Source organism: Talpa occidentalis, unplaced genomic scaffold, assembly GCF_014898055.3.
Source record: "Talpa occidentalis isolate TD23 unplaced genomic scaffold, MPIMG_talOcc4v2.1 talOcc4.6, whole genome shotgun sequence".
Lineage (NCBI taxonomy): Eukaryota > Metazoa > Chordata > Mammalia > Eulipotyphla > Talpidae > Talpa > Talpa occidentalis.
The window spans coordinates 3,694,173-3,838,351 of NW_023604972.1; the positions used below are offsets into that span (position 1 = coordinate 3,694,173).

At 47.4% G+C, this 144,179-nt stretch overlaps 1 long non-coding RNA gene across 1 annotated transcript in view; it reads left to right on the forward strand.

The window, feature by feature from the left end:
- Positions 1-137,763: 137,763 nt before the first annotated feature.
- Positions 137,764-144,179, forward strand: part of LOC119261083 (uncharacterized) — a 7,754-nt gene continuing 1,338 nt past the window's right edge. Inside the window, exons 1-2 of the long non-coding RNA XR_005128907.2 lie at positions 137,764-138,047; positions 143,650-143,768. This is a non-coding gene — a long non-coding RNA (uncharacterized LOC119261083). The remainder of the gene's footprint in view (positions 138,048-143,649; positions 143,769-144,179) is intronic.

Here is a 144,179-nt window from a genome sequence, read left to right on the forward strand (position 1 = left end):
GAATAGCAACATCCCCTTCTCCTGCTCACAAACGAGGGGCTTCCTCAATAGGCAAAGGGCACGGCAGGAAAGTTTGAACATGGCGGGCAGCACAAAGACAGATTCACTGTCCTTTCTCAAGAAGCAAACCAGGAACATTCTGGAAGTTTGGAGCCAGCACAGCCAAGGACAGATGGCTCGACAGCTCCTGGAGCCCAGGACACAGCCCTGGATGGCAGCTCCATGTGACATTGTACTGAGCCTCATGAGACAGGGATTCTGCTCCTCCACCCAGCGATGCCCCTGCGAGTCTCCTAGAGAACTGAGGGCTTTGCAAGGAAGTGCGACTAGAGAAATCAGGTGGTGCCGAACTAAGACCCAAGCTCAGTCCACACAGGCAGAGCAGGAAGCTCACCTCCCCACCCCCTGACAGTGGCCGGGAGTCAGTGTCAATTATTCCCGGGGCTCCCAGGTGATTCTTTGCTCCTGTGGAACAGGCGCGCCTGGCACCGATTCTGCGACGAGGGACAGGATCTCTCTGAAGGCTCAGACTTGCCAGGATGGGTACTCAGAAAGCCTTTCAATTTAATAGCAAGAGAAACGGAATAATGTTTGTCCAAGACTGAGTCCAAGGGTAGAAAGTCTCATGCCCGACTCTCCCCATTGTGCATGGACTAACAGGCCCCAAAGAGAGATCCGCCCCATCCGTGTGAACTCCCCTGGATCAGGGAGGCTGTTTTCTTGGCAGAAAAAAAGACAAAACAAGCCTTGAGTTTCAAGACTCCAAAAGACAGTTGGCCTCCCATCAGCAGCCCTGGGCTTCCCTGGCCCCACCGTGGAGACTTGGCCACAGGCCAGGTGTGGGGAACACAGAGGGAGCCCCCGGGGTTTTCCAGATGGAGGCTCCCGTGCGCTGGAATTAGACCCAAACTATTTTTCGGGTCCTGGATACCCCAAGGATGAGACCCTCTGGCCCCCCTACCCCGCCCTCCCTCTCCCTGCCTCCATCTGCTCCTTCAAGCCACGCTGCAGCCTTGCTGGTCTCTCTGTTGCTCCAAACACACCAAGCTCGTGCCAGCTCTGGGCTTTGGCATCTGCTGCTCCTACTTTTCCGGATGCTGGGCCCCAAGCTTTCTGGGGCTGGCTCTTTCTTGCAATGCACATTTTATTTTAAATGCTGGCTTTCCCTGCAACGTGAACCTACCCACTCTCCTTGCCTTATTTTCTTTTGCATCGTTCCCTTTTCTACTCCTCAGGTACTACCCCAGATTGCATCTGTGCTGCGCCGGCCTCTGTGGCCAGCACAGTCAGTTTCAGAGCCCGCTGTTCTGTGCTCTCTCTACCGCATGCCCCGGGGCCTGGCATGGCTGCCGGCACACAGTAGGTGCTTAAGAGAGGCTCCTCAACGAACGTCGAAGGCAGCACAAAGCGAGGCAAATGGCCAAAGGTACTCAGAAAGCCTTGCAATTCAATAGCAAGAGAAACAGAATGACGTCTGTCTACGAGGAAGACTCAGTCCAAGGGTAGAAAGTCTGTCTCATCCCTAGACAGTCAGGCAGAAACCAGATTCTGAAAAGGAGACTTGACATTTCTAATGGTGATGGGATGAGATCACCTAAGAGTCTAGAAAGTATTTTTAATTAAAAAAGGCAGGGATGCAGTGAAATAACCCTTCAAAAATATTTTAATTTTCTCCTTAAGTCTTCTTATTACATAATTCACATCATGACCTAGATTTCAAATGTAATTAACTACAATATATTCTCTCAGTCCCTCTGCTGGAACATATTCATGGATAAAATGAAATAACGAGAATATTTCATAAGAGAGAAATTTCACGCATGGGGAGCAGCAAGACCCGCGACCCCTCGCCTGCAGGGCGCCTCCCGCCCCCCCACAAGACAGTGGCAGCTGAGACCTGCTGCCTGAGAGCAGGATGATCAGACCCTGCATGCGAGCTGCTGAGGGGACCTCGCAAAAGGGCTGGGAAGGAAGAGTGACCGACGAGCGCCCGCTGGGTCTCACAGGTAAGTCCTGGGGTGACTTGGCCCTCCTGATACTTGCAACAATGCCACGAGATGGCTAGTCTCATTGTAGTTTACATTTTTTTAGTAAAGGAAAAGTTGTGCACACTAACGCAAAAGCAGAGGAAGTTTTCTCCGCTGGACAGATCCAGGCTGGCAGCTTACACTGAACTGACCTCAAAGAAGGTCCATCCTCTCTGGGGCTCCACCTGCCACCCGCCAAATGGGTTAAAACCCACTTCATGGGGCTGTGACGAGATGCAATAAGATCCCTCATGCATAGCGCCGCATGCCGCAGGCAGTCGACAAAATGGATGACCTGCCTTCTTCCCAGGACAGAGGTGGAAAATTGCTATGAAGGTTAAATGACCTTCTCAAGGTCACGAGTGAGAAAAACTAAACGTCCACGCCTGGCCATCTCTCCAGCCCGTGCTGGGCTGCTTCCCTTTGAAGGGCGATCCTCCCGTGGCGGAGGGGAGTGTGTACCAGGCGGGCTGGAGCGTCCCGCCAGGCCCTGAGAAGATAACAGAAAGGAGAGACCCTGTGCACTGTTATGCAAGAGCTGCCTCTCCAAGCATCCCGGGGTGTTGAGTGATTAGATCTTCTGGAATGTGCTGAACCCTGAGTAGTGTGAGCATCAGAACAGTCTTCCTTCCGAGAGCCAGCAGCCTGCAATGTTTTGCTGCTCTGTAGGAGGCAGACATGTCCTCGCTTCATCTTTGCACAACTTACAACTTTCTATCCTTGGCGGGTCATCTCAAAAATCAAGAAATAGGAAACAGATTTTGCTTACGCCTGTCAGTCTAAGAAAGGACACTGGCATCGCAAGCCTCGCATAAATATTTATTTTCTTGAAATTGCCTGCACATGACACACTTCAACGGGTGTTGACATTTGCTTTTGTTTGGATTTACTTATGGTAATTGATGTGAGGACGTGGTGCTGAGTGCCGGGCGGAAGAGACCAAAGGTCAGCCTGCGCATCGTCCAGACGCTTCCCCGGACATACTGACCTCCCTCCCCTTCAAGCAGAAGAGGACTCTTGGGCCCACCCTCGTCCAGTCCCCTGTGCTCCCTGGCACCCACGACAATGCTGGAAGGCTCCGTATTTACAAAAGTGAAGTGTCCAGTAGACATAACCCTCTAGGAGTTAAGAAGGAGGTGTCTGAAGGTCAAGGAGGCCAGCACAGTGGAGCAGGGGCTGGGGGAAGGGAGATTTACATCGTGGTGTTGTGACTGAGCCTCGGAGAACCCTCGTCGAGGCAAGAAGAGGCTGCAAGGCCGTCTCCAGTCAATGCACACAGCACTCATGCCCGGCGTAGGTGAGACCTGGATAGCCAGGTGTGGTCGGGCCAACCCCCTGAGAGCTTGTTAAAAATGCAGATTCTGATCCAGGTGACCTGGGCAGAGTCAGAGATTCTGTCTCCCCACCAAGCTTGCAGGGGAGTCGGTCTAAGCACCTACAGGCCTTGGAAAGCCTGCATGTCTGTGCCCACTCGCATTTGCATTTGGATCTCCTTGACCTTGACCTTGACCTTGACCTTAGTCCAATGTTCCTTGAGTTTGTGTTTCTTCCTATTGTTGGAGAGGTTTGTTTTTAATTCCAAGATGGAAAACACTGCGGTGAAGAAAATAGAGAGGGCTCCGTGAGGCCGCAGAGGTGGTGTGACCTACAGGGAGTCTGCACAGAGGATGCAAGGTCCAAATCCGGGCTCCAGACTCAAGGCCGTCACTAGAAATCCTCGAGACACGGAGCCTCAGCGCTGTTTGCATGGGCCAGCGGTGAGGATGAGACACCACTGCCTCTGGGGGTGTGTAGATGGTGCCACGGGGCCTGGCCCACGCAAGTCTTCGATCATGGCAGCTATTTTTGTCTGTGTGGAAGACACAGGACTCAAGGATAATAATTAGTCAAACGCACTTGCTCCTGATGCAAAATATGGCAGTGACTCAACCCGACAGGCTCAGGGAACAAGCGGCAGTGAGGCACAGACGCCATCCAGGCTCTTTGTGGTGGGGCCGCACAGCAGGTCGCCCGTGGACGCCGGGGGATGCTGCGCAGCGGGTGCGTGCGGCGGCGAGAGCCGAGCACGGGGAGGGGAGGCACAGCCGCTTCTTCTCTCCAACACGTTTCCTCCACGTTGCTGCACAGAAGGCAGCGGTGACCTAAATAAATCCTTCATCGGGGCAGAGACGCGCTGGCAGAGGCAGTGAAGGAGGCGGACGGGCTCCCTGATTACTCGGCGCGGCTGAGCGGAACAGGGGGCCGTGGGGCCGGCAGCCCAGCTGCCTCAGGGCACTCAGGTGTGCGTGGCTTCGGCCCCTGCTCAGGTGAGACCCGGACAGGTGCCCTGAGCCTTGGGGAGCCTCCCGGGCTGGGGCGGCCAGTTCTCATGCTACGCCCTCGGCTGGAGCGCGCCCACGGATCCGGGCATGTCCCCAAAGGGGTCGGGGCAGACACTCAGGGCCTCAGAGGCCGGACTGAGGTGGTGAGGGAATAAGAACCCCAAGGTCAAATGCACAGGGGCTGCACTGATTCAGAAACCCGGGGCCACGGATGCCAGACCCGGACCCCAGACACACGGAGACACGAGAGCAGTTGCCGCTGAAACTCCACAAGCACCAGCTACAGCCAACGCTTCCCCTGCTGGGCAAGGGTGGAGGAGGTTTGACCTCATCCTGCAGCCAAGCTGCATAGACTGAATGCTTGGGGTGGACAAGCAGGTGCCGATAATCGTGTCTCCCCAAAATTCCGTATGGAAGCCCGCATCCCCGGTGGATGCTGTGTGGAGACGGGGCCTTTGGGAGGCGATGAGGTCCCGATGAGGTCACGAGGGTGGGGCCCACGATGGAACCAGTGTCCAGGGAGAGGCTGAGGGGTTAGCGCTCACTCTCCAAGGGTGATGACGTAAGGAGCAGGCGGCAGAGGACTCTCACCAGGACTGCATTGTTTCCGTCTTGACCTTGGACGCTCCAGACTCCAGAGCAGTGCAAAATAAATGCACGTTCTTGCTTGTGCCACCTGTCTTTGATCCTCTATGGTCACTGCCCAGGGACCCCACCACACAGCGCTTAGCAGAAATAGTACAGAAAAGCAGTTTGCCGAAGACGCTCTGTTGTGTAAGTTTTCCTGAGGGGGTGCAGAAGTCAGGTAGGGGGTGTCGGCACTGGAGGCCAGCGGCCAGCGGGGACTAGGGGACAGTGCTGGGGGCACGAGGGTTTGGTGCCAGCAGCCCCGTAGGTGGTCTGTAAAGAGATCGACTCCGACTCCGGTGCAGGTGCTGGGATAAGCAGTCGCTGCGGTCTGATCTTGGACTTTTTCAGTTGCAAGCGTGGATACTGATGTGAGAATTCCTGATTTTTATGAATGCAATACATTGGTACTGGTTGCCACATAAGATGAAAATGAAGGGAAAAAATTGAGCAAACAGGAAAGCAGCAATTAGAGGGCAAGCCTGCAGCCTGCCCTTTGCCTGAGGTGGCCTCTCAAAGTGTACAGGGCACCTAAGAGGTCCAAGAGATTGTACTGAGCTTCCAGGGCAGTGGAGGAGATAACCCAGTCACTGTCCCTCAGGAGCACCCTGTAAAGAAGCGGACCCCCGTGGCTGGGAACCAGTGCCACGGTCATTGTGAACACCTGGCCTGGGGAGACAGGCTAAGGGATGAAGGTGACAGGAGCACATGGAAAAGACTTTTGGTATTGGGGCATCATTCGGGAGGCACAGGGTTTACTCAGCAGCCAGTTCCATAGTGGCGCTCATGAAAAATGCCAAACTCTATTCAAATTGAATATTCCTTTATTCTGAAGTTTGAGGTTTTACAAAATGAATTAGTACCTCATTTACCTCTGACTTGAGTTTTAACATAGCTAAAATGAATCTACTTTTTTGGGTGTGCCCATAGATAGATAGTTAGATAGGTAGATAGATAGACAGACAGACAGACAGACAGGTAGTAGTTAGTCAACATTGGTTTACATTGTGATTTCTGTTTTAGAGGTATAGGATCTCCCCCTTCAGGTGTCGTTACTACACCACACCCACCACCAGATTTACTTCCAGCCGGGAATGCTTGCCTTACTGTATCACTCATCTTGAAATCTCCAGGTGCCACTTAGTCCATCCAGGACCCTGCACTGGACACATCCCTCTCTGTGATCTCTTACTCTTACTTGTTATAATTTCAATATCTTCAGATTAAATATAAGTATTATATGATGAATTGAATCACTGCCAGCCTGATCACTTATTCTGTCTGACTGTTGATGCAAAAAGATGTATATTTTATGCTTTGGAATAGTATTTATTTTTGCTCAACATATTTGAAACAACACGGCTTTAGGGAGAGACTTTGGGAACTGCCAAGATGAAATATACGTGTTCAGAGAGGTGGTGAGGAACGTCTGGAACCTCAGCTTCATCTCGTTCTTGCTCTGGGCGACCAAGAGCGTCAGGTGACTTCTGGACTGTTGGGATGGTAACAGTACCAACTGTAGGGGAGATATTACTGCATGAAACACCAACAAGGTTGGATACAGAAAACCCTTACTAAATGTCACCAGTATCACTGTCAGATCTCCATTTTCCATTACTGATACAGGTCCTATCCAGGTCATCAATATCACTTGCTAACACAGATCATTTTATGTACAACTCTTTGCTCAAAAGGCCAATGTACAAGAACAGCCAGGGACCTGACCTGGGAGTGAGGATCTGGGGTCTCATTTAGCCCTGATTCCATGTGACCTTGGCCAAGATAGTCTAAGCATCCTTTACAAAGAAAAATGATTGCACCATCATTCCTATAATCATCTGCTTGCAAATATCTATCCAAATGTGATGGTTTTGAAGAATCAAGGAACACATATAGTACCTGATACAGCAAGATGCTGTTATCTGAAACTCCAAACAGAGCAATTACTTCTAAAAGTGAAGCATGGAGTGTTGTCACTTGTACTGGCATCAATCTAGCATTTCATAGGTCAAAGACAGTGGTATACACTGAATTTCTATACTGCTGGAGTCTTTCTGATAAGGGGAAAACAAAAGGACTTGTAATAGGAAAAGGTAACTCCTTAGGGGAGCAGTTCCCAAACTATCCTCATGCCTCTGTTTCTGTTCAGATCATATTCGGTATTGATTCAATGAATAGTCATTGAATCTATGACCAAACTAAAAGGTGGAGAAGCTATATTAGGGCACAAATTACAAAGGGTGCTTGGATATCACTTGAACAAAATAAGACAAGAATATAGCATTATATAAAAGTGTCTCAATGACAATAAAACATGAAGTTAGAAGACGATTTCATCATTGAAAAGTTTTTCAGTGACAATAAAATATGAAGTTAGAAGAAGCCTTCATCTTCAGCAGTGTTGCATGGGATGGGACAGGCTTTACTCAACCCAGAAGTGTCAGTTTAATGATATTGTGGGCTGGATAGAGGTAGCTTCTTCTAGGACTGTGCTTGTTTAAGTAAGTTGTGCAAGTTTGGGGTGAGCGGAATTGTTTAGGACAACAGAAGGGGGCTAGGAGCAGAAACAGAGGTTCAACTTCTTGGTTCTTATCACATACAACACTTAGCCTCCTCTGGTGTCTATCATGCTACAATGATGGAGTAGATTTAGGCGAAGAGCTGGGATTCAAGTTAAATGAGACTTGAAAGTTATGCTGAGATTTCTGCACCTGCTTTCCTTAATTTTTCTTCAAATGCTTGGCTTTGTAGGAAGAAAGACATTTAATAGTGTGAGTTACTAAATTTACTTGCAAAATTATTTCTTCTTACAAGTATAATCCTTTGTCTTCCCTCAGATCCTGCCCAGAAGTATATAACACTCGCTTAGGACACAGACATCAAACCCCAGTGTGTAGGTTCCTTCCCCAGGCATTGTTCTAAGACAAAGGTAGAAGATGATCCCCCACCTCCACCTCCAAGGAGTCCACTACATACAGGAAAAGATGGATGTAGAAACATCCATCACCATCAGATGAAGGAGACCATGGCATAGAACTATTTTAAAAACTTAAAGGAGGTCAGGAAGAAGTTTGGGGAGTGCTCCATAAAATAGACACCTGAGAGGCTTTCAGAGGTCTGACAAGGATAAAAGTCAGGTTCAATACTTTTAACTGATATCCAGCCCAGAATATATAAACAGGGAGCTAGCAGAATAAATGGAATGGTGTGGGAAGAGCAAAGTCTGCTCGTTTAGATCTACTGGGGCTGAAAGCCTGGTTTTGTAATTTGTCCATGGAAAATCTACTTTTCTTCCTTGGGTCTTAGAGAAGAATTACTTCACAGCATTTTGAGAGGTTTATGACACATTAAAGGAGCTAGTCCATCTGACACAAGTTAGACCATTCATAGAAGCTCAATAATATTAGCTCAGTGGAAGACCTGAAACTGTAAAGTACATGGAAGAAAACATAGGTGATACATTCAACATCAGCCCTAGAACGTCTTTGGGGATTTGACTCCAGCAGCAGGAGAAACAAAAGCAAAATAAACAAATGGGACATCATCAAATTAAAAAGCTTCTGCACAGCAAAATAAATTATCTTTGAAATGAAAAAAAGAAATTATTATTGAAATGAACAATAGCCTACTAAATGGGAGAAGTTATTTGCAAATCATTCATCTGACAAAAGGCTAACATCCAAAATATATAAATAACACTCACAACTCAACAATAAGAAACAAACATTAAAAAATAGGCTGATTATTTGAATAGACAATTCTTACCTACAGATGGCTAACAGGCACGTGAAAAGATCTCTACCATTGATTGTTATTAGGGAAATGCAAATCAAAACCACAGTGAGTTATCGCCTTACATCGATGAGAACAGCTATCATCCCCAAAACCCAAAACAACAAGAGCTGGGAAGGATGTGGTGAGCAGGGAACCCCGAACCCTGTGGGCGGAATGTAAATTGGCCCAGCCTGTATGAGAAACAGCATGGAGATGCCGCAAAAATTTAAAATAGAAATTTTATGTAATCCAGTTATCCCACTTCAGGGCACTTATCTCAATAACAGAAACAGCATTCATCTGAAGAGATATCTGCACCCTCACATTCATGGGTACATTATTTACAATAGCCAAGACCCCAGTATCCATCCGCAGGTGAATATTGGATAAAGATGTGGTATATATTATAAAGCAAAGTGAGAGGTGAATTGGTGGAAGGGGTCAAGTGTATGGCCAAGGATAAATTGAGTTGGCTGTGGTGAACTTAATGGCGTATAGACCCAAGTTGATTCATGTGATGCCCGCTTGAAACTTACATCATGTCACAATGCAACGTTACTTCAACCATTCAAAATAGTAACAATAAGGCCTCAATCAATAGCAGCCTGATGGTGCAAGCTTCAAGAGAACAACAAAAGGACCATAACAGCATTCATTTAGATTTTATAGCTCGTCTAAGTAGTCTGCTTAAATAATTATCCTAAGTAAAGAAACTGCAACACACTAAACCACAGAAAAAAGCCACCTTCAGCACAAGCAGAAAGTGCCGTGTGTTGATGGCAGAGCAGAGAGCGACGTGTGACTGCGACCAAGGCGGAGTTGGAGCAAGAAGGGGCTGTAAATGAATGTTTTTTAGGACAACTATCTTGAGATAATCACGCTTTGTACCATCCTTCACAGAGGCCCATACAGAATATTCCAGGAAGCCAGGGCAGCAGGGAAGGCAACGTGACGGCGTGGGTCATGGAAATCAGCAGACCCCTGGGTGGCTGGAAGCAGTCCATGTCCTCCTGCGGTTGTTTCAGCTGGAATCTTGGAAGAGTGGCCCGAGCAGAGCCGCCGGGGATTGGGGGGGGGGGCTCCCCCTTGAAGGCCAGGATGGGCCTGCAGGGCTGGGGAAGGCTGGGCTGTGCAGGGGTGACTCGAAAAGGACAGGGCAGAGGCCGAGCACCTTTGCCCAGCAGGCACTTCCTTGGGGGCTTAAACCCTTGTAGGTGACGAAGGACAGCCAAGTCTCTGAGCTCAAGAATCTGAAGTAAATGCCCCGCCTGCTTCCAAGGCTGACCTTCCCATGTGCGGCCCTGGTCCTCCACTTCCCGGCACCCACAGCCCAGACCCCTCCCCTCCTCAGTGCTGCGCACACCCCCATTGAACCACCACCACCCACCACCGTATGGGGCAAGTCCTGGACTGGCCTGGGGTTGGGGCAGGCGCTCACCGGGGGGCCTGGGCAGCTCCCCGCACCTGCACTCTGGGAAGCTGTTTCTTGGGGGTGCCCAGGGGCCCGCGTGGACACCCAGCGGCTGTGCGGTCAGGAGCGCTCCAGAGAGCAGAGAAAGCAGAAGTAAACACCTCCCCGGCCCTTTTCCCTTCGGCTGCTCATCCCACTGGGGAGGATTCTGCTCCCTCAAGTCTCTCTAGGCCCAGGAAGACAGGAGGACAGGCCAGGAGGACAGGAGGACAGGGCCCTGCTGTCTTGAGCAGAGCAGGTCTCCTGTGTCACAAAGGGGGGGGTCATCAAGGCCCCATGGCCAAGGCCCGCGGGCTCCGGGCCAGCCCTCACGCGGGAAGGACACGCGGCCACCTGCACGCGCGTGTTTATCACGGGCTGGGGAGCCGGGGAGCCAGGGACGGCACCGAGTCAGGTCTGAAAGGGTCTCACGGCCTATAGAAAGGGGAGGGGTAGCAGGATGTTCACAGGAGCAACCGTGCAAGGGGGGACGGTCCTCATTGCTGATTCATGGGGGTCTGCCAGAGGGGAGGGTGGCAGGGGCTGCAAATGGGGACGCAGTAGAAGTGGCCACGTAGTAAAAGTGACCCTGGAAGTATAATTCCACTTGACGGATGACACGACCGAGCTTCAGACACGCAGCCCTTCTCCTCCACTAGCCGCTCTCCTCCGAGCAGGGGTGTGGCCTGAGCCCAGGGGCCCCATGGAGCCCAAGGTCCTGCTGCCAAGGATGCCCCAGCCTCACAGAGAGACCCAGGAGGCTATTCCCACCCTGGGCGTGGTCAGTTCTGGACTGTGTGTGCAGATGGAGCGTGGGGACCAGGACGGACGGGGTGAGACCTTCCCAGGGAGGACCTGGGGAAGAAGAGGCGTCACTGGGGCCCCTCTTGTCTGGGAGCTGAGGTTAATAACGTACATTTAAAATCAACCCAAAGAAATAACCCCTCCCAGTTAGAGGACCAGAAAGGGCACCGTGGCCAGTCCCTCCACAAGATGGCACTCAGTTCCTGTCTTCCGGGGAGCTGGCACTTCTGTCACACACAGAGCAGGCGGGCAGCGGACGTCACTGCTTCCAGCGCCTCCCGTGTCTCTCCAGTTTGACCATCACAGCTTTTGAGTCTTTCCCTCAAGGTCACGGGGCAGGGCGCTGGGGCCTGAGGCGTCCTCGCAAGCCGAGGGCAGGGCAACCCCTGCAGTGGCAACTGGGGACTTACGGGGGCCCCCCCGGGCAGCTCAGCCACAACAGTGATTCCTTCTATTTCCCTACTTATTCACTGTGTTGAGGAGCCACCGGCTGGGACGCTGCGGGATCGGCCCCTCTTCAGCGTGTTCCCTCCGAGGCCCCCAGAGTCCTCCTGCGGCCTCCGCGGCCTTCTGTCCTCTGGTGAACAGCACTTTGAAGACTCGACACACTCTTGTCCTCACTCATGGATGAGCACTGACCTGCGCGGGCACTGCACAGAGGCTTCGCTAACTAGGGTGCCCTGACAGCCCTCTGCCTCCACTTCAGCTGCACCCATTTTGCAGATACAAGCTTGTAGATGTGAAGGCTGAGGCATGGCAGAGAGGCTTCTCCCCAGCTCTGCCTAAGCCCGAGGCCTGCCCCGGCCCTCGGCCTCCTCCTGGCCGTCTGCCGTGGAGCCGGGAAAGCGAGGGCGCTACTCACCCATGGGCAGCAGAGACCCGGCGCTTTTGCCACAGCTCACTGCTGGGGAGGGCGCCGAGCTCTGCTTGGAGCGGGCACAGGCAACGCAAGTCTCGCTACTGTCCTTCTCCACCAGCTTCTTACCCGGCGTGGAGACAAGAGTCCCGCTGCCCTCTCAGGAGAGCCTGCCGCTGCGCCGCAGGGCCGCCTCCCACTCGCTTTATGAGCTGAGGTCACCTGCAAAGCCCTGCAATGGTTTTACTGGCGTTGGCTTCAGCAGGGGAGGGAGTAATGGCGGGTGGGGCTTTCGAAGCACAAAGACCCCTTCAGTCTGCTCCCAGAGTCCTTGGGTGAACCTGTCTTTGCAAGGCAGCTTCCTGCACCCCCATAAGCAGCTCAGAGCAAACTGGATTTAATGGCTGCTGTGTTGCTGGACACCCCTGCCACCCTGGTGGCCTCTCCAGCCTGGGCTGCCATCCTCCCAAAGGGTGTGGGGAGAGAACTTGCCTCTCCATTACGTGTGCCCAGAGATGCTGTTGGGTCCACGATTCTTTTCGCAAACAAATAAGCTTGTTATGGTTGGATTGTTCGGTTGCTCAGCTGACCAGAGAAAACAACTCTCCATCCCAACCTCAGACTGAGTCCCTGGCTGAGTCATTTCTCCTTCTCACCTTCCCAGGTTCTAGAACTTTCTCCAAAGCCATCACTCGCAACCAGTACTACAAGACTAGGGATTTTTAATAAATATAAGACTTCCAGTTAAATTTATATTTCAGAAAACAATGAATGCTTTCTTAATCTTCACTATCTGGGGCACACCTAACTAAAACATTATGTGTGTATCAGAAATTCAGATTTAACTGGGGACCCCGTATTTTTATTTGTTAAATCTGGCAACTCTACACAAGAAGAATATAAATTTTCTTGAGCATTGCCCTAGGTGTTTCACGTTGACAATCGCTGCCCTTTATCCTCATTAATATGTTAAAAATAAACAAACAAACAAACTGAAGTCCAGTAAAATTGTCTATTCACAAGATCAGAAATTCAAGCAGGTATGATTTCAAAAGCTGTGTAGTTTCCACACGAGTTTTAACTCCAAAACCTAATCCCAGAAATCTGTAACCAACATCGTCACCCTCCTTCCTTCCCAGGAAACTGGGAAAAATCAAGTTTCGGATGCAATTGAAATAAATATGCAAACACATTTTCCAGGGCGGGGCCCAGCCCTTTTCTCTCTCTGCCACTCAAGAATTTATTTTCCTTCTCACAGCTAAGCCAGCGTGCCTTTTCATTTCAGCTGCATCTGCAATCACCTTTTTCCCACTGTATTTTAACTGCTGATACAGGACTCTGATTTACTCTCCTAAACTAAAGAGGGAAGACATTTACATAAAACCACCTACTGCAGGGTGTACCAGCACCTCATCTGCAGGCATTCCAGGGGAAATTCAGCACGATGCAAAATGCATCTGGAAAGTGCTGAAATGGAAGTTCTCGACGAATAAAAGGAGATGTTGGGTGTTTAAAATCAAAATACATTTCTTGGCTTGTAGAAAATGTGGGTTACTCGGTTCTGCGGGGACCTCACGAGTCCTCATCTGGAACCATCTGCCACTGCAGGTAGAGATCACCTTCCTGCCTCCTTCTCTCTGAGGAGGGATGATGAGACATTTCACTTTCACTTCAGTTTCTGTGAACATGAAGTGAAGGTGTTGAGGCAACCTGTGTGCTTGGAAGGGCCACGGAGGGCAGCCAGTGGGTAAATGGCGTCATAAGAGGTAAGGGGTTATCATCGCCATTTCCTTCCTTCATTTCACTATTGTCCAGCCATCTCCATCCTGCTCACGCCCGTGGCTTTTGCATGGCCGGCATCTGTTCCACAAAGGGTGTGTGTGAGTGTGCTGGCTTCTCAGCGGGTGACCGTGTCGGGCTGCTGGGACTGGGCAAGTGAGTGCCCACGTGGCTGGGCTGTGCCCTGACTTTCTCTCTGGGTCTTCTCTGACTTTCTCTCCATATCCCCCTCTTGCCTTAAGCACCTCTGCCCTGTGAAGCCTGCCCCGGCTCCCCCAGGCAGAAACGCTGTCCCTGCCAGCTTTCTGAGCAACCACTGGAAGCAGACAAGCTGTTCTAGAGACTGGTCCGTGCACCCCTGGGTGCCTGCCCTGATGACCCCAGGGCCTGGGGGTGAGGGAGCCCATGGGCAGGTGAGCCGAGGCAGGAACGAGATTAATGTCGCTGCGACGCCAGCACCCTGGGGGTCGAAGCACGCGGAGAAAGAAGACCCACAGCTGAAGAGGGGTGCTCAGCGGGCCCCAAAGGCCAGGCGGGGTCCGGGCATTCACCACCTCCTAAGCGAGCGGGCAATGCTCTCCGGCGCCGCACCAGACCCCGCGTTGTTAAGAAAATAAAAACTACGTTTTAAACGCTTTAACCTCGCAACAGCAGGCAACAGCAAAGGCCCAGGAGATTTGGGGGAGGCGAGCAGAGTTCCACAGGGCGCACACACATTTCACACCGAGGACAATGCTTTTAAATACGTAGTTTGTGTGATACACAGTGGTATTTCATAGGAACACAAAATGGCTTTGCCAGAGAAGCAAATGAAAGCTTTAAAAACTCTTCACCGAGGGCGGGGGGCAGGCTGACCCCCATCTCTAGGCTGAGGAGCACCGGCTCAATCTGTCCTGGGAGCACAGCAGGTGCTCACCTCAGGAGGTGCCGAACGCAGGTTCTGAGGTGCAAAGGCTGCGCCCCAGCCCTTCTTCTGGAATGCCTCTTACTGGGGCTCCCTCATCTTCTGGTATCTTCTTTCCTGGGGGCCGGCCCTGCCGGGTCCTGCTCTGCAGTGTATTCCAGCCCTTCTGCAGGGCTGGCCAGGGGAGGGCACCCTCAGAAGTGTCCGATGGCCACGTCATGAAAATGAGGAATACAGTCTGTTCTCATGGTTGGACCATCAAAAGAACCCCCAGACTAAAATTGAGGGTCCAGATTCCTTACCCCAAAATGTTTTTTCTCAGGTAAGGAAACTTGATTTTGGTTGCCCTGAACTACAGTCTGTATTTCCAGATCTGGGGCTACCTGCTTAAGGCTTTACCCTAGTACCCCAACATTTCACAAGGCTTTGCCCCAATTTACTGCGATCTTTAGAATATCACTGTCTAGCCCCGGGCACAGCTCCCTCACCTCTCTCGCTCTGCTTCTGTCTGTCTCCTCCACCCTCTGCCTCATGCCCTGCTGGGCCCCCAGTCAGCAGAGCAAAGACTGAGGGGTGCTGGGACCTCAGTCAACACGCATGGGAGGGACCGAGAGCGCCAGGCCTGCTCCTGTAGGGAGCCGCATGGGGACATCTCACGAGGGGGAAAGTGAGCAGCTCGCTCACGGTTCGCTGTCCTCATCTCGTGTATGACTGGGCCTCAGGATCTACTGAGTCTCATGTTCCCACCAGTTTCCCTCCTAGCCTCGGAAACCAGAGGCCACACAGGAGGGGCGTGCAGGGCAGACCTGAGGCTCTGCGCCGCCCACGTGGCCCTATGCAAATGCTGGATGAGCTGATGGAACTCAGACGAAGGTAGAGCCCACACAAGAGAGCAAACTCACAGCCTGGCTTGAGAAACAAGATCAGAGGTGTAAAGACCGGGCCGCAGGACCCCCTGAGCGCGGCTGGCTCAGCGTCCCGTTCCGCGGGGCCTGGCCACCTGCACATGGCCGGCTGGCCGCGTCCTGCAGGCTGTCACTGGCCCGGCTCCTGCTCCTGCTGCTCTCATCTGAGTTTGCGACCCCTGCTGGAAAACGACCAAAAAGCAGGCGACACGGAGACCAAAAAGTGAAGGAAAGCCCGCTGGGATCTATTTCTGTTCGATTCAGGCTATTCCTGGGAAGAGCAATGTATTCATTTTTCTAGCACTCTTGCGGTACCACATGACTATTGTCAAACTGTGGCCCAGTAAATACTATTCTATTCTAATGGCCTGGAAAAGCTGTGCGCTTCGTTCCCCGTGGGTAGGGGGTGTGGGGGAGTTGAACCGTGAGAGGCTGGGCTTAGGTTGGGGACCCTCCTGGAGAGCTCAGAAAGACAGGGAGCTTGATGCCTATGGGTTCCCTCTAGGGATGGATGAGGAGCTTGGAAAATGAGGAGGAATCAGGGAGCTCAGACACCAGGGAGCAGGTCAGGCCTGGCACCCTGGGGAGATCCTGAGCATGGATGCTGCTGCTGATGTCACCTGACTCCTCACCCCGGGTGGCACATCCACTCGCAGCTGTCCTTGCGCCCTTCAGGGAGTCACTCCAGACTCTGGGTCCCTTGTGGATCGTCTAAGAAACCCTCACTCAGGGTAGGGCGAGATGAGCAAAGAGAAAGAGTCTCTCCCCCACAGAAATGTCCCTCTGGGAGGGGACGGTTGTGCCCCCGGCCCATAAAGGCACTTTCCAAAAAAAGTGTGCTGGGCTGGGAGGATTGTGCACGGTGGCAGTGATGAGAGGGAGGGGGTGGGACAAGCAGGACCTCGGAGAAACGGAACAGAAAGGCACCATCTCCAATCTGGAACCCTTTGTGCCTGCAGATAATTAATTAAGTTTTCTGATCGCAGATTCCAAATCTTTAAAATAGAAATGATGCCATCTGCCTGTGCACACAGCACAGGGCTGCTGTGAAGATTCAGTGCAATCTTTCATTCACTTATTTCAAAATTATTTATCAAACATCTGTTACATGCCAGGCACTGAGCTAGGTCCCAGGGACAGATACGGAACAATTTTGAAAATGCAAAAGAGAATCATGGCATTATGTGGGCAGCAGATGCAGAGAAGGGAGACCCAGTCACCTCCTGAAACTGGACTTCTGTCTCCTTTCCCTTGTGGACACTCCCAGGAGCAATTTCCGTCCTTTTTTTGCTTGATTAATTAGCATCAGGGCCCCTCCTCCAATATACACTTTCTTAAGTTACATGAAATGCATTAAGCTAAAAAGAAAAGACGAATCCCTGCTTCTGACTGTAAGAGAAACTGATAGTTCTGAGAAGCAGTGAGGCCGGGTGGATTGCAGGTCGCGTGATCACAAGGAGACACTGGCCAATTAAATAAAATCCTCTCCCTCGATGCTTAGCACATGTAACTCATACGGAATACACCAGCGACAAGTAAAATTAACATTAAGATAAAAAATAAACAGAAATCTGCAGGAAAGGCAAATCTGAAGCCCTGTATACTCTTCACCCATCCTTTACACTTGCCAAATGCTCCTCACAGCGTGTTCTTACTTTCTCACAACCTCTCTCTCTCTGTGTGTTTGTGTTGCAGAGGTAGAGTCCAAGGCTTGGAAACTTGGAAGTATCCAAGTCGTATCCTGACAGGGCCTGGGGCAAACGCATCTAGCCCCGCTGCCTTGTCCGCCAGCAAGCCAGGGGCCTGGCTCAGAAGCCCTGAGTCACTGCGTGGTGGGAGGAAGAAACCAACGCCGAAGTGTCGGGGAACTGCCCGGGACGTCAACAACACCGGCTGGAAAGTTGCAGCTTTCTGGAGTGGCTGCAAAGTTACTGCCTCTCCCACGACAAGTATGAAGTTAGTCTTCACGGCCCTGCGGTCCAGAGGCAGCCTCAGGGGCTCGCCTTGGAACCTGGAGTCAGGCTCACTCCCTCAGGTCCGGGATGAGCTGGTTTCTCCTCTCTGGGAGCACCTGCCTCCATGGAGAAAGCGTGACTCAGTGGGGCAGGGATGTGCCGGGCGGCAGGTGCCGTGACCTGAGAGGCAGCGTGCGCTGGGGCCATGCCTCTCTTCCTCGCGCTTCCTAATCTCCATCAAGCTTAAACTCAAGAGGAGAATGATCTTTTCCCTTGAAAGGGTTCTCTGGTTTTCTTCTTTTGACAACAGAAGCACAAGACGCACGGCCCAGTGCGGGTGCGAGCGCTTCTGAGCCCCTCCACCGGGCCATGCCCTGCTCTAGGCCAGAGGACTTAAGGCTGCCAACAGGGGTGCTGACCGCAGAGCTAAGAGCCCTTGGGTCCCCCCACACACCCTCTTGCAAGATCAAGTCATGACTTTCGCATCCGTTTCCCAAGGAAAACAAAGCAAAACCAAGAAACAAACAAAAACCTAAGTGGCATCTCAAAGCTCCAGCGCATTGCACACCAGGCTGCTGCCATCTGGATGGGACGCCCAGAAACCCCGCTGACAACCGCACTAAGAGACCCTCACTCAGTGTCACTGTGCAATGAACTGCTTAAACTTCGGAGTGCTTAGTCACCAAGTTGCCCATAAGATTCATCAGGAAGAGTCCGATGAACACTCGGAAGCCTGGATAACTCCCCTAGAAGCCCGTCTTCCCCTGCCTAGCACTGGAGAAAGCCTTATGTAATACAACGTTCATCTCGTTGTGTTATTTCTGCAATCCTATGGGAGAGAAAAAAAAAATTCAAGCCCTGGAAATACAAAAAGTAACGCGGGATTTGCAGCGGAGGCCTCCACCTGCTGGGATTTCAGTAGGTCAGGCTTATTCCAAGTGCCGGCGAACCTCACCCAGAAAGCAAGAATAATTCTGGATGCCACAGGATGGGTTTGGCTTTAGAAATACAGGCGACAGAAGTTGGGTTAGCTCTCCTACCTTTATTTCTCTTTTTAAAGAGAGAATCCTTGGGATTAACCCTTAATTGGAAGACCAAAATTGCATTTCCACAAAATAAGGTACATTTGGCAACAAAGCCAGAACGGATGAGCAGGACCCAAGATTCGGTACCTGCTGCAGCCATGGAAGCCAGCCCAGGACCCGCGCCTGGTGCTGGGGGGTCTTCTGGGGGGGTGGCTCCCCAGGCCAGCCGGAGCCTCAGAGCCCAGTAGAGGTGCTGGGTTTTCTGGGCGGCGCTGGAGTTGAGGCAGGAGGAACCAGCTCCTCTCCTGGGGTGCTCTAAGCAGTGGCTCCCTAATACAGGACCGCCTCTGGGAAGGTAGCGGTAAGACAATGGATTTGGAGTCGCTTCCCCAGAGCCCCCCAAAAGCATCTTGGTAAAAGTAGTGGATAAAAATAGCCGGCGGAGAGCGCTGGGGGGAGGAGCAAGCCTCGCGCAAGGCAAGTCCGAGAAAGCACAGGTCCTGCAAAGTGGGCGGGGGTCGCAGAAGAGGGGATGGCAGCCCCCCGCCCCCCCAGAGAGGGACCTGAGTGTCCGAGTAAGTGCAGAAGCCCCGGGCGGAGAGGGTGACAGCGCGCACCTGCAGAGCTAGCAAACAGCCCCGGAGCCCAGCGCCCCGCACCCCACCCCGAGCCCGGCACCCCGGCTCCAGCTTTGCATCCTCTTGCAGCCCATCTCGGGCTCTGCAAGCCGGACCTCCAGCTCCGGGGACCCCTTCCGGCAAGGGGGCGCAGCGCGAAGCCCGCCTCTGACAGCGCGCACCTGGCGACGCCGGGCTCAGCTGGGGTGCGCCCCGCGTGCCCAGCCCGGGCTCTGCGCCCCGCGGCTTCCCTCCACCCTCACCCGGCGCCACCGCCCGGGGCGCTCGGAATGGAAGCCGGCAGGATGGACGCGGGGAAAGTAGCTCCGCGCCGCGGGACCCGGCGCGCCCGGCTCGCGGGAACAGGGCCGCTCGCGGTCGGGCTGTCGCCCTCCAGACCTCCGTCGGGCTCGCTCCTCCCAGACGCCCCGGGCCCCCCGGGAGATGCCCATTTCTTCTCCGCTCCGGCCGCACGCAGAGCCACCCCAGCCCGGCTCCCGTCCCGCGGCGCGCCCGGCCCCGCATCCCCGAGCGGTCCCCGGGCTCGGCTGCGCTCTGCGCTCTGCGCTCGGCCGCGGCGCGCGGTCCCGGGGAGAACCCGCCGGCGGGAGCCGGTCTCCCCGCGCTGCTGCGGCTGCTGCTGTGTTTGGGGGGCTGGGGGGGGGGTCTCTCATACACGAAAAGTCAGCGATCCGGATCCTGCTCGCGGGCACCGGGGCGCTGGGACTCGCGGAGCCGCGGGGCCGCGCGGGAGCGGCGGAGAACCAGACGCCCGGGTCTCCCCGGTGCGCCCCCCATAGCCTCTCCCCGGGCCCCGTCAGGACTCACCGCGGGCCCCGGCTCCCCCCGTCCGGGGTGCCAGGTGGGGCACCTGGACATCCTCGCCCCGCGGCTCGGGGCGGCGCACTCACCTGCGCGGCGCGGCGGGCCAGCGCGTCCCGCGTCCCCGGGCGGCCCCCGGGCCGGGCCATCTGCGGCGGCCGCGCGGGCAGGAGCTCGGGAAGGGGCGCGGCGGCCGCGGGCCGGGAGTGCTGGCGGCTCCGCTGCCGACGCGCCGGAGACTTTGCCGCGGCGGCGGGACGCGCGGTCCTCGGGGGCGGCGCCGGGGGCGGAGCGCGGCCGGGGCGGGCGGGAGGCGGGGCCGGGGAGCGCTGGCCGCGAGGACCGCGAGCGCCCACTGCCGCCGGCGCGGGGCCCGGGCGCGGCGGGCTCGGCTCCGCCGCCAGGTGTGGCTCCGCCGCCAGGTGTCCCGCGCGCGGGTCCCGCCGTCCGCGCCGGCCCGCGGGGCTCAGCCCAAGGTGGGGGGCCCGCGCGGGGGAGAGGGGTTGCGCACCTGGAGGCGGGTCCCCTCCCGCGGCCCCGCTGGGGAGCCGTGGGTCCTGGCCCCGGCCACGCCTCGCCTCCGCGCAGCGCACGGTCCCCGGCCCCGCGCCGCGCCCTCGGGGCGCCTCACCCCGAGGTCTCCGCTCGCTTGGGGACCCCCTCGAGCACGGAGCCTGTCCCCCTCGCCCGGACGCCGGCGGCCAGGCTGCGGGAGCAGGGTCTGCGCCGGGAGCCCGCTCCATGCGCCGCGGGCGCGCCTCGGAACCCGCCTCCCGCTCGGGCTTGGGGTCTGGGGTCCTGGAGGGTGGACCCCGCGCCGGCACTGCAGGCGTCAGCTCTGCAACTGAACAGGGTCTCTCGCCCCCCACCCCTCCCCCCGCCCCTGTTCCAGCAGCAGGTTTCCCAAGACAGTCTTAGAGGCCACCAGCAGTTTAACTTCAGATTTCAGATCCCCAGGCGCGGGGGGCTGGCATGTCCTTGGAGACGCTGGGTGGCCGGCTCAGCCACCCGCTCACCTGAGCTAAGGCCCGCGAAGGCAGGTTAGCCAGCCGAAAGAACAAATTCCAAGTGAACTTCAAAGTAAGTTATTTGGATGAGGTTTCTGGAGACTTTCTACATCTTGAGTTTTGGGGAAATGTTTGGAAAATCTCAGATCTTCCGTTGGTTTGACTTTTTTTTTGATTAACTGTTTAATTTAAAAATACTCTCCTTTTCAAGGAATGGGTTCTGTATGGCACTGGCACCTTTAGGCACGCAAGTTACCTGCTGTCCTTTTAGAAAGCAAAGCGGTGGGCAGCAATCTCTGCCTGTCTGACAAAGCCAGAAGCATCTGGGAGGTCAAGGCCAAGTCTCATTTTGGAAAATAAACTTTTAAGGGGTTTTTGGGACTTTTTTGCCTCCTGGAACCAGACTAATGCTGGCTTACCTCAACTGGGAAATGAAAGTGTTTTGGGTGATGATCTCTGGAGAACCCCGAGTCTTGAACTTCTAGAAAGACGTCAGCACTATGCCAGGGACACAGAAGGGGTGGGTGGGTGTGGCAGTCAAAACATTACCACAAAGGGAACAGCAAGTCTTACATCAAAGAGAAACCAGATTTATACCACACCTGGCCTTTACCAGGACTCAGCTGCCAACAGTCCTGTAGAAAATAAAAGCTGAAATGCAAACAAAAGCAAGTGGCCAAGAAGTTATAACGGTCAGCAGCCGCAGAAATCACACCAGCGGATGTGAATTCAGGAACGTTCTGACAGGTCCTGCATGAGCTCCATCTTTCGTCTTCTGCTGCCTTCCTAGAAACTAGAATTCCCTCACGTGCAAAAAGCAAAGGTGTGTAAAATCATGACATGAGTGAGTGGCTTTAGGGCCCCAGAGGAGAAAGAATCCCAAGCATCTTACCCTTCCAGAAAACACTAGACTCTCAGTCCAGCGCGCTCTATAATTGTGTAGTGAGCTTATGTTTGCTTTTATTATTTTTGGTTACGTGATGGAACATGGAGGTCAGCAAAAGGAAGGTGGAGAGAGACAGAAGGAGAGCCGACTCTTTGGAAGATGCCCAGGATCCAGTCCCCATGCCTGCCCGTCTCCGTGTGGTGTTGTCTGTAACTCCTGTCTGGGGCTACCCTGTGTAACCTTCCCTCCCCTAATGGCTGTTTGAATCTCTCAGGTTAATAGCATGAATATTAAGGAGTCCAATGGGATTCTTTATAAGCAGAGGAAATTGGGATCAGGTTAAAAATCCAATTTTAATAAACTTTCCAAGTCCTGATTTAGACGGTGCACTAATGGCTCTTACTGCTGAATCAACTTAAAAGTCAAATGTATTTTTAAAAGGCCCTTGTTGTAGGGGAAGCTTTGATGAGTGTTGTTTAATTGTACATTGTGCATTCCTGTCTTCTAAGAAAGATGGTGCATGATGCTGATGAGCACAGATAGGAAAGGCCGCTGCCCTTGGGGCCGGTCGGGTAGGGGGCTGGGTGCTGAGTGTGAAAGATAATTTTCACTCCTTTGACCAAAACAAAGAGAGTGTGATTGCACTGTGTGAGGACGGTATCCTCAAATAACTCCACTAATTTGATTGTGCTGAGGTCTAGAATTGTTTCTATTTCTTTTGAGTTGCTAATTAGCTAGAGCAGCCGCCTGCATGAGAGAAAATGAGGGTCCTCTCTAGAAAACATGCAGGATTGTGGTTTCCTCTACCACATTGTGGTTTCCTCCTCCCATTCATGTCCCAGCTACACCTGTGTGTCCTGAAAAACAGCCCTCCCTTCTGTCATTACTAAATTATTGATGTTCTTCTGAAAACAGGATCTGTGCCACCTTCCTGGGGGCCAAAAGTCCTCCCCAGGATGTTCAGAACAGATTTCCCCAACATGTGTCACTCGAGCATGTAGATTATTTTGAGCTGAGCTCACAAGAACATTTTAGCACTCCCTTAACTACCACCAAGAGTGAAAATTGGGGTTTTATCAGAAATGTCCGTTGCACGGGAGAAACTCTTCTATATAGCAGGACAAACTTATAATTTCAGACCAACTAGTCTTTGTCACATGATTTCTCCCACTCAGCGCTGCGTGAGTCCCTCGCCCTGTCCTCTCTTTGTCAAACCCCAGACTCCTATCGCCTTCCTTAGCCCAGGATCCATACCCTCATCTTGCCCCCTCGACTTTAGAATGATCCACACCCAGGTGGGCTCTCCACAGCTATGTGATTACATGTGCTCTTCTTACTACTAATCTCTCTGAAGTTAGTGTTATTGCTTGACCAGCCCAAGAGGAATGGGGGAAATTTCGTCTTCATGTCTACACTGAACACACTTCTGGCTACGGGGTCATGTTACAAGCTTTGCCTTTGTGGGCCCATCTCACTTCATGAGTGTATCAGTATAGATGATGATATTATTCTTATTTATTGGTCTATTTTCTGAGACCTAAGATCTCACTTTTGTTCTGGTTTTAAAGGAAATGAAGACATTGTGAGACCCTGGTAGCGCTCGGGGCATGTGCCTGTGGCTCCTGACGGGGAGTGTGGCCTGTGCAGAAAACAGTATGTCAGAGGCGAGTGCCTCCCTGGCACGGGAACCGGAGAGCGGAGAGCGCAGTGGCGTACACATGTCTCAGAGTCCATTCGTTGTGTTGAATAAACAACTCTAGACAACATATTGCTTTTACTTCTGATCCTGTGTCAGACTTCACCCCAAATCACACACATCAGTGCTGCAGAAATTGCGATATTGCGGCCTGAAGTGATCCCCGCGTTCAGATGATTAGACCCCGCTGAGAGCCAGGAGGCCCGGGCAGTGGAAATTGTGGCACTCGCTTTGATTCTAGGTTTGCAGGGACCAAAGCGACGGGCGCTTTGATGGGCAGGTCTGGCTGATTTTCCCTTTTCGGGCTTATTCGAGGATACTGGGAGGTTCAGACTCTCCAGGAATAAAGGACCTTTTCCTCTCTCCCCTGCCGCATCAGTTCAGTGGAAACACTCACTGGGCGCGTCCTCCAAGGCGCCCTTGCGGTAGGTACGCGCGCACATTTGTGGGGAGGATCACAGTTCAGTCCCTTTCCTGAAAGAGCTCACAGACCCGCATGAACAGAACAATTGCCATGCAGCCTGATCTTGCCCGTGGGCTCCTGGCTCTCTGCGTGCCGAGAAGGTCGAGGGAGCACTTGAACTTCATCCTCAGACTCTCTCGTCCTCCCCTGAACTCTCAGCTCTGAGGACATGTGATATTTCCAGCAGCTTTTCCCTCTCAGAATTGGCACTGAAGTCCTCAAGGGGGTGGTCTACTGGCCCGGAAAACCACAGAGTTGCCTCTTCCTTGGAAGACTTGTTTTGCTCCCAGATTTAAAATAGATCCAGAGCTCTCAGAAGTCTCGTGAAGAGGCGAAGTTCTCTCTCTGCAGCCTTCTGTACCCTTTTCTTGGGAAAGATATTACAATGAGACTCACAAAAGCTTTATACATTTCTGTTTTTCTTTGTGATAATAATAGGCATTTCGTCAAATGTTTTGAAGCTCAGTCAACTTAGCTCTGAAATGCAAAATAAAGGACAGCTCTATACTTAAAATGTTCAAGTCGGCCTACGTCAGTGTATCTGTAGCATTATTTATTTATTGTAAACTAATGTAAGTTTGTCCTGTACAGAGTGAGAACAATCCAGTAGGCTGTGTATTTGAGGTAAATAAAGTCAGGGTATGTGGTGACGAGTTCTACAGGGGGAGATGTGAATTCTCCTGCTTTGCCCATTTCACCTATGCACATCAGGGAGCTAAGTATCTGACGGTCATACAACCAATGTTGGATTTAGATCCAAGACAAAACCAAGTCCTCCTCTGCTTTCTTTCTGTCTTGTGAGACAATCCAATCCTTTCCTTCCTCTCTTAACTGCACATGCTCACTTTATAAAACTAGTCAGGAGACACCCTGTATTTTAGATTTTATTTCCAAATGAAGGAGAAGAGATTTGGGTTCCTCTGCATGCCTTGAAAATGTACTTCCCGGGCCTCCCCGGTGGCACAGCGGTTGAGCGCAGGATTGCGAAGTTGGCTGCAGCCTCTGCAGCACCGGTTCGATCCCCGGCTGCTCCCCGGCCACCGCAGGAGGGTCCCACATGGCGCGCAGACCTCTCCTGCCGCCCGCTGCTCCCCTCAGCAGTGTCCTTCGGTCCTTCTGCCTGCTCTGCTCCCCGCTCTGGCTCTGGTGAATTCTCTCACCCTCCCGCGCTTCTGACTGTGCCCAGTGCTTGTATAAATAAAGAAATAAATCTTTAAAAAAAAATGTACTTCCATTTTCAGAACTTCACTCTCCATGAGGTCTTGAAATCCAGTGTTCATGGTATTGTTTCATCTGCATACAGTAAACTAATTGACAAAATAAAGTGTTGGGAGTAAAGGCTGCATTCTCCATGTGATTGCTTTTCTCTTCCCACATAAGGTTCGTCTTTAAAGACGAAAGCTGTTAGGAAATGCATTTCCAGCAAACTTTATCACATGTTGGGATCCTCGATGACAGGGGGCGCTTCCGCTCTCAGCTTTGGTGTTGATGGTCATTCACTTACTCCATGTTAAGGTTCTGTGAAGTCTCCTCTCTGCCCAGCACTGAGGTGGGTCCTGGACACACAGACACGCGTGAGACAGCGCCCCCTGTCTGCCTGGAGCTGAAAATCACAGAGGTCTTGTGTATCCTTTTGAGGCACGAAGGCCCTTCCCAACTCTTGCTCCTTCTCTGCAGCTGACCTGTCTTTCAGGATTCGCTCTTCCTGGAAGCTGTTCTGACTGGCAGGGACAATCTGCCTGCCAGCCTGGGGAGATGGATTATTTTTTTATTGGCAGATGTGGACAAAATGATGGCTGCTGCTCCATTAGCCCTGCGTTGCGTCCTCTCGGGAGCAAGCTGCTCACAGCAGGCGGTTCTCTGCTGCTCCTGGAGCTCCTCCATGTGGGATGGAGGCTACTCGGCCTGGTTCTCTCTTCCTCCCTTGGCTGGTTCTGGATCGCTAGCAGGCCTCCTGGCTCACATGGTTCCCTTCTCAGCTAGCCTCTCTCAGGGGCAGGGCTTTTTGAGTTCTTAGTCTTTGTTGCATGGGCACAGAAGAGAGGTGCCATTTATTGAAGCCAATGTAAACTCCCCTCAGGGGTTCATTCTTTTGCTCCCCTTATTTCCTGGCTCCTAATTCACTTATCCATTGCTCACAACTAGCCCTGTCTATGTATCCTCTTTTTCTTTAATTGTCCCCAGGACTGTGATGTTTTCCCATGGTCACTACAGGTTTATTGTATCCAAAGTCTGTGACTTTCATACTGAAACAGAAAACATGAAGTCATCGCCCCCAATTGGACATTCATAAATGTCACAAACCCCGGGGGGTGGGATCCAGAGTCCAGAGTCAGGTTACTGGGTCTTAGATCCCAACCCTGCACTATGAGTTGGGTGACTTCTGCCAATTACTGGGTGTCAGATTCTCCTTTGCAAAATGGGGACTGTGATGACACAGCCATCTCTTGCTGCTGCAAGTAAAGCCCCTGGCACGTAGGACACACAAAATACATGTGTGCAAGCTGGTATAACAACAGAATAAAAAATTGGATGGTCCTTCATGTCTTGGAAAGAAAAATTACCCCCTAAATCATCTACTTTCTTAACCACCCTGAAGGATCTCTGAATTACAGACTATTTGGGGGGTCAGCTCCTCTAGTGAAAAGACACATCTCCCCTGGCTGTCGTTGCTGTTTGAAATCAAGCGAAGGGAAGAAGAGCTCTCAAAGAACAAAGCTATGGGTTGAGACAAAGCTGATGTGAATCTCTGTCCCTCAAGTCCACCCCACAAATCCTCTGTGAGCCTCTTTGTTTTTCTTTATTTTTTTGAAGATTTATTTTATTTATTTATTCATACGAGAGCTGGGGTGTTGGCCAGGGTGTGGCAGAGGGGAGATGAGAGGATTCACCAGAGACAGAGTGGGGAGCAGAACAGGTGGATTTATTGAAGTGCACTGCTGAGGGGAGCAGCAGGGAGACAGGAGAGGTCTGCTGCGCCATGTCGGTAGCTCCCTGGCTGGGGATCGAACTTGTGATTCAGTGGCTGCTGATAGCTTCATAAGTGCTGAGACTTAACCTCCGAGCCATCAGGGAGGCCCACAGTGCTTTTCTTTATAAATAAATATGAACACTTATGTAGAATGTGGCATATTGAAACTTAGGTAGAAAGATGGAGCTGGAAGCTTCTATGCGCGCATGGTAGGCTGAGCTGTGTTGAGTGGCCAACTACAAGGAGTATTTGTTCCCAGCAAATAGAGCTGTGGCTGCTGCCTGTGTTGACCTGTATTCACCTGAAAGGCAAGTGACACCCAAGGGCAGAGAACAGCATAAGAAGGTGGTCCCCATGGAAACTCCACAAGGGCCCATTTCCTCCTGAAGAAGCAGAAGCGGGGGTGTGTCTTCTCCCTCTAGGTTGCCAGCTCTGCTCTCCTGGTGTGATGTGTGGCAGGAGACAGGAGAATGTTCTCATGCTTCCTCTGTCATCATGCACCTGGACGTAAGCAGAGCGTGCTCCCCAAAGGTGACTGCATCCCAATAACCTGAGCCTGAGAACAGGTTACCTTACATGGTGTCATGTCTTAAGTCATGCCCCGCCCATTCATATCTTGATGTCCTAATTCCCACTCAGAATGTGACTGTATTTAGGGACAGGGTCTTGCAAAAGTAGCTGAGTGAAACGGAGGCTGTGGGCATGGCCCTCATCCAATCTGTTGTTTAAAAGAAGAAGAGGTGAGGACTCAGACATGCACAGAGGCACAGCCCTGTGGATTCATGGGGAGAAGGTGGTCACCCACAAACAAAGGAGAGAAGCTCTTTGATGACATCAACCCTGCTGGCATTCTTGACCTTGGATTCCAGCTTCCAGGACCATGAGGAAATAAATTTCTGCTGTTCCAGTCACCCAGTCTGTGGTACTGTGTTATGGTGGTCCCAGAAAACTTACACAGCCCCCTAAAAGCTGGTTTGTTACTTTGCAAGAGAATATAGACTTCCTGGCCCTTCTTACAAATAAGGACATTGGCTTCAGGAAACCATGTTCACACCATCGTGTTATCCCTCTTTCTTTTACATTCATGCAAACTTTCATTCCAGTGCTATTCTCGCTGCATTTTAAAGACATTTAAAAACAACTACATTTAAAAACAACTACATGTAAAAACTCACTACATGTACTTTAAATAATGCCGATGTCTCAGTGGAAGTGATGGCAGTTGGGTGGGTTACTTACATGTTGTGGCATAATAAGTTGTCCCCAATATCCGCACATTAGAACAACACGCTTTGTTATCTGAGTTTTTGTGGGTCAGAAATCCAGCACCCATTGCTGGGTCCTCTGGGTCAGGTTTGAATCAGGGGTGTGCCAGGGCTGCAGCCACGTCACCACACTCTGAGCTCTCCTACGGTTGATGGGAGCTGGGTTGTTTCCAGTTTAGGACTTTGCCAAATTATGCTTTTTGGAATAGTCTTGTGTGTATTTTTTGGTGCACAGGTGCAAATATCTACATTTGCTGTTCCATGGAAGAGGGTCACTGCCACTCAGGACTCAGAATTGTGTGACTTGAGTGCTTGATGTCACATCATTTCTAGAAAGGTTGGAATGGCTCAGCAGTAGCGGGTGACTTCCCTGGCTCTGCTTCTTTCTCAGCTCTTGGTAGCTCGGTCTGTTCACTCTTAGACACTATCGAGCACCCGGTATGTGCAACTTTGGTTTTAGTGTAGGCTTTTGAGATGACAAATGAGGTTGAACATTGTTTTCCATATTTAATGACTATTTGGACAACCTCTTTCATGAAATGCCTATTCCTGACTCTAGTCCATTTTTTTTTTCCATTGAGTTATCTTTTTGTTATTGATTTATACAAGTTCTTTATTTATTTTTGGCAAGTTATTATGCCTCAGGTTTATTATCTACACAATGCAGAGAATAATAATACCAATCTCACATAATGTTGTTACAAGGATTAGATGAGTTAATATGGATTTAAAGCTTAGAGCAATACGTGGCATTTAGTATATGTTTAGTTAATGTTTACTTGTCATTAGCCAAGATCACACCAGTAGACTGTACACACAGAACACCAAAGAGTCTTTCTAATTTTCATTCACCAGACTTTGCTTCACAACAGAAAGTTTACACAACCAGAAGGACTGGAGCTCACCATAGTCATTCCTCACTGTGCCTGTCCAGAAAATGCTCCTAAAGGAAATGCTGTTCTGACTTCATTATCATCACCAAATTATTTAAAAAAAAATCTTTTTAAAGATTTATTTATTTATGCATACAAGATCTGGGGTATAGGCCAGAGGTACGGGGCGGGGGAGAGGATTCATCAGAGACAGAGTGGGGAGCAGAACAGGCAGATCTACTGAAATCCACTGCTGAGGGGAGCAGCAGGGAGGCAGGAGAGGTCTGCTGCGCCATGTGGGTAGCTCCCTGGCCGGCCGGGGATCCAACTCGTGCTGCAGAGGCTGCGGACAGCTTCATAGGTTGTGTCTTAACCCCTTGCGCCACTGAGGAGGCCCCAAGGCTGTTTTCAAATTACTCAGGAAACATTTATCTCACAGCTGCTGCATGGGGTGGTTGGCATTTGGCATGTTAACTTCAAAAGTTTTAATATAATGATTTTGCATCAGGAGGTTTAAAAAACAAACCTCCCTGTACACAGAAATGAAAAGTATTAAAAATGAAAGTATATGCAAAGTGAGAAATGAAGCCTTTTAGGATAAGTACCCATTCCTGTTTCACCCAGCTTCCCTTGATTCACCAGATACACTTAGGAAAAAGGGCATATTTTCTCTCTTTTCCCCCATTGGGAATTGAGATAAGAAATAAGAATTTCTTAGAACAAACAAATAAACAAACTTTAATCATCCCACTTCTGCTCCCTCCATCTGTGAAATTTTCACAGATAGATGAAATAAATTCCTTTTTGAGAAGGGAAGCGTGAGGAGGACCATAATTTAGGCATTTACAACCAAAATGACAGGCAAGCTTTCATTTATTATTCCTCACGGAGAACAGCCACTAATATCTTCCTTCTAGGTCCTTTAATTAAATTCAGCTTCTTACAGTTTTCTCTTGATTCACTCCTTTTCATTCTGGATTAACCTAGTCCCCCATAGTTGTACTTTCTCAACTGTTAAATTTCATTTACCTCATTTAAATTTTTGTAGATTTCCCTCCCTGAGTAGAAAGTTTGTTTATTTTTTCACTTGTCACTGTAGGCAAGAAAACCATCCTGCTTATACCATAGTGAAGTGACTTACAAATGGTCACAGTGACATGTATGATCCTTTATCATCCATGTGTGTTTGAATGTAGACTGATTTTAGAAAGGTTGTGATTGGTTCATGACTGTTGGGAATGATCTCCACCTTTGAAACACCTTCGAAACTCTTCCACAAAATCGCATTTAATTTCCTCCAGAGAAGACAGAAGAGAAAATAGAATATTTTATTAGCTCCGCAGAAATACAGTCAACTATGCTATTTTTCTGATGGGGAGAGTTGGACACACAGGCCCATTCTGCGCGTGCTGCAGCGCCCCCGTGGCCACGCTGCGCGTCTCTGTCCCCTGACACCGTGGTTGGCAGCGAGCTGCGCTGGGAGGAGGTGAAGACTTGGAAAGCACCAGGGTTTCATTAACTCTCCAGCTCTTCTTGGGCCCCAGCTTCCTTCATCATGGTCTCCAGAACAAGAAGGTGCCTGGTGCTCCAGGAACCAAGCTGCCGCCTCCTACATGTGACTAAGAAAGAAATATCTGAAACCTGGGAGCTCATGGTTGGCTATTTCCGTACTTCTGCTGAAATTGCTGACTCGTCTTAGTCGAGGCACACTCCTTGAAGACACAGAACGCATCTTCTTTGTTGGGCATCCATGCTGTTTGGAACTTGGCTGTCAACGGAGATAAATGCATGTTTGTGGAATGACTGAGTGACTCCATGAAGACCCCCAGTGGCGAGCATCTATCCTCTGCCGTGGCAGCTGTGCCTATCGGAAAATCTTTCTTGCACCGAGCAGAAATCTGATTCTCCAGAGCTTGCACTGTGGCTGTCAGTTCTACCCCTGGGGCTCGTGTAAAGCCCTCTACTACCTCATCCCTAAGACAGCCTTCCAGAATTTTCAAACGACGCCACTGTCCACTTCAGGTGCTTGCCTTTGCAGATGAAGCATTCCTAGTCCTTACCTCTCTCTTCTCTTTCTTGGTCTCAACCTTCCCATCTTCCCTGGGACTTTCTTCGGGGGCTCCCTAACGCCCCTGCATCCCTCCCAGCATGTGGGATCTGGCCCTAACGCCCCTGCATCCCTCCCAGCGTGTGGGATCTGGCGTCAGCACCGCTGCCCTCCCTGCTTACAGCAGTCAAGCGGGAAGGGGCTGCCTTTCCGGGACGAGTCACCCACCTGGACGACTCCCCGCATCCGAGAGAGCCTGCAGCTGCCTCCGTGGGCCTGGGAAGTCACCTCACGCTGCTGACTCATGTGGAGTGAGCCAACTCCCTTGGGCCTTTTTCACAAGCCTTCATCGCCGGCTCTGTCTCAACTTGTGCAGTAGGTTTAGGGACCCACTGGTAGGTCCTCACATTTTTCTTTATTAAATTATCCACTTCAGCTGATCAAATCTGCAGGTCCTGCCTGTTTGGGACGAGGAAGTCTCTGATTCATAGGGGTGGGGGTCCCACTGCCGGCCAATAGAAAGGAGAAATGACGTTCCCCGTGCACTCTGGCCTGACCGGAGAGAGAACCCCACTTCGGGCAGTCCCAGCCGCCTGCATCCCAACTGCCATAACACATACCGCGCACTCGGGGGGCTTTCTTGTCTCAGGGACGGAAGAGCAGCATTGAGATCCGCTCACAGGTAAGGAAGCAGCTGTGCCTCTGTGCCTGTCACGACCCCCACCTCCTGCTATTCACGCTTTTGCAGTTTCCTTCACTCGAGTGTGAATGCCGCCTGTAATTTGCTTCGTACCACAAGAATGTGACAAAGGTGACAGGACATATGAGCTTGCATGTGCGTCGCTATGTTAATCGGAGCCGATCCTTGTTTTGCCAGGAGGGCCTCCTTTGCTACCTGTGAGCAGCTTGCTGTTGCTGGAGCTGCCCTGGGGAGGAAGCTACGTAGCAAGACACTGAGGGTCGCTTCTAATAGAGAGCAGCAGCCACCGGGATCCACCCTCGACAGTGTGCAAGAAACAGACCCACATGAACGTGGAAGCACATCCTTCCCTGCTGTACCTGAAGTGAGGCCACGGCCCTGGCCCACACCTCGACTGTTATTCTCAGAAGAAACTCTGGAGCAGAGAGCCCAACAAACCAGGCCTGGGCTCCTGACCCCCCGGATCTGTGCTGCAGTAAACGTCCCTTAAGCTGCCTGCTTTGCTGCACAGTGTGACTCACCGGCAGGCGGCTAATGGGCCACGAGAGCAGTCCACTTGCAGACTCAGCTGGAACACCATCTCCTTGCGGAGGTCTGGCTTGCCGTCGAGGACACTTGAAGAATCCCTTGGGCTTCAGCACCAGGATGCCGAGAAGGCCACCCGGACACCCAGCCGCAGGCAACAGGGAGCTTTTTCTAATCTCTGGCCAGTTGGCCTCCCGTGCCTCCTTCTCCTCCCACAGCTTCCTCTTTCCTTGCGTTTCAGTCCCACAGGCCTGCAGCCAGCTCGGCGTGTTCGCCTCCTGCCTTCCTGGCCTCTTAACTTTGCTTCTCCACACGAGTGGGGCCCCCTGTCAGGACCCCTCCTGCGCTCTCATATGTTATGTCTCCCAGGTCTGATCTCCCCAGGCTCCTGCCGAAGAAGAAGCACCTCAGGCTCAAGTCCTTGAGTGGGGAGGTGTCTCCAGTCGCGTGGGAGTCGCACAGTCACGGACATTGGTGGGGTCAGTGTTTTAGCCTGAAATCATTTGGGCATTTTCACAGGGATCCTTCTCCTCCCCCGGCCAGGGCGCTGAGCCCCAGCACCATCATCGCATTAAAAGGCCATTCACGTTTTCCTGTGCACCGAGGACCCTGTCAGTACCAGGGTCGTCCAAAGTGGCTCCTGTGCGTGCGCTGCTGACCCTTGGGTGGAGGCGCAGACCATGGTGTGGGGGGGAGGGCACGGGCTGGCGCGAACCCTGCTTGTCGCTTCCCATGGCTCCAGCCTGGGCGCTGAGGGAGGCGCTGCGGCCTTGACCTCCGTGGCTGTGCCCGCTGTGCCCGCTGTGCTATTTGTACATGCGGCTGCGCTCGCCAGAGGCGGGAAGGCTCCTGGCTTCACTCGGTGCCATGGACTTTAAATAAGAAGTATATTGGGGCTGAGCAGCCAAGAGCCCGGGTTCTACTCACCCGACTTGTTCTTCAGAGCAAAGGGCTGTTCAGGCTCAGGGACTCTCGTCTTAGGGTTCACACAGGTCCCCTTAATGTGCTGCTGCTGAGGTGATGCAGCATTGTGTCTGCGGGCACCCCTGGAATTAGAGAGGGGTCAGAAATGGGACTGAGCTAATTACTGGATCGAACCCCAAATTTTCACCAGGAGAAACACAGAGGGATGCTGTGAAGCGCATGCAGTTCATCATGGCGGCCTCCAGACTTGACTTCAGAGAAGCGGCCCTGGTGCTTCTGAAAGGCCATAAAGAAGCCCACAGGGAGCCTCGCCTGCAGTTACTCTGGGAAAGGCGAGTTAGCGCAGGCCACCCGGACCTGAGGGCCCAGCTCCACACATCCCCTCCTCCGGGGCTTGACTTTGAGGAGTCCAGGAGCAGGAGGATGAAAATAGCATCTGCCCGGCCGGGGACCGACGTCTTGGAAGAGGCGCAGGCGGCCGATGGCTCCAGGGGCTGCGTGGGTGGAGCGGCCTCTTAGACCGAGTTTTGATATTATGGGCCTATTTATTTCCTTGTTTCTGCTCCTGAGCATTTAGAAAAGGGCCTATTGATTTTCATTATTTTTAATTCCAGCCTCTCCTCGGCTGTGCAGTGGGGAGTTAATGGAAAGGTCTCCTCCGTCTGGGCCAGAGTGTTTGAAGACGATGACTCCCCTCTGAGGCCAGCAGGATGTGAGCGCGGGGACCAGACAGGGAGGCAAAGCAGAGGAGAGTCTGAAAAATGAGGTCAGAGCCACAGAATCAGGGGTGGTCTTGGTCTTCCTCCGAGCGCTGACCTCGGGGGGACAGGTTTTCATTTTTCGTTCCCAATCCATTTTAGGCCTAGATGAAAACCTCCTCTCCCCAGGTCGCCGAGATTGCCCACCGGTGCCCACGATTCTCTCTTGCGTGTCTGTAACCTTGAACTGGATTCGTGCCTGCACCGGCGCGTCTGAGAGCAGCTGGACATGGCCAGTCCATCCGCCAGATTGCGGCCTTCCTCAGGGCGGGAGAGGCCTCTCTTTATTAAATATCCAACCCCCCCTTCTGGGGCTCCCATCCCAAGTGACTTGAAAGAGCAGCAATGACGCCTTCCGTTGAGAGAGAAGCAGGTCAAGGTCTGAACTGTGGTGGCTGAAGTAGGATGGCTTGGGTTGGAAATGGGGTGTCCTGAGTGCTCCCCTCGTGACTTCCACCAAGACATGTGGTCCTTCTCCCCCTCAGTTTCTTACTCTCCCAAGGGCAAAGTCAGTCGAGTGAGGGTTACGAGAGGTCTTGAGACCTGCCGGGACGTTGTGTTGCTGGGCATTTGGGAAGCCCTGGGGAAGGCAGATCCGAGCCTGGCCCTGCTCCTGGCAAGGAGAGTGAGGGCAGACCCCAGGGCGTGGAAGGGGCCCCGGGGTCTCTGCTCCCTCCCGCACGACCTCCCCTTCACCTCCATAAATCTCTCCCTAAGGGGCAGGGTGACCCCAAGGATGACCTTGGCCTTTTTCTGTGTTTCCCAAGGCTGTAGCACCAGGTTGAAGCACCATTGCTGGCGCCCTCCCTCTTCAGCCCCCTGCTTCAGTGTGAGTTTACTCCAAAGAGGTTAGGATCCGGGCGAGGCCGCCAAGTCCTGTCTGAGCACGTGCGGGACCAGCTTTCTCTTCTGATCCCATCTCCTCAGGTAAGTACCTTAGAGTAGCATTGCTGACTCACGTGAAGTGAAACTTCAGTCCTACAAACTCCTGCATGTGAATGTTTACAGCAATTTCACTGCTAACCCCCAAACCTGAAACAAGGTCCTTTAAATGAGGAATGCATACATGGACCCAGCTGGACCCAGGCAAGGGAATACTACACAGCCACGAAGAAGAAAACATGCTGAGTCATGCACTGACAGTGTGCAGATGAGTGAGGCCAGATCTCCATTTCTATGAATGGTGGAAAAGACAGTGCTGCAGGGGTGAAAAACTGAGTGTGCACCCAGGCTTGGAGGTGGAGGATTTGACTACAAAGGGATGGCAGATGTTTGTTGATGGGACAGGTCTAGAAGCTGTGACGGTGGTGGCAACACTTCTTTAGGCATATGGCAAGTTTCATAAAACCGTACACCAAGGAAATGTACTGTAATGCACGTGTTACAAATAAATTCACAAAACCCACTTATGTTTGTCGCACAGCTTCTCACGGTTCAGCGAGGCCCCAGAGACCTGGGTTCACCTGTCATCTGGAAGCTAAGTGTGGAGTGATGTCCCGGGAGTAGCTGTGCAGAGTGAGTGGCCCTCCCTTGCTCGCCACCCTCAATCCCAGCCTGTGGGGGCGTGCAGCCTGCTTCCTTTGTTTCCACCTGCTCCTCAGATCTCCGGCCCTTTCCTGAGCTGTGTCCCCCCTCCCGTAAATAAGGGGAGACCTGTAACACACAAGAGGAAGAAGGAGCATGGCGATTTGCATTTACTCTAATTAAACTGCTCTGTCCTGAGCCTGTGAGTTTTGTTCCGACTGGAATGGAAACAAAAGGATGCCTCTAATGCAGAGTTTGGAGAGTTATTCCTGGGAACAGGAATGAATAAATAGGCCAGGAAGGACTGCATGACCGCCAGCCTTAATGCAGCTGTCTGCGCAGCTTAAGGGCAGAACACCTGGCATCTCAGTCCTTGGTGGACGGGCCTTTATCTCAGGTAAGCGGGCCTTTCTGGCCGGATCTCTTCCAGGCAGGTGTGCAGGGGAAGATGAGCGTCTGGCCTGTGGGCGAATTGCTCTCATCCATAGAATCCATTTCCATATTTGAAACGCTGCATGATCTGGAGGCCAGAGCACTGAATTGGAAACCCAGGCTATGTGGACTTCACAGCGACTTTGTGGCTGAGCCTTAGATCAGCTTTAACAGTTTAAGGCCTGAACTGACTGGGTTGTGATCACAGTTGGTAATTCCCAATAAAAATGCAAGCAACTTCCACATGGGAAAAGTTTATAAAGTGCTTTCCTATCGTTCGACCCCTTCAATCTTTGGGTTCAGGTGGGGAAAGCAGAGCTGAGTGCGGCCTGTGCTCTGTCCTCTGGGGCCAGGGACACGCAGCGGCTAGGCTAGTCTCTCCTCCCCAGTACTGCCTTTTTAGTGAAGGAAGCCGATCTGATCCCGAACCTAGTTCATTCTGGAATCACAGAATCTGAGACCTGCTGTTTTCTTTTTCAGTTAAAAAGTGTATATTCACAATGACTTAGTGAGGTGTGAAGAGGGGAGAGGGTGGATAAAGGGCGTTTGGCCTGCAATTTACATACCTAGGGAATGAGCAGGTAAGCTGGCTGCGTCCACGGTCACAGGGGATGAGCAGAGGCGGCCGGGAGGCACACTGAACTCTTTAGGGTCAACAGAGTGATGAAAAATGGCAGCCCACGAGACATAAAAAGAAAGTAAAAATAAAAAGGAGACAGCAGAGTGTTGGGGTGTGGGGTTTAAATTTGCTAGACATATTGAAGTGGAGAGAAATTAAAGCAATGCATTCGTATTAAATAAGAGATGTCACAGTCAACCCCAAGCTCCAGGGTCGGGGTCTTCCTGACCCTGCGTCCTCCAGTGGGTGAGGGACCTGTGGGAACTCTGAGAAACCACATCCTGTTCCCCAGTACGAGGTGGTTCTTGAACGAGAGACAAGTCAGTCTCCGTGGGGATGAAACAACTCCACGTCTGGGGACGGAGAGCAATTTGGATGAATTTTGATTTGCAATGACAGCCAGAAGACAAGGAAACATTTAAAAATATCTAGGGTCATGCAGAAAGGACAAAGGGGATAGCTTTAAAAACTCCTACTTGCCAAGTTATAACAATATGAGCATCAAAAGAGAATATTAACTATAGCTAATTGGTATGAATTGAGTCTATAAGAAAACCGTGACATTCAGAGATGAAATAACTTCATTAAAATGTATAAGATGATAATTATTATACAAAAGAAGGGTGAATGCAATTTTTAAATTGGCTAAAATTAGTAGGGGTATTGACATCGTGGCGCTCTGCTCTTCCCAGCGTGTTTGTAAGTATCGATATGTACTTTTTTTTTACCTGCCCCTGTGTGGACAGTGGGAGGAACAGACTGTTCTGGAAGGAGTCAGGGGCTACACAAAAATGGCAGGGATGTGAGCTCAGGACGCGCCGGAAAGCACCCAGGGGTCACCACCTAATGGGCTGCTAAGTGTGTGGAAGAGGCTGATGGGTCATGCTCAGCCTCTTTCTCGCCTAGAAAATGAAACTTCTGGATGACTCAGCCAATTCTACTGGGATGTAAAAATTATATGGTTTGAATTATAAATGGAAGCTAAGCATTCTCCATTAGTTTCTAGGAGCTATAACAGAGGAACACAGTCTGGGTGACTTAAACAGAAATGCATTTTCTCAGTTCTGGGAGCCGGGAGGCCAAGATCAAGGTGTCAGTGGGACAGACTCCTCCAGAGGCTGAGGACAGATCTGGTCTCTGCCTGGCTCGCCCAGGGCTGTCTTCCGCTGATGCAACTGGGCCGCATTTCTTCATTTTTTTTTAAGATTTTTTTTTTAATTTATTTATACAAGAACCGGGGTACAGGCCAGATGTGCAGGAATGTGAGAGGATTCACCAGAGATGGAGCAGGGAGCAGAACAGGCAGACTGACAAAATACATTGCTGAGGGGAGCAGCGGGCGAGACAGGAGAGGTCTGTGCACCATGTGGGACCCTCGCTGGCCAGCCGGGATCGAACCCATGCTGCAGAGGCTGCAGACAGCTTCACAGCACGGCGCTCAACCGCCTGCGCCACCAGGGAGGCCCCGCATTTCTTCTTAAAGGAATACCAGTCAGATTGGATTAGGGTCCACCCCCGGGGGACCTCACTTTAATTTAATGACCTCTTTGAACCCCTGACCTCTAAATGATGTTACATGGGTGAGGTACTGGGGGTTAGGACTTCAACCTATGCATTTTGGAAAGGACACAATTTAGCCTGTAAAACGATCCATAACACAGTGTAACGAGGGAAGCACTAAGGCGCAGGCAGACTCGCTGTGGCTTCGTCCCTCCTGCAGTAAGTCTCGGCGCAAGAGGGAAGGCGGTCATGCTGCCAGGGCTTCACTGGCCCGGGAGTCCCCACTGCGATTTGATTGATAGCAGAGTCCTTGATAGCTAAAATATCTCAGATGATCTACCATATACATATATATATTTTATTTTATCGATCACCGTAATCTGGAAAGATGCATCAAAATATATCAAAATCAAAAAAGAATGAAGAAATCAGCTAAACCTGTGGACCCACTAATTTTCTCATAGGTTGAGCATAAGCACAACAATGTATTTCATTATCATGATCATTTGTGAATTTCATGTGTTTTATGGACCTAGAAGCAGCAGCCGGAATACAGCACCTTAGTTTTATGCTTGCGTTCAGCTAGGGAGAGACTTTGTAAGGTTTATAATTAATTTTTACTAAGATTAGTTCAATTTACACTTTGATTAGTTGTGCAAGCTTAAATGTTTAGAGAAGTTTTATTTTCTATCCTTATTAGTATAATTGCATTGAATATTAATGGAGAGCAGATAGTAAATTTCATTTTTCCACATACACAAAAACTCCTGGGGAAGTAAAACCCCCTCCAAAGGTGGTTTGATATCAGGCACAGGCTTGTTGGAAATGAGCCAAGTCACAGCGGGGTCTGTGGCCTGCACTCATGGCTCTCTTGTTCTTCCCCACCCCACCTTGCACTCTACACCGATTCCAGCGTCAAGGAGTGAGGCGGAAATAAATATGTATTTCACTAACTTAACCCTTTTGCAAATTAAGGTCCCTAGTAGCCAATGAAGAGTGACTCTATCACCAGAGAATACTGTGGCTGTACCTCCTAAGCAGGTGGGGTCATGGAGGGTCAGCCACCACCAGAGCCGTGAGCATCAAAACTATCCCTCACACACTCCCTGATCGTTGCTGGTCTGGCTTGTGCTCCGGATTTTCCCACGTTCTTACCTTTTCGTCTGTTGACGCCGCTCTTGCAGTATTCTCTCCACTCATCTTGACTCAGAGATGAACAAATCTTGGGTCCGCTCTCCAAGAGACCTCGGCTTGATGACTGGGATGTGTCCCTGGCCCAGAGCCTGCAGTTGATGAGAAAATTGATTCAATTGATTCAACAAATTTAATTCACTAAACAGGGACCATGGTTGAAGACACTGCTAAAGCAGCGCTGTAGCATCTGCATTTTAAAATAGAACAGTAGGGGAGGTCAATGCTTAATGGGAAGGAATTGCCTATACCAGGCACCACTTCACATCCCTGTACTGAATGCCTCAAGCCCATGGCCCTGCTCCATCCCGGGCCCTGATTCTGTCTACAAAGCTCAGGCTTAAGCTTTGTGAGATCCCGCAGAATGCCCAGCTCGCAGCGTGTGCAAGCACAGGCAGGCAGTTGGTGTGGCCAGCTGAGCAAAGGGCGAGGCCTGAGGCAGCTGGCTCCCTGTCCGAGGAGTAGCCCCAGGCAACCTGGCAGGTTGTGGGGGAGGGGGGCAGCCCCTGAAGGAGGGTGGAAATCCCCAGAGTTTACCCCCCCCCCCCCCCCCGGGGTCTCTTGCTTTCCATGAGTGAGTCTACTCTACAGGTGAAATGCGATGAGTGAAGGCAAATCAGAGGTGAAACCGAGAGCTCGTTGCTTGTTACTGACACGGTTCTGCTCTTTGGAGGAGCCAACAGGTCCTGGGTTCTGCCCTTCAACGGTTTGTGGGCTGCCAATTCGCAGCGTTGGCAGGAACACAGGCTCAGGTAGGTTGGCCGAGGAGGCTCTGTGCGATCTGGGAGGAGACACTTGATAAAGTATCGTGCAATGCAGGGAGAAGAGAGGGATCTGAGTGGCTTTTCTGAAAAAGATTTTCCTGTAACTGAAAGTAAAACTCAGACCAAGCAGCAGAAACCCTCGTGGCTGTGATTACTCAGCAGGCCTGGTCAGAGGAGGCTCTGTGCGATCTGGGAGGAGACACTTGATAAAGTATCGTGCAATGCAGGGAGAAGAGAGGGATCTGAGTGGCTTTTCTGAAAAAGATTTTCCTGTAACTGAAAGTAAAACTCAGAAACCAGAGCAGCAGAAACCCTCGTGGCTGTGATTACTCACCCCTGCCCTCCCCAAATTCTTCTCAGGCCTGGTCAAGGAAAGGCTTGCTGGAACCTGCCCGGCCTCTCCGGTGACCTGGAAGGAAGAGGAGAGGATAAGCTGCTAGGAGAGAGAGAGAACTCACTAGTCCCCTCACTCACTCACTCACACTCTCACTCACTCGCTTATCCACTCACACACATTTATCACCCACTCATTCATTCATTCACTCACTCATTTTTTATTAATTCACTCATTCATTCACCACTCCTCGGTCAATCGCTCACTCACTCACTCACTTCAATCAGGAACAGCACAGGCTGCACAGCAGACAGCACCCACTTACCCTTTCTCCAGATTTACCCACTAGCGAACCCCCAAGGGCCGGGTCTTTGAACACAGGTTTCACGGGCTCGTCCCCTCTGAGAATCATTCAGGAGCAGCCCCATGTCCTCCGAGGAGCCGCTGACCGCCCGGTCTGGACTCGAGGCCTTCACGGGCCTCCCAGTGCCTGCCTTACCACGGGCAGTCACGCCCCGCTGGGAAGTTCTGGGGGCCTGGGTCTTCCCTGAAGGCTTATCGGACACATGGCACCTAATAGGTCTCCAAGAAACGCTGGATGGGAGAGTTTAACGCTGGATGAGAGAAGTTCCCACACCACCCGGGGGATCCAGTTCCTTCTCAGCCCCTCCAGGGGCTGGAGCTCCCCAGAGGGGAACCTGCCCTCCCTCATGTGAGGGGAACCCCACGTGGAGGGGGTGTGGTGTCCATTCTAGGAGCCCTGCTGCTCCCACAGAGAGGATCCACTCCCAGTTTCTTCACAAATAAACATGAAAGTGAAGACAAACTTCCACCTCCAGAGGTTTTTAAAAAGTTTATAAAAGATGAGGGTGGCCTGCCTAGGACAAGCCATGAAGAAGCACGTGTGCAGCTATTAATAGAAACCTCTTCTCTAGAGACTCTGGATACACTTTCTTCCAGACTCACTCATATTAACATTTTCCATATTTGTTTAACAATCTCCTCTTGATAGTCACAGATACCTGCGTAGTCCCAGAGACCTACCTATGCACGTGAATAAACACACCTATAGCCATACGCCACGCATATGTGTGCAGATTCTAAAATTGTTTGTTTTTCCCTTCCTTCCAAAAGTAGGTCAGCACATCCTGCTCTGTTGTTTCTTGCTGTTTCAGCATGTCATTCTAGGAATCAGGATTTTCTCATAAATAACCACTAGGGTTGCAGTTAGGAAATTTTTATAATTAGGAAATTATTATAGCTAGGAAATGTTTATAGTTAGGAAATTTTTATAATTATTAGGAATGCTAGCAATTATTGTAATTCTTCACCTAATCTATATTCCAATGTCCCGCATCTGTCCATTGTTCCACTGGAGCCCTGCGCGTGCCCTCCAGCTAGAGTCCAGGCCCTCCAGCGGCCATTCTGGTTAGTTCCTTTCATCTAGAAGTTTCCTCCTGCGCCCCTCAGATTTCACACCCGCCGCTGTCTCCAGAGGCCCCTGGAGCGGGCCAGGCGGTGGGCCTAGGGGACAGCCCGCCGGCCAGATGGGAGTGGGGCCTGGCGAGCTGGAGGCTTGCATGCTGACCTGGAGAGGCCCCTGGAGAGGAAAGAAGCTGCCGCAGTGGGAGAACCCTGGGGTCCCCCGAGGGAAGGCCGGCAGGGCCGGGTCCCACCAAAGGGTCCCTGGAGGAAAGCCTCTACCTTGGAGTCCGTCTGTCCTTCCATCCCCCGGGCCAGCCCGCGCGCAGGTGAGGATGCTGGCGCGGCCGGGCCTCTGTCACTCACGCACGCGTGACACGCTCGCCGCCCCTTTGTGTGGTTCCCACATCACCATGGAAACTCACCTCGGCTTTCACCGAGGCCCCTTTAAAAATTTTGCAATTACTCTAAAAGCTCGATCTTTCTCCATCCGAAATGAAAATTCTAAAGGTAATTATTTACTACATTTTCTGCTAACAGTAAATTAAACGTAGGGTCAAAACTACTTCTGAGTTCCACTAGAGAGTCTGAGATGCTTCCATTTCAAAACTGTTTTTGTTATTTTTGGTCAATTAAATATAACAAACAAGATTGTGCAGGATGATTAAGATATTGCCATATTATTATTATTACGACATTAATAATTATAATTGCTGCTTTAAAATGGGGTCCCCAGTATTTGCTGGGCCCTTTTCTAGATGTTTTGCAGTCACCTCTAACTCTCCCCCTGACTTGCTCTGTTGTCTTCTCTCCACTTGACGGATGAAGACCCGGAGTCTCCAGGTACCCGAACAGCTGGTGCATGCTGCCTCCAGGGAGTGACTGCTTTGCACCCCACCTTACTTCTGGACAATTATTTCAACGTGTGGAAAATTCCATGCTTCCACGTGCTTCTGGACTTGACTCAGTGCATGTGCGTGCTGGACGAGGCAACGAAGAGAAGATGCTGGCCAAAACCTGCACTGGGCAATCCTCTGCCTGTGCCACCTCCCCTTGCTGTGCGTCCCCTTGCTTTCTTCCTCAGAAGCTGCCCCAAGGGTGCAGCCCTAGGAAATAGTCTGCCACATGCTGCTGTGTGTGAAGTGTGATAAGTTGTTTAGACTTTCCTTAGTACATATGTGACTGGACCCTGTTTAGGCCGCTAGAAGACTTCAGGTGGATTCCTCAGCCTTGTTATTGGGATATTGTCTCAGTGCCCAGAGTTCCTGCTGGTGAAGCTAAAATGTAGAGTCGAGTAGAGGGCCCCTCACTAGGACAAAAGTCTTGGTATGAAGAACATGCAGGAAAAATGGTATCTACAGCAAACAACAGGCAGATATTATGGCCAGACCTTGACATTTTCAGATTCAGCAGGGGGTGGTGCAAAAAAATCAACTCATTTTGCAGCCCCCTCCCCCAACCCAAGTGCAGTATCTAAGCTCCCTTGTTAACCTCCCAATCTGGAGGGGCCCCCCTCTTTCTTTGGTCTCTCCCTGCCTTCAGCCAATGGGGGCCAGTCTCAGTTTAACTCAGGAAAGCAAGTTCATGCCTGAAAAGCCTAGGACCAAATGCAATCAATCACGTCACTGAGGCAGAGAGGGGTGTTGTTCACCAAGTACTCCACACAAGGGCCCTCACTCCCTATGCTCCTTTGCACTTAGGTTGAGACCAAGTGACTCCTTCTGGCCAAAGAATCGTTATTACAGATCGGAACAGTTATGAGCCTCTGTGTTTCTTTCCCCTTTTCCTTCCCTTGCTGAAGTGACCTTAGAAGTAACATGTTAAGGTTATATAATATAATATAATATCACATAAAGAGAGCTTGGATCCCTGAGTCACTGGATGGAGGAGCATCCCAGGCAAACCTCATTAGATAGCGTGTATGGAAGAAATCAATTTCTGTTGGGCTAAGCCACCGTGATCCTAAAATTTATTTATTACTGCAACACAACTAGCCTGCCCCGGCTGAGTCATAGTGACTGCTTTTTTGGTAACTGGTTATCATTGGAGTCTCATGATTTTGGGTCAAAGAAGGGCAGGAGAATCCACTTTCCATGATCAAAATGAACACTGATTGGCATAGTCTGTCTTTCTGTTTTTAGGCACATCTAGCATCTTATTGTTCTTTTGAAAATGGGAAGAGAGATAAAGAAAATGGAACTTCTGCCTTTTTTTTTTTTTTTTTGAGATTCAGGTGAAGCTGAAGAATCACATCTTCTCTCCAAATCAACAGGGGAAGGATAACCTGCACAAAGCACTGGTGCGTACTTGGAAGGACGTGTTTTAAATGATGTTCCCACAGAACACATCTGCAAACAATGGAATCTAAAAGAAAGGAATCACAACTAATGTGATGCAGCCTGATTAGAGAAAATCATTTTTAAATCTCTGTGGGTTTTTGCTTTTGCACCGGAAGGTGAGGCTTTGACTGAATCTTGTTAATAAGAGAGTAATGCCAAGATAACTGGCACTGATAAGGGATAAATACAATTTGGTTTGAGTCAGCTGCAAGCATCACATGTTTTGGAAGATTATTATAAGTGACTTTGAAATTTGTGTAATTCTTTCATAAAGTAAGATTTTGTTGGACTAGAAAAATGTTTTTCAATTTCCCTAGATGAGCAATGGCAACAGAGGTTAATTAAAAGTCCACCGAAGACTACTTAGGCACTTAAATGGTTCAGACTGTAAAATAGCTGACTAGTGTGACTCAGGACTTTACTCTTTAAACATTGGTTTTTGTTTTCTTGGTTTGATTTAAAATCTTATCCTAAAGTTTGCAGAATCTAAGTGTTTAATAACCAGGCCCCGTTTCAATGGATGAATAAGTCTCCGTATCCAGGCAGAGAGAGAGCTGGATTCCAGGGAGCCTATCTAGGTCCTCAGAATAGGAATTTCAGGTTTCCACAGTGTGGATTTCCTTTGGGCTCGCTTCTGTTTCTCTGTCCCAATCCCGTAGCCTTTCCTCTGCCAGTTCTGCTTATCCCTGTTAGAGCTCCATGAGGATCTCACCAGCCTTCAGGATTCCTGCCGATGCTTGCCTGACTGCAGTGGCCTCCCTTCTCTTGATCGCCTAGTATATTTGTTGGTCGATCCTCCCATCATTGCACAAAGCCGGCATTCTTTATTGTATTGTCAGTTGTCATTTATTTTCACATGCCTTATGTCTTCCTTCATCTGGTAGATTTCCAGGGAAGAGTCAGTCTGTCCTGCAGAGCATCCCTTGTTTGGACCAGTGGAAGGAAGGACCTGCTTCCATCCCAATCTATGTCAGCCCTGACTCCAGCAAGAAGTTGTGCTTGTCTTGACGAGGAGGGGAAATCAGCATATACTCAGCACAATAACAAAGTCACAGCAAAGCCCAGGCCAGCTGCAACTGAGGGAGCTGGAGAAGTGCAGGGCCATGGGTCAGAGGGAGAATTCTAGTAGGAGATTCAAAGTGATGGGGAGACAGTCTCAGAATATATTATAGAAAAAGAAAAGATGAAGAAAACTTATCCCGTCTGAGGAATGAATCCCTCCCAGGAAAACTTTATACCTTTCAGTATCACCTCTTAAGGGAAGCAAAGTGTTATCATTTCCCATCTTTTTTTGCCATTCCAAGCTAAGTTACTTGCTTCTATCATACGTGCCCTGGACTTCCACTATTCTAACACTTACCTGCTACAACCCCTAATTTAATCATCCCTCTTGCCTGTCTGGTTAGCAACTGAAATTCCCTTGCTTGTACATAGCAGACACTCTGAAAAGATTCATCGACTACTCTGGTTGCAGTCCCCAAGCCAGAGTCTGATTTTGGTGACTCCTTGGGCTAGAATTGTTCACATCTTGGGGAAAGAGATGATGTGTGCTTGCAGTGTGGCTCTCCCAGGGGTTTATTAGGACCATAGGGGACTATTTACAATTCTCTTTCTGTGGGAGGATTATAGTGAGTTTCACCTAATGGGACGTGTTATCCTAAAGAGTCTGAACAAACAGTGCCATGCAGTGATGTCTGGGTTCTGTGGACCCATCTGATCATTGCTTCAAATGTTGTCCCCAAACGGAGAGAACCATGCAATGGTCCACCTTCCATACGGTGGCTGTGACCACGGATTGTCACTATTATCATCAGAAACTCCTAGTTTCTCAGTAGTTTTTATGTGTCCGGCACAGTATTACTATGTAATTTACATGAATTTGCGTCAGTTATTGGAGATCAAAACCCCATAGGAGGTCAGCTCTATTGTCCTCCTAATTCATTTAAGGATAAAATGGTCATTTATTGGTTTTGTGTCACATACAGGGCACTGAAATAGACAGTAGAGGGACAGTTGGGAATGCACTAAGTATAAAATGTTGCCTTCCTGGAGCCTCTATCCTAGTGGAAAAGGGAGAATGAAGACAAAATTCAGTTTTGTGAGATGTTAAAAGTGTTCTAAACAAGCTCGGGGACAGGGGGTGAAGATTTGGGATGCAGTTTTGCACAGAGAATCTAGGGAAGGTGGCACCAACAGGGGACACTAAGCAGAGATGTGCGGGAGGTGAGGGCGGTGGCCGCTCAGATGTCAGAGGACGAACCCTCTAGGACAGGAAATAGCAGATCCAAAATCCTGAATATCTGGGGCCCAGCAGTGAACAGTGTGGTTAGAATAAAATAAGTATGGAAATGGGAAACCATGAAGGAGGGGCCAGATCACATGAGGTCTTCTAGGCTATTTTGAGAACTCTGAGTGACTGAAGATGCTTTTGGAGGATGTTGAGAAGAAAGTGGCATAAGCTGATTTACATTTGAAGAGGGTGCTCTGACTGCCATGTTGAGAATGAGTCAGTAAAGAGAGGCAGGGAGTCCCATGAGGCGGCTATTGCCTGACTCCCGAGAAGAGGACTTGCTGAAGCAGTGTCTTCTTAGTACGTTGATGAGATGTGTTTTGGTCAATAGGCATGTTGAGGCAGAACCCACTGGACTAGCTGATGGACTGGGCATAGGTGATGGGAAAATGGGAGAAGTCAAGGATGACCCTAAAGCACTTGCCATCAGGCGTTGTAAATATAGAATTGCTATTTACTGAGATGTGCAAGATCTGAGAAAAGACAGATTTAGGAGAAAAGACCAAGAGTTTGGACTCAGATGCATTAAGTCTTCGGCTCCCATTGGATGGCAAGTGGGGATGCTAACCAGGGATTGGATTTATGTGCCTGGAGGTCAGAAGACTGCTGCGACTTGGCGACACAGACTTCAGAGAACAGAGAATTGCATTACAACCCCAACAACGAGGGGGTTCGCCTCGGGACGAGTGTCAAAAGAGTGATGACTGTGGCGCTGGGCCCTGGAGCCATCCAGCACCGAGGTCCTGTAGCTATTCAGGGACACAGGTGTGCAGACAGGGGAGAGCCTTCTTGGGCCCTTACCCTGTGAAAGATACAGAGGAAGGACTCAGGACTGTGGGAGGAAAGACTCAGACAACGCTTTTCAGGCAGGATCTGGAAAGGCAGAATTGGGCAGAGTCAGCCTCTGCCTCTAAGCAGCTTGGCAAAATCTTGGTCAGTCCCCTGGGGGATCCAAAGCAGAGCCTGGTCTTTTGCCAAGTCCCGTGTTGGACAAATACGGCCCCGTGCAATTAAGTCATGGACTAGTGCCCCTGCTTGAAGCCTGCAGGGGATCCCAACAGTTCTGCAGCTCAAGGCTTCTCCATAACAGCATTACTTGCAATTGGACAACAAGTTCTTCCTTTCAGAACGTCTGAGCAGCACAGCACAGAGTGGTTAGGCAACTAGACCAAAGCCACACAGCACTTAAATGGATTTGACTCTGCTACATGACTAGATTTTAACTGCTAAACCGCAATGCTGGAAAACCTCCCTCCACTGAGCATCTCTGAGAGTGAATTAAAGTCAAACAGTGAATTAAATTTTATTTGACATTGAACCTAAAATACACTTAAAAAAGTGCCGTAAGTGGTTTCAGGCCAGGGAACCTCACGGCAGGTATGCGTACCCATTCAAAGTCTCCCTTCTCTTGGGCTCTGGAATTTTCTTGGAATGTTTACCTCCCTTGCCTCCTCACAACTCAACACACTCAACCACACACACACACACACCCACACACACATTGATCCCTGGGCCAGAATCTATAAAATATTCACAGATAACTCAAAATGGCCCTCCTTTTGAGGATCTATCTCTGGCTCTCTAGGTAAAGAGATCTTTGACACCTTAACATTTTTAATTGATTTCTTTGAGATTTATTTATTGAGTTTTGATTTTTTTAAATGGAATGGTTTTTACGGAGTACAAGGTCCGGACCTTTTCAGATTTGTTCCTACCCCACTCCAACTGCTAACCTCTAATCCTGCCTCTATGTTTTTGTCGCTTCCCACTATTAACACCCCACACCTGTCTATTTCTGTTACCTCCCTTTACTCATCTCCCTCTTCCTCCCCTCCAGCTCCCAGTTAGGATGGTAGCTTGAGGGATTCAAACTGCACTGTGTGGCCCAGCATAGGCCCCAATGCTCCTCAGCCTCAGCCCTCTCCACCCCCCACTTTCTCAGTCCTCGGTGCCTTCATCACAAACTGTTCTTTTTTCTTGGAATCATTGCCTTTTGTCCAAGACTCAGGTAAGACCGCTTTTCCTGGAAAACTTCTCTTCCAGCACCTGCAAGTCTCGTCCAGACAGCTCACCTTGGTCTTCCTATGCACACTACGTTAGAATCTTTCAAAGATTGTCTGACAATGACCTGATTATGATCTGTATACAAAGCTACCTGTACACAGCTTCCCACACAATAGAAGCACAATTGCTTCACCAGAATTCTTGCATCTTTACTGCTGTGCAACACACATTGATATATTCTCACCTCTTTTATTTCTTTTCCTTAAAATGCTGTCTGCAGCCCACTAAATTGATTTAATGACCTGCCAATGGGTCTCAACGTATAGCATGAAAAACACTGCCCTCTATGGACCTTCATTAACACACTGGACTCACAGCCCTGGCATCATTAGTGCACTTGTCTGCCTCCCCAGCAGGCAGTGAGTGCTGATGCCTGGGATCGTACCTTATTCTTGTTTTTTTTCTTCTATTTTAGCACCAGAAAATGTCTGAGGAATGAATAAATGAGGGTGTGCATGTTCTGAAATCTTGACAGCCAGCTACTTTGAGGTTGAAAACAGAACAGAGTTCTTGGGACATTGACATGTTTACACTAGACTTTCCAGAAGGATCTTCCATAGCACTTTTCTATGCATCTCCACTGTATCTTGGGTGTCAGGTGTATTGTCCAGTAGCCTCCATTCTCTGCACGTTTCTAGATTCCACTTGCGTGGTTGGCATAGAATCTGCTGTGGTCACACAGAGCAAACTTCTCTGGCTTTCAGTGAAGACACCAGGGTGGGCACCCAACACAAGAGAGCCGATTTCAATAATCCTGTGATCAGAATGCATGTGAGTCAATCCCTCTCCAGGCTTTAAAAGATGCATTTTCTGCTATGTGGAGAAAGCCGGTGTGTGGCAGGAATGAAGATGGCACAGAGACCACCGAGAGGAGGAGAGGCTGGGAGCGAGAGGCAGTGTGCGTCCTGGCATGCCTCTCAAGTCCCGATTGCAGTTTTCTTAAGGAAGCACAGACTCTGCAATTCTCCCATTAGGTTACTTCGCCTTTTGTTCAAATGCCCTCAAAGCATCCATCAAATTCCCCTTCTGTTTGACCAATTTGATGCAGGTTTTCATCACTGGGAAATGAAAATCCCAATCGCGCCTGGAACTTGTCAAAGATTCCCAGACGCCACGTGGCTGGGAGAACGGTGACTTATGGCTGTGACTCTGCCCCCGCTCTGGGCACCACAGGGACCTCAATTCTATTAAGAAAGAGGCCACAGAATGTGTTTCTTGGGAGCGCAGCTATTGCTTAGTGTACACTGAGAGACATATTAAGGTTGTGCAGAAAGGACAGAGGAGGACTTTCTTCTACCTGCTGTGCGCTCGGAGCGCTCAGGGAAATCATTTCCCTTCGCAAGTTATGGCTTTTTGGTCCTCAACCTTTTCGTCTGTAAAACTGACACAGTCTAGGTTTTGCTGTGAAAATTAACTAAGATCGCACACGTCAAGGATGTAGCCGGTTGCTCTTCCGCCCCTGCCTTTCTTGTCAAACCATGGCGTTGCTTCCTAACTCAAAATTTTTTCTTCCTTTCCTTTTTTTCCTTTTCTTCCTTTTCTAAGTCGATGGCTTTAATATAGGAGGGATTCCCACACCCCAGCTGTCCAGTCTCCTCTCATTTGCTGAATTGTTCAGTTTCTCGAGGAATTGAAAGTCAGGCTTCCGTCCTGGGGGTCAGGACCTCACAGCACCTAGAGAAAGCGTCATCGCCATAGCCCTGGGGGACCTGCCAACAGCCCGGCATGGCCTGGATCACCGGCACTTCCATGGACACGGCGTCTGCCTCTTTCAACCACCACTCCCTCCACACAATTACTTGCCCCTTTTTTCCCCGACAGGTAACGACACAGCTTGTCTTGTCAGAGCCTGATGCTACTGAATAGTCAGGAAAATCAAATTTTTGAAACTGCCATGTTTTGTAGTTACCAGAACTTCCCTGTGGAGACAGGGCTGTGACAGGAGAATTTGACTTCTCGCTGTGTGTTTTTGTTGAGACACTCAGGATTCAACCCTTGAGCCATGGGGCAGCTTCAGTGGGCCCAGCCTTTCACTGAGGCTGAGGCTATTTCTGGGTGGGGACTGTGAGGCCCTGAATTCTGGACTTGCTTTGTGGAGCAGGGTCCTATCTGTGCTCTGCTCCAGAAAAAGGCAGTGGGTAGGAAGTAGGGAGATGGTGGTAGTTCCAGATCTTTACCCTACTTTTGTGTCCCTGGACTCATGACCATTTCTCTCTTTAATATTGTCCCAAACCCAGAGCCCTTCAACTGCCTCCCAACCTACCTGCACTCCCCTGACAGCCCCCCCCCTACCGTGATGCAGGAGCATGAAACTCAAAGACGGCTAGACTCACTTGGTTCACCAGCTCCCGCTACTCTGCAGGTGATGAGATCAAGACAAAGGAGGGAAGTGGGACCTGCCTGGTGAGCAAATCTGCCAGTGAAAGAGGAGGCAGCTGACAAACGGACCCGTGCTCCTCCCGGTCCTTGTTCCTTGCTGCCAGCCACCGTGGTGTGGTGTGATCTATCCTGATGGCCAACTCGCTGCACAGCTCACCCCCAGCTTATTTTTATCCCAACACCATAAATGCCCAGGGTGAAGAAATACAGATGCTTTCTTTCGAGGATCCAGTATACAGGAGAAGAGGCAATTAGCATAGCAAAGCTACTCAAGAATGTATTCAGCTAGTGTAGCAGTGTTTGTGCAGTGTTGGAAAAAGAGTGTGGCAACGACCCAAAAGCAACAGCAACAAAACTGACAGAGATGGGCAGACATTGGGGACTTTGCCCCCAGAGCTCATTCTCTCTGATAACAGACCTGTTTACCTGCTGGAGGATCGTGCTTCTTCCACTCCGATCCATGCGATCTGAACACTCAGGGATGAAGATTGTGACCCAAGACTGCTGCACTAGTTTTCTTGTGTAGTTGTATCACAAATGTCATGGTTTGTGTTCTGGGGTCAGAAGCCCAAAATGGTTGTCATGGATGAAAATTATGCTGCCGGCCGGCAGGCTGAGAGGTCCTAGGAGGAAATATGTCCCAGGTCCCCTCCAGTTCCACAGCTGACACTGCTTGGTGTGTGTTTACTGTGCTTGAGTATCGATTTTGTGATCATAAGCATGGTGGATAAGACTGTCAAGCTGGGTATAACATTCTCCTAATTGCTATATTTGCGCTCATTCTCGCGGGGAGTTGGGAAATCTACATGTGAGCCTCACCAGCCTGCTGGAAACACTAAAAGGAAATTTACATTTTTCTCTGGCAGTGAATTGGATAACTATATCTGATAGATATAACCACAGTAGGGTTTTGGAATGAGCTTGTTTTCTAGCTAATAGGAACCTTCAAGGGCTGTGTAAGAGTGTGCCTACGCAGGCGCTTGTGTGAATCTATACATAATCCTATCACGAGAACGCGTACCATTTGCCACTCAGATGCAAACTCTGTTAATGCATTTCCTTCAACTCCATCTCAGAGTTTCTCTAACTAGAGGTGACATGAGGATGACATTTTAGGGGCAGAGACTGTGTACCGGGACTTTCTTCAGTAATTTAGTCACAACATCTCATTTAACCCTCACCCACGCTCCGAGATGGAGAATATTTTATGGAAGAAAAACCTGCAACCATGGGGTTATACACTCTGTTCAACGTCGTGCAGCAAGGACGACTGAGGGCCGAGACTGGGACTGGGTTCTGATCCAAAGAATGGGACCGTTCACTGTACATCCTTGGGTTTCCACCTCTGATTACCTGTGGATTTCCCATAAGCATCCAGGGACTCAGAATTTGAAGATGCATCATCTTCTAGCATTCTCATAGTTGTATCTACAGCTTTGTGTTTATACAGCACCTACTGTTTGAGAGTGAGAGCTTCAAGACCACATGAACTTTAGAATCAGATTTAATGAACACTAAGCCTGAAGTCCATGGTTTCCTCATCTGCGAAGGGTGAAAGTCACTGCATTGTCTCCAGGCTGCTGGGAGTAGAAGTGGAGATGTACCCAAGGTCTATCATCATGGAAGCTGCCTCAACATTCCTTTTTCTTTCTCCTTTCAGAAGGTTAGTTAGCATTGCTCAGTCAACGCGGCCGGTGTAGTCGCTAAATTAAATGAGATTGAAGACTCTTCTGTACCATTCCCTAGTTTCCTCTCTCAACCACAGAGACATACACAGGACAGGGAAGTGCTGGCATTCTGACAAAAGCAGTCCGTCTCTCAGGCAAAGACGGAGCTCACAGCCTGGACCAGAGCTGTGTGGCAGCTCTCTTTTTTATAGCCTGGTGAATGGCACATTTTGCTTCCATTGTTTGCTTTTATCTTGAGGTCAGAGAAATGATGCAATCCATTATCACAAGTTCCCGCCCTTCGTTCTCCAAACATCTGTGTTCGGAGCATATGTCTGCTGAGACAAGTGAATTCATCTTGCTGTTATCTGGTCTCTTATGTGCTGGCTCTTTGAAGCATGGTGCATTTATTTGGACTATTTCTGCCAAATAATGACAAGTTTAAAGGGATATCAGAAAAGGAAAATCATTGTTTGCCACCCGGAAAGAACTCTGATGTGTTTATTAGCCATCGTCCTTACACCATCCAGGTTCAAATTTGTTCAAGAGTCACTGGTTCTGAAGTCATTATTGCTGCTGGCTTATCTTGAACAAATTTTGGCTTATAGGCAAGCACCCATGTGGTTTGAATTTCTTCCATAATAGGCTTAAAATACGAGGGTGTAATTAGTGAGTCTTGAAGTTGAATGAATTTATAAGCATGCAACTCTTGAGATAAGCCAAGTGGCTGTGGCAATACTCCGTCCTAATGAGAGGTTTTTCAGGGATTTCCTGACAAGGAATTTTTTTTCACTACCCCAACATGATTGTTGCTAGAAGCTCTCCTGAGAGCATTATCCAGGTAAGAAGTTCGATACCTGGGAGGTGGCCCTGATGCCACCTGCTCCTCATCCCAGCATTGAATCTTGTGTGTTCAATCATCTATCAATTTCCATTTTCTATCTTTTATCGATTTCCATTTCCATCAGTTAGTCAATCATCTTCTACTCTGTCCTTTTACCTTCTAACTTGTTTATCCTATGGTCAACTGGGTCATTCTAAACACAAATATTCTCACATGTTGATCTATGCACTTTGTACTCCCAAGATGCAGCACACACATATATTAGGCGCCCATGAGCTATGGCTGCATGACTGGTGATGGCTGAATCAGTGAAAGATAGCATTTTAGGCAATTTCACCTTCATTTTCCTTTTCTGAGATGATTATTGGGACATATACTCTTCAGGTGGATTGAAGAACATTGCATTTGCCATCCAGAAATATGTGAATGTTACCAAAGACCAACAAGTCTACTTAATTCATTAAGGATTTTATTTCTCAATAGGCTAGATTTCTTTGAAAGCACTTAATAAAGAAAAAGAACTTTCCATGGGTTGAGATGCTCTTCCTTTGGTAGGCCAAAACGACACCTTGACGCTTGGCTAGGAATTTTGAGAAAAGAGCTCTGTATTTACAGCATCAGTGCCAGTGGCAATGAGCACAGTCTGTAGGTGAAGACATGTATCTCCAACAGAGCTGTGTGCTCAGGTAGGGGGGACCAGAAAGCATGACCATTAGGTGCAAGGGAGAAATCGACACTTCCTCCTGTGGATCAAGTCACCGGAATGACTGGCAACCACAGAACAGTAGCAGCATTCCTGCTTCCCAAAGCTTATAGCATAGCCCCCACATCCTTGTTTTAATTCGATGCAATTTCTTGTTTAATTTATTTCATATGCCTTGGTTACTTTGATAATAAAAGAAAAAACATTAACACCTACACATCAGATCAATTTCCTACAACAATCACTCAGATGCGGTTTTTGTTTTGCAAATATGTGATGTTTCTGCTTTGTTTCCTCCCTCGGTGACTTGACTGAGTTTGGGCGTTTGTTTCATGCTCTTGCAGCATCATTCTTCATTCTCCACTTGAAAGTAAAGCGCCCTCACTTTTGCCCCACTCCCCCTGTTGTGTGGAGATTATGTGGAGAGGCATGGCTTGCAATCCTCTTGAAGGTTCTTGAAGAACTGAGTTTCTGTTCCAATATTGCTAGGTTGCTTCAAATATGAATCGTGATGTCCTTACAGAGTTTTGTTTTTCTAAAAGTTTTCAATGGCTTTTCTTTTAGTTTTTGAATTTTTGTTGAAAGCTGTGCCCCCTTGAATGCCCAATCTCTCTCTATTTCTGTGGTGCAGGCTACAGCCTCACCCCCATGGTCAAGGATTCTCTCGGAGGTGTCCTATCCATTAATAGTTGTTAGTTTTCTTCCTGAGAGTGGAGAACAGTCTGGAATGACCTATGGCACCACTTCCCTTTTTACATTTTCAAGTGTTCTTCTTGCTCTGATTCATCTTACCCACCCTCAACCTCTTTTCCATCACCCCGATTGAATCTGGATTGCTTGTTCCTTAAAATGGCTTCATGGCAGCTGTTCTTGGAACTTCTCTCGACTCCTGACCTGGGTTGAACTCACCACTTGCCACAAGTCATGCTTTCCTCTGTTACTTCTTTAATTTTTGCTAGCACATATTCTCAAGCATCTTCCCACGAGGGGATATGTGATTATAAACTCCATGCCTTCTTGTCTGTCCACAAAGTTTGGTTGCAAGTAAAATTCTGGATTGGAAAATTAAGTTTTTCCTCACAGCTTTGAAATCCTTTCTCCACTATTTTCTGGCATCCAGTGTTCTTGACACATCTGAGGCTGCCCTGGCCTTATTCTTCTGTAGATCACCTACTCTTACTCTGTAGAGAGAGAAAGGACCCTTTTTAAGCCCTTTGACATGGGTGCTTTTTACTTCTCTTGGGTAATTAACTAGCAGTAAGATTCTTTGGTCATGTGGTAAACATTTTTTTAAGATATATTTATTTATACATACAAGAGCTGGGGTGCAGGCCAGAGGTGCCAGGGATAAGAGGATTCACCAGAGACAGAGTGGGGAGCAGAACAGGCAGATCTACTGAAAAACACTGCTGAGGGGAGCAGCAGGGAGACAGGAGAGGTCTGCTGCGCCATGTGGGTCAGCTCCCTGGCTGGGGATAGAACTTGTGCTGCAGTGGCTGGCGATAGCTTGACAGCGCTGTGTCTTTAACCCCTGAGCCACCAGGAAGGCCCAGGAATTTCACTTTTAACTGTATACAGTAATGCCAATTTGTTTTCCAAAGTGAATGTACATTTTGGTTTTCCCACCAGAAGTGTATCAATACACCATTTGGGCTGCATTTTCACTAACCCTGAATACTTTTTGTTTTTATTTGCTTATTTCTAATATTAGCCCTTGTGATCTCTGTGTGTTTTTGTCTCAAGTATTGGACCCCTCCTTCTGAGAATTTACATTTCCTTCAGTTCTAGCAACTTTTCTTCTATTATTTCTTTGGTAATATTGTCCCCCTCTCAAGTCACTATGCACTTGTTCCGGATTTTCTTTTAGCCTGATGCCGACCCACTTGAGTCTCTTTCTTCTTCATCTTTTCAGTTCTAGGTTCTGTGCCATTTCTTTGGTTCATCTCCAACCCATGCATATTCTTCCATTTAATTTTATTTGCCATATTTTTTTTAACTCCCAGAACTTTTTCCTTGTTTTCTCTATCATGGCAATCTGTTCTTATTTTTCAAAATCAACATGTCCTGAGATTTCTGTCAGGATAATAATTAGAAAACGTTCTGGTTAGAATAATTTCTCTCTCCTAACTCTTTATTTCTCAATTACGCAAGCTTGGTTTTTCCCTCTCATTGTTCCTTCACATTTTAATTGTGTCTGTGCTGTCTAGTCACACTTAGTAATTAAGCAAAATAATGTTTTCTGGAAGTTCTGTCTCTCTGCAAAGGGGCAAGGCACACAGACCAACGGTCTTTGAGTTTCCTCCTTTTCTGGTCAGTGCTAAGTGGAGAGCAAAGACAAGGACTCTGGTGTGAGTTTTCTGCAGTCTATCTGTAGAAGGGAAAACAATGCAGCTAAAATTTACTAACAACTACATGCCTAAACACTTTAAATAGGAAAAATAAAAACAAGTAACAGGCAAATAGTACTTTGAATCTGCCTGACCTTCTTCTTAGAGCTTATCATATATTCCTATAATTCCACAACAACCCTGTCAGGGATGTCTGTTACTATAACTCATTTAAAGAAGAGAAAATTTAGGAGCAGAGAGGTTAGCTAGCTAATGTGTCTAAGTCTGCACATCCAATTAGTGTTGGAAGCACAACAGATTGGCTCTAATGTCCTTACTGCTGACCGCTTGCTATTCTGACTCTCCGGCATCTACTTTCTCCCTGAATCCTTCCAATACACCTATGAGGTGGGTGCTCGCACTACCACTTGGCAGATGTGAATGTTGAGACCCACACAGTTTGAATGACAGCCTTCATTGGACAATGCTTGTGAGTGTTAACTGTCTGATTCCAAAGCTTGGATTATAGTCCACAGATCTGTCCAAAAAGTCATCATTTAAAACACATACAAGTGCAGATTTCGTGACAATTAAATTCATGTTTGTTTGAAGCAGGGTAACATTTGAACTCAATATTTTTGTATAAATGGCCAAAACAAATATCTCCATTACTAATGATCTGTACAAACTCGCTCTTCTTCTTTGGAACCAACAATTAAGATATGGAAAATCAATTATGTTGTTTCTCAATAACACAACGGATCAATAACCTTCATTTTGTGTTCTTCTTAATTACTGTGTGGGGGTTTCTGCGCAAACATTCTGAACCAGATTTTGTTTATTACTCTCTATACATAGTTCTTGTTCCTCACAATGGAACAATCAGACCTTGATTAATGTTAGCATTAAACTAACTGCTATCTAATCAGCTGACAGAATGTTGGTTTTGACTCTCGTTTCTGTGGTCTGTTTGTTTCAGATGCTTCTGATTGGTGTTTGCTATGGGGAAGAATAAAGAAATAAGACATACATTATTCATTGAAGTGAATAGAAGGATTTTTGTGATATTCCCTCAGGCTTTGACAGAATGACAGAGCAGTAACTCAAGGTCTAAATGTAAACCACCATCCTGCTATTTTTTTGAGGAATAGAGAATTTAAACCAATCATCCAATAAGTAAAATGTCCCTCTAGAATTCCGTATCATGAAAAATGATACCACCCGTCACCAAATTGCCCATTAAAAAAAAAAGAATAGAAGTGGATCTATCCCGTTCCTTTCCGTTCCTTGTATTGCACATTCCTTTAGATCCTGAGATCATTTTTCTCCCCTAGTTAAAAGTGGCATGGCTCATCTTTTCCTTCATCTATTTCCAAGCCTCTGCACCCATGCTTTTGAGCTTCTGTCTTCCCTCCATCCACAGTGCTCCACGCTGGGCAGGGTGGTGTTCCCAGTGCACAGTTTCAGATCACCCGTCTCATGCTCAACATTCTTTCGGGACTCCTTAGTGTCTCCACTGGCTCCGCACAACTCCAGGTGATGGGAGGGTAGCCCATAGCACCCTGGGGTGCAAGAGGGAAGCCTCCCCATTGCTTTTAACAGAACAGTTCTATTTGTATCTGCTTCTGCCAAAGGATGCTGAAAAATATTTCATGTGAAAAGTAAAAATTCCTGTAATTAAAAATAGTGGAACACGTACATTCCGTTCTATGACATACAAATTCCCTACCATGTCATACAACAACATAAAAGTTACCAGTGAAGTTTCTGCTGGCTTCCACTCAATCTGTGCTCGACTCCCAAGCCCAGTTCACTCTCTAAACATTTAAGCTTGTTCTTCAACTCACGGGGTTCCTCCTCAGTGCCTCTCTACCTTGGTTTGCTCTGTCTTGAATCTCCTGCATCTGCTGGTTTGCCCGAAATCTCCTATGTAGGGTTCAAGTCTCAGTCGAGGAAATTCTGGGCAGCCTTTGAGGTCGTCTAGTCCAGCACTGTCTAACAGAGACTTGCCCAGGGATGGAATGTTCTGTCACCTGCACTGCCCTGTTCCGCAAACGCGACCATGTGTAACTGTCCAGACCTCAAAGAGTGACTAGTGCAACAGAGAAGCTCAAGCCTTAATTGTACTTCCAGAATCATCTGAGTTTTAAATCTAAATGACTATACCTGAGTAATGAAAACTACATGGAAAATCTGCTCTAGATAGGCCTACCTATTGAGCTAAGTCTATTCAGGTGCTTCAAAAATTCCACATTATTCTTAGGGTCCTGCTGGGTTTCTGAGCCAAAACCAGGGAAGTTCCAGCCTGACTACCCTGGTCTGCCTGGGCAAGTCTAGAGGGATCACACCACCAAGCCCTTCCCTGTGGGTCTTGAAACTATAAGTGGTTTCCACACCTATTTCTTTTTTTAAAAATATTTATTTATGCAGACAAGAGCTGGGGTGCAGGCCAGAGCTATGGGGGGGTGGTGAGAAGATTCACCAGAGACAGAGTGGGATGCAGAACAGGCGGATCTACTGAAACACACTGCTGAGGGGAGCAGCACGGAGACAGGAGAGGTCTGCTGTACCCTGTGGGTCAGCTCCCTGGCCAGTGGGGAATGACTGTAGAGGGGTTACGTGGCGGTCATCGGAGTCTGACAGGTTGCGCTTCATGTGGCCATTTAAAGATAACTCTTGATCCTGTGTCTGGTGCTCTGAGAGCTGGACATGTGCTTCCCTCCCCTTGGTCGTGGCTGCCGTGCCCCTGGCTTGGGTGCATGGCTTGTAAGTAACTTGCCACTTTCTCATCCACAGCGTACTGAAGAGGCATGTGCCGTCCCCGCTTCTGCGCTTCTCGGAAGACTCTGCTGTAGAGATCTCGTGTCCCCGGGGCCACCATGATGCAAGGAGGCCCAGCTTGTCCTGCAGAGAGGCCCTGCTGTATTTACACGGGTGATCTATATTCATTCTGCTTGTCTTCCAGCATCTGCGGGAAAGAACTCTGCGTTTTACCTGTGTGAATCCTTCGCCACCAGAAAAATGTCTGGAGAGTGGGAACCTTTGAATGCTGAATGAACAGATGAAAGGCTGCAGCATAATCAATTAAAAAATGCAACACATAAAGGGAAAATTAGGAAGGTAATCACACTCTCCTTATTTTCAGTCCCGGATCTTTCACTTAGTTGGTGAATAATCTGGGTAAATTTCTTCTCCTCTCTGAGTCTAAATTTCTCACCTATAATGAGGATAATTCATAATTTCTCTACATTAGGTTTGTTGGGGGCATAAGAGGAGGTATGGTTGCAGAATCATGTATCACTTAATTAGTTAACATTAATCTGCCTTTCAAAATTCTCCGCTCTCTATTTATCTACTTACATATTTTGTTCTGAAGCACATTTACATAACCTGAAATTAAAAATTCTAATGATAGGAATGTTGGAAAAATAACACCAAGAAAGAGCAGATTATAATAGGTGCCAACAGCCAAAATAGACTTTTCAAAGCATCGCAGCTGGCGGCTCCCAGGTCCATGGAAGCACAGGTGTGTTTCCAACTTCAGCGAAACCAAATCCACCTTTATGTGGGTAAGAGTATTGCAGAACGTGCCGACTGGCAGGTGGTGAGCCAGGCCAGCGTGACTAATGGTGGAAGAAAAGAGAAAGGCAGAGAGAGAGAGGCTGTTAGAGAAAACACAGTGATTTATTATTCACTTGGAAAAATGCAGTGTCAAGAAGTGTAGGGTCTTGGCTGACATCAGCACTCTGAATCAATTGAAACAGTTTTATTCGGGTGAGCTGCAGCCAGAAACAATTGTCCACCTTTGTCATCACTTTGCTCCCTGGGCACAGAAGGAAGCAAAGGCTGCCATCAGCAGAAGAGAGGGAGGCTGTAATCACCCAAAAGGGTAGCGTCATGGTGGATGTGGAGAGAGACGCAATCCTGAAAACACCGCGCTGATGTATGGAAACAGACCCACAAACACGAGCTTGGAAATAGCCTCATCTGCCAACTTCTAATTCACCGGAGCACATTCTGGGGGCAAACAGGCGAGCGAGGCTTTCCTGCAGCTCCCAGCCAGATTTCTATTTGAAATTCAAGCAGATTTAGGCTTGGAAAGCCTGCTATGGTTAAAACCCCTGACAAGTTCTGGAGAGGATGCAGAACAAGAGGAGCCCATTGCACTCTTGTGCGAATGTAAACTGATGGGAGCGCAACGGGAAACAATCTGGATTTATCTTTTAAAAAAACTGAAAATGGAACGTCATCGTGGGTGCTCACGTCATCAGTGTTTTAAAGTCAAGTGACTCTGGTGACTTCAAACGCTCATCTAGTGGTCGAACTTGAAGGTGAAAGGACTTAATTGCAAAATATGCCAAATTGCAAGACCATACGTTCATTTTTCAGAAGGGTTTTCTTTCTTTCCATTTTGCAATATTTCTCTTTCAGTTTTAATGTCCCCTCCTGTGGATCAATGCTCACCATGAAAGAACTGCAATCTGTTTCTTTTTTGTTATTTTATTTCCTTATTGCTGTACGAGGCATTCTTTTCACTAGACATGCAACTAAAGCAGAAAGTTTAAAAGCTGCATAATCATTGAAAGTGAAGTCAGTTCAACCTAAAAATTAACACAAGCATCAATCGTCTTTTATATCAAAGACTCTTCTCGAAGCTGAGAAGCTGCCTCCATGTGTAGTGTTCTCATACGTAGTAGACAGAATTTCCAAATTGAGGTCTCTGGAAACCATGTTCTAATCTTTGGAACCTGTGCACATGGGATACCAAACCCACACCAGAGCTGGCGGAGGTGAGAGCTTGGCAGCCTGATCTGATCACAGGAGTCCTAAATAGCAAGTAGTGGCTGGAGAGGACAGAGGTAGAGACCAGGGGGGTTTAGAACATAGGAAAGGCTTGATTTGATTTATTATCATTGTCTTTCAAACTGAAAGGAGTCACACAAGAAGGCATGTGGGAAGCTTCGAGGGTCAGAAAGTAATCCTGAGCTGACACCCAGCATGGAAAGAGGGAACTTAGTCCTACAGCCACAGGGAACTGGACTCTGATAACATAGCTAGGTTCTAAGTGGGTCCTCACCAAATGCTCCAGTGAAGAGTCAGGGGGGGCTGACATCTTGATTTTCTCCTAAGGAGACCCCAGCAATAAGTTAGTTGAGCTCCTCTGGACCTCTGACCTACAGCATTGGAAGATAAGACACCATTGAACTGATGGCAATTTGTTCCACAGAAGTAGACAACCATTCCAATACCCCAGCATAGCACATAATTTAACAAAAAGGAAACTGAGTAATAATGATAAATCAGCATCATATGTGTTGCTATCTAGGAAAAGAACAATGTGCTGCAGCAGTGACTCAAACAGTGGGACTCACTTTCTCTGGGGCACCTGGATGGCATTTGACTTGGGATATGAAGAATGCATAGGAGTTTGATGGACGTGGATAGGCAGTTGTGCACCCAGATGGAGGGTACAGCACCTGAAGTCAGGAGGCCACAGACGGGCTCCCTGGAAGACAGACTTGCAGGTCGAGATTGGCCTGCAGAAGTTTCTCCAGGGGTGCTCTTGGGATCTATACCTGCGGACCTGGGTTGAGGAGTGGAGAGCAGAGGCAGAAGTTGAGCCACAGCCACATCTTTAGCCAAACCCAGGGGTGCTCTGGAGCCAGGATGGCTCAGGGGAGAAGTTATGAGTCAGGGTGTGAAAACTGGGGCCTTATGTGTTGTTGATGGGCAATGAATGCAGGTGCAAGGAGGTGTGGCCTGGGGCCAGGCAGCTTTCTGCAGCTGAGGCTGTTCCTAATGGCAAGTAGAGACCCCAGGGCTTTTGTGCTAACATGCATTTCTGCAGTGGGGTCTGAGAGGTGCACACAGAGGCCTGGAAGTGTCTGGTCTAGTCAAAGATAAGTGAGAAATTTAATGTGGTGAGACTGTGCAGGAAAAATAGAGAAGAATAAGAAATTAGTCTAGAGAGATGGTAGTGCTGGGTGTCAGCTGAACAGATGATAGTCCATTGCCAGGAGGCAGCACTGGGAGATGCTTCACAGAGGACTGGCTGGAGCTTTTACTGGTTACATGTTCTTGCAGCAGTGGAGACAGAACAGACATCTGATTTTAGGCGCAAGGAATGGAGAGAGAATGAGGGAATCACAAGGTACATAGCGGAGTCAGCTGAGATGGGGCAGAGATGTGGGAGAGAAGCATCGCGGTGACATTTCCATCCTTGTGTTTTATGTGTGCAGTGGGCTCCTGTGATGTGCTTTATTGTTAGAGCACCTGGATACATGGGTGCCATCTGCTAAACTAACGAATGTAAGTGAAATAAATTTAAAGGAAAGATAATTTCTGCATTGCACCTATTTTCGAGTTGCTGATAAAGGTAGAAATAACCTGTACAGTTATGCAATCTAGCAGTGGAACAAAGGAGGAAGAACCACATTAACGATAGAAGTTTGGAAAATGACATCTGCTGAAGCCTCCCAGATTCAGCTCATTAAACAAGAAGACAACGTGAGCAGGATGAGACCTCTAGGAAACTGTATTGAAGAGGTGGGTCAAAAGCAAGAGGAAATGAAAGCTTTGTGAAGATGCCTGAGGCTCAGGGAGACAGAAAGGCAAGTGATGCCTCAGAAATCAAAGGGAAGAACAAACATGTAGATGGTTGGGAGAGAAGTCACTGGCAGCGGGTGTGTGAATGGCGAACAAAACTAGACACCTCCATTGTTCATGGAATTTAGTCTAGCGTAGGGATAGCCATGATCACATGATTATACACATAGAGAAACACACACACTTCCTGCCTTGGCAAATTCTGTACATACAGTCATAGCAATGGCTGACCTCATTTGGAACATTCATGAAAATTTCTGCAAGTGACATTTGAATTGAAATCTGAAGAATGGTGAGTACTATGACCTGAATTTATCCTGCTAGACATGTTGGTCGATTTCCTAATCTCTCACAGTTTAGAGTGTGACTGTATTTGGAAACAGACTCTTTAAAGGGGTCATTGCATTGAGTTGTAATCCAACAAGCCTGGTGTCCTTGTAAGAAGGCACAGGACACTAGCACACACAGAGGATGACCATGTGAGGACCAAGGAGGGAGGCCCAAGAAGAAACCAATCTGGCCAACACCCTCTTCTGTGCTATGGGCTTCCAAAATCGTGGGAAAATCTATTTATGTTGTTTAAGCATCCCCAACCGGTGGCACTTTGTTGTGGGAGTCCTGGCAGACTGACACAAACAGGAATCTGCCCACCCATGTGGAATGAAGATGTGAAAACATAGATGGAGTCAACAGGTAACTGATGGTTATGTGACTAGGACTTAATGGTGAATTCCACGTTGGGAAACAAAGATTGCTGTGTATGCAAACCTGGCACATGAAAACATTTTGCCTTAAGTGGTGTGCTGAGTCCAGGATGAAGCCAGTTGGGAAGTTGGGAAGAGGGAATAATTGAGAAGAGGGAAGGCTAAGATGAAGAGGTGATGTGTGCATTTAATAAACAGCTGCAGATGGTCAGCGCCTACTGGCTGCCAGGCTTTGCAAATGCACCCTCCTTATAGATCGGACAGAAGTCTGTGCTTAGAGACTGTTCTGGAAGTCAGGCAATATACAGTAACCTCAGTAATAATTATCTACTATTGTGTTCACCTTTCTCAGGAGAGCTATAAACTTCATAAACACACATAGTCAAGCAAGGAAGCAGATCAAGCTGTAGTAGTATGAATGGTTATTAATACGGGAGGGATTTGTAGATGGGATGAAATTGATGATTGAGACAAGGAAGCCACAGAAGGGGAAGCAGCAGAGATTCAAGGGGGAGGAGATACTGATGGGTGGGGTCAGGATGGGGTGAGAGGGGGCATGGCTAGTCATGAATCCACTGTGTCCTTGTCCCATGGAAAAGGTCACCTGAGCAAACAGCAAGAACTGACATTTGTGACCATGCAGCCCTCTCTCCCACTCTGAGCAGAACTAAATTCTGGATTTATGGTGGGCTCTAAATCCAGTGGCTGGTATTGTGACAAGAAGAAGGATTTGAGACACAGGTGCAGAGGAGATGTCCCCGAGAAGAGGCAGGTAAAGGCTGGAGTGATGCATTCACAGGTCCCAGATGCCACGATGGCCACAGCCTCCTGGACACTGGGGTGGATGCCATCCTGACTGTCCCTCAGAACTCCGACAGCTTGATTCGGACCCCTGGTCTCCTAAGCTGTGACACAAAACATTTCTGTGGTTTTAATGCATCCAGGGTGGGGTCATTTGCCCCATCAGCTGTAGGAAGAGAACATCCTCTAACCTCACCTTCTAGCAATTGAGGCAACAAATGAACATGGAATGAGAACCGCGGGTGTACAGATCTCTGATAAACCGTACGCAAGAGCTCGCCCTGGGGTGTGATGAAGGCAGGGGTGGGAGGGAGGCATGACTGGGACTGAGCGCTCAGGGAAGGTCCTTCTAAGGCAGTGACATTGGAGCAGACACGTGGGGGATGGTCATTCTGGGTCATAGCAGGAAGCAGAGACAGCACGAGCTGAGGCCCCGCGCAGGCCTTGCTCGAGGGGCGGAGAGGAAAGCCGGGCTGGGGCCCTGAGGATGCCAGGTGTGCGAAGGCCGTGGGTATGTCTGGTGTGCATCCTGTTCTCACGAGCAGAGGGCGGACTCCTGAAAGGGGAGGAGGAGCAGACGCGCTGGAGGTTGAGTGCTGGGCGCTGCTCACAGCCCAGAGGCAGCATTTGTAGAACTGGCCGGAACCACAGGGAACAGACACTTTGATAGCCCAGACCTGCTTGTGCGGGGTAGACTTCCACCTGCCGGGTGGAAACAGGGAGCTAATCAGGCAGCCCTGAAAGAACCTGGGGACAAATGCAGCAAAATAGGGGGTTGAGCAAAACAGGAGATGAACATGGGGTGCTTTTTCAGAACAATTGAGAATAGAGTCCCGGGGTGCATAGATTCACCAACGAGGCACTTCATGCCATTCCCATGCGGTCGATGCCAACCGTGACTTTCTTTGGCCGGGGGTGGGGTGGGACACAGAGTTGGGGAGCTGCCATATGATGTGCGACTTTCCCTGGGGAGGGAAGGAGAGAAACGAATGTTTGTTTTTGAAGCTACCACGTGGCGGGCGGGCTGACCTATGGTGAGTCACGCACCTTGGAGAGCTCTAGCCACTTGGCATTATTAGCCATATTCTGCATAAAAAGAAGGTGACACTCACGTTGACGCTTCTCAACTATGGAAAAAAGATCAAATCTTGCCATTTGCAACCGCGTGGAAGGGACTGGAGGGGTCATGCTAAGGGAATGGCTCGGGAGAAGAGGGTTTGGGTGAGGGTGGAGAGCAGAGCAGGGAGGTCCAGTGGACAGTGTGGGGGTGATGGGGGCTTTAGAGGTGGGTGTGGTGCGGCCGCATCCCAGTGAAGAGGTGTGAACCTGAACCCCTAAATAGCACACAGGGCCGTAAACCAATGTGATCTCAATTAAAAAATAATACAATTAAAAGTTAAAGAATCTCACTCTCCGAGGGATTAGGTGATTTTCCTAAGTTACCCAGAAAGGAGACAGCACGGTCAGGGCATCTGTCGCCGAAGCTGGGGTGTTTATCGTGTACTAAGCTGAACTTCCCTCTCTGTCAAGGGGGAGATCCTGACTCAGTGAACCCCAAATCCACACTCCTACCTATGCCTCAGATTCCTCACCTGGGTTTCCTCACAACTGGGCTGGAGGACCCATCGTGGGTCCTTTTGGTTCTGATATATGGGATTTTATAAGGCCCGTGTGCTCTGAGAAATTTTCTACTCACCTGCCCTGCCCTGACACACTTCCCTCACCCAGCACGCACAGTGAAACGGGCTGATTTCTTCACTAACTGCTCCTGGGTTTGTAATTCTTATCTTTATCGCTAGCCTGGCAAGGAATAAATGCTTATGTGAGTATTTGCATTGCCTTTTTTTTTTCTCTCTTTCAAATTTACTCCAGTTACTTCCGTGTAATTTTTACAAAGTAAATTTCCAACTACCCTTAACCACAAATTAGTCAGCACATTAGGCTTTTCAGGGTTATATTAAGCCATTCGTCATAGATGCTGCCGATAATAGTTAGCGGAGGCTAAATGTTTCCTTGCTCTGGGTATTTATCACATCCGGTGCGTGCCCTGCCTGGGAACATAAAAGGCAGCGAGAGTGTGAACTTGCTCCGGGGAGCACGGGGCGGGGAGTGTGCAGAGCCGGCTCAGGTGCAGCGGCCTTCGTGGGGAGGTGCTTTCTCTTGGTATCAAACCACGCGGCAGGTTTACCTCTGAGTGATGGAAGGAAATCCGCGCCGGTGGGAGGGAGACACGTTCACGGGATCTGCTGGGCTGGCAGGGACCAGGGGGCCTTTCTCGTCAGGGCATGAAGGTGTCATTGACCTGGGACAGACAAACACACACCTGCCTTCGCGGGTTCTTCCGATGGGGTGGGAATTGCCGGTCCCTGCAATGATTTTCTCTTTGAATAATAACTGCCTTGCGCTATAGGCGGGGGTAGCCATTCACATTTACAAAAGACAGAAAAAGAGGCTGAGGGATTAGGGTATTCAGGTAAAAGGATGGTGCATGACGGGCCTCGGCTTCTCGACTTAAATGCTCAGAAGGGTTTGCGTAATGACTAAGCACGGAGCTGGTCACATCCCTCAGTTAGAAAGCTGCCGGCTGTGTTCATTGCTGCGCTATCATCATCATCATCATGATTCTCATGATTAATTATTATCGCCACGACTTCAGCGCTTTCATTCGCAGTTTGGCAAGTGAATTTGAGCCCGTTCGTTGCAAGGACACTGACTCTCTTAGGAATCGGTGCCATCAGGTTTCCTGAACCACACAGCGGGGCCGCGCCTCGCGGCAGGTGGCTCCTCACGCCCTCTGCTCCGCTGAGTGGAGAGGGTGCAGAGCGTGACGACGACTGTGTCCAGGGGAGGGGACCCCTGAGTCCCGGCGTCAAGACCCCTGGGCACGTGAGGACCCCGGTGGACGGGCATTGTCCCGAGGAGCTCAGACACGTGGTCATGCTAGCTAGAGGGACACCAGCGCTGATGTCACGGGCTTAGGAGTCAGGAAGATCTGGAGCCACTCCCGGACCCCTTCACCTTGAGAGGGTGGGCAGGTCGTGCGAGCTCTCCAAGTAGTGGAGGCTGCAAAGTTAGACGACGTTTCCTACAGAGGGGCAGCACCAGACGAGGGGCCCCTCTGCCAGAGGTCACAGTGACAGGCAGGTTCGCTGCTCGAGCCACCGCAGAAGCCAGTGTTGCATGGCCCTGTGCTCGCCCTGTTCCCGGGAAGATGAAGACCAAGGTCGTGGGTGCTGGTCACCTTCCCCAGCAGTGAGGTGATTGATCGGCTCTTATTATGGTTCTTATTTGTGTTTCCTATTATGTCCTTCAGCGGTGACCATTAGGAAATGATCAAAGAGAGGTTTATTACTTCCAGGTTGTGAAAATGACTGGCAGATGTGGGACCAAAGGTTGGGGAGAAGAGGGGAAAGAGAGAATGGGAGGGCGAGAGAGAGCAAGAGCGGGATTCACTCTTAATTGGTGAATTTAAAGTGTGAGGCAGGGAATGAAAGAGGGGCGGAGGACGCGGTGTGCATGTCCAGTTGTCCAATTTGACAGAGATCTGTACAACAAAGCAGGCTCAGGGGAGGGCCTGCTCCTGACCCTCGCCACTGGCAGTGTGGGTTTTCATTGAAGGGGAGGCCTTGGCAACAAAAGCTCCAGTCAGTCACCCGCATGACAGAAAGGAAACTCCCTCTGCCAGCCCTACCCTGCAAAGTTAGACGGCTTTTCCAAAGTTACATAGACGGAGCATCCCTGTAAGGGAAAATGTCTCCAAAGTTCCTCGATGTCTGTCCCTCGTGAAGCGATGCTCTTATCACAAACCACACACACACACACACACACACACACACACACACACACGGTGCTCGTGAAGTAGAGATTCCATATCAACGACATCAGTAGCGCCATTTAGAATTGGGTTCCACTTGGTTCGTTCAACAATGAGTTACCGGCTCGTATTCGCCCCTGTGCCCTGAGCGCCAGGGACAAGGAGGCGGTGGATGGTCAGCGCCCTGGTCTCCCGGAGCCCGCCTGCCTGCCCGGGGAGCACGGTGTGGACACTTGCCCGCTCCAGCCTCTCCACACTGACTTTAGCAAATAGAAAATGAAAATGTTTGATTTAATATTTTTCAGTTCACTGCTTTTGTTCCAAGAACAATTTTCATTCCAATTCTCTGGCCTTACCAGTGTCACTGAGCAGAGATAATTCTTAAATACCCAAGAAGATGAAACACTTGGTTTCTTTCTTTGGATGAATACATAAGGTTATTTTTTAATCTATTTTTGGACACAACATCTTTCTTTGCACAAATAAATATATATATATATAATTTCTATAGACATGAGCATGCATGTGCATATATAATGTTTTAAAGAAAAGACTAAGGCATATAAACAAGTTTTGTCTTCACATTTCAAATTAGTCATAAAAACACTTAACGCCTATTTAAAAAGTCATGTCCCCTAATTGCCTTCAACTGTTACCCAAAGGTTTGCTGATTTATGCACACAAGAGCTGGGGTGTAAGCCAGGGGTGCAGGGAATAAGAGGAGGCAGAGGCAGAGTGTGGAGCAGAACAGGCGGATCTATTGAAATCCACTGCTGAGGGGAGCAGCAGGCAGACAGGAGAGGTCTGCTGCGCCATGTGGGTCAGCTCCCTGGCCGGGGATCGAACTTGTGCTTCAGTGGCTGCGGATAGCTTCGTTGTGCTGAGACTTTAACCTCTGCGCCACCAGGGAGACCCCCAATTGTTATCTCTTAAGTTAACCGTTCAGGGCACCTGCTTTAAGATCTAAAACAGCATGGCTAGGGGCCTCCCTGGTGGTGCAAGGTGTTAAGATGCAACCTATGAGGCTGTCCGCAGCCACTGCAGCACGAGTTTGATCACTGGCCAGTCAGGGAGCAACCCACATGGCACAGCAGACCTCTCCTGACTCTCCTGCTGCTCCCCTCAGCCTGCCTGCAGGCCATCAGCCTGTTCTGCTCCCCATTCTGTCTCTGATGAATCCTCTCACCACCCCCCACACCTCTGGCCTGTACTCCAGTTCTTGTATAGATAAATCTATACAAGATTTAAATAGATAAATCTTAAAAAAAAAAAAAAAACACAAAACAGCATGGCTATAACTTACTCAGCCTCCAAATCCAAAAAAGAGACCTTTGATCTACAAGACTACAAGTGCCTACAAATATAAGACAGTGTTCTAGTTTTGGGTGCAAAGAAGGGAAACCTAATCTTTGCCCTCAAGAAGGTTGCATTCTACATAAGACAAGCTTGTAGCCACAAAAAAATATATATGATACGGATAATATTAGGTTCTGATCAGCTCCAAGGAAAAGAGAAAATGCATCTGTGTTAACAAGTGACTGAGGACATGGTCTTAGCTGGAGGCGGGAGGCTCTGAGACGGCATCTGTATCGAGGCCCAGATGGTAAGAGGAGGAGCATTCCCAACAGAAAGAACGGAACATGCAAAGCCCTAAAAGGCCTGTAATTGGTGTGCTGGCCCAGGGACAGCGAGGTCAATGTGTTTGGAACTTGGAAATGAAGGAAATGTAGAGACTATGCAATATTTTTTAATTTTCAAAGCAAAATTTAGAGGCAGGTGTTATTATCTCCATTTTCAGATGAGAAAGCTAAGCTAGTAAGTAAGGGGCCAAATTGCAACTTCAGCTTAAGAGTTGTTTGACTCCTAACCTCCAGGTGATTTGATCACTGGTTTAAAATAGGTTTAGAGTCAAACAAATCTGGGAATCTGGCTGCAAAAAACACACTCTGTTTCAGCAGATCAAAGGTGGGGACCGAGATTCCACACTTCTGCCCAAACTCCAGGCGACACTGATGCTGCCTGGCTGTCTTAGAAGGGCCAGGCTCTGCTACCCTCCCTCTCAGAACGAGCTGACCATTTATGGGTCTCCCACAAATGCATGTTGAGAGAATGAACAAGGGGTTGGGGAGGTTGACCAGTCTTCCCCTGCTGAGGGAACCGCAGATCAATGAAGAATGAATCCACCCCTCACCCTGCCCAACTCGCAAGTGAGGATGAAGAGATGGCAGTTCTCTTATTTTTGTGATTGGGTTATTATATAAGGCTAAGTAGAAACACACTTCCAGCACATTTTGGTTAAAACTTAAAACTAGAGGGCCTCCCCTGGTGGCACCGCCATGGAGCACTGGGCTGTGAAGCTGCATGTGGCCTCCGCAGCGCCGGTTCAATCCCCGGGCGCCAGCGAGGGTCCCACATGGCGCGCAGACCTCTCCTGCCGCCCGCTGCTCCCCTCAGCAGTGTATTTCATCAGTCTGCCTGTTCTGCTCCCCGCTCTGGCTCTGATGAATCCTCTCACCCTCCCGTGCTTCTGTCTGTACCCAGTGCTTGTACAAATGAATAAATAAATCCTTAAAACAAACAAACAAAAAAACTTAAAACTAGAAATGAAAACAATCCTGAATTGGGTCAAAATCCTCCAGTTTGTTTATGTGTCAGCTCCAGGGGCAGGAGCTTCACCCGGGGTTCTCAGGCTTACCCAGAGGTGACCCTGTGCGTGTGTGTGTTAATCTTCTTTTGACACTATTTTTCTCTCACTGAACCTGGGTTCCTGGCAGCCTGACTTCCGTTTCCTTCATGCCCTCGCAGCACAGGCTTTTCTCTTTCGAAAAAGGGAGCAATGGGAAGCGAGCCAGTTTTAGCTTTTATTGCTCAAGGTCAGCCTGGGAATCGGGGTGGGTGGGGAAGGATATAGTCTCCCGACCCATGAACCCTCTTCCTGGCCGCCCTCGTCTCTGCGGCTCTTGCTTGCTTTCTCGGTGGAACAAATACTCGTCAGACAGAAGCAGTTTACAACCTTAAGAATTTGAAAAACAAATTAAAAGCTTCCCGAAGAACAGGTAGCAGGAGAACTTGACTGTGCTGCTCCCCGTTCGGCGGGGGGCCCAGCTCTATGTGCCTGTGTCTGGACCTCCGGCGGCCCTTCCACCTGCACGGGCCCACTTGCCCTTGGTCTCCACCCCACCGCCATGGCCACGGATTTCAAAAGAAGCAGAATGAACAAGGCACAGAGCCGTGGCGGGTCATTGAAGACGACACAGCCCCACTCACCTGGGCCTCCTCCTGCACCTGCCTGCTGTTGCCTCTGTCCTGCGTGGGGGGCCTGGGGACAGTCAGTGGAGACTAGGCCACGAAATGGGGCGGTCACCATGTCACCCCACACATGAGATGATAAGAGAAGAAAATCCTAAAACAATGTACAGGATTAGGCGGGAAGGAAGGGAGAGCTTCCCCTGGGCCAGATTTTTTGGCGAAATGATAAGTCGTGAGAAGAGAGACCTGGTGTTCAAACAGCAGGCGAGGCCCCTCCGCGCGGCCTGCCCCACCCCAGCTGTCAGCGCCCGTCAGCGCCAGGCCGGCTGAGGCCACGGGCTGGCTGAGGCCTCTGTGCGGAGACTGTCAGGGCTGCTGCCGAGCGACACATTGAAAGCCTCCCGTCAGCAGACTAATCACAGAGCCTTCTCCTTGCGGCTAATGGGTAGTTTGCTTTAATCTCCAGAAACCTCTGATCAATTAACTGCCATTTAAGCCAATCAAGGAAATGCAGGTTCGGGAGGAATGGGCTTCTGAAGGTTAGCGCAGCAGCAGCTGCCTGGAGTGGAGCTTGGGGCACCCCGGGGAGCCGTGGACGGAGTGACCGGGAGTGGCACGGGTAGCCAAGCTGAGGGTGGGCACCAGTGGACTCGCCTCCTGGCCCTGGAAAACCAGAGGGTCCTTTCTCGGGTCCCTCAAAGGGAACCAGCTTCTTTGGACAGTTCACTGGGTTTCTGCTCCTGTGTGTCGGTGCCGGGAAGGCACATTTCCTCGGCTCTGTCTCTTGCCAAACACGCAGGCCACGGCGCTGCACATGGCAGCACCAGGCACTGTGGAGAAGGTGCGGTGAGCATGTGTGAGGGTGGCATGGAGAGGGCTCAGGAATTTGACACACATGGTGATGTTAGCCAGAGCCCCACCTTGGCACAGACGCCGTGCTCTGACCTGGTGCCACACTTCTCTCTCCTTCTCAGGCTGCTGACGGCTGAGCCAGGGCCGGCTCAAGCCTCTGTCAGCTTTCGGTGACTTTAACGCCTGGTCAGTGTTCAGTCCCATCCTGTGACCCCAGGAGTCCCCAGTTGTCACTCATGCCTTGGCATCTCTTCCCCAGAGTTCTCTGCGGTTCTGACAAGCTCCGGAGTCTGCTATCTACACACAATTTGCTTTTCTGTGACAAGGGTGACTCCCCTCCCAGAGATGCCTGGCCTCCGTGACTTTCTTTGCATAAACGTCCCCACACTCAGGCCCAGGAACTTCTGAGCTGCTCCTACAACGGATGTTTAATGCCTGGATTATATTTCTTTGCATGGTGTGCTTTAATTTATTTTTCGTTTCTCAATTGTTGGACAGAAAGTAGTTTCTCTTTTTTCCTGTAATAACCATCTGAACAACAAGCTTTGGTAACGCCTCTGATGATTTCCTTGAACATCAATGCCCAGGCATGAAATGATTGGACCAAAGCATATGCACTTTGCTTTTCTTCAAATAAACTTTATTTTGGAATAGTCTTTGGTTTTCATAAAACTTGTAAAGCTAATGAATGTAGAGAGTTCTCTTACAGCCTCCCTCCGGGTTCTCTCATGGTAAACATCCTTATAACGCTAAGAAACATTTTTCGAGTCTAAAAAAATCAGTATTGGCAGATACATTGGTATCAACATTGAGACAAAATTTAATTCCAACTTCATCAGTTTCCCCCTGTTTGTGCTGGGATCCAGTGCAGGCTTTGGATCTGCACCCGGGGCTTGGGAAACATGGCGGGAGACACGGGGGAGGGACATGTGGAGACACTTGGGAGAGACGGGAGGATTGGCCCCTGGCAAGGCTGGCATTGGCCATTGTTATCTTGATTCATGCTTTGATTTTGGCCCCAGGCTTGCCTGGTCTCTCCTGCCCATTTTCTATGGTTTCCCACCAGAAGGTGCCTTAAACTTGTTGCAAGTTTTTGGTCCTTAGTGGCCTGGCTTCAGGCTGACCCTGTTGGGCTGGACATTTATCCACAAAGGAATGTATGATTTGGGTTGATTGATTCAGAAACTCTTATCCTTTCCTTTCTCACTCTAGACACACTAGTCCTACCAAACATTTTTCTCACTAAGAGTGTCTTTGTCTTTGTGCAGCAGATGGCAGAACTCTTTTAAAGCATGCAAGTTTGGGGGGGCCTTGGTACACCCCTATCTCTGTGCACCAACACTACCAAGGATACATGCCGGGTGCTGGCATTGCTGTGGTATAAGCCTTGCTCGCCATAATGACACAGTGTGTACCAGGTTTCTCTGCTGTGTGACTCCTGCTTCCCCTCTTCACACTCCGCAAAATTTTATTTGCTGTTATTAATCTGATCATTTCTTTCCTTCTCTTCCTTTCTCCTCCTCCATTTCCTCCCTCCCTCCCATCTGCCATCTATTCTTTTTCCTAATAGATATGGGAGACCAAGGACTATGATTTAGGTGGGGGCATCAGGCAAATGTATTCACAGAAAGCTTCACATTTTCAAGGAGTGCGTGCATTATCATCACAGACTCTCGGGTTCTCCTGGGAGTGTTCTGTGATTAGCCTCACATGCCAATGAGCAAACTAAAGCCCCCCCACGAGCTCAGGTCACATGCTCTTTACATAACATCACACCCGGGCATTCCAGCCCCATCCTCTTTGCAGTCGGACCCCACAGCTCCCTGGCCCCCACGCCACTCATGCTGCAGTTTCCTTCTGAAATTCCCAGCATATTTTATCTCTGTAGAGATAAAGGGAAGCTTTGGGATGTCTTTGGGATGTCTTTGGAAGTGCTTGATTTTTGCCTGGAAAATTAACAGGCAAATGCCCCTTCTGAAGTTATTCTTGACTGTATTTCCATAAGCAGGGCCATAGGTCGGTTGGTTTATCACTAAAGGTGTGCAATTGTCTTCCTTAGGCAAAAGTAAGTGGAACCAGAGGACAGCGAGTGATCTGGGGTCCAGAGAGTCACACTCTGAATGCAGGGAATGCAGCATCCAGCCTGCAGGCTGACAGAGAAGCCCTGGAACTTGAAGCTCCCCACCCCACCCCAGAGATTCTTGGAGCTCTCTGTATTTTTCCTACTTAATCAGGCAGTGTGAACTCAGAGGCAGCAGGGCCGAACCACCTGCCCGGACACCAGGCCGTGCTTCAGACAAGAGGCCGTGGATCAATGATTAACTCCCCCCATTCTGACACTTGATTTGAAACAGTGGAAGTTGACTGTTCTTATCACAATGGCTTACCACAGCAGGGCAGTTAAGTTTTGAAGCAGAAGTCATTATAGAATGTCCATGTCCCAAAAGCTTTGGGGGAGTACCAAAAAATACTGATGACATCCATTTTCCCCAGATGAGCAAGTAACTTTTACTGTGTATGAGAAAGATTTTAGCTTTTTAGGATTCTCTTGAAAGACTGTGCTTTATTCATTTATTACCCGTCATTCCTGTAACTCAATGACACAGAATCATCCCATCTAAGTGACCCTGTCCACATCATAAATGAATGCTAATGTCTCAGAGCTTGGTTTGAAGATCCAGGTCATACACCCATATAACATTCTGCCAATGGGTTAATGAAATTTGAATCAAATAAATTCAGAAATTAACCTCAGATGTAAGAGTTTTATGCATGCACACACGTTCAGTACCTTCAACACAAGTCACTTCATAAAGCGTTTCTCAAATACTGGGATGTGAACCTTCTAGACACTCATAAATATTAATTGATAATACAGGGGAGATGTTGAGAAAGTTATCAAGAGTTTTGTACAGTGCTGACTTGGCTTCTGAGAGTCCTCAGAAAGCCTCTTCAGCTAGAATAATAATCATGGATGCAGGAACCAAATAAAGGACTTTAGGCTCAACTCAGAATTCAGTTGCCTGTGACTGACTTTCATTATCATTGTTGTGAATTATGGCCAGGTCCCTAATGAGCGTGGCTGGGAGAAGTGCTCCCTCAATTGCAAAACTGTCTTATGTTGTTGCTGTTCTTGTTGTTTGGTTGGGTTCTTGGCAAGTACTCAGTACTCAGAAGCTGCTTACTACAGTGGAAACAACACAAGCTTAAGGTCTGGAAAAGTTTGCATTCAAATCCCAGATAATGCTAATTAGTGGCATGGCCATGGACAAGTCGCCTGACCCATCTTCCTGCAAAAAACAGGAAACATGTGGTGGTAAGAGAAATGGCCCGACAAAGACATCTGTGCACTGGCTCTTGGAGCCCGTGGATAAGGTTTCTTGCATGCAAAAGGAGCTCATGCTTGCAGATGGAGTTAAGATTGCTAACAGGCAGACTTTCACAAAAAGAGATTAGCCTCAATTAACGCAGCTGGCCCAAGGTACATGCAAGGATCTTTTGCAGGGGCAGAAGGGGTCAGTCTGAGTGAATGAGGGAGACGTGACTATGGGGGCACATGAGTCAGAGGCAGCACTGCTGCATTTGAAGGTGGAAGAAGGAGCGAGCCATAGCCAGGCAAGGTAGGTGTCTCTAGAAGTTGGAAAAGGCCAAGAAATGGGGTGTCCCCTCAGACCTCTGGAAAGAATGCAGCCCTGACTGTGCCTTGAGTTTGACGCAGGGAAAATAATGTCAAATTTTAACGTCCAGAGCTGTAAGATAACACATGTGTATTGTTGTAAGCCACTAAGTTTTAAGTGTTAGGTCAGCTTCTAGTTAGCAGGTCACTGGTGTTGCACTTGGGCAGTTGTGATGTCCAATGATTATGGCTGAAAAGTCATTTTTGATCATTTTTGACAGTGTCAATCTTGCCCAGACCCCTCCCCTGATGTTTCTGGAAACTGAGTCCTTCCATTCCTGGATTTCTACTCTGGCCTATGGGGCAGATCAACAATGGATCTCAAGTCATACACCTTTGAGAATCTACTTTCTCAGGGCAGATGTGAGTAGATCACCTCCAGCCACCCTCCCAGGAGACAATCCAGGCAATACTCTCACCTCTGGATCTTCCTGCTTCAGCGCTGCTCCTCACCCAGAGTCTAAGCGCCAGTGACCGTGGCTGCCTACTTTAACCAGCACTTTCTGTTTCTGAAAAATAATATCAACAGACATGTGTATCTGGTGTGGATAATTTGAATTATAATGACTTTATAGTTTATTTCTGATGACAGTGAGTACTGTGAAGTTTCATATGGGTATAGGAGCTAGAAGCATAAGATGATTTAATGAGTTTTTATGTTTGCATATTTAAGTCACATCATAATAAAATCATCCAGCCAACATCAGGGGGTCTTTGAGGAGGTTTTCCTTGCAAATAGAGTCTGTTCATTACTTAAGCTTGAGAAATACTGCTCAGGATTGCAGACACCAGGGAACAAACCAGGAGCCATCAGGAGTTCTGTGCCAGCGAAAGGCGTCTCTTTAGGCCGCAGAGAGGGAATCTAAATAAAAGGGATGGCAAAATGAAGAGACAAGACAGACAAAATGTGAGCATTACCAGAAAACACCACACATTCTTAGACAGAAGCTAATTAAAAATAATGAGGAGAGGGTGACTTGCCGGAAAGGAAGTAGAATGACAGGCCATTGCAGAAGTTCGCTTCAAGAGCGTGGTCCTGAATTGAAATTCTGCTTCTACCCCATTTCCGTGAGGGTGACCCTTTGCAGCCGCCTGTGCCTCAGTTTCTTCGACTTCAATCTGTCGGTCTAGTGAGATGAAGGTGGGAAGCGCTCGGTGTGGGGGAGAGGGCTGCCACTGATTTCATTTTGCTAGAAGTTGCTAAAGAGTCCCTGGAAATTTTTCTAATTCTTTGTAATTGAACATCTCAGCGAGAAGATAAAAAGGCCTGGAAAGCTCAAGGTCAGTGACGTAAGCAGTGCTTGCATCTAATGGGGGACGGCTCCTGGCAGAGGCAGAGTGGATGTTTTCCACATAAACAAAACCTTAGGGAGGTGGGGGTCAGCCAGATCTTCAACTGGCGGGGCATTTTGATTGTTTTCAGTAGATTTTCTTTCTGTGAAGCACAGTTTCTCTTATAGACTAAAAAAAAAAAAAAACCAAAACACACATTCTGGTGTCTGCACACATACCTGTTCACGCGTGCGAATGCCCAGAGAACCCTCAGCCCATCCATGCGCCCACGTTCCACAGAGACGGCCCAGGCCGGGGCTTAGGCGTCCCGCCAGCACACACACTGAGCTCCTGGATGGCCCGATTCCCATCGACCGAGTGACCCGGGGTAGTGAGGGTCTGTTTTCAGCTACGTCCTGCTGCCTGCCCACTGTGTCTCTGTCCACCAGCTTCGCCCAGCTCTTGACATCACTCCTCGGAGATCTGAACAGATGACCTGCATGCTTCCGTGATGGCGAATGAGGAAGGGCCTCCTTGGGTGATGAAGGCACCGGAGGCCATGATGTCTCATTTCCTTTCTGCCCTTTTTGTGTCTATTAAAGATGATTTTTTTTTTTTTTGGTAGTGAGACATATATGCACATGCAGGCCGTGAGAGGCATAAACCTCGGGTAAGGTCCTGGAAAGAGCCTCATCAAGACCGGCACCAGGAGGGTCCCCAGCTTGGGGGACGTCTTCACACTCACCTGTTCCTTGAGGTCCTCGCTCATGGCTCCTGGGCAGGGCTCTCTGAGCTGCCTAACTGCACATTTGTGAAAGAGGAATTTGATGTCAAGATGTCTTCTGCACAGCAGACCACGCGGGTTTGGCTTTGGAGTGCACGGACCCAGATAAACAAATCTCACTCCCACATTCATGGACTCTGATTTGACGCAAGCTGCCGCGCCCTGTGGACCTTGATGATGGTCACGGTTCTGGCCCCCTGGCATGGTGGTGAGGGTTCAGCCTGTCCTGAGTGGTATGGGGGTCTGGTACATGGTGCCCCACCAGCCACACATATGTGCTCACTCCCCTGGTGCCCCTTCCAGCTGCAGAACAGAAATCTACCTGAGGACAGGTGCCCCCGGGCCCACCAGCTGCAGACATGAGGGCCCAGAAACGAAATCGAGAGCTGTTTCCTTAGACGAGAGTGTCAGCAATCTGCCACTCAGGAGCTATATCTACTCAAGATGTTATGGGATGAGAGTTTCCTGGAACTTGACAAAAAGTTAAAAAAAAATCAACGTAATAAAAACTGCATGTTTTGGGCCTCCCTGGTGGCGCAGGCTGTTGAGCGCCACGCTGTAAAGCTGTCCACAGCCTCTGCAGTGGTGGTTCGATCTCAACCAGCCAGCAAGGATCCCACAAGGCAAGGCAGACCTCTCCTGTCACACCTGCTACTCCCCTCAGCAGTGTATTTCGTCAGTCTGCCTGTTCTGTTCCCCACTCTGCCTCTGTGAATCCTCTCACCCTCCCGCACATCTGGCCTGTACCCCAGCTCTTGGATAAATGAATAAAAAAGTCTTTAAAACAAAAAACTGCAAGTTTTGACTGTCAAGTAACCTTGAAAATACCCATTTGTATTCGAGTAAACAAAACTGTTTCTACCCCGGACGTAACCCTTGCCAGTGGCAAAAAGGGACCATCTGGGGATTATCAAGGAGACATCACGGGGTGTTGTCGCTCCTGTAACCAGACCCGGGACTGGATCCAGTGGGTCCACGGAGGGGAGGCATCCTCAGTTCCTCGGGGCACGGGGTTTGACAACAGGATGCGGAGAAGATGGCAGGACCCCGCAGCCACAGGCTGGGCAGACCCCCACTTTACTTGTTCACGATGGGGAGCCAAACCCAGCAACCCAGTTTCCCTCAAAACAAGTGAACAGTCCAAAAATTTTAGTTTCTCTTCCGGACAGATTTTTAAGAAGGTGATTGCATTTGGAATCAGGAAAATCTGGGTACAGCCAAGGACAGCTCTTTTGAAGCATTTACTACGTACTTGCCAAGGGTTCAGGCCACAAGTTCAACCAATTCTTGTCTATGGTTGCACAGATTCTTCAAAAAGACGTTCCAGAAAAATTCTTGATCTGTGATGTAGTCTTAACAGGAACCCAGGCTGCTTCAAAACTGCCCTCAAATACCTCTGGGATTCTTAAAGGAGGATCCAACAAACACTCAGAAGTCTCTTCTTGCACAGTTTTCTCTTCACTCTTCCTGCACTGAGGTTGCCTCTGAGACACTCTGAGGCTCAGGGTGGGCAAAGGTGAGCTTTCTGTGGCAGGTGTGGGAAAGCCCCCTGATCTGAGGTTCACAGTGTGAGAAGCTCCAGAGCAGGTGCACTGTCCTCTCAATGTGATCTTCTCAAACAGATATGCTTTATTTTTCCTGCAGAAAAGCAAAAAATTAAAGATGCAAAACCAAAAGAGAATAATTTAATTAACATCTGTGCAGCTGCCATTCATAATTAACAGGTATTAACAATTTATAAAATTTGCTTCACACATAAGTTAATAACATCATATTATCACAACGTTGAAATTCACCACTGAGTCCCATTCCGAATCACCCCCTCCTTCTCAAGAGACAAGGAGTAGGCTGAATTTGATGTGTGATTTACCAATCAAATATTTATAGCTTGGATCCACAAACAATATGCTGAAGTTTAACTTTTTTTCTACAAATATTATCATACAATATTTATCTTTCTGTAATTAGCTTCATTCAATGTGATATTTTCTTAAAGGTCTGTGTTGGTGCATATAAATCCAGCTCATTTGTTTTAATGGCTGAATTGTATTCAGCTGATGGATGTTTACGTTGGGATTTTAGATTTTACTGACATCATCTGTCTTCCAAAGCTCTCGGCATCACATACTTTATAAGGACTTCATGGATCCGAATTAAGGGGTAGTTAACATGTGATGCTGAGACATGGATGAGGCCGGATGCCTTCCCTTCAGAATGAGACTGACCTTTCCGTGCACTTCTTCTTAGGACAAATCTTCATTCTACTCTAATGTTTTATGCTGACTTTCATAAAACCGAGGAAAATCTTGATATTTCCCTGTACATCTGAATCCTTGGGACCTCACTGAAGTAGATTTCCCTGGCCTGTTCTCTCAATTTACTCACCAATATTTTTTGCTATTGTATTATGTTTTTATGTTGAGGTCACATTGGTTAACAACACTTTTATAATTCAGAGACGTGGCGTCACGTTCCCTTCAGCTTTCATCACCTGGGCATGTTTCATAACTGTCTGCGGCTTCAGCCACTTGGTGTCTACACCATGCCCCACAGGTGAACGGCAAATTCAAGGTGCCTCTGCCAGTCTATTGTTTTAAAACCAGGATGTTGTCAGAGGTAGTTTCAAGTTTGAGGAAGTCCTGAGGTGGGAGGGCATACAGCAAGCATTGCAAAGAGGGTGCTTTTGTGGGAGCACTTGGGGAGCTGCCAAATGTCTAATAAGAAATGAATTTGCCTTTATTTAAAAAAGGAAACACTGCTTTCCCTCACGAAGAGGAAGGAAAGACTGTGTGCCCCCGGGTACCAGCACTGCCTCTAACCGGAGGGTGGCCAGGGTGAGGGACAAAAGACATAAACACAGACCTGGCCCCGGAGAACCTGCTAGATGCATGAGACCGGAAGGAAGAGAAGCAGGTGCCACCAGAATGAATGAGTAGAACACAAAGGTCAAGGCCACATGGTGCCACCCGCTGGCAGGGTTGGTGGGCGGAGGGAAGGGGCTGAGGACCTCGCGCTGGGGGCGGAGGTGGCTAGGCCAGCGCCAGTGTCTGCTCCTCAAGGTCTCCCAGAGCCCCTTGTAGTTAGGTGAGGGCCCCTGTGCCTGGGTCGGGCCAGCAGGTTGTGGATGAAAGTGACTAATTCAATCCCTTGAGCACGTTTTTAGTGCCAGGTCCTGTTCTCACCCTTGGAGATTCAGCCAGAATTACAACCAAAGTCTATCTCTGCCCTCAAGCTGCTTATACATTCTGACAGTGGGACAGACAATGAGCACAATAAATAAGTAAAATGTATAGTAAAACATATGAATAAGTAAAATGTGTAAAATTGCATTCATGTATAATTTATAGATAATGTATTAAGGATAAATAATAATGTTGTATTTACATATCATTTCTTAACTATAAATAAAATTATATGTTTATGTATACATGCATGTGTATATATAAATATGTGCATGTATTTGCAGTGTGCACAAATACATTACAAGTAATAAAATTAATGATAAATGATAAGCCAAAAATCAAATTAGGTAAAGAGTATCACAGGTGTCAGGAGAACAATTTCAAAGAGGATGTCTGTGGAGGTCTCAGAGGGAAAGTGAAAATGAGTGGAGGACCAGTCACACAGATATCTGAGAAAAGAAAATTCTGTGGCACGTGAGCAGAGGCAGGAAATACAATGGGAAGAGACGAGAGAGGCGACCGACGTTGGGCCACCTGTGGTCTCGAAATCCACTGCAAGGTTGCTGGCTGGTAGTTTGAGGCAAATTGTGGTTGCTGAGGAGGGAGATGTGACTTCAATGGCAAAGAATCACTCAGGTCGCTGCTTTGAGAATACACTGCGTAGGACTTGGAAGGGAGCAGAAAGCAGGAAGAGAGTCAAGAGTCATTACCTAAGAATCGAATTAGTCACTTTTATCCATTTATCCACTACCTACTGGGCCCACCCGGTCACATGGACCCTAATCTTACTGCAAAGGGTTTTTTCCAATACTTACCTGAACAGATAAGGCTATCTTTGTTTTATTTTTCTTTGTTTTTTTTTTCATTTGTTTTATTTCTTTATCTTCCCCATCAAACAGGGTGTGTCTTTCTCTGATTTATTTTACAGAGTTAACCTCCTCTAGGTCCATCCGCATTGCTGTAAATGGTAGGCTTCCTCTTTTTTGTAGCCGAGTAGTATTCCATTGCGTCTACACATCACATTCTTGTTTATCCGTTCATCCATTGCTGGGCATTTAGTTTCTATGATGTGACTGTTGTCAATAATGTTGCAATGAACATGGGGCTGCGTTTATCTCTCCTTACTTTTGCATTCTTTGGATAAAACCCCAGAAATGGAATAGCGAGGTCAAACATATTCTTAGACTATTAGAATAAAATAGTGGCTCCCACAAAGAAAGAAAGAAAGAAAGAAGTGAGGGGGGTCAATTATATGGTGAAAGGTGGAAACTTGACTTTTGGTGGCAAACAAAACATTGGGTGTAAGAGCAAGAGGAGAGGAGTTAAGGGTGACTCCAAAGTTTTTGTCTGAGCATCTGGAAGAAGAAGTTGCTATTCCTGAGAAGAGAAAGTCTACAGAGGAGTATGCTTGCAGGGAGTGGGGTAGGGGTGTATGAAGACCTTCAATCGGAGAGGTCCTATCCAATGGGTATGTGCCTCAGAAGTTGGGTGAGGGGTCCAGATGGAAGACACCCAGTTAGCAGCCGTGAGCTTCTAACAGCACACTTGAAGTCATAAGATTGAAAAGGATCGCATTTCCTACCTTTCGTCATACAAGGTAGCTGAATCACAGGTGCGGTCAGATGACAATGAATCAGCTTGAAGGACACACATTCATTGGTGAAGAATAACCTCAGGGGCAACCCACTTCCTGGAGTAAAGTTTCTGGACTTTCCAGCAGTGTGCAGAGAGCATTACAACAAATGAAAGTCTGCCCCCCCCAAAAGACAAAAAAAAACACCTACTTCAGTGGAATTTTACCAAAGTGAAAAAAAAATAAATTATTTACTAAATGATTTGATAACCACAGGTGGAAGCTAAGCGTTGCAGTGCTGATATTATCATGCAGAGCAGTAGGTATTGATGACTCATTCACTTATCCCTGTCATAGGTCGTCAGGGAAGTATGGGGCCACTCTAATGCCAGTCACAGTTCTAAGATAATTTCAATAAAATAAAACAGAATTGCTTCTCCATTAAAATCTGACTAATACTTGGAAACTTAACATACAAGTCACACAATCAAATGTGTGGAGTCTAGTGTTTTGCTTTGGTTTAGTGTATTCATTTGCTTTGTTTTTATATTCTCCATATGCATTAAATCATCCAGTATTTGTCTTTTCCCTTCTAACTTAATTCACTTAGCATCAGCCCCTCCAGCTGCATCCATGTTGTCATAAATGGTAAGATAACCACTTTTTTTTATCATTGTATATTATTCTGCCATTGATTTTCTTTGTTGTATCACTTAAATGTTGCACACCCACATTGAAATCTTGTGAAGAGTTTGTGTGCGAGGAAGGAGAATCCTTGACATACAAGCCCTTTGCAAGTCAGTCACACACGTCCTCAGAAAAGGACAAATTTTTCATTTGTCTGCAGATGTGACTGCCAAGGCGGCTCTTCATTAAAAATCATGGCTCACACAAACTTCTCTCTTTCCCCTTTATCTCTTCGAGGAGTAGGTGCCTGGTCTCCTTGCTTCTTGGCTCATAAAAGCCAAGAAGTGTCTATTTTTTTCAGTCAAATCATGACTCAAAATTACCTGGAAACCTTAAAACACCCAATGCTTTACTATAGTCTCAGAGTTTTTGGATCGGTAGGTTCCAGCCAGAGGTGGAACATTTGCATTTCTAACAAGTCGTGGGTGATGCTGTTGCTGCAAATCCAGAAACTATTGATCTGGGCTGTCACTGTCCCTCACTTACCATTCCCCGCCATCTTACTTCCCCGCCACTTTAATAAGCCCATTGCCTTCCAACGAGAGTAATCATTTGACTGGAGAAAAGAAGAAGTTGTTCCATTGGAACCATATTCTACCCTTGTTAGATGTGAGCAGGTTGAAGACTATCTGGAAGTATTGGGGTCAGACACAGCCAGACAACTCAAAGAATTACCTAAAGGGTATTTATTTGCTTACACTCATTATTAACAAATAATAACCTTTGTCATAGTCATAGCATATTTAAAATTTTAATAGAAAGAATATTGTCAATTTCTTGAACAAACATCACTCATAGCCTTTAATCCGTTTCTGTCTCCGCATGCCTTGAGCAGAGGCAGCAGTGTCCTGGATTGGCTCTTGTTCTCCCTGTTTGTGCTTTGATGTTGTTACACTGTGGTAACACACATACACCACATTGTAAGTGTAGGTTTTAATGTTTATAATCTGGCATCACAGCCCATCCCCATTGCTTTTTTAGCTGTATTGTATATTTCTGTATTTTCTAGGCTGATACAAATGATACTTATTTCATTTAAGGGTTGTGTAATGTACCCCCACATGAATATTTCTCATTTCATGTATTCACACCACCATTGTGGACATTTAGATTTCATTCCTAGTTCAGAGCTGCCATGAGTTATGGTTTCCGTTAATTTATACACGTGTGTGCACAAGTTTCTGCATCTGCATAGATGTAGAAAAGTAGATTTGGTAAAGTTAAACGTTGCCATATTTACTGTTACCAGATTATTCTTGAGAGTGGCCTGCACCAGTTTGCCTCTGAATCAGAACGCCCTTCCCAAACACCTGGACCTACACCGGGAACAGCAGGGCTGACATTGTAAAAGACATGCCTTTGAGGGGCTCACACTTGGGCAGAGCTGGCCACGGGTCCTCTCCGTGGTGGTGGTGGGCCCCGTGCCCTTACGCTCACTTTTCAGCGTGGCCGGCACAGGCACAGGTGCTGTTGAGCAGTGGCAACGTGGTGAGTGTGATGGAGGGACCAGATCTTTAAATTTCATTTAAATTGAATTAGTTCAATTTTAAAAGTAGGGAGACATATGCACTCAGGGACTACCAGACTAGACAACAGAACTCCAAGGTGAAAAACAAAAAGACCTTCCCATACTGGCAATGTCTGACAACGTCAATTGGAGAAACTCATTACAGGTGGTGAATGTTGAAATAGGGTAAGTTGAATGGGTGAATGTTGAAATGGGGGAAGTTGGGGGTTAGCTGGAAAGGCAAGATTTGAATCAGGGCAAGGTTTGTGTTAAGCGAAACCTGAATAAATCAGTCTGCGGTGGGAGGCTGTGTAAATAGCCTTTAAAATTGACAGTTCTAACAACGATCTACAACATGGATAGCCGTTTGAGTGAAAAAAAAATAAAAATGGGTGACTACTGTACAATGTTTACAGAAATGTTTAATGCAGACAAAAACTAATAAAATATATAGAGATTAAAGAGGACATTAGAGTGAAAACTAAAAATCATTCCTTGATTATTTTTAAACTTCTCTAGTTATTTTATTTTCTTCTTTATGTTTTTAAAGGTTTAGTGAGCAGATTTTTGTGGTTTATAAGAACAATTAAGAATCTGATTTATCCATAGTAACAAGGTGATTTTCAGAAGTTGAAAAAGTCTAAACATCATCTTGACTTGAAGAGTAGAACTTCTAAATAAAGGATCACACAATTAGAGCGATTGCTGAGTCTCAGACTCTGTGTATCCCCCAGCAGAACCTTGTTATGACACATTATGGGTTGATTATTCTAACCTACCTGCTGTGATCTTAGTCAATACAGAGTGTGAATTATTTAACAAACAGTTTTTCTTCCATCTTATAGGAGCACAAGGCAGCCGCTAGTTCCTCGGTAAAAATACGTAAAAGAATATGATAGAAAGCTTAAAGAGCTAAGTTTTTATTCATTTTTTCAGTTTCCTTGGTCTTTGCATAGCCAAAGGGAAGTGAAGATTTGGTACACATTGCCAGCCGGTTTGAAGAAAGATAGACCCAACTGTGTTCGTGCTTTTGCTGGAAATAGCCTTGGATATCCAGATGTTTCTTTGGCTAATCAAAAGAGAGAGAGAGAAGATAAAAAGAGATTAGATTTTTTTTCAAACTTGAGGAAAACTGAGAATGTAGAACAAAGAGCCTTGAGTGTCCATTCTTGATGACATCCCCTCTCCTCTATGATTGTAGCATCAATTTCCTCTAAACAACAACATTCTTTACGTAACTAAAATAACTCCATCAGAATCAGGAGTGACCTTGGTGCATCATTACCATCTAATCTTCAAATTCCATTAATGTTTACGGATGTCCCCAAAACGCCCTTTATTGTGAAAGGGTCTAATTCAGAATCACAGGTTGCCCTCATATCTATCTCATTACCATTTTTTATGTTGAACAAGTTCATCAGTCTTTCCTTGAAGTTCATGCTCTGGCATTTTCGAAGATTACAGGCTAGTCATTTTTACAATGTCCCTCAGTTTGGCTTTGTCTAAAATCGCCTCGTGCTTGGCTTTGCTTTACACAGTTCAGCAAGATCTCTCGAAATGGATGCTGTGTTCTCCATCTAGCATATTCCCCAAGAGGCCCCCTAAAGGTCTAGCACCCGCCATGCTCTTCTTAGTGTGTGGTGGGCTGTCCTCTGACTGAGAGGTGGCCTCTGTGTTCTCTCCACGTGACGGGGATGGGCTGTGACTGTGGGGGAACACATCCTAGGTACCTTCCAGAGTCAGGGTGCTAAGACAGGATGGTTCCCCCTGATGGGCCGGGAAGTTGCATTCAAGGAAGCCGTCAACGCGCCCTGGGGAAGCAGAGGCCCCAGGAAGCAGCCATGGGCAGGTGTGAGTCGGAGGGCTACCGGACAGCGAGTGTGAGCTTCCAGTGTCCCAGTAATGTCCTTTCTAGGGGACAGGCTTCAGCTGATCTCAACCTTCAGCCGCTGAGAGGTCTCCAGCCTTCACCTGCTCACTTTGGAAACCTCAGTCATGGAACTGAGACAAGTCGTTGCTCCCAAACTCTCCTCTGGGCCGCCCTGGCTTGCCCCAGCTCCCTAGAGATGCCAGGGGTGCTCTTCCCGCCCCCGCCCCATTGGCTGCTTCAGGGAAGACAGGATGGGGCAGGAGGGAGGGAAAAGGGAGAAGAGGAAGGTTTTGGTATTTATAGATCCCGCTCCTGTTCTGGTGTGGCTATATAGAGTCTCTTCCTCGGCTTCCTGCTAAACCAGAGGCTCTCGGTCTCCTTTCTGCAAAGTGTGGGTGACAAGGGGGCCTCCCACCGGCAGCTGTTGTGCTGGTCTCTCTGTGGTACCCACCCTTCCTCATCCTACGTCCCCACCCTCTGACACAGGTAGGAGTGAAGGGATTCTCACTCATCGCTCCAGACCTAGTGCTCAGCTCAAAGAAAAAACTTCACAAATGTTTATATAATGAATGAATCAATTATGTTCAAAATATTTATAAATTGGGGCCTCCCTGGTGGCACAGGGGTTAAAGTCTCAGTGCTATCAAGCTATCGCCAGCCATTGCAGCATGAGTTTGATCCCTGGCCAGGGAGGTGACCCACATGGCGCAGCAGACCTCTCCTGTCTCCCCGCTGCTCCCCTCAGCAGTGCATTTCAGTAGATCCGCCTGCTCTACTGCTCCCTACTCTGTCTCTGGTGATTCCTGTCACCCCCCCGCCTCTGGCTTACACCCCAGCTCTTGTATGCATAAATAAATAAAAATAATTCTTTAAAAAATTTATAAATTGTATAATGCCATGTAAGTAATGGTTTTGACTATTGAAATATATAGCTCTCTGAAATATTTATTTATTTTTATTTATTTGTTCTAAATAAAATATTCATTCATGCATAGTTCCTATAAAGTCGTTTTTAATGTAATATAAATTCTTGTACAGCTTCTGGAACATGATAGGTATTCAATAAATATGAATAATCAGATAAAAGAAGGGATGATTGGGTGAATAAGTAAATGAGTGGTAGGTGTTTATGAAAAAGGCTATTCTGAACTGGTATTTTTTTAGACTTTGCACAGATGGAAACCTCTGAGAGTCTGATGTCATTAGATGAGGGAAGTCTATGGCCAGCCACACCACACACACAGGCGAGAGGTTTGCCAATTCTGCAGTCGAGTGGATTGTTTCGAGGCCATATGTGGAGTGTTCCGACTCAGAACTGTAACATGGTACAAGAAACCGAATGTGATTATTACCCTGGTAATTTGTGCAACTGTTTTGCAATGGATTAAAGCACAAAGTCCAAATTTCCAAGCCTGGTGTTCTAAGCGCTTCTCCATCTGCCTGCGACCTAGATTCAGTTCCTCTGGCAGTTCTCACTCCTGGTCCTATATATATCTGTGGGCTGAACATTCTTCCCTTCTTGATATTTTTCTTCTGCTGCAAATGGAAATAATGATAACTTTGCTGACTCTTCCATCGGATTGTTGAGATTCAAATAGTATAAGCATAATCATCAGTTTGAAAATTTTTTCTGTTAAATATTTATTGATGATCTAATTCACATCACAAGCTGCGGAAGGTGCTAGAGATGAATAAATCATAATCCCCACCTCAGAGGAAAGAGTCACACAGACATCGAAATGGCCATGACCTATAAACACTGCAAGTGCATTTACTCTGTACCATAGATATTGCTTGCACACAGTCGCTTATTATTATTATTATTATTATTATTATTATTATTATTATTTACTCAATGAGCATTTTCGAGCACCCACTATGAGCTAAACTAGTTGTTGATTTTAACATAGTTCAACAGATACAGTTTCTGTATTAAACAGAACTTGTTTATTTATTTTAGCACAGTAAATAGGTGCTGAATACCACATGGTAGGTGGTGTTGGCATCAGAGAAGGTGTCTACTCTATCTCTACTCCATCACTGCAGGAATGCAAAACATCGCTCTGGGCCTCAGTTTCTACACCTGAAGATGAGGTGTGCACTTCTGGGGAGGCTCTGTGAGGACTCAGTGACATCGTGAAGACACTACATTGAGCACAGTACATGGACTCTACTAAGTGATTCAAACAGTGTTAAGAAAGCTAAACATGAGTGAGGTTATATTATCGTAGCCAATTATGATGTCATCATTGTGACCTCAGGTGTGTTTCCATTGATGATATTGTCTGGTTCTACTTTGCACACTGGGTCATACTCCGTGGAAAACTGCTGTATGCCTTGGAATTTTCTTTGCAGTGACAGTGTTCGTAATAGGATTGTACAAATAGTATGTTAAAACTCTCAGAGGAGGACTAAATACCTCTATGGGTATTTATTTCTAGAAACAAGCTCTCTAAATATCTCCAGGTCTTTTTGTATCCCAAAGTAATTAATACTTGGAGAGATAATTAAATCTCTTCATTAGTCAAATGACTTTTTTTGTATAGCATCAGTGTTTTGCATGGTTTTCAGACCGTGGTCTTAAGATAAAGATACGAAGCATCAAAAATAAATGCACCCTTGAATAAATTAACACAGTGATTCTTTATGAAAGAACCTCATGTGTCTTCCAGCTGCCATTCTCCTGAGGCGAGCTGAGAGGCAATGGCTTATGCAACTGTTTTCACTCACAGGAGATTATTTCAGGTCCTCCCTCCAAGAATGCATCATTGTAATGTGCTCTTCTGACACACACACTGATGTTCACTGCAGGGGTGCATGCTGTGTGTATGTCTGTGTATCTGTGTATATGTGTTGTGTGTGAGCATGTGGGTATGTGAGTTACAGTTTAGGCTCAGGATTATGGGTTAAAGCTATACGAGAACCTGATATTGATGGAGAAGAGAGAAAATAAAGTCTAAATACCAGGGACCTCCCTGGTGGTACACAGGCTGAAGTCTCAACACTATGAAGCTATCAGCAGCCACTACAGCAAGAGTTCAATCCCCAGCCAGGGAGCTGACCCACATGGTGCAGCAGACCTCTCCTGTCTCCCCGCTGCTCCCCTCAGCAGTGTATATAAATAGATCTGCCTGTTCTTCTCCCCATTCTGTCTCCAGTGAATCCTCTTACCCCCCACACCTCTGGCCTGCACCCCAGCTCTTGTATGCATAAAATAAAAACAAAGCAAAATAAACAAACTCTAAGTACCAGAAATAGGAACCAAATGTCGTAACAATGCAGAACCACTGAGGACAAAGAAAAAGAATCTATCTACTTCAGACCTACCCTTTTGAAAGTTCATGGCTACTATGTCTACCCAAATATTGCATTGTGCTGAATTTATGCTGTTTAAGAAGTGATTAATAAATTTAGAATTCCATTGAGCATGTTTGCTATTGTCAATGGGTATGATGAAAATCAACACACAAACACACACGCCTCTCAAAGGAAACATTCTTGGATTTTTAAGCAAAGCTGTCGCATCTTTCCCTGTGTTTTCCAACATTTTGGCCACTAGTATGTGGCTGCTGAGCTATTGAAATGTAGCTCGTTCAGCCCGAGTTGTGCTACAAGCATAAATACGCATTGGATTTTGTAGACTTGGTACAAAGAGTGTAAAATATGTCATGGATTAGTTTTATATTGATTTTGTACTAAAATAATAGTACTTTGCGCATGTTAGTTTTTTTAGCTTGAAATGTTTGATAAAAAGTAAATAATTTTATAGTATGATACTTAGGTGTGTATAGCCAGATGAAAGATTGATGGAACAGTTGGGAAAATACAGAAACAAATTTATACAATGTGATCTACCAAAAGGAGGAGTTAAAAATTTCAATTTTATTACAGGAAAATGTTTTCAATAATTGATGCTAGTAATAAAAAATGTAGTTATCTCACTCATAGAATTAAAATACAAATGGATGAATGAATTTAAAATTAAATTAGTTTCAGTTACTAATGCTGTGTAACAAATTGTGACCAAACCCCTCAAGGTCTGGGGCCTCACTGGGAAGTCTGTACAGCTGACCAGGGCCCTCAGTTGGGGTCCAGAACCCTCTGGAGGTCTCTGTTACATGCCTGGCTCCCGCCTGGAACCTCAGCTGGTGCTTTCTACCAGCTTCTTTATGTGATTCTCCGCAAGCGTGGCAGCCTCAGGCTTCGTATACTTCAGGCGAAATCCTTATTGATTTCTATGACCTAGTTCCAGAAGTCATACGGTGCCATTCTATATTATATTTTGGAAATGTACCTGTTTCCTTGCATTTATTAAGATTTATTTATTTATCGGGCCTCTCCGGTGGCGCAGCGGTTGAGCGCTGGGTTGCGAAGCTGCCCGCGGCCTCTGCGGCGCCGGTTCGATCCCCAGCTGCTCCCCGGCCACCGGAGGAGGGTCCCACATGGCGCGCAGACCTCTCCTGCCGCCCGCTGCTCCCCTCAGCAGTGTACTTCGGTCCTTCTGCCTGCTCTGCTCCCCGCTCTGGCTCTGGTGAATTCTCTCACCCTCCCGCGCTTCTGACTCTACCCAGTGCATGTACAAACAAACAAACAAATAAAAAAATAAAAATACATGCCTCTTTAAAAAAAAAAAAAAAGTTTGAAAAAAAAAAAGATTTATTTATTTATGCATATAAGAACTGGGGCACAGGCCAGAGGTGTGGGGTGGGTGAGAGGATTCACCAGACAGAGTGGGGAACAGAACAGGCAGATAGAAGTACACTGCTGAGGGGAGCAGCGGGCGACTCAGGAGAGGTCTGACGTGCCATGTGGGTAGCAACCTGGTGGGCATCAAACTCGTGCTGCAGTGGCTGCTGATAGCTTCATAGGGCTGAGACTTAACCCCTTGTGCCACCAGGGAGGCCCCGTCTTTGCATTTTTTAATGCGCCTACAAAAAAAGGAAAAGCTACACCTGTCTCTTGCAGTAGGTTTATGTTGAACAACACTTCCCCAGCCCAGGTGCTGATTTAAGGGATTTACTATCTTGCTGGAATAAGGATCTATAACATGTATCAAAAAATTAGTGAGTTTGACTATACACCACCACACACCTACTACTATCTATGGTGTTATTTGAGATCAGGCAGTGCTATTTTTGTTTTGCTTTGCTTTGTTTTTGGCTCAAAGTTCTCTTCGACCTAGTGAAGGTTGAAAAAGTAGAGCCCCGAGGAAGATTTTGCTGTTTTCTTTTGGTTTTTGGCCAAGACTTTTAAGATCTTCCTTCCTTTTCAAGCAAAAAGTCAATACTATCTGCCTTTCTTAGAGTAATGATAAAAATAATCGTAGTGCTAAAAAATAGCTGTTTTTAAAAATGCCGACTAACTGGGCATCACTGGACAGACACTTGAGATTCATTATCTTATTATAAATGATGTTGGGAATTCCTCAGCTAAGAGTCAGAACTCTGTGAGTCTTGTCTTCTAGTCTTCTATGTCTCATGACAAGGAAGTTCTTGCAAATAGTCCTGGTGTTTAGAAAATATGCGTCAGGGAGGATGGACACATGGACACTGCCTGTGAACTATGCTTCTCATGTCTGAGAGTATCACTGTGCAATGAGTGGGGTTACCCAGAAACCTGCCTGGGATATGCAAGTTCAAGGACAAAACATAGGAACTGCACCTTCCTGGAAAACCGCACCTACCTGCCCTTTACTTAATGGCAGGTAACTGAATTCCCATTTTGATATCAAAGTGAAAATGAAAGTATTGTGGGAGGCTGTTAAAATGGGGTGAGTTTTTAAGCTAGAACAAGCAAGGGACTTCAAGGAATGCTTGGTGCAGACTTTTCAAGGCTACTGTCTCAGCTTGGGACACCTTCCGTGCTCACCCTCCGCTGGTCCCCATCCATGCTTTGGTGGAAGTGTCCAGAACTGCTCAGAGAGAGCTGCCTCCATGCTTACTATGAGAGATGGAGCCCACTGGTGGGCCTTGACCACCTACACCCCAAGGGGCTTAATCAAACAGCAGTGACCACATTTCTCTTTCTCTCCTTGGTGTGTGGGGGGATGCAAAGTGACTTCTTCCTTCCTGCTGTTCAGACACTAACATTTCCATCATGATGTCACAACATGTAACCCTGGATCTCAAGATTGGCAATTACAGTCTCAATATCCTCTCATTCTCCTTGAGTGCCCTGCTATCTCCTTGACTCTGCTGAACTGTCCTCTGGAGGACATGCCCTCTGTTTACCCAGGCATTGCTGTATGCGTGCATCCTCCCAAAATGATCTTGGCACAGTCCGTGGGTTAAACAGGAGGGGAATGTAGGTTAATTTCCTTCACCTAGCCATAGCGCTCACTCTCCAGCCCAAGGAGCACGCCTGTCGTCTCTTCATTTCTTCACTCATTCCTCCTCCTGGGAGGGTCACACCTCCGATTAGTGGACAGAGTAGAACTTGTGTGTCCTGGCCACGTTCCCTCTCCTCCGCCCTCTGGACATGGACGTTCTGATCTGTTCCCTCGTGTGCCCTTACAGTCGAGGCCCGAGTGACCCACCTGTGCTGGTGACTGTGCCCAGTCGGTTTAATTCGGAGGAAAGTATTAGAAACTCAGCAGATCTGAGCCCAGGTTTTCCAACCTTGGCTTCATAAGTAATAAAACTGACTATTGGGATCTTCATCCCAATAATTCTTGGGTTCTTCTTAGGTTGGTCTCCAAAGTCAGTAGAGGAATCAAGGTGTTACTGGAAACTCAAAGTCTCCACTGGAACTTGGTGATTGCAGCAGGGGGCATCAAACAAAAGTTGATAGCGTCTCACTGAAGCAGAACACTGAGTCTATGGCCACGTCAACTTTGCTGCTTTAGTGAGTGACATTTGGTCTTGCTGGTCTTTTGTGCCAGGTGTGTGCCCTTCCCCCCCCAGCTGAAACACACTTCTGGACCCCTGGGGTTCCCTCCTAATAGTCACACCCACTAAGGACTGCTTTTCCAGACCCACATTCTGCCTTGGGGTCACCACTGTCTACACAATTCACATCGGACTGTAAGGTGATGGCCACAAGATGGTCAGGGCAAAGATGGAGACAGAAGCAGACAGGTGACATAAGGGTCTTTCTAACACCAAAAATCACCTTAAAGCCATCTTGAAATCTTACTCTTAGCTCGTTTTTCTTCTCTTCACACCGAAACACATCACTGACTAGACGGTGTTTCTGAAGGGTCTAAAGAAAACTCTTCTGCTCTGGGATATCATTATCCTGCATTGCTTTTCCTAATTAAAAGGAACAAATGTTCTCCTGTGTTCACTGCAGCACTATTTGGAAATAAGGCCCAAGGACAGAGGAGTGGGTTGTGAAGATGTGACATATGTACACAATGGAATGCTACCCAGCTATGAAGAAAGATGAAATCTTGCCATTTGCAATAACATAACTGGAGGGGATGGTGCAGAGTGAAATAAGCCAGAAGGAGAAAGATAAATAAATCACACAACACCGTGTGATTTCACTCACAGGTGGAATATAGAGAAATAAAACAAAGGAACAGTCAAAACTAAAGCTAAACAAATCCTACCATAACAACTGTAGAACTGAGGCTCCTGGGTGGGGAGGAGAAGGAGACACAATGGAGGGGGGTGCCAGTGGCCCGTGGCAGGTGTGGTAGTGCACGCTCCAGAGATGTGAGCTCGTCCTGCTAAGGCATATATGGTGTTGGAACCCAACGTCACCTTGTTAAGGGAGCAGGAAAAAGACTAATTATAATAAATTAAAAATCAAAATCAACAAGCAACTATGAACCAGAGACACACTACAGGGGGTTGGGGTAGGAGGGATTAGGGTCAAAATAAGGGGGGTGGGAATTGTATGGGGAATATAACCAAGATGAAAATGCATACATTGTGCAAAAATGAAAAATGATGTATGTGTATATATATATATATATATAATAAAAAATAATAATAATAAATAAAATAAAAAAACATACAAAGTCTCGGGAGTTAGTACCAGGCAGGGAAGGTGGGTAGAGAGCTGATGTGCACTTGAAAATGGAGGGCTTGAAGGGGACCCACTACCTATTTAAACTCTTAAGATTCATAAGCACTAGTTCCACGAGCTCCAAAAATCCTGAAGTTTGGAAAACAGCTCAAAGATTCTTTGTGCGTGGTGGAGAGAGGACCGCACGCGGATGCACAGAACTGTTACCCAGCAGCCACCAGCCGCCACGGAGAACAGCGAAGTGTGGTCACAGGTGCAGACACAACTGTCCCAGGAGCTGGAGATCACCAGTGTTGGCGCTACTTTTTTGTAGCAGCCTTGTCGGAGTTCTCTCCACGGCGATGATCAGGGTAAAGGAAAGAATTAGATCTCCTGGGTCTACAACCAAAGGTCCTTTGATGTCTCAAGCACCCCTATAAAACAAAATAAAATGTAGAGCGCACACTTTCATGAAGGGAACGTTTAGATTTTTCTCCCATACAATTCCTATGCAATTCTTGATGGCTGTATCTTTGTGTGATTTAATATTTTGTTAAAAGATTTAATCTAAGTGTAAATTCAGGAAAAGTTTAGCAAATGAATATGGAAAAGGTAAATAAATCCTCACTTGAAAATAATGAAGGCAGAAAAGATTGATCTCTTTGCTGGGACAGTCTGTTTATTTGGAAAACTCTTTTATTAAATGCAAACATAATTTCCGAGTGGTTGTAAATGGTGATGCAGGCTACTGTAGCCCTTAAATCTGAGGAGACAGACAGAAGAGCTGAAGGACTCAGTGCTCCAAATGATGGCGCTCCGCTTCACGGAGCACGTACAAAACATCTTTCCACACGAAATCCTGTCGGCACCCTGTTCTCTTTGTAGCTATGGTTCCTGTTCTCCATTTCTTACTCAATAAAATTACTTATTTCAGTGCACAGGTCTATGGATTTAACACCTATCCAGCTTCGTTGATCCGCCATCAAAATCAGGAATCAGAACATTGCAGCGCATGAAAACTTGTTATCCTTTTACAGTCACGCCACCCCCAGCCCCAGCAGCCAGCAGGCACGGATGTGCGCTCTGCCCTTGCTTCCCAGGCTGAAACGAATACAAGTAACAGATTACTTATAAAACTTTATGGATAAAAATCTGGAAAGAAAGGGCGTAGACCAGGATCTCCAGCATCAACAGATTTTGAAAATAATTTGTTCAGTTTTGCAAATCTCCTGCCAGCTTTTCCCAGCAGGGTAGCCTCTCCCCCAGTCTCCCAGGGCCTCTGCCTCTGGAGAACTTCTCCATCCTCCTCCGGGGGACGCAGCTTCTCGCTGGCCTGCGGGTTCTCCTTTGCCCAGTCGGTTCCCCTTGCACACACGCACCAGCACCTTCCTTGTTCCACTCCCCTTAGTGCATATTTCTCCTGCTGCCGCTCACTCTCTGGCTGGCCCCTGTCTGGTGTGCAGGGCTAGGAAGTGTGACACACACTGGACATGGGCTCCGCCAGACCCTCACACAATTCTTCCCTGTTGTATTTTGAGTTCCCTGATGACCGAGCTGCAGCTCCAACCCTGGTGACCATCTCTGTCTGAGACGACTGTCTCCACGCAAGTCCCCTCCACTGTGTCATGCAAGGCGCCTGCCCCACAGAGACTGGGTGCAGCTGGCAGACCACGCTAGACAGGAGCGAGAATGCTGTGAAGAAGATGCTAGAAGCCTCAATTTGGCCATTATCAAAGGAGTCCAGCAAGTCCTCGAAAAACACCAATTGACTCAACATGACTGTGTTATTATGCTGATGAGAATCCCCGGATGAAGGCTTTGTCTGTGGTTTGCAGGCTCTCCCCATGCCTGCGTGGGCTGCTTCAGGGCCCCCCGTTGTTCCCACCTCCTAAAGAAGTACCCCTCGTGTCCCTGGTGAGTCTCAGCTGTCCTGGTGAAAGTGGGTGTGGGTGTGACTCTGGCCTGTCCCGGGTTGGGTCCTGCCCTGAACCTGGGCTGGGGGGACCTGGCCCCCTAAGACTTGGAGGCAGTGCTGCAAGAGAAAGCTCCTGGCCTGGCTCCTCAAAGAGAACTAGGAAAGATTGTTTGGGTGGGTCCATGGGGCACGGAAGAGGGCGCCAGGGTCCTAGTGTGCTTGGGGCCGGCTCCACGGGGGCACGCACAGGTGGGTCGTGGGCCTTTTCCCCTGCCACCGGTCACCTCAGGATCTTAGTTCCCCACCCAGGGTGTGCGCCAGCATGTGCGTGTGCTTTAGCAGGTTGTTGTAGGTCAGATTCCTTCATCCCTGCACACATGGGGCCTCAACTACTTCCAGGGAACACTTGACAGCCTGGCCAGGGCGTGGCCTTTTGTCCAGGAGGGGCGCCAGGCCAGGCTGGCAGGACTGGTTGTTTACACAAGAAGTTGGCGCCGCCGGTCAGCTCACGATTCAGTCCACCTGTTTAAACAAGGTGTTGGGCAAGTGCGTCCTGCCAGCCGGCGTTCAGCTCACCTAAGCTGCCCCACCCGGCCCTCTGCCCCAGCTCTGTGGAGAAATTATTGACAAGCAGAAGCTGAATTTGTTCACGGTATACAATGGGGTGTTTTGATGTACATTTGCATTTCCATCACCTCACCAAGTTGACTTTTAAGATCTATTTTCTCAGTAAACTCTAACATATAATGCAAAACTGCGGCCTCTAGTGCCCTGCTGTATTCCAGGCCCTGCCCCCTTCACCTGCACGGCTGGATCCCCAGGCCCTGCCTCCTGGCCCTGGTAACCTCCACTCTTCTCAGCTTCCATGAGTTTGGCTATTGGAGATTCTACACAAAAGCAAAATATTGGTATTTTCCTCTTGTGTCTGGCTGATTTCACTTAACATAACGCCCTCTGTATTCAGCCTTGTTGTCACAAATAACAGGGTTTGCTCCCAGCTGGCTCAGGCTGTTGGGCTTTTAAAATCAGAGGTTTGGGCCTCCCTGGTGGCACATGGTTTAGTCTCAGCACTATGAAGCTCTCCACAGCCATTACGGCACGAGTTCCATCCCTGGCCAGGGAGCTACCCACATGGTGCAGCAGACCTCTCCTGTCCCCCAGCTGCTCCCCTTAGCAGTGGATTTCAGTAGATCCACGTGTTCTGCTCCCACTCAGTCTCTGGTGACTCCTCTCACCTCCCACACCTCTGGCCTGCACCCCAGTTCTTCTACAAAATAAATACATATTTATAAATAAATTAGGATAATAACTAATAATGATAATAGCAATAACACCAACACTAACATGGTTGCTCCTGAGACTCCAAAGTGTCAATCTCTATAAAGTTTCTAGAGGAATAACTCACAACAAATAAGCCCATGGTAAGGGTTTGCTCTTGAAAGATCGCCAAGGGAAGACTGTGGCCATGAAGTCACTCCTGGCTGAGGCCTAAGGTAAAGAATCAAGTCCAGCGATGTGGACAGGACGGGCACACACCGGAGGCAGACGAGGAGAGAGAACACAACGGGGCGGCTGGCTGCGGAACTGGATATTTTGAGATGGGAGGGGCAGACCATGAGTCTTGTAGGTCAGGGGAGGGTTAAGAATTTTATTTCAGGCCTCCCTGATGGTGCAATGGGTTAAGGCACAATCTATGGAGCTGTCCTCATCCACTGCAGCACGAGTTCGATCCCCGGCCAGGGAGCTAAACACATGGCGCAGCAGACCTCTCCTGTCTTACCCACGGCTCCCCTCCGCAGTGTATTTCAGTCAGTCTGCCTGCTCTGCTCCCCACTCTGTCTCTGGTGAATCCTCTCACCCCCCCACTTTTGGCCTGTGCCCCGGTTCTTGTATGCATAAATATTTTTTTAAAAAAATAATTTTAGTTCAGATTTGCAGATCATTACGAAGGTTGCAGGAGGAGGTTGAGAGGGCCAGACTTTTCTGGACATTTTTTCTCCCTGCTGACATGCCCGGCTGCTCTGCCCCAAGCTATGCAGGCACGCTGGACATGAGCTCCAGCTCCTCTGAAATAGTTTGCAGCTTCTCTCCTCTGTCAAGACTCTCATTTACACTGTGTTTACTTCCACCACCACCTCCAGAAACTCTCCTTTTCCTGTGCTGTCCTGAGGCTGCTGTCCTGGGAATGGCGCAGGCAGCCAGCCTGGGGCAGGAGGAAAATAAGGCTCCCAGAGTTTCTCTGCACTGAAAATATATGCGGAGTCGCTTTGTATTTCCAATGTGAAACAAAATGTTGCTCGCTTCGATTTTTGAAAGGAAAAAGACATTAAAAAATAAATTTCCTGGTTGTACATTCTGGAGAACTTATTGAACTTGAATTTCCCTCTCTTCTCCTGCTTGCTTTGTGCTGTTAGAATATGGGTGTCTAGTTCTAATAGAGAAAGGTCCAGCCAGAGAGAAGGTTGCCTTCAGTTACTGCACAAGGCAATGGCCCGGCAGACCTCTCCTGTCTCGCCCGCTGCTCCCCTCAGCAGTGTATTTCAGTCAGTCTGCCTGTTCTGTTCCCCGCTCCGTCACTGGTGAATCCTCTCACTCTCCTATGCATCTGGCCTGTACCCTGGTTCTTGTATAAATAAATAAATCTTAAAAAAAAAACAACTGTTTTGTAGGCCGTACTTTGAAGATTCAGTGGAAGAAAACGAGTGAGTTCTGAGTGGCTGCCATGAGGCTGACTGCCAGCCGGACACCCCTCACTTCACCGTACCTTGTAACCTTTGCATCCACGACCCCGACTTCTTGGGCGTTCCCACAAATGAACTCACCAGCAGCCAGTCCTTACACACACACACACCCTTCCACGCTTAGCATGCAGCGTGACCCAGAGATCAGGCCTCGCGTGCCCTGGCTCACCCTCAGCAGCCCTGGCCCTGCCTCTCCTGCTTGAAAGCCCGAGCGCTCCTCTCCCAGTTTCCCTCCTCGTCCTCGCGCGCTCCTCGCCCAGTTTCCCTCCCACCTGGGGCTGCTCTCAGTGTCCTATGTGGGTGTCTCGGATCCCACCTCTTGACCCTGCTCAGAGTCCCGGTCTTGAGGCCGCTCTTCTCCCCTGCGGACCCCCTGGCCCTGTCCAGCCCTGTGGGTTTCCAAGCCACTGGGAGGCTAACAGTGATGGGATATTTCAGGCCCACCCCAGGCTCCAGATCTGTACGTCGCCTCGTCTACCTGAGGCTTCGGCACAGGCATCTTGTGTCAGGTCAGTTCCGTGATGGCCGCCTTCTCCGTGTCTCAGCCCACGGCCGTCCCGCCCATCAGACCATCACCTGGAATCATTTAGATTCTTTCCTTCACAGCCCATGTTTGACCCCTCAGGGAATCCTTTTGATTCTACCTTCAAAGTCGATATTGAGAGTCTGGATCTGCCTCTTCTGGGGCCCTACCCTTTCTGAGCCTGAGCTCACAGGTGACTCCTGACTGGAGTCCCTGTGCCTGCCCGTGTTCTTGTCCACACGCAGATTATTCCCAACCCTGTTCTGCCCCAGGGATGCTGTTCAAGGAGCCGCTGTTCAGGGTTTAATCTCCTCATCTGATGCAGTCGTGGCCGGAGTCTTGACAGCGCCAAGACGGCCATCCGACTCTCCTGCGGACTCTGGGCTTGCCTCCTACTCTTCTCTCACCACTCTGCTCCAGTCTCACCAGCCTCCATGTCTCCCCAGGCAGGCAGCCATCCGTCCATTGCAGGACCTTCGCTTCAGAGCTACCCCCTGCTCCGATTGTGCTTGCTCCCGGTACCCCAGGACCGCCTACCTCTCCCCTCCAACTCTTAGCTCAATGGTCACCTTCGAAGGATCCTCCTGACGCACCTATTTCAATCTACACACCCAGCCTCATTGCCCCCCGGCCCCTCCGCCCCCCAGCACCACTTCTGCTTTCATCACTCCCCCCCAGAGTTCTTCTCAGTCCAGGCCTCGGGGAAGTGGTGCCTTGCACAAGCATTCTGCAAGAAAGCGTTTGCCGTCTCCGAATCCACTTTGGGGGAGGTTGACACATTCAATGGCTCTTAGTTCACATGAAGGTAATGAGATGATTGGGGAGCACTTTGCACCTGTGCAGTGCTGTCTAAATTCCTCGTAATAATCATGTTCGGAGTCGGCATCCTTTTAAGAGCAGTTACATGCCTCTGTCACTTCCCAATCATTTTACTCTTGTGAAAAATAAAACCTTAACTACTCACCAAAGGACAGAGCAGGCAGCCTGCTGGGTGACCAGACAGAGTGTTGTTGGGGGGGGTGGCGCCGTCTCTCTCAGATTCACATTCTTTTCTGCCAGATTTAATTCTGGTAAAGTTGTTGACGATTTTGTACAACCAGACAGTTTCTAAGTGATCTATCAAATGCAAGGGCACACAAGCCCATTGTCTACACTCCTTTTTCTCTTATAGGCATTAGAGAAATCATATATTATTTGGGATGTCATAACCGAAGAAAGGGAGGGTGGGTGAGCAGTGGGGACGTGCCCACATTGAATGGCCTTTCAAAGGCTTCTTGCCCTGTGGGTTGTAGAACATGGGCCACGACACCAGGGCCAGGCCGCCATCTTTTGAGAAAAGAACCAGTTTGATGCACGGTCCTGTGGCAGGAGACTGAATGAAGGTTCACCTGGGTCTCCCCAGGGTGAGCAGTATTTGTGGGTTAGCTGCTTTCTACTAAGTCATGGTCTGACTCACTTTGGGCCCAGAGCACCGCTGGCTTCTGAGAGTCCATCCAGCCATGAGTCAGGCATCTTAGTTTTCTCTCCGCGGCTATATTTGATCTGGGCAATGAAAGGTGACCTTGAAGACGGTGAGCAGGCCTCCGAGCCAGTCGTCCAAAACGCAGCTTTCAGCTTGTAAAAAGCAGTTCTCGCTCCCTTGTTTAAAATGGGCAGAGCTATCCTTGTGCCATTGTTTCAGACCTGGTGTTCTTGCCAAGATAAGCAGAAGTAGCAACCGGCCATGATGACCGCCATGGTGTCACATGGAGCCATCGACTTTGGGAGCTGGTGGGGTCATTGTCACCATTTTGTCCAATCTATTGCAGAGATGAGGAAAGTTCAAGTCCAGAGCACTTAACGACCTAGCTGAGGTCATACAGTGAGTTCATGGCTGCCGAGGGGTAATTAGCAACTGTCTCTTCAACATGGTCGACTTTAGGTTTCTTTCTCATCAGGTGTTTTGGAAAAAGACTGGTAGCAGGTCTACGATCATCTCCTTGAAACCATGGCATTGTTAAGATAAGAAGTTGGTGGCAGAGACCGACCGGTGCTCCGAGCTGGCAACACGATTCAGGAGTGAATTCAGTCTCCACGCTCAGCGACCACGGGTGGCTGGCATTCTGTGAGGTGGGCACTTTCTGCCGTGGCTCGATAGAGGGCTTTCCAGCACGCTCGTTATGAAAAGTTAACTGTTGTTCCAAGATTGCATATTTGCATATGTTGGCTCCATGGGATCTTGTTCCTGATTAAAGGGCCCGTTGCTGCCAATTCTCAGGGAAGGCTGCTGCTGCTGAAGCCTTGATAATCATTTTTTATGCATCAAGGAAGGCACAAGAAGCTTCAAACCATAATCATTTCTATAAACATAGACAAGCCATAAATCGTGACTGATACAAATTAAACTATGTTCCCAGTAATTATATTTTAGAGATTGTGCACCACGTACCCAAACACAATTTTAAACTCAGAAAACCATAATTGCATGTTTAGTGCCTAGCACTCTTTGTATGTTTCGCTTTGCATGAGTTACCCCAAGGAAATTGATTTCTTGGGCACATCATGAGTTGGTCCATTAGGCCATTGGCATGGCTGTCTCCACATTATTATTCTTCTCATGTTGTTAATTATATTCTTCTGGAGGGGGGCGGGACTTAAGTCATCATGATAAGGTAACCAAGTCCTCCCATATGTCTCTTCAATCTGTTGCCTCCCTCTGGCATCGCTGTCACTGCCACCGTCAAGTCCTTGGTTGTCTCCTCTCTGGGTGATGGTCACTGTCTCCAGGTGGTCCCCGTGGCTGCAGGCTCATCCTCTTTGGCCGTTTCATAGTAAATTCTATGGAGAGTGACTTTCAGTAACAAACGCCCTTGACCTCAGCCCAAGGTGGGAGGGAAAGAAGCTTCACCCGGTGGCTCTCCTGTGAGTCTTACCACCCTTGTAGACTGTGAAGGATGTTCTAGAAGCTGGTGGATCAGCAGGAACTCAACTCTGCAGAGAAGCTGCTGGCAAGTTCGAGGATGGCACCCAAGGCTGTACATCTTGGGATTCCTCAAAGTCACACCCATAGGAGAGGGGTTGTCCAAGTGGCTTATTTGGAAATGGTCCTCGGAATCAAAAATGAGGAAAAGGGAGTGGAGGAGAGGCACACGTGCAGCATTAATAATCGGGTTACTTGTGGCCCGATCAGGCCGGGCTCTCTGAGAAGGTGAGCCTGGAAGCTTGACTCGACTGGGGCGCATCGTGGAGTCTCACCTTCTCTGTGTGGGGGATTCTCCCGGGGAGGTCGCTCTCTCCTGTCTTCTCTACTTGGTGGCTCCTGTGTGCTTTCAAGGAAGGCAACTTCATAACAGGAAAAGCTGCCAGGCCGAGCGCTGTGGAGGTGCAGGCTCCTGAGCTACAAAGCTGTCTGCATGAAGAAAAAGCATTTCACTTCAGGTGGGCACAGGTGGGCGAAGGGCGTCGGGCAGGACATCACAGTGCTGGGGTCGCCCCGGAAACTGCACTTACTGTGACATCGGCCGTGCAGTCTTGCTGAGCTTTCCCCATGACCTGCCAGAGAAACTGAACTAAGTCCTTGCTCAGTGCTTGACACACACCGCCCCCCGGTCACCCCCGGCCTCCAATGCGGCCCGCGCTTAGTCAGCCTCTCTTGCAAAGCGCGCAGAGATACAAGGGCCGTTCTGGACCCAGCACACGGGACCCTCAGCCGCGGCACTGCCATCCAGGCTCCTCTGGCCACTCTGCTCGTCCTCGTCTGCCAGCCACCCCATCTCCTCTCTGCACGTCCCACTCGGCCGGGCGGAACTGGGTCATTACGTAACTGTTCTGTCAACGCTTTAGTGCCTGAGCGGTGCATATGGTTTTCCCTCAGCTTAGCTTGTACTTTGCTTTTTTTCTTCGTCTGTTCCTTCCTATGGACCCTTTAGGATTCAGTTCAGATAAAATCTCCAGGAAGCCTTCCTTGACTGCTCAGGAACAAATCAGGCTTCTCTCCCCCACACTTTCTCAGCTCCCTGGACCTCTCCCATTACAGTGCCATCTGTTGGACCTTGAATTGCTCCTTTCCTTGTGTGTTTTCCCACAAAAAGTTCATGTTTGCACCGTGAACTTTTCTTCTGTCTTCTGTCATCTTCCTCATTATCACTTCAACACCCCAGATGGTTTCTGCCCTATACAAGCTCAGAACCGTCAAGGGTGCTTGAAGATGGTTCAGTCACTGATGGACCACAGACACGAGGTGGTCCTGACAGGCTATACCACATAAGCTCAGTGTGCAGAAGGGAATACCCTGCAGATGTGTGACTGCACTCCATGATGCACACGACTATGAAGTCACCGTATGAGGCGTTGCTTACAATGTGTTCTATAGGTACATCATTCACGACTTTAAATATTTATTAAATGGACAATTAACTCAGCTCCTAGCCCTATGCCAGGCCAGAGGCTGGGTGTTTATCTAATGAATAAATACAGAACACCTGGGGAGTCCAGGCGTCCCTGGTGATAAGTGGCTGGCGGAGGCTCCAGGTCGAGGCCTGTGAGATGATTAGATATGTCAACCCCAGAGGGTAGGTAGATTCCTTCAGGCCACAGAGTAAGATGGAAAGTGGCTACTCCCTACACTTGACAGACCTGGGGCATGTCTGATGTATATTTGTCTTAGGTAAAGGACTTTGTTCAGGGAACCACTGAGAGCTTAGATTTCCTGGGAAGGCTAGGAACAGTTGACAGAGACCCTAAATCCTGAGCAAAGACTGGACACGCTGAGTGGAAGAGGCTGAATCACCAGGTAGAACGGCTGCTGCTGCTTGTCCTCAGGACATGGGCCACGCTGGAGCAGGTGGCCCTGGGGCTGCAGGAGTGGGCACCTGTTCTCCTCCCAGCTCCACTTTCTTCCCTCGGCCTGATGAGCAGCCCCATCCGCTGGCTGACACCCATGGGCCCGCCCTGTGAGTGTCTGTGTGACTCAACACGGTTGCTAGAGTTGCCTTTGTTCTCGCTCCCTTGTCTCTGCATGGGCTGTTTCATCTGCTCAGACAACCCTCTGTGCCTCCCATTGCCTCCCGTCTACTCCAGTATCTCCTGGGAAACAACTACCCTGCAGAGACTCATGGCTTGGGGACCCTCCTACAGAATCCTGTACCCCAACATTGCAATGCAGCTCCTTCTCAGAAACCTGCCCGCACAATGGCTGAGCCTTAAATGCGCGACTCCCCCTCGCTGTCCATGCTGGTCCATCTCTGTCCAAGTGGGGCCGCCAGCCAGAGAGCAGCTGTGGGCCTGCGCAGCAGAGGCTGCTGCTCGAAGGAAGGAGGAAGCCACATAAATGGACAGAAAGGGCTCGGGTGGCCGAGGCAGAGAGGCCGGGAGAGGAGCGGATTAGAACATGCTCAGCCAGCTGCAGGTGAGAGAGACCTGGGAGGCGGAGGCCCACTTGGAGGCCCTGGTGGAAATGGGGCAGTAAACTGTGTGCACAAGGACAGGCGGATTTAAGGGATGGGCAGAAAGTGTGTAAAAGTTGGCCAAACACAAAGGAAGCCCCTGTCTCCCCCTTGGGAACTCTCTCCTGGTAAAGGATTCAGGACTTTGCAACATCCATGTCACTGCATCTCAGCTCCTGCACCTCCCAACACCCCGCTCCAGCAATCGGGGGGCTGGGGGCTGGCGGGGCCCTGGCTCATCCCCAGAGGACAGCCCGAGCAGCAAGGCTGTTAGCCGAACTGGCAACCTCCGTGGAACAGATGAGCTTTTCAAAGATTCAAGTTTGGTTCAGAATTCATAACTCGTGAGTTCCAAATGGTTCTAAATTTGGCTTGAACGCATTTTTCCCTCGCCGTGTGCCACCGAGCAAGACTCAGTGACTTCCTCGAGTCAGACAAACAAAAGGCCCTCATTGCCTCTCTGCAGACATAAACTTGACGGGGGCAAAAGAAGTGCCTTGCAACTACTACAGCAGCAGACCCTTCATTTTGTGTATTTTCCACTCAAACAGCTTTCTCTGGCATCAACTGCGGAGCGATTCGCTGAAAGAACACTGCCAGTTACCAGCTTACTTCTAAGCAAAGTGGCACTAAGTGAGTTATCTTTCAGCTTTGTTGAACAAGCAAATTATATAGTAAATTAGATCACATTTTACTGTTCAGTTGGTGTGGTGCAAATGAAGGCCTGCACTTTGATTCAACCTTGCCTCTCCTGCATATTTCATAGCCTGGATGCGCCAATGTCAATAGGGATAATTCAGCAGAGGGCTCGTGTCCATTCTGTGCCTCTGTTGTGTTTACAAGTTCATTGCGGCCTTTCCACTGGGGACTCCGTGGTCCTGACTCCGCTCTGGCAGGCTTTGTTTGGGCAGAATCTCTCGCTACTGGTTAATTATTTAAGTGCATGATGCCCCCTTTTCCCTCCCTCTCCTACTCCCTCTTTCTTTATTTTCTTTTGGCAGTATTCTCTAAGAAACCAAAACCCAAGTCTCCCCCGGTGCAGGTGCATTATCGCTAAGTCTGCAGGAGCATGAAAGGAGCGGATTCCTGGAGACACGTAGCTGCTCTCCAGGGAAGAATCTAGATTCCTGGGGGCCAAGAGGCCCATGAATAGCGACTGCTCCGAGCCTGAAGACCTGGCGTGGAGTCTTGGCTAACATCTGGGCCCTGACACTGGCGTGTTCATTGCTTTGCGTCTCCTGCGCTGAGGGGCGCCGGGATGCCACGGGGGTGCCCTGTTCCGCGCTGAGTGAGGACAGTGCTCAGCACATTTCACGCCTCCTCTTCCACCGGGACCTGGTCCTAATGCAAGCTGCTGGGGCCAACGGAAAAGCCCACTCTGGGCTCCTTCCCCTTCCGGAGGGAGTCTGTGGCTCAGAATGGCTGGTGGAGTTTAATTGGCGCTAGTATGACAAACAGGGAAGAGAAATAGACACATAACCGGCACCCAGGCTTGTCAGCGGAGGCCTGATGACATTCCTCCTAGATGCTTCTCAGGGAGGAGGCCGTGGGGTCAGCCCACGTGTTGGCATTTCTGACAAATGGGTCAGCGGAGAAGGAGCCTTAATTTATTTGAATGGATGTGCGTCAGCGGCACTCTGGGGAGAGTGCTGTGCCGTGATGCTCTGTCACAGAAATCAGAACAGCTGACAAAACCTCGCTTGACCCCAGCTAGGTGCAGCCGCGTCTTCCTCAGCTCTTAAATGTTGGGGCTGGTGGTGGGAAGCCACGCTGGCTCAGTCGTGACTCCTAACAGGGGGTGCTGGTCGCTCTCCTAGAGGTCAGCGTGTGCTACTTGAAATTTTGTTCAGAACCTTCTCCGCATGCCTGGGTTTGCCACTAGCTGGTATTAAAGGACATCTGCTGTGCTTTGTGTGATATTTTTATTATGTTTCTTTTGCACCATGTTATTTTATCTTATTTAACTTTCAGCTCTCTTAATCTTTTCCTAAACTTAATTTTCAAAGCCATCAAAGGAAGGAGTGGAACTAGGTTTTCTGATGACCCAGTGTGGATCCGAAGGCCAAACCAGGCAAAGGGCATCCTGTTACAAGCATTAAAGAAAACCTGTCCACATCTCCTTGCACATGTTACGTGCCACTGGTTTGAAGCACCGTGGGTGTCATGGAAGCACGCCTGTTTCGAGAAGAGGAATCCGATGAAGTTGTCAATATCCAGCCATATCACAGACCCGCTAACATGGTGCTGCTGTGTGCATTGACCTGTGTCATCGACAGAGTCTTCCTGGTGGCCCGCAGGGTGTTAGCACAGCCTGAAACCCTCACCCAGGCTTGCCAGGTGTGTATTTGTTGAAAGTCACACCGACGAGTGTGCCTCTGGCCACAATGACCTTCTCCAGCTCTCAGTGTCCTCCATAGTCTTGCCCTCTCCCGCATTCTTCCCAAATGTTATTCCCTTGGGCCAGGAGAGCCTTCACCTCATTCTCATTGACCTCATTCCTTTTCCCGCTCAGGGGTGCCGCCCAGGTTGCGTTCTCCTTGGAAACCTCTGAACTATTGTTAGGCTGGGTCAACAATACCCAGCCCTCAGGACCAACACACCTATGTTGATCCGCAGCCGCTGCCCCTCTTGTCTGGAGGCTTATTACGGAAATAGCTGCAGCGTCACTACATAAGTTCTACGATGGCCAATCCCTCACCTGACACCTCTCCTTTGTAGCTCGTAGCTCGCCTGTCGGGTCTGTATACACGTGATGCTCAGTAAACACCTGTGGAAGGAGGGGTCCCCACTCAAGAAAATGTGAATGCAAAGAGAGGAATCACTGCTCTTTGGGGAATCCAAGGATCTATTTCTATTTTCCACCCATTGTCATGGTGATTGATGTGTTTGCTTTTTACCCATGAGAAGGTTTGACCAGTCATATAACAGAAACCAGGGCTAATAAGCATTGTGTTAATATACTTCAGAGAAGCAGCTTCACAAGTATTGCTGTCCCGTCATCTCTTATTTCACAACCGGAGAGCTTTGTGGTTTACACTGAACTTGTCTGCTATTATTTCTATAGTATACCCACTTCAGCACGGTTGGGTGGCTGAGACCAAATTCAAGAGAACTTGGAATCCTGTTAATTCAGTACCCTCTGCGTGACTCTTGGGAGGCGTGAGGAATGGTCTGAACTTAACTACCATGTTTGTTCAATCACAAGAAATATTTTTATTGTTTGATTTGCATGCTTCTACCCCGAGCAGTTTTTAAAAAGACAAAAGAGGCTTTGTCTAGTGGTGGTTTAAGGTGTTTTTTTCTTTATTTCTGTCTTGCTATGGAAATGTCATGGTCATTCTGAGTTGCAAAAACGTTCTCCGAACAGACACATTCTTAGTCACGTTGCGAAGCATTAACTAAGACAAAGGGGAAATTCTATACCTGGGGAATTTAATGTCTGGAAAATGTGATTACTATTAGGCATAGTAAAACAATAAGGAAGTGGGAATAAGTACTCAAGTTTAAAAAATGAGGAAATTGAAGCTAAGAGCATTAAAAGAAACAGTTCCTGAATATGGGCACAACTGGAATAGCAGCTCAGACAAGTGTCCCTTCTAGTTTTCTATTGTGTTCATTTCATTGTTCCAGTTGAAGATATCATATTTTTCCTTAATGCTTTTTCCCACGACTCATTTTTGTCTCTGTGAATGAAATTCCACACTCTAATTAGGAGTTACTATCCTGTAGTTCAGGAGTGTACTAGAGTTAGGAATTCTACCTAAGAACAGAATATAATTTATTTTTTCCCAAGTTTATCTCTCCGAAACTTTGTCATAATAATTTCTACATACTTTTCATTAATTTCAGTAATAATAATAACAATATCAACAATAGATGTTCTATATACTATATATCTACTATACTCCAGCATATATTGTTATATGAATTAAAGAAACATAGTAAGTGCATACCAAGTATGTCCCAGACATTGAGAGTGATAGACTGAAGGTGCCTCCACTCCCACCCCCAAATTCATATGCTGACATTAGCATCCCCCATGCGATGGCACTTAAAGGTTTGGCTTTTGGAAGTGATTAGACCCTGAGGATGGAGCTTCCCCGAAGGGGGTAGTGCCCTTTTTGGGAAAGACAGTAGAGAATTGAAGACTTTCTACGCCATGTGAGGACACAGCAAGAACATGGCCATTTGCAGACCAGGATGAGGGTCCTCACCAGGAATCAAGTTGCCTGACACCTCTAGCCTAGACATTCTAGTCTCCAGAACTGTGAGAAATAGATGTTTGTTGTTTAAGCCTCTCAGCATATGACATTTTTGTTACAGCAGCCTGAACTGACCAAGAGTGTTCCATAATTATCACAGCACAGACTAGGCACACAAGACTTTTACAAGCTCTTAACAGGCATCTCCCTCACCCTTTTTCTCATAATAAAACGGAGGTAGCAAGAGCCTAAATTTGTGAAATCTGGAACCAGATGATGCATCACTGATCTATGATTCCAGTTCACATTTTCCTACTCCAAAACCCCTCTGCTGTGATTCCTTTTTCAGTCATTAATTTATCTGCATACTTAAACTTTACATCGACCATGTGTCAAGGTAAATAATTGTTACCCTCGGTTCTTTCAAGCATTTCAAAGTCAAACAAGAAAGTTGAGTAATCACGGCTGGTAGTAAAGGATGGTAGTTGATCTGGATCTAAGTGTTTCCTGGAACACAGAACTTTCAATGTTAATACAAGAAGAATCTCAGGCAAAATAGGATGACAGACAACTAGAAGAACAATGAGAAATGAGGGAAGTAGGAAGACCTAAGTGACCTAAACCAGCAGGGATCTGGTGGACAGTGGTAAATAATTGAAGGACAAAGAAAGGCTTTGCAGTATCATCACTAGTAAGTCTATAGCTGAGTGTTCATCAAACCAAAAGTTATTTATTCCTCATGGGAAAATTCTAAGTTATTGCTGTGAATGCTATTAACAGTAACAGAAGGAGAACTTCCACTTTTTATTCTAATCCTGAGTCTACCTGGCAACTTTGAGACATAAGACTGTAGAAATAAATGGAGCATGTCACTTTGACTTTGGTGTCATTGTGAGTGACAGGCTGAAGGAAGAAAACTAGAAATGGTGAAAAATGAGAGGAGAGCTGGTTCATAATAATATTTCAAAATTTTTTAAAGGAACTGCAACCGTTCTTCACTTATCCAATGGGCATTACTTTCTCAGATATTATGGCCTGAGGGTATGAATACAGATTTAAGACATATTTGTTTCAAGAGCAGAAAGACCTCATCATCCAGTGAATAATTGTAGAGTGGTACGTGCTAAAACAAAGTCAAGGTTTATAAGATGCCAAACATATTCATAGTTCTGCCTATGATCCACCACTAAAAGCAACAGTGATCCTCAATGAATTAGAGCTTAGCTAGAAAACAACGTTTCCTTGTACAAAAGAGAGCAGAACACAGATGATATGCAACCATCACAGGTCAATAAATCAAGGACCACGTCTGTTGTGTTTAATGCACATGCATGTGCGTGTGTGCATGTGTGTGTGTGTGTTTTCCACGGGAAGTATCAGAATAGATCATTCAAACTAAACTGTCCAACAAGGAAGTATATAGTTTATAGAAAAAAGCTAGAGTTTGAGAAGATTCCAGGCTTGGGCACTCGGGTCTCCATCACGAGTCTCAGCTTTCCCCCTTCTTGTGGCTGTTTGCTCTCAGGTTTGTTCTCATGGTTCCAAGGAAAATAAGAAAATCTTTCTGTGCGTCATAAAGGCTGTCACAACAAAGCATCACAAACTAGAATGACTTTCAAAAAACAAAAATGTGTTATTTCATAGTGCTGAGTGTTAGAAAGTTGAAATCAAGACGTCTGGGGTCATGCTCCCTACAGACTGTCATGGAGGATGCTGGTGCCTTGGTCCGGGGTAAGGCGTGTTAATGTACAGCGGAACAACGTGAACCTCTACCTCTAAGTCATAAGCAGCATTATGAACCAATGTTACACTAATGACAATTATATAGGAGGCTCCTTCCTGGTACTTTGCTTTCTTCTAATGCCCCGCCAGCAATCTTTGGTATTCCATGGCTTATAGACACATTGTCCCAATGTCTGCCTTTATCATCACCTGGTGTTATCCCCGTGGATTCTCTTTCTTGACATAAGGACACCAGTCACATTGGATCAGAGGCCACCTTACTGCAATATGAACTCATCTCTACTCAGCTGAACACCCCTGCAAAGACCTTATTTCCAAAAAAGGGCACGTTCTGATACACTGGATGTTGGAGGTAGGGACCTCAACACCATTCAATCCATAGATTTTCTCAACTATCAAATCTAAATTCTTTCTTTTCATTTGATTGGGTTACCTTAGGTTGCATTACAATATTCACCAAGGACTACAATGCCTATGTTGGTTTAGGCTCATTGAGTTCCATCTCTAGCATGAAGAATGGTTGAATTTTTGATTCCTCAAGAAGGAGGAGAAAAGTAGATGGATGCAGACTAGATAACCAGAGTTTACTATAATCTATAACTAAGTATGTACACATGTAGGGAAGTATAACATCTTATTATACTAAGAGAATTTTAAAGGCAAGTTGAACATTTTGGAAATTCATTAGAAATAAAGAAAATTAACTACCAAGGATGTGTTAGACTCGATGCTACTTGTTTACATAAGTGTTGTGATTTAATTTAGCAAAGATCCACTGCACTAGATATAATATTTCTCAGTTTTGTAGAAGATTAAGTGAGACCCTCCCTTATGAGAAAATTATTTATCCAAAGTCACCTGCTTAGTGAATGTTGATAGTCACGTTGTTATATTCAGTCTTCTGTTGGGCTTTATGCTATTCATGGTATGTCAGGATGCAGCAAAGTGAGGTGTTATCAGTCACTTCATGCTTTTCATTTTGAACCAGTGTTACATCTGTTACGTTTGGATGCTAGGAAACAGCATTGTCCACTGTCTCTGTTAGGGGGAAAAGGCTGTCCTAAAGCTAATTCCATACAGGCTTTGTGGACTCCACCCCCACCCCAGACCAAAGCCAACAGGACATTGGGAAAGACAAATCCCATCACCACCAAAGGGAAGGTGGCTGGAACCTGAGGGTGGAGTTAAGCAGCCAGGTTTGGTATAAAACCAGACATGTGGGCCTTAGGGGTTCCCTTTTGGCTCTCCGCCAGCTCGCGGCACTCGGCCAGCTCTCAGAGCGCCATTTGGGATTCCAGAACGGCGGATCGGGTAGGACGCATTTAAGACTTTATTTCCCTATTTTCTCCCTGAGTTGTGCATTTCCTCATTTGCCCTTCCCTTGTCAATAAACCTTTATTACCCTTTTGTGTGTGCCTGCAGTGGAGCATTCATAAGTCCCTTGTAAGCGCGCGGGTGAGGACCCACAGCCAGGCAACCCGCTTTATATCAGGGCTGCTCTGTAACATCTCCACTCTTTCTTGGATGGGGACAGGGGAGCTATGTGAGATCCACGAAGGGTCTGGGATTTGACTGGACCAGCAAACTAACAAGCTCAACTGCCAATTTCAGGAAAACTTAGAAAAGACAGAACACTCCCAGGCTGGAGAGCAAAGACAGCACAGTCACGGTGTTATCGCAGCCAGACCAGCACTTTTGCTCTGGTCTCCTGACGCCAAGGGCGACAAAGGGAAACAAAATGAGGGCCAGGCACTGCCTGGTTACACAGCAGCTTGTGATCACGGAGAGAAACCCGGGATTAGGAAACTCCAAAGGGGGATTTTTTTGCCATAAAAAAAGATCTTATCTTTATTAGCCTGGCCAGTAAGCAAACCTACTCCAGGTGGAGACACTTATCTCTCCTCCAAGGTTGCTTTTTATTTGTTTGTTCTGTTTTGTTTCTTTCTCTTCCTTTTGCTTAGGAGGCTGTATGCTCCCAGGGCCCTCCCTTGGCTGGGACTCCCTCCAGTGCCACACCTCGGTGCACCTAGATCCCTATTGCTAGGGGATGATCTCACCCCACAATTCTCCAGTCAGTGAGGTGAGGGGCCCCCTCCCAGAGCGGAAAGGTAGTAGCTTCCAGGAAGAGGCTCAGTGGGCTGGCAGGGTAGGAGGGGTCTCCCTAGATAACTATTCTGCTCCTTCCTGTTTCTAACACAAACATCTCCGTATAATGCTAGTCTGGAAAAATGTTTTTTGCTTAAAGATGTTCAGAAATGTAAGAAATGCAAGGATAATTGTCACCCAACAGCTGAGAACCCCCTATAATTTTGGTATCACATAATAGGTTTGATTTAGAGGTTTAATAATCCAGTGGCAAATTCAACTCTTTCATACTATGTGGTGCCACCAATAAAGAATGTTGATTTGATTTTACATATCGATTGGAATAGTTTTCCTGGGGTCTTCGAGATGTAGGTATCTGAAAAATCAGCATGGTTTTCCTTTTTTTCCCTACAAAAATATGTTTATGAAAACACTGAAGAGTGAATTTAAAAGGCACTACTGTCAACATGTTACGTTCAAAGAACTAGAGTCATCCCAATAAATTCATCAGTCTTTGTTTCAGCATATAATTAAGGTTTATTGAATAAATGAATACATGAATGAATGAATGAATCAATAATGACTAGATCACAACTAAATCTCCTTTGAGGTTCTGCAGATTTGAGGTTTTTCCAGCTACTCTGCAAGTTCATACTTTATATCATTTGTGTGGTAATTTGCTTTATAACACTTTAGTATAAACAATGTAATGGATACATGCACATGCAAATTAACTTTAATCTATACTTAGTGGCAGTTAAATTGCTTTAGAGGCAGTGGATTGGGAACCAACAATACAAAGCAGCTCTTTATAAGTGCTTCAGATATCATTATCAGCATTTCTATAAGACGATCCACTAATTAACATAAGACATATTAGAAAACATTTTCATTCATGCAGTGAGCAGGGTTTCAGGTCCAAGGCTGCCCGGAGCAGCAGCCTGACACAGACTCATAGTGCTTTGCATAAGCGAGAGATAAAATTCCACGACCCTGCCACTCAGCCCATCCTCTTCAGAAGCTCTAGATCTAGAACTGCAACCAGAAGAGGGGAGTTCGAGCCACCTGTCACCACCGAATGCCAATAAAGTAGAGACAGGACTTGAATCTTTAAGGTGCACTTTAATCAGACAGCTGGCTGGCAATCTGGAAGACGGGGGGTTAATACCTTAAAGAAACTTAACATTTCATTTACAGCTGCATTTTTATAGTGAGTTAAACAAGGAGAGTTCAGCAGTAAGGGGGACTTCACTGCTGCCAGGAGATGGTGATGTCCATGCCTGGACCTCCTTATCACCCTCCTGACCCCAGGCTCGCCCCAGTGTGCTGAGGATGGAAATTTAACTCAGAGCAGACAGCCCGTAAACAATATGTGTGTACAGATTTCCTATTACACCAGCTTAATGTCTCACCTGACCCCCTCCTGCTCCCTAGCCCCTATCAGAACCACTTGCCATCAAACTCTCCCAATGCCTCCACGCCGGATCCAAGCAGAGGAGGGTGCATGTGGTTGATTGACAGTGGAGTGATTTGCTTTTTGCAAAGTGCCTGTTTGTGCGCCTGATGCTTCAAGCGAGGCTTGTGTACGGATAGATTGGCCACTTTTATTTGGCCTTACTAATGAACTTGGGAGTGTTGATAAGAATTTAACCTACAGTTAGTTTCTATCGCGATACACTCCATCACTGCCAAGTTGTCAAGAAAGGGGTGTAGAGAACCACCTCTTTCTCACTGCAGTTGCTTCCCCATATTTAGTAAATTTAAATAATAGCAACATTTACCAAACACCCTGACCATTGCTAAGGGCAGTTTGCGGCGACTTACCTACTATACAGCCCCCAGCTGTCCTCACTCTGGTGCTGGTCTTCCCACCTCCACAGGCTTAAAGGATACTCGGTCTTATCCGTCATCATGGACACGTAGTAGTCTGGCATAGACCTCTCTGCTTGTCCTTCCAAGTTCCTCCCTCTGGGTGAACGCAATTTGTCTCTCTCTGATAGTTACGCCTTTATTCATTTATTAGTTCTCAAATTTTTTAAATGTCCTCAACAAGATAAAACACTACATGTCAGGTAATGAGGTAAGTGCTGAGTCCACAGTGTTAAATAATATATTTGAGACACTCACACAAACACACACATATGAACACACACACACATTCATGCAAACACACACAGGAGTTGAACAAGAAAGAAAAAGTAATAATTAACCAACTGTTTAATGTCCTTTGCCTGCATGAGATTGTTTCTGTCATTTTCTTAAGCAGATTAAAGTCATTTCCCATCTCCTCCTCTGATCCCCAACCTGGAGTTGTCTTGAAATTTGCATAACACTCTAAGGATGACTCACTAACCCTCATCTGGTCCCTATAACTTGAACCTGCTTGCTCTTTTTACAGGTCCAGATTTATTTTCTAGTTTAAGACTTAAGTTCAGCAGACTGGTGCTTTGGAGAAAGATTTGTAGCAAAACGAGGTTTTTTAAAGCAGACCCAGAAAGCATCTGCCCAGCCCCCGCCAGGCTGGGGAGTCCCTGGAGAGCACCCCACCCCCAAATGCCCCGAGGCCCCCTGGCCCAGTTTGCAATTGCAGCCCTTCTCCTGGAGTCTCTGGAGCCCTCAGCTGCATCTTCGGAGGCCTAATTTCTTTTCTCAGGCTTGTCTTGGCTGCTGGGCATCCAAATTCTCTCGTTGCAGAGGAAGTTGGCACACCTGTGGGGGTGGCTGCCATGAGGGGACCCCAATTTATTCAAGAGCTCCTTGAAATAGAAGAATTCAAGGGGTGACCGGTATTTTCTGGAACAGACTCTTCCTTCAGCTTCTGCACTCGTGAGATGATGGGGATTTATGCATTCGTTCATTGCACCAAAGCTGGCTGAGCGCTCAGATGCCAGACTTCTGGTTGGCAGACTCAAGAAATAATCACCTTGCATGGGAAATGGACTTGCAAGCCCTGGCCACACTATCCTGAGTACACGGCAGTCTGCAAGAATATTTACTTCTTTCACTGCTGTTGAAATTCACTATCAATGGCAATAAAAATTGAAAACTCTGGCTTTAATAAAAGGAAATGACTACCACTCCAAAATAAATCTCAGGGAAATAGGTGCACTGGATGGAAACATGTGGGCGTACTTCTAACGGATATTAACTTCTCTGTTTTGGGCTAGGTAGTGATTCTTTCCAAATAAGTGTCACGATCCTGAAAGGCTCACCCAATAAATTTTTGATTAGATTAATGATGTCTAGAAATATCAGACTGGCTGGTGCCAGGCACAAGTTCCCCACCCTTCTGTGCTTTTCTAAGGCTGGGTGAGTGAAGAAATCAACAGCAGCCAGAGAGAACCAACACCTGGGCAGGAGCAAAGGACAACCTTTAATAACATACCTATGAAAGCTTGCCATGGCTGCTTATTCTAAAGAATAATGGGGCAGAGCAGGGTGTTTAAGGATATGGGGCATCGGGGGATGGCAGGTAGGAAGGGGTGACTTCGTTCCACTCTGAGAGTGAAGGCGAGATTCTCAGATAGAAGACACGTTCTCCGATAAACCTACCCTTGACTGAGACCCCCCAGCTATATTCTCCTAGGTCATAAAAATGGGAGCAATGATTACTTCTTCAATGAGGACAATCTCTTCTTTGATTGGGGAAAGGTGAGGGACCGGCACAAGGGGATAAGCTTCTAGGTTGCAAGAGATTTCATTGCTCTCAGCTCAGAACTCGGTATTGCAGATCAGGGTCCAGAGATACCAGTTGTGAGAATCTTAGGGTGGTCTGATCTTAGGGTGGTCTTGACCTTCAAGACCAAGAGAGAAATGGAGAATAGGATAGCCAAATCTTATCATGAGAAATGTGCTCTGGAGGAAGCAGAAACTCACACACACACACAAACACTTACACACATACACACACCCCAACATACACTCACAAACACTAGCATCCCACATCATTATTGAATAAGATCTCAGGAATAAGCAAACTGATCTGCCCACATGTTTGTGGAAAGCCCTTAAGCTAAGAATGTTATTTCTGTCTTTAAATTGTTTAGGAATATATCACTATGCTGTGAACATTTCTGATCCACTATCTTCAACTCATGCATCGAAATCCTAATATGCAAGGATACAGCATTTGTAGGCGGGGGTCTTCGGAAGACACTTATATCACAAGGGGGGAGCCCTCATGAGTGGGATTAGTGGTCTTACAAGAGAAATCCCACCTCTTCCTCTTGGCATCCTGATCTCAGACTCCCTAGTTCCAGCCTCCAGAACTAAATTCCTGTTTTTTATAAGCCACCTAGGTAATGACACAGTTCTAGCAGCCCTGGCTAGAATAAGACAGGCATGAATCAGAAATCATATGCATCCCACGAAGTCTAAAATATTTGCTATCTGTAACTTAAAGAGATGAAGTGCTAATCTATTAGCCAAGGCACCGATAGAGATAAATTTGGGTTAAATAGGAAGAAAAAGAACAATACTAGATCCAGGCACAGAACTTCTAATTAGGGGTTTTTTATTGAGAGTGAATGTGAGTAGAGACACAATTAGAGAGGCTTACAGAAATTACACAAAAAGAAATGGGAAAAAACAATGTTAAATATTAGTGAAAGTATCAGCATCTTGAAAGTTAAGCAAAAATTAACATATTAATTATCGCAACCGTTAGTATCATTCATCACTGTTTTATACTTAGTAACTCATACCATTTTTGTAAAAATCCTATGACGTAGACACTAATAGTAGTCCGATTTGACAGATGAGGGAAAGTGAGACAGAGAAAGGTTCAGTACTTTCCTAAGGTCACCTGCCGAGTGAGTTGAGATGTATGAACTATCATGGGTAGAGCCCGCTCTCTGAAACGCTACGAAATATTGCCTGAAACAACAGCAAATATCCCACTATAGAATAGAAAATAAATCCATAATAAATGAAACATTATGACCAACATATTGGCAGGGAGCCTTGAATCCCAGAGTTGGATAAGGGGCTAGAGTGTGATACAGAAACATCACTGAGGACAGGGTGGAACCATCTGGCTGACATCACAGCAACAATCTAATGCTAGAGTCTTTGTGTGCAGAATGGAGAAGAAATTACAACCCTGCAATCATATAAGCATAAAGGTAACAATCTCAATCATAAAAAAATTGAGGCATTTAACACCTGTTAGCCTTCTTTGAAAAATACTCTATAACAAAATATCCTCAAGCAAGAGACATGTCACACGAAAGAAGAATGCCCTGTCCTGCCAGCCCCCACCCCACGTTAGGATCCAGCTTGTATATCACAGGTGGGAAATAGAAAAAAAATAACTATGGGAGCAACATATTAAAGTAACAAGGTATTTGTATGTACCAGGCAGGTGGTAATTTTTTCACATCCCCAGATAGCAGAAAATACGCTCTTACACGCAGGAGCTTGTTATCACTGGCAGACGCTATTGAGGTGTTAGAAATACAAGAACTAAGAGATAAAAATCTATCTTCAGGTTTTGTGGACGCCAGCTCTGGCCTCCTTGGGCTGCTCCTTCTCTTCTTCATGCTGAGGCAGTTGGGGCTGCAGCATTAGGGGCAAACCCCAGGGCGCTTCACAGCCGAACCTCTCCACCTCTCTGTCTGGTGACATCGATGGCGGGTGCAAGACCTCGGCAGGTTGTTTTCTTTCTGCCCAAGTGTTGCTGATTTTCTTCCACTGGGATGATTTTTGTTTTTCATTCCCATTATATTTGCTTAACTTTTTTTTTTTTAATTTTAAGGAATATAACATTATAACAACAACAAAGGAGTTAGGAATAATTAGAACGTTCCAAGAGGTATATTAAGGTACATACTGTCAAGAAGACAAAAACAAAGAAATTCCAGTCTTCTTTAGAAAATCAGGGAGGGCTTCATTAAAAAAATAAATTTGATTGTATTAGAGGAGGCAGGGAGAAATTTAGGCCAAAGGTTTTTAAGCAAAAAACCCTTGACAATAATTTTTAGGATGTGGATAACATGTTCCTTATATTCAGAAAGATGTTCAGAGATGGTAATAGAAAGTTTTCATATGCTATAGTAATGACTTTAAATTTTAGCTGAATGTGCATGAACACAAAAGGAAGTTTTTAAAGACAGCAGTGTCTTTTTTTTTTTAATAAAGGAGCACACAGCAAAAATTTTTAGATTTTGATGCAGTTTCTGTAACAACTGTTTGAGTCTGTCATTGGGGTATGAAGGCCCCTGAGGGGGTATATGTGAGTTCCAGTACAACTTGCAGCAAAACTTTATTTACAAGAAAAAAAATGCAGTGGAATGTTGTCTGTTTTGGAACCACAGTTGTCAAGTATTGGTTCAAAGAAAAGAAAAGTCAAACCCCTAGTTTAAAGGGCTCTACGCCTGCCTGTGTCCATTGCAGCACTATTTACAATAGTGAAGGTGTGGAAAAGGCAGATGAGCAATAAAGATCACATGGTCTATATGCACGGTGAAATACTAGTTAGCTACAAAAAATGATGAAATCTTGACATTTGAGAAAAGGTGGACGAAACTAGAAAGAGTGAGACTCTTTCAGAAGGAGAAAGACAGATAATAGGTGGTTACACTTACATGGGGATATTAATTATAATAAAGTAAAAATCAAAATCAACAAGCAACTATAAACCAGAGACATACTACAGGGGAGGGAGAAGAGAGTAGTAGAATCAAAACAAGGGTGGTGGGTATTGTACGGGGACCATAACCAAGATGAAAATGCATACATTTTGCAAAAAATGAAAAATGATGTAAAATATATAAAATTAAAAAATAATAATAATAATACATTTAAAAAACAACAAAACCACAAGATATTAACAAAATAAAGCAAAGAAACAGACAGGCCAATCTAAATAACCCCTTGAAATCTGACTGCAGAACTGAGGCTACTAGACAGGCAGGGGATTAGGGTCTTGGGGGAAGCGGGCCAAGGTGGAGGATTATGAGTGCTGGGGTGGTGGATGTGGTGTAGGAACATACAGCTAAAGAGGGGTGAACCTATACCCCTAAGTGGCATTTTTAAACCACGGTTACTTCAATAAAATTAATTTAATTACTTAAATTAAAAATTAGATAATGAAAAACTAAAAAAAGAAACAAACATAATAAACAGAAAATCAAGAAATGGAGAGTCATGTGAAGATCATGTTTTAAGTTGATCATTTAGACACTTGTGAAGAGGGCGAAGTAAAGGGGAGCAGAGACCCCAAGGGAAGGGGCCCTCCGTGCCCCTACCCTGTCCTCCAGCCCAATACATTTCCACCAGGTCAGTGTCTCCCCCTCAGCTTCTGGGCTTTCAGGTCAGGTACTGCATCTCATTTGGTATTGTTATCCCAGTGTGCTCTGAAAGAGGCTCATGAATATTTAAACATTTAATGAATAAATAAATGAATGAGTAAATTGTTACTGATTGGATATGTGGAGAAAAGTAGCAGGGGACATTTTCAAGCCCATAGTTTTCTCAACTTCAGTTTTTGTCATCGCACCTTCATCTGAGAGGAATGTATAATCACTGAATCTCATCTCAACTAGTGAATCTTTCAGGCATTGCCAAAGACTCCTTGCATTTTGTAACAGTTTTGTTCAAATGTATCTCTTTCATGCAATTCTAGACTATTTTAAAGGAAATTTTAATAATTGGAGAACCAGAATCACTTGTGCTTGGACAATTTGAAATGCATAAGTAGATTAAAAAATCATCATATCTGCAGAATTCCTTTGCTATATAAGGTAAAGTAATCACATATCCTGGGTTTTTAAGCCTGAGTATCTTAGCTGGGGGCATTGTTCTGCCTGCTGCAAACACAGCAAGTTAAGTTAAATTCTTCAAATGAATTGGAAATTACCGCTTCCTTCTCTATTGTAGGGAGCATTTATATCCAACTGGTGTGTTTTTCTTCAATAATGGCTTAGTGGAATTCTCAAGTGAAGACCTCTGGGCATGCAGTATGATTATTTTTTAATTTCTTTAACATATATTCAGGTTCTTAGATTTTTTTATTTCTTCTTGTAGTCACTTCAGTTATTTTGGGTCTCTTAAGAACTTTGTCTGTATCATGAGTTATTGAATTTATCGACTTAACATTGACCATGTAATATTCTTTCATTCTGCGAACTGGTGTTATGGGGTTTTGGTCCTCTTTCCCCCAAATTAGTGTAGGTTCTTTTCCCTGATCAGTGTAGCACCATGAGTGATCTTTTGAAAGAAAAACATTTTGCTTTTGCTTATTTTCTCAACTTCCTTTGGCATTCAATTTTATTTATCTCCTCTCATATTGCAGTCATTTCCTTGTTTTCTACATTTGGTGGGTTTATTTCACTCTTCTTTTTCAACTTTGGCATATGGGAAGTAAGATAATTGACTATAACTCTTTTTCCTCCTAATCTATTTATTTACAGATGTAACTTTTCCTCGGAGTTCCTCATTTTGTGCTGTCATGTTATGCAATCACACTGACTCAGCACATTTAATGAAAGACTTAGGTAACTAATTTTTTAAATATCTAAATGCCATTCTAAACATTTGCAATATAAACATATATCAATGAGCAAAATTTCCTTAGTGGGAATTATATCTAGTAAGTTAACTCAGAGATGAGGCAAACACAATAAATAGAATGATGGTAAGTCAGATGGTATTATGGGAAAAATAGAGGGTTGTAAAAGGGGAGGAGAGCTCACCCCTTGGAAACCAAGATGATGGAGGTTTAATGGAGAAGTTGACATTTAAACAAGAAACAACATTTAAATAAATATTTAAACCTGAAGGAGGTGTAGGTGTTAGGCCTGTAGATTTCTGAGTACGGAAATTCCAGGAAAGGAAAAGGTAAACACAAAATTCCTGAAGGCCTAGTTTAGCTCTGTGTGTAAGGAACGACAACAGGGCCATGAGGCTACCATAGAATTAATCCTTAATCATTCTTCCCAGGCTCCTAGGTTAGAGCAAAGAAATCACATTTCCTTGATTCACTAGTCGAGAGCAGATTCCCTAATTATACATTCTTGTAGATTTCCTCTGTAATCCTCATTCTGATTTGTAACTATATATCTGTGTAATTATTTGGCTTATTTATTTATATTCACTAGAAGGTATATACACCATAAGAACAAAGATTTTGTTGTTATATTATATTCACCTGAACATAGGCTAGTACTTGGATTTGGTACAGATTCAACAAAGACTTGGGCTGAATGGTCAGAGAGTTTGACACATGCCCTCCACGAGACAAATTCCTCTTAACAATGCATGAGTTTTCCATTTACGAGATCCATAGCTACACATATGGGTCTTGCTGGGTCTTGCTGCTTCTATTTCAGAATAGAAAAGGGATGAGATATTTTGTGGGTTTTTTTTTAAAGATTTTTTATTTATTTGTACAAGAACTGGGGTATAGGCCAGAGGTGCAGGAGGGTGAGAGGATTCACCAGAGACAGAGTGGGGAATAGAACAGGCAGACTGACTGAAATACACTGCTGAGGGGGTTGCTCCGTATTGTTTCCTAATTGTATTAAAGTTCCTTCCCATTAAAATCTCATGTTTTGTGTTAATGTGGAGGATGGCAGAACCCTATATAAAATAGGCAGGTTTGCGGAGTTTGGGCTGCCCCTCTCCCAGCCCTGTAACAAGGGGAGCAGTGGGCACGACGGGAGAGGTCTGCTGCACCATGTGGGTATCTCCCTGGCCTGGTCGGCTGGGAATCGAACCTGCACTGCAGAGGCTACGGACAGCTTCACAGCGCTGTGCTCAACCTCCTGAGCCACCAGGGATTAGATATTTTGATGATCACAATATGAACCTGATGTGGATGGCCTGAAATTCAAGAGATTTAATAGATACTTAAAAAAAATCGCCAGTGGTAGTCTTTATCCTTATAAAATATTTCTTTCTAAATAAATGTAAGAATATACACTGAATGTATTAAAAGAAAAGCTTTTACAAAGGTGACAATCTTTGTAAAAATTGTTCCAACACCTAAATAATCCTAAGGATCACAGGGGATTTCCTGAGGTCTGAGCACAGAGCATCACAGGGGGCAGATGGGGCGTGAAATGGGGAGTAGGGTGGGGTGTGAGGGGTGGTGGGTAGGGGGCGAGGGAGCCAACAGCTGCCTTATGTCTACCTAGCCAGAGATCTCCAGGCTGAATTATACATCTCACCCTGCATTTACTCTTTCCATTTGTAATATTATTCATTCAAGGCTGACTACAGATTAGTTTTTAATACTAGGAAAATCTGTTCCTTTGTAACTGTTGCTGAAAGACAATTTAAAAGTATGAATTGATCTGCATGAAATGCTTGCTGTGTTCCATGAGTGGAGCGTAATTTTAAAAGTTTCCTAGGATCAAATGTCATTGGAAAATGTCAACTCTAGTCTTGTTTTAAAGAAGGAAACTGAGGCCCAGAGCATTTAGTTCATTCTTTCATCCTCTTTAGCTCCCTTCTCTGTAATTTCACAGCATTTTCTCCCTAGCAGATTACATTATAAATGCCTGCTTGACAGCTCTGTCTTTTTCCTCTTACTATTAGTCACACTAGTCATAGTCTTATGATTAGTTTGCAGGGCATTGGTGAGTCTTTGTCTCATAGAGACAAGAAATGCCAGGTCTCCAAGGCCTTTGTAATGTGTTTACATCTGAAATAGGATTAAAACCAAGGTATTATTTCTACTAAAGCATATAGCCTTCCATTAGCACAGTGTTTAACATGGGGGTCCTATACTTTATAGAAGCTTTGATATTTTTCTCATAGTTCAGTCAAAATATATCATGAATACCCTTGATGGCAAAATTTATTGTCCATTATTATACACATGCTAATATGTAATACATATTGTATAATTGTAAATACATGTCACTTAAATATATAGCTAATATAGATGTGTGTATATATACACATATATACACATATACACACACATATATACATATATACATATATATATATATATATATATATATACACACACATTTATCCATCAACAGTTATAGAGCAACAGTGTAGTATTGAAGTTACATGCTATTCAGACACGACTATTTCCTTCAGAGCAATTCCTAGAACTGGAAATATTAAGTCAAAAGAGACAAAGAGAAAAACAAAATGAGTCTCTGATACATCGCTCCACAGTGAGGAGAATACCTGTTTCCCTGAACCTTTGCAAATAACAGATTGTAACATTCTCATTTTTAAATCAATATCGTTTGCACAGGGAAAAAAATGTTTCTTTCACATTCTTTCAATTCCTTCAAATTCCTCTCCCTTTGAGACGATTGATTTCCCTTTTTTTGCGCTCATGTCCTTTTCCCACTTGTCTACTTGAGAGTCTACTGAGAACTAAATTGGCATTTATCTATTTCCGTTGATGTTGATAACTCTTTATCTTCATGTTTTCAGGACATTAGTCTTTTTCTGTCATGTAGCTTTAGGGAATATGACCATATAATGCTGCTTGGCAATTAACAACACACAGATTTTGCTAATAAGAGGAAATGACAATATTAAATAACAAATAACAGTAAATTCAGGGAAAAAAATCTGTTTACAATTAAATGATGCCATTTAAATGATACCACGTTTGGCAACATCCTATTGAAAAGTCACTATTTTGCATTTGAAAACATGTTTTGACTTTTATATTGCAATCTTAGAAATCTATTCCCTACCCCAGCCTCCATTTCTTCAAAAAAGAAGAGGTGGACTCAGTTATTTTTAATGTCCCTCCTGACTTTAACTTTCTATTGATCTTTGTTTTTCATCCCCACCCAGCATGTCCTCAGCGGGTTGGTGGGGATCTCAGACTGCATGACGCGCTGCACAGTAATCCCTGAGCTCTGTGCAGGGAGAGGTTCTGGAGCTGGGACAAGACGGAACCCAGGACAAAACCCAGCTCCGGTATCTGTGCCCACCACCTGGCCAGGTACAGAGAGGGACAGGTGCCACTTGAACTTGAGCAGGTCGACTGGAAGTTCTCTCTGGTGAACTCATGTCTTTCCTCTGGCTCTTTTGAAAATCTGACAAAGGAGTCAGTTGATAGTGGGGCAGGAGAGATTTTATACTCCTTTTCCATGTGCTTTCTTAATTTTACTGTGGGCTATTCCATGTTTCCTACCCCAAGCTTATCCCCCTGGGGCCATCTCATTTCTGCTTACTCAGTAAAGCATTTCCTTGATGACACTTAGTGGCAAATTGATGACCCTCCCTCCCCCTACATGTCCTCAGTCTCCTTTGGTCTCTCTGACTGGGAGGGCCTGGCTCATGTTCAAAGCAGTCTCTCTCTTGCTGTGCCTACCATGTTCTGAACTGCCCTGCAGACCTCCTTCGTTCCCCTGGCACAGCTGCTAGCTGACCGCTGCCCTTATCTCCTTCCTGGTCACAGAGCCAAGGAGTATCTTTCCACCGTCCGTTAGGTGTGGCACAAAACACACTTCACCCTAAAGGAATGTGGAGGAGTCCCTGTGGGCTGCACCAGGAAAACCTTCAACCCACACCCACCCCTTTAAGTCCTTTTCACATTTGGATGGACCTGTAGTTGGGGTGGCAGAACTGCCATCATCTTGGGTCCCTGAACCACTCTGTGGAGCAGACTTCTACCCCAACTCCTCCACCCCCAAATTCATCACGTCCCAGCACTGCCCTTGACCAATTTTATTTTGTGCAAGTTATATATTAGGGTGTACCCGTTACCAACTTCAGTTGGCTGCCTTAACTAGGATCTTCTTGTAGTGGTTTTAAATAGCATGTCCTGCATGAAGTGGACAGCCACTAAATATTTCATTTGATGACTCAAAATTGGGAAGAATATAAAGAGTGACAGAATTAGAACTCCACATCTACTACCCGTTACCATGGTCCTCATTCCGGTGGCTTCCTGAGGCTTCTGGTGAGGAGGCCTTACCAAAAGCTGAGATAAGTAAGTACTAGTGGGAAAATAATCTGAAAGATCTCCTTCCTGCAGAGCAAATAGGATTATTTACCAGCTCCCTACATCTTTTTTTTAATTAATTTATTTTTATTTATTTATTTATTTGTTTATTTATTTAATTTATTTATTTATGCATGCATGAAAGAGCTGGGGTACAGGCCAGAGGTGCAGGGGTGAGAGGATTCACAGAGACAGAGTGGGGAGCAGAACAGGCGGATCCACTGACACACACTGCTGAGGGGAGCAGCGGGGAGACAGGAGAGGTCTGCTGTGCCATGTGGGTCAGCTCCCTGGCCGGGGATCAAACTCTTGCAGCAGAGGCTGCAGACTGCCTCATAGCGCTGTGATTAAACCCTTGCGCCACCAGGGAGGACCCTCCCCCCACTGTTTTTAATGCCAACTTGTATGCACTTGTCCCTTGCCTTCACGTCACTCCAAGTGCTTACACACATTTCCTTGACCATCACCCGTATTTACTCTCTCTGCTAAGGTGTCTGATTATATCCATGTGCCTTCCTGTCCCCTGACTCTGTCTTCAGCTATTTTGTTCTGTTATGTCTTGATGTTTTTCAGGGCAGTCCATCAACACCATCTTCCTCAGCATCCAGAAATCAGTAGGCAGTCCGGTTCCTGTCAGAAATCATATTTGGTGATGTGCAATGGAGTCTAGACTTCCAGAAAGGACTATGGAACTAGGAAAGATTTCTTTAGCCAATAAATTTCACATGTGAAAAAAGAGATAGGGACCAAAATTATACAATAATGAGTGTTGGGAACTGGAAAAGGTGGTTGAGGTCATGGAATCCAATTCCATTTTTTCATTCTGTTCCTCTTCCTTCTTAGAGCAAGGACTTTGGTTATGGGGTTAAACCTGTCTTTCCATAAGAGGGAGAGAGGTTATCGATACTTGTCAGCTAGCTAGACACGTTAAATATATGATCTCTAATCCTTACAACGCTTCCACAAAGGAGGTATGGCTACCATTATTTTAAACATGAGAAAACTGATGCTGGGTACTAATTTATGTTAAGACATTTATGCAGACATTTCATAGTTTGCTACACTGGTATTCAACGCCAGGTCTTCCGGTACGTCGAAGCTTCACCTTTCTTCTGTGACATGGTGTCAAAGTTATTCCTTAAGGTGGCATGACACATTGTCCTCGTTATGAGGAGAGAATGGAGGTCTTAGCTGGTCTTTACTGAAGCCCCAAACACTAAACATTTTTTCTCGTTGCAAATGAATCTTCTAATTCATTCAACATATTGATCCTGGGGCACAGAAGTTAACAAAAAAATCTTTTACACTAAGACACTCATGGTCTAAATGAGTATTAAATGCTGAGCTTCCACTAACTTTGGATTATGAATTCTGTCCTCCTGAAATTGAGAACTTTCTCTCAGTGTCCCTGGATTTTCGGAAGGTTGAAATGAGATGTGTGTCTATTCTTTGTGATATGGAGGGTATTCAGCTGGTAGTTTGGGATGACTTTTTATTTACCCATTTAATTTTACTGATTTCCTTATTTCTTCCTAATAGACTTCCATATAATGTTCAGTGCACTCTTCAGAGCCCTAAATCCTGCGCGATAGCCTGTCTGTCTTCATGTAAAGCAGCTGCATGACCTTGAGCAAATAATTGAGATATTTGGGGTCTCTGTTGCCCAAGTCATTTAGAAATGTTGGGTCCGCATCTCCTCCTAAGTAAACTGTGCACCACATACTAGATCCCAGCGCTGCTGAGTGAACGAGATGAGATAATGCATCTGAACGCAACTTGTGAACTAAATTGCCAAGAAACGTTTTGTCTTTTTAATAGGCACTTTACATATTTATTTCAAAAGAGCACACATCTATTTCAGGGCAAACTACTGCCCACACCCCATGACATGTTGTAGCAAATTGTCGTGACAGCATCTTGCCTTTTCTCAAAAAAGGAATTTGGAAAATGTTAACTATTGCAGAATTTATCTAGATTGTGCTCTTGGTTGAATGAGGTACGGTGGAAATGTAAGACACAAGACGTAGACAGTGTGCAGTCATTTTGGGGCGTGTGCATGTGTGCATTTGAATAAATATTTAAGCAGGGATATTTGGAAAGGGTAAGGAAGAGAGTAAAACTGATGGGAGCAATTAAGACAGTAAGAATTCTAATGAACAAACCTATTTCCTATGATTCGTTTCATTGTCAAACAGCCTGATCTTTTTTTAAAAAGATTTATTTGTTTATGCGTACAAGAAACTGGGGTACAGGCCAGAGGTGTAGGGGGTGAGAGGATTTCCCAGAGACAGAGTGGGGAGCAGAACAGGCAGAGTGACTGAAATCCACTGCTGAGGGGAGCAGTGGGGAGACAGGAGAGGTCTGCTGCGCCATGTGGGTAGCTCCCTGGCCGGGGTTCGAACTCGTGCTGCAGTGACTGTGGATAGCCTCATAGGTTGTGTCTTTACCTCCTGTGCCACCAGGGAGGCCCAAATAGCCTGATATCTTTATTAAAGAAGTTTATGCTGCAGAATCAAATGGAATTGACAAACTTTCCATCAAAGCCACTGGAGGGGTACAGGGGGCGTCAGCTTCTCCTCACATTGCTGAAAATGCCCCGATTATCCTTTAGCTTGGACATCGGCAGGACCTGGAGTTTTCAACTTCATGCTGGTCTTAGCTCTACTTCTCCCAGGGATCCTGGTGTGAGAAACTGAAGACCCAAGATCTGGGAAAGAAACACGAGTCACCTTGACTCTCTGGACAAAATCATGCTTCGAAACAGAGAGATAAACAGACAAAAGCAAGTGCTCTGCTTGGTCCAGGGAGCCCGTCCCAAGGCTTGTCTGGATCACACGTCAAGTTTTGCCGTCCATTCTAGTCCATTCCAGGAGGGAAGTGTCCTCCTCCACATTCCTTCTCACAACCTCAACCTTCTTCCAGTTTTTGTTAATTGCGGACATTATTCACGGGCCAAATACACCCATCTCTCAGGTTTAGGTGCATGGCCTCTAAAGGTCAAGGCTGAGTACACCCCTGTTTCTGTTCATCTTCTTGGACGAGAAACATTTACACATAACAGGTCACGGGCTGGCCTGGAGAAGAGACCTTTCTGACTCAGCTCACATGCATTTCTGGAAATTAATGCATCTATCTCCCTCCACAACATTCCATTCCTAAGATTCCCGAAGGACCAGCTCACTCCTCGCACCGGGTGGGTCTGCTAACATCTCTGAGCTCACTCACCCTTGAAGGGACTGGGTGCAAGTGGGTGTCCCCAGCTGCCCTCTGCCTTGTGAATTGTCCTCTCAGAGCTGGGCTTCTCAGCCGCTCTCCTGGCACCAGGGCAGGTTCTGAGTGGGTGAAGTCGAGAAGGGCTGCTGGGACGTGGCTCCCACACTCTTGTCTCCAGCCCGAGCCCCCGGCCCCTTCCGCATCACTCCTCTGCACTTGACTCGGTCAACTTCGAGGTATTCTGAGGCCTTGGCTGAGAGGTGACCTTTCTCCCAAATGCCCTTCCTGGGTCATTGTCCCTGCATGATGGCTTATGTGCATCCTGAGGGAGGGGCCGCTTCTGGGAGGTCCACTCCTCGATCCCAGCATCTGGTCGTTACAGTGAGGAGGTTCCGGACAAGTTCCCGAGTTGCTGGATGTTAGTTCTTACCCGCGTTAGCACACATAGAGATGGCCGCCATCAGCCCTCTGGGAAGTGTTGTGTTTGTTCTCTCTCTCACTGTGGCCTTGTGTTTCTCTGTGCTGCGGCCTGGATGCCAAGTGAGTTGTGAGGGATTAGCCCTCCATGCAGGTCACCTGTGCTCTTGGGGGACACAGTGACAAACGTAGGGAAATAGTCCCTCGACTTCACTGGAGAGAGCCTGAATCTGCACAGCTGCAAGGTCACTCCCCTCACCAGGTCCTGCTCGAATTCACTCTTCTCACTAGCTGTGTGTGGACGGGGGAGTCACTCAGACCAAGGTGTGTGAAATGTGACCCAGTCATCACTGCTTTTCATTGCATCATGGCCTTTCACAGACTGTTCTCACCCAACTCTGCAACACGCCCATGACCTTGAGCAATAATTATTCAACAAACCTCTCCTGAGCCTTGCTGTAGGCGAAGCGCGGCTCTAACATTTGCCTCAGCAGTGAACACGCCACAATGCCGCCCTTGCCTTCAGCGAGCTGACATCGTAGTGCTCAGTTAAACGTCTGTCTTGTGAAACTGCTCATGATTTCAGCTGAAGTCGCAGCTCGCATTGCTGGGCTTGCTTCTGTTTTGATTCCTAAGAGAGTCCGGTTTCCATCCGGTAGGTGCTTCTGCTCTTCTGTTTCTGGAGGAAGCGGGTCCCTCCTCAGCCAGGGGATGCGTGGGGATCATGCCCACCCTGTCCTCGTGATCCTCCCCCGGGGCCAGGCACTGGAGCCAGCTTAAGCTCACGTGAAGTCACTCACTCACTCTACCCTATATCTTTACATGAATGGTAGGAAACAGGAGTGACCCCCAGCCTGGCCGGTGCACCCTAAGGAGGATTCCTTGGGAAGGGCCGGGGACGCTCATCTCATTCTGAAAAGGGGACACGCGTGAGGATGCCTGAGTCTCTCCATCTAGACACTGTCATTCCGTGTGACACCTGGGACCAGAACAGCCATCCTGGGACAGTGAGAACAAGTCACACTGAAGATATCAGAACAGGAGGAAGCAAAACAAACATGATGCTCTTGGCGATGACATTTGGCTGTCAAATGTCCTCACCCTGGGGCTCCATACGGCCAGCTTCTCATTTGTGAGAGTCAATAATTTCCCATACTTAATTGGGTCTTCTGTTGCTTGTAGCGGGAACTGACTTGACTGACAGAGTTATAAAGCTCTGGCTGAACTGCGCCCGGCACAGTAAACACAGGACTCGGGAGAGTTTTTCTGGCCGTGTGGATCTTATGGTCCTCTCAAATCTACTCAACTCTGCTCTCATAACTGGGCAGTGATCTTAGCACTCGAGCAGATGGCCATGCCTATGTTTAGTAAACCTTATTTACAAAAACCAGACCTGGGCTGGATGTGGCCTGCAGACTATGGTCTCCCAACGCTGAAATAATGGACAGTCCATGGAGTTTGCTGCAACACAAAATGTACCGGAAGCTCATTTCTGTTATTCCTGCTCTGCTTTATGGTGTATATGAGCGTGCGAATTGCATATATTTAGTTGTTATATTATCCTTCTTCCACATGTGCTTGTAAGATCTTTAAGTATTCTTTTACATCTACGAGCTTGCCCTACTGCCTACGACAGTGTTGACTTAATAAATGGATGCATGATGGAGAGCCTTAATTATCTTCCAGCCCTGTAAGAAGGGAGGGACTTCATCCTGTCCCTGTCCCTACAGTGCCTTCACAGGGCCTTTTACATAAAAACCTCTCCATGTGATTTAACTGATTGCAGAAGTAATGCAGTGCCTACTGTTGCCACAATCATCAAACCCCCAACCATCTGCCATTCAGATAAATGATGATGGCATTACCTATACTAGCACTTTGTGTGTGTGTGTGTGTGTGTGTGTGTCTAGGATAATACATATATATAATATGCATGGATAAACATATTCATATATGTGACTTGGAGGGTAAGAGCAATTTTGTGATTCTGTATTAAAGACAGTATCTCGAGGCTTCCTGAAATTTAATAGTCGCCTGCTGAAGTTCAGCTTATTGACTCAGCAATGGTCAATTCACTTAACTACCTTAAAAACCCAAATGAAATTACAGGAAATAGAGCTTGATTAATCCCCTACTGTAGGCCCAGACTTCTACTTATGAATGTTAAAGGCTGCCACAGCACCGCCTGAGGAATGTTTGTTAGGGACACTTGTACCCAAAGAGAGATGGGATCTCAGAGAGATGGGATCTCAGAGAGGGTAAGTCATTGACGCCCCGGAGAGACGGGAGGTACGGCCATCCTGACCCTGGCCTTTCTCTCTAAAGCATGAGCTCTTTTCAGAAGAATACATGTTGTTAGTAACTACCGAACTAAATTCCCAGGAATTGGGTTTCTAGACAGAACACTCTAAAAACCAGCCTCTCATGCTTCTTTGCCCTTCCTCTTCCACTCAGGAGATTTTTGACCTCCTCACAAGCTTGCAGTCATCTCTCTGTCCTCCTCGTGGGACTTCTGATGGGAGGGAGGGTTGGTACATTTCCATGGTGATTTTCCAATGAGCACATAAGCCAACCATGAAACTTACTAGCTAGAATAGTAAGTTTTAGAACAAGAAGATCTCAAGAAAAATCTTCTGTAAAGCAAAGCAAGGTCAATACCATCAAGTATTAATTCGAAGGGTACAAAACAAGTTTTTAATCCTAGCGATTTGTTGTGAGTTATGTGGGCAGCTAGGAAGTTGGAGAGGTTCTTCTCACACTTAGACAAAGAGAGGAAACCGACAGAGACAGGTGTCTGCTCAGATTCAGGCACAAGAGCAAGGCGGGGCTCCTGTGAACTCTCTTCACGCCTGACATGTTTGTCAGAACTTGAACCATTGCTCACCTGGCAGAGGCCAAGCCTCTCACTTGTGCGCTGGACTCCGTTTGCGTTTGCTATTCAAGAACCTTTTTTTTCCATTGAATTTTCGCCAATCTTTAATTGTGATTTATCTGTGTTTTCCAAATTATTGCTATGTTCTTTATCTCCCATCTTAGAAATAAAAACACTCCCTAAATAATCTTTGACTCTCACAACCTCCCCCAAATATTGCCCAATTTTTCTGCCTTGTCTTGTGCAAAGGTCTTGAACAAATGTATTTGCTGAATTAACTTCCTAACTTCCTGGTCTCTCTCTGTCTCACCACACTGTTGTCGGAAGCTGCTCTTAGAAAGGTCATGAACAGTCTCCATCTTGACAAACGCAAAGATCAGCTCTCCGGCGCCGTTTGCAACCCGCCTCAGCAGCACAGGGTACCCTTGGCCAGTTTCCTTTGACGTGGCCTCCACCTGGCCTCAGGACCTCTGGCTCACGCCTCTCCTCCTTCTTTGGCCCCATCTTAGTCTCTTTTGCTTGTTTCTCTTCCTGCCCCTCCTTGAGAGGGACCAAGTGACTGGCCCACATTTCTATCGAGACTTTCTCCCTTGGACACCTCACCTCCATCTACAATTGGGTGGTTAATTCATTAATTAGATTCCTGCCTGTCTCCCCAGCAGGAGGCAAGATCGACAAGACCAGGGATGTTGCTTTGCTGGCCTTATTTATTCTCTCCATTTTTAGGAGACATCATACACTTGTGTGTGCAACCACTTTGCCAGGGGTGTGCATTAGCGCTCGGTGGATATTAGTTGACTTAAAGTCTGTCTTTGTACTAAGTTCTTACCGATGCATATTTTTTCAAAAATTTTTCCTTTTTTCCTTAACCATAATGAGAGCGTTGTCTCTTATTACTAATTTTCGTTTCTTTCATTGCTTCCCCAATTCCAGATTTGTCATTTTTGATTTAATTTTCCTACCGCCACCCCTTATATCTCCCTGCTCTGTCACTCCCCCCCGTTGGCTCTTCCTAGCCTCCATGGTGTTTATTGAGTCCACTGGCTTTTGAAAGTGGTTTGCATTGTTGAATTGTCTGCGATGTAAACACCCTGTATTCACACAGCAAGGTCTGACTTGCTTTACTGCGCATAATTCTCTCACACTTCCTCCATTTTGTTGAAAATGGCTCCATTTTTTTCCTTTCTCACGACCACACAGCACTCAGGTGTGGCCGGAACACCTTCTTTTTTTTTTTTTTAAGATTTATTTATTTATGAGTACAAGAGCTGGGGTACAGGTCAGAGGTGTGGGGGTGGGGGTGAGAGGATTCACCAGAGACAGAGTGGGGAACAGAACAGACAGACTGACTGAAGTACACTGCTGAGGGGAGCAGCGGGTGAGCCAGGAGAGGTCTGCTGCGCCAGGTGGGTAGCTCCCTGGCCGAGGATCGAACTCATGCTGCGGTGGCTGTGGACAGCATCATAGTGCTTCATCTTAACCCCTTGCCTGCCAGGGAGACCCCAGGCTGCCTGGTCTTGCTCCAGGTGTCGGCGACGGCCTGTCAGTCTTCTCCATTCCTCGCCACGGTCGGTGCAGCCGCGCTGCGCCCTGAGGACCATGTGGATCCTGTGTTGATGGCTTCTTATTCTTTGGATGGCTGTCCAAGCAGGGGCTGGGGGCGGTGGAATTCTTCAGAACGTTCTGAGTTGCTCTTTCTTATACTTGTCATCTAAAGTAACAGTTAACCTTTACTCTCCCTTACTGTGCGTCGGGCGTTAAGGCTCAGGACTTTGCCCGACTTATCTGACACGCGGGCAACTAATCTACTCTGGACGGAGCGGCCCTCCCTGTGACTAGAGGGCGTGTGGCTGGAGTGACGCGTTGTTCCTTCCCTGGTATTGTTGACACAGGAAAGGCCTTTGGAGCCACCGCACCCGACCTCACTTTCTCGGCCCTGTGTGTGGAGAGACTGGCACGGCCGTGCCGCTGCTGCCAGGCCTGAGCCAGTGCCAGCGGGGGACTTTGTCTCTATCCTGCAGGCAAACTGGGGGTCCTTCTCCAGGTGTCCTCTAGCGAGCAGAAGCAGCTGGAAGGGCCGCGAGCCCAGATGCAGGCACCTGTGTACCCCACTGCAGAAAATTGAGTTGTGCAAATGGCACCATGAGGCTCCTTGCCCACGTGCAGTCCCTCCGATCTCTAACCGCGTCACCCCGTGAGTCACATACCGAGGTTTCTGATTCACAGGCCAAAGAAACAGGGCCAAGGTCAAGACTCTGGAGCAGCAGAGGCAGAGGCAGTTCTTACATATCGTGCCCAACCTCATCCTGCCCCCCTGAGCATGCACGCAGACTCACAGGCACAGATACACATGTGCACACAAACACACATGTGCACACGTGCCCTCAGGACATACAAGCTTGGTTCTAGCCACACCGACATCCGAAGGGGCTGAAACAGCCTCGCAGGCGCGGATCCGGCTCTTCAAGGCCCACCACGCTCTCCTGGGTTCTGACCCTGCTCAGGAGATGAGCTTTCTCTGCACCTTCTCTGACTCCAGAATCCCCCACAACCTGCTGTTTCTACTATTTTGATTCCTGTCGGGTCCTATTTTGTTGTGAAAGACAAAAGCACGACTCCAGCTGGTTTGGGAGAAAGGCCTGGCTCTCCTGGCTTCGGGTGCTGCTGGGCCAGGGCTCAGGACAGTGCGTGTCTCCTCTCCCCGGCCACAGCCTTCGGCTCCCGTCAGACAGGCTCTCCCTGCGGGAGGGAGGGGCAGCAGGCTGGCACAGGCCTTCCCCTCTGCACACTTGCTAGAGAACCAGGAGCCAAGCCACCCACACGGACCACACAGTTCTGGTTCCTCCGGTTTCTGCGGGAGCCGGCAGGGCCTGGGTCAGCGCCATCAACCGCAGGAAATGGGGGAGGTGGGAGGAGGCGCTAAGCAATGACCCAGACATTCAAATCTTGCTGTCTTGTTCCTCCTTCCCAGTCACTTCCCCGCGAGTCCTGGCACTTGCTCGGCCCGCACTGCGGACGCCCCGCACACAGTCTGCCTCACAACATGGGCAAATTAAGCCAATTGTGATGATTCACGGAGTAGGTTTTCCTCAGTGACAAAACCCCTGTGTTGTGCTGACATAACAGAAACTGGGGGACCCAGCTGGGAGCAGCCCAACCCCCCTCTGCTGGGAGTGGCCCAGGGCTCAGCTGCCCTGGACACTGTCCCGGCTCAGGACACTCCGTGCTCCACATGTTCCACCCCCACTGCCCGTCTCCCAGGCTCCGCCACTGGCTCTGAGCACCGGCTGTCTCCCTTTCTGCTGAGGGGAGCAGCGGGGAGACAGGAGAGGTCTGCCGCGCCATGTGGGCAGCTCCCTGGCTGGGGATCGAACTCGCACTGCAGAGGCTGCGGACAGCTTCATAGGTTTCCTCTTCACCCCTTGCACCACCAGGAAGGCCCAGAACATCATGATTTTATTATTAAGTTCACAGAAGAGCAAACTGAGAGGAGGCTGCGGCATCACCCAGGCTGGGTCTCGGCAGGTGACCCTGCCCCTGCCCGTCCTATGCCCGGGACGCCCCCACTGGACACAGCTGGCTGAGAATTTAATGGTGACAGGAAAATGTTCCAGCCCTTTGAGAATAACCATCTGGCGAGGCAAATACTGATCTTAAACCAGATCATAAAATTGAGAAATGCAGAGGAGATAAAGACAGCCGCCCTTGGGACCGGCCAGACCTCAGCCTTGGCCTTGAAATGCAGAGTGCCACGCTGGCCGCCTTGGATTTTTCGATGGCCCCAGTTCTGCCTCCTCTAGTTGGGACCTTTCCATAAACAGCCTCCTGTGTCCTGGCCACTACCGTTGGCATGTTTCATACACTTCTCACTCCAGGGTGTGCCCTGGTGCCTGCAGGTGACTGCAGAGGCCGGTGAGGTGATACCCATGCTTAGCTGTGACTCCACAGGGGGTGCTGGGTGAGTGTGCCAGGAGGGCGCGTCTGAGTCACACGCCCAGCTTGCCCAGGTTGGCCCCACAGTGACGCGTGTCCCTATCTTGCGGGCAGTGGCCAGCCAAGGGCCTCTCTGTCACAGTGCCGGGAAGGGCCTGGAGCTCCCTCCAGGTGAGCAACACAGTGTGTGCCCCAGAGTCAGTTTCTGGGTGGGGACATTAGACCAGGCAATGCATCCACTAGAGTGCACCCCGATTATAGAAATTCCAGAAGGTGTGTGTCACTTCTCTATACAGTCTTACACCTAGTGCTCAGCAGAGCTGGGGTTCAGCTCCCCCCGGGTCTTTCCAACACGGTAGCCTCGCCCCTGCCCTGGACCATCAGGATTCAGGCTGCATCTCAGCGGGAGCGGGGTGCGGCACACCACGGGAGCCAGAGCGGGTGGCAGTGGGCCTGGAGGGTGATCAGACAGGTTTTATTTTTCCTGCAGCCTTGGGCTAATTGTGGCTGTTATTCCGTGAGGCCAGAACAATGCAGGCAGTTTTTGTAAGTCGGGCCTCGCTGATCCTGCAGCCAGTGATTTCCTGACTCTAAGACCCAGCGGGCCTGGGCTATTCAGGCTGACCCGGGTGGCCCGGGAGAGGGACTTAAGCCGCCCGCTGGCATTCAAGTGTTTCCAAGCAGGAATTGTGGAAGGGCAGGGGCCAAGAATCAAGGAGGGGAGGAAGTCTTTCTTCTGGGCTCTATGTTTTCCATCGCGTGTGGCCCTGGGTCCATGGGAACACAGGGCTGGCCTGTGTCCAGTCCCGAGGAGGGGCTGGGCGGGGGCCGTGAAGGTCAGAGAAACAGGAGCTGGTCTGGCTTGTTTTCAGGAGCAGTGGGTGGTTCTCAAAAGCACACCAGGCCTAGGGCCTGAACCACACCGGCCTCTGCACGTTTAGTGCTGCAGTGAAGATGCTGAGCCTCAGTTCCCCGTGGGGATGGCAAGGAGGCCTGGCGTGTCCTAGGCCACAGACACAAGCATCACCTGCAGGCTCGTGGGGGCGAGTGAGCAGAGAAACAAGTGGGTGAGTCTTTGTTACCCCCACCCATCAACAGGAATCCAGAACCCACCGGGAAGACAACAGCGACACCTCTGAGGTGAGAAGCAACAGCTCAAAAGGACTCCGATGTGGACGAAGGATGCGGATGAAGTCCTGGTCCCATGGGAGGGTGGAGGGAAGGTGGGGGGCTCAGGGCAGCTAAGGAAAGGGAGACAGACCTGGGGCAGGAGGAGCGCGGTCAGAGGGGGTCAGGTGGTGCCTGGTGAGCAATGTGGACTCATCATAGAGTCCTCGTAAAAAGTCTCCGGCGAGTTTCGCTGCACTAGAGGTGATGGCCGCGGGTTCAGAGAGGGAGGGTCTTGGTTTCTTAAAGAATGAGTCACAGACTCTCATCAAGTGACCTGAGATGCTTGTTCACAGCAGATTTTGAATCCTCCTCCACTTGCACTAGTGTGAAATCTTGGTGTCAAATATGGAATGTGCATCTTTCTAAATTCCTGGGTGGTTCCTAGATGCAGCTGGGGAACCACCCTCTGAGTTGTCCTTGCACTGCAGGGGCCACCTGAGGACTTGAAACCCACGTGTCTGTGTCTTACGCCCAGAGGTGGTGATTAAATCATTCTCGAATCACTGGGTCTGCACATTGGGATTTTGAAATTTCTGTAGATGGGCCGATAGTCAGCCTATTATGAAACAAAAACTAACTAGGTGCTCATATATACATGGATTTATTCCTGGGCCATGAATTAATTTTTGTGCCAATACTGTATTAGATAACAGATGTAACGGGCATCTATTATCTTAGCGTTGTGGCTCAGACGTCTGACACGGGTCTTAAGCTAAAACCAAGATGCCTGGAGGTTCTGGGGGAACATCTGTCCTAGCTCTTGCAGTTTCCAAGAACTTTTTGATAACACTGAGGCCTTTCTATATATAAGTTTGCATTGTTTCAGAGAATTAAAATTTTTTAAAACCTAAATTATAAGTTAATTAAATGAGGAGATGTGGTAAAATAATACACATTCTTTTGGCTCCTGATTTTCTTTTTCTGTCTCTTCAGGTAGCAATACCACCTCTCCCTGGTCACTCTGCAGTCCTGTGTCCCTCTGACCTCCATCTGTATCTGAGCACTAGGCAGTGGATATGGGGTGGGGGTATTATCCAACCACATCCCCAGGTTAATTAACTTATAAATTAGGTTTTAAAAAATTTGATTCTCTTATTCTCCAAAACAATGCGAACTTATATATAGTAAGTCCTCAGTGTTGTCAAAAGTTCTCGGGAACTGCAAATCCAAGCAAAACCACATACAACAAAACGAGTTTTACCACAGGCTCCCTGATAGGAACAGGAGCTAATTAAGCTCCTAGGACATATTTTTGGTCACAAAAAAACCTCTAAATAAAGACTCTAAGCAGCTCTGGTATTAAATAATCATTTGCAATCAGTCATTGATTCATTCTCCTACCTGCCAGTGGCAGCTCAGGGTCAAGGACCTGTACTAGGTACTCAGGGCAAGAGCTGGCCAGGATGCCTGTCCACTGCACTCTGCCCGTCCACTGCACACTCGTACACCTACACCCACACTCACTTCAAGTGCAGTGAGTGAGACACACCAGTAAATCTCACACGCACATCTTCAGATGTGGGAGGAAAGCAGATTTCCCGGGGAAACCACACAGGGTGGGGAGAGTGCACCCACTTCACTCAGATGGTCCCCAGTCTGGGAATCAAATTTCCTCTCCTCAGTGTTCTAACTGAACAACGTTGAGCAAAATGACATTGCTGGAGGTCTTGCGGTAGCATTATATAAATACCCATGTAGACCACATGACTCTGAAAATCTTCTGCTTGTCTTTTTATTATTTTAGCAGAATCTGGAAGTTGTGAAGTTAAAGTTGAGCAGATAGCTATTTATTCTGATCAACAGAGCACTGATCCCATAGCACTGGTTCTGTGCCAGGTGCCATTCTGAGCACTTCAATGCCACTAACTCACTGCACCCTCATGTAGCAGACAGTAGGTCAGTGCTGGTATTATTCCCACCTTATCATTGAGAAATGAGACCCAGCAAGTCTATAACTCACCCAGCTTTGCGAGCTAGGATGTGGTGAGAGTGAGTCCCCAGACATTTCAAATATTCTGCTTTCTCATGAGTTTCTTCACACTCACTGCCTCCAGTGACAGACTCCATGAGACTCCATGAGCTCTCAAGTGTAGAAGAACTTTTAGAAATATTTACTGCTTTCATTTGAGACAAGGTGAATTTGAGCATATGACTATCAATAATAATATTTGCTTTAAATATTTAGTAAAAGGAAATGTGAAACTGAATAAATGTAGGGTCTTAGCTGAATTTAAACATTTAGCTTGGGTTTGGTTATCAGATTTTCATTGGGTGGGACTCAGTGAGTCTGAGCTACAGCGAAGGCAAGGCCAGTAGCATCATACAGAAGACTCATGTCTGACCCACAGGTGCAAGCTCAGAGAGTTTGAGAGCAGGGCATGGAGTTTGAGGTCCTAGGTGGTTGTGAGCAAAATAAAAGTGCTTAGGAATTGTGATATCCCTGGTCAGGGGTGTTGATGTTATTTGGATAGACATTAAAGCCAAAATCCAGCATTAACCCAGTATTTATCTTCAGAAACACCCAGCAGAATGTCAGGAAAGGACTCCCCTTCTCTATGCAAGTGCAATATACAGCCCCACTGTCTATTTATGTCTCATTTATTGCACTGTGGGCATTGGGGAACGCCGGCAAATCTCCCCTTTCCGTAGAGGACTTCCAAGTCAAATGCATATTCACCAAAGTCTTCTTGTTGGAAAGACATTGATGATAAGGAAATAAAAGCAGAAAATCAAACATCCCTGGACCAATGCCTCCCCCAAATCCTCTTCATCATCACAGAAGCACCTGGAATTCATCCAGGTGGAGAAAACCCAATGAGTAGTGGCTTGGGTAATTAAAATTAAGGCATCGCTTTTCTTTCTGCTTCCTTGCTTATGGTCTAACTGTTGGGGTACAGTCTCTTTGCCCTCTGAGCTCACTCTTGACACTTGTCCGTTCTGATAGGTGTCCTGGGAAATTGTCTTCCATGGATAGTACCCTAATTCCTGATCCCTGGCTTCTCTTTGGACTTGGTCATTGGCATTTTCCCGCAAAATATATATATATATATATATATATGTACGATTAAGTAAGTAAATAAATAAATCAAGGTCAAACGTGGGATGTATTTGTTCTGGTGGTCCCCTCTGCCCAGTAATGGCTTGATAATCAGCATGTTCTTTACCACAGAAACTTCTCTGGGAAGCCCTCTCCTATAGCTCCAGCTTTTACTGGGTTCTTACAACTGCCCTTTCCTCTCCACCCTAGTGTGGCCTGAAGCACTTGTTCTAATAGGTGAAATCTAGGTGCAGGGATGGCTTAGTGAACAAAAGAGGAGGGATCCCCTTTTTTACTGAGTTCATGGGGAAAAGACAGAAGATAAACGAAGAAAAATTAAAATGTCAGATGGTGACCAGTGAATATGAATGAAGTGGGGAAGGGGCTAGTGAGAGTTGGGGCAGGGCAGGAAGTGTCTGAAAGGTTTTCAGGGAAGGCGCGAGTGACATTTAGTGAAGACTTGGAGAAAGGAAAATACAGCGAGAACAGCAGGCCCCATAGAAGGAAGAGCACCTGGACATCCGAAGACCAGTGCACCCCTGGTGTGCCCCTCAAACAGCAAAGGGTCAGCCTGGCTCCAGGCAAGTGAAGGAAGGCACAGTGGGGGCTCAGAGAGGTCCTGGAAGTGCTTCATATAGGGACTTACAGTTTGTTCTATGGATCTGGACTCTTATACTCAACAAAACAGAAACCTAATGGAGGGTTTGTGCTGAAGAATTCTGTGATCTGATCTACTTTTTCAAATAATCATTCTTGCTTCTTCTGCAGTGCATTTTTGATCCATAGGTTAAGAAAAAGGAAAACGGGAGTTATTTCAATAACTCAGAGAACTTACATTGCTATAATAATTTAATTACAGTTTTATGATGCTGAATGTCAGAATGGAAATAGTTAAAAATTGCCAAAATCTGCATTTATGAAGGAGAAACTAACAGGATATTCTATATTAGTCAGTTTCTCCAGAGAAACAAAACCAATGGGATATATTAATCTATTGATTTATCTGCCTGTCTGTCTATTTATCTATTTATCTATCTCTCATCTATAAAGAAATTTATTACAAAGACTTGGCATACATAATTATGGGGCTGAGAAGTGCCAAAAGTGGCTATCTAAAGAGTCTGAAGGTCTGAGATTCCTGATGGTACAAGCCCCACTTCAAGTTCAAATATGGGAGATCTAGAAGAGTGGATGACATAGATTCCAGTCTGATTGAAGGAGAAGATTGCTAACCCAACTCACAATAGCCAGGACTTGGTCATTGGCAGTTTTGGTGAAAAGAGTTAAGAATGACTGTAAAGTTTTTACTTGGCAAACTGGAAAAATTAAGTCACTAAAATTGAAATAAAGAGGTCTTAGCAGAGAGATGGGCAAGGGAATAGAAAATGGCAAGAAGTTAGCTTTTGTTATTTCTGATTAGCAATACTCTTCAATCTCCAAACAGACATGTCACGTAGACAGCTGGGCTGACAAGTCAGGATTCAGGAGCGAGCATCAAGTCCAAGTGAAGAAAGAGCAAAGTCTCAGGCTTGTTGAGATGTCTTGAGAATGAAGAAGAACAAGCTGAGTGAACTGTGAAGAGTTTACCCCAAAGGAAATTAAGAGGGTATGGTGTCCTGTAAGTCAAGTGATGAAAGCTGACCAGGAGGAGAAAGGGAGATAGTACATTAAGTGCTTACAAGTCAAATCAGATGAACTGAGAATATATCACTAAATTAGCAATATCAGGTCCCTGGTCCCTGGAAAATAAAACATAAGCATTATCTTGGAACAATGGAGTGATCAAAATGGTACATTGAATTCAAGAAAAAAACAGGAGGAATAAATTTGGAGAAAACAAATGGAACCACTCATTGAAAATTTAATTGTAAAAGAGAACAGAGAAATGGAGTGATAACCAAAGGTTAAGATGTAGAACAAGTGAGGGTTTTATTTTTTCAATGGAAAAATATCATATAAATTTTTAATTGGACTGAGCTAGAATAAAGGAGAAATTGATGATGTAGAATACAAAGGGAATAATTGCTGGTTATGTTCTTGAGTAGATAAAATAAAGGGCCATTAAAATTGGGCTACACAGCACCTGGCCCATTGAATTTGGTCCCAGGAAAATCAGAGATGACTTATTTAGAGCCTTCTCAGCAGATTAATGCAGGTCAGTGATAAAGGATGATTCATATCCACTTTCAATGTATATGTAGCTATTCAGGAATATTTTTCTTGAGTAGAAAGATGCACACACTCATTTTCCTAAGTGGATACCAGTGAAATATGCAGATGCGTGACTCAGTAGTGTAAGGAAAACTCTTGGGCTGGGTGACTTTGTTCTGGGTTGACATAATCACCAAATTATGACAGTTCAAGTTGTAACCTGTTCTCCCTATGGGTTACCTGGTGAGTACAATTCCTTCCTTCATCGGTCTGACGGTAGCACTTTATGTGAGCTACGACAGATTTCATGGGCTCCGCCACTTTGTCTGTTTCAGGTTAATCATCTGAGTTTTTCAGACAGTCTTTCATTGCTTTTATTTTCAGATTGCCCAGATTGCCCACCAGTTTTAATGATTTTCCTGTAACCATGCCAATGAAGTTTTGATATGTGATTCTTGGAAGAGGCCTCAGGATCCTGATTTGATCTGACCACCTCACGTTAAGTATATGTCTCACTCTTCGTTTATGCTCAGGTAGCCTGAGAGTACACTAGGTTTCTAGTTGCGACAACATTCCCACTAGGTTTCCTGGTTGCAACAATATTCCCCTAAGACCTTGATTTGCATCATCTCATCAAATACTCCCAGTCATCCTGGGAGTACGTAAAATTCATATCATCTCACAGAAAAGGAAACTGAGACTCAGCAAACTTACAGGATGTGTCCAAATCCTCCAGGTAGTAACTAACCTCAACCTGTTGACACCAGGTTGCAGAACCTGGATTTTGCCATTGCTCCAGGCCTTCCCCAGACTGTGTGACTGGTGGTGCAGCTATGGGTGAGGCAAGAAAAGCTACACAATGTGGTTATGAAACTGATGAGACAAAGAAAATTTTGCCTTAAAGGATGAAAGTT